The sequence below is a fragment of the Nelumbo lutea genome, chromosome 2, assembly GCF_056320005.1.
Source record: "Nelumbo lutea isolate HS-2025 chromosome 2, American lotus-T2T, whole genome shotgun sequence".
NCBI classification, from domain to species: Eukaryota; Viridiplantae; Streptophyta; class Magnoliopsida; order Proteales; family Nelumbonaceae; genus Nelumbo; species Nelumbo lutea.
The window spans coordinates 31,047,662-31,191,840 of NC_142685.1; the positions used below are offsets into that span (position 1 = coordinate 31,047,662).

At 37.4% G+C, this 144,179-nt stretch overlaps 6 protein-coding genes and 1 pseudogene across 7 annotated transcripts; 3 read left to right on the forward strand and 4 right to left on the reverse strand.

The window, feature by feature from the left end:
• Window positions 1-10,023: 10,023 nt before the first annotated feature.
• On the reverse strand, window positions 10,024-11,956 carry LOC148869626 (deSI-like protein At4g17486). Its single transcript, XM_088969608.1, has 3 exons — window positions 11,255-11,956; window positions 10,665-10,952; window positions 10,024-10,517 (listed from the first exon to the last, which is right to left on the reverse strand). Exons 1-3 carry the CDS (start codon window positions 11,385-11,387, stop codon window positions 10,366-10,368), a joined length of 573 nt encoding a protein of 190 aa, XP_088825734.1. The 5' UTR covers window positions 11,388-11,956; the 3' UTR covers window positions 10,024-10,365.
• A 15,722-nt stretch (window positions 11,957-27,678) lies between these two features.
• LOC148869627 (small ribosomal subunit protein eS25x pseudogene) lies at window positions 27,679-28,057 on the reverse strand (annotated as a pseudogene). Its single transcript, XR_016108173.1, has one exon. The product of XR_016108173.1 is annotated as a small ribosomal subunit protein eS25x pseudogene (transcript).
• A 33-nt stretch (window positions 28,058-28,090) lies between these two features.
• On the forward strand, window positions 28,091-66,587 carry LOC148869628 (uncharacterized). Its single transcript, XM_088969924.1, has 4 exons — window positions 28,091-28,658; window positions 36,630-36,679; window positions 36,765-36,817; window positions 66,222-66,587. Exons 1-4 carry the CDS (start codon window positions 28,414-28,416, stop codon window positions 66,585-66,587), a joined length of 714 nt encoding a protein of 237 aa, XP_088826050.1. The 5' UTR covers window positions 28,091-28,413.
• Window positions 66,588-73,506: 6,919 nt separating this feature from the next.
• On the forward strand, window positions 73,507-75,275 carry LOC148869629 (uncharacterized protein At2g39795, mitochondrial-like). The gene is made up of 3 exons (XM_088974075.1): window positions 73,507-74,299; window positions 74,400-74,728; window positions 74,827-75,275. The coding sequence occupies exons 1-3, from the start codon at window positions 74,027-74,029 to the stop codon at window positions 74,984-74,986; spliced, it is 762 nt and encodes a 253-aa protein (XP_088830201.1). The 5' UTR covers window positions 73,507-74,026; the 3' UTR covers window positions 74,987-75,275.
• A 10,637-nt stretch (window positions 75,276-85,912) lies between these two features.
• LOC148869630 (zinc finger protein 1-like) lies at window positions 85,913-87,805 on the reverse strand. Its single transcript, XM_088972665.1, has one exon. The coding sequence runs from the start codon at window positions 87,077-87,079 to the stop codon at window positions 86,171-86,173; it is 909 nt and encodes a 302-aa protein (XP_088828791.1). The 5' UTR covers window positions 87,080-87,805; the 3' UTR covers window positions 85,913-86,170.
• Window positions 87,806-103,423: 15,618 nt separating this feature from the next.
• LOC148869631 (Golgi SNAP receptor complex member 1-1-like) lies at window positions 103,424-120,976 on the reverse strand. The gene is made up of 5 exons (XM_088972121.1): window positions 120,703-120,976; window positions 119,804-120,034; window positions 119,499-119,666; window positions 103,769-103,882; window positions 103,424-103,661 (listed from the first exon to the last, which is right to left on the reverse strand). Exons 1-5 carry the CDS (start codon window positions 120,739-120,741, stop codon window positions 103,548-103,550), a joined length of 666 nt encoding a protein of 221 aa, XP_088828247.1. The 5' UTR covers window positions 120,742-120,976; the 3' UTR covers window positions 103,424-103,547.
• Window positions 120,977-134,391: 13,415 nt separating this feature from the next.
• Window positions 134,392-136,092, forward strand: LOC148869632 (class V chitinase CHIT5a-like). The gene is made up of 2 exons (XM_088972122.1): window positions 134,392-135,705; window positions 135,809-136,092. Exons 1-2 carry the CDS (start codon window positions 134,583-134,585, stop codon window positions 135,835-135,837), a joined length of 1,152 nt encoding a protein of 383 aa, XP_088828248.1. The 5' UTR covers window positions 134,392-134,582; the 3' UTR covers window positions 135,838-136,092.
• Window positions 136,093-144,179: the final 8,087 nt, after the last annotated feature.

Below are 144,179 nucleotides of genomic sequence, written 5' to 3' on the forward strand. Positions count from 1 at the left end.
GATTAAATCTCTGTATTTTGAGTCGGCAAGAAAAGATTATATAGTAAGAGAGAAGCTTCTCACGTCTCATACCAACTTGGGCTGGGCCCCCTGAAAAAGAGAGAAAAAAAAAAAAACTGTAGAGCCCGAGCCTTTATCCTTCAACGAAACATTTCTACATCATAAGCAGACGTAGAAGTCACTCCAGGAGAAATTCAAGGACCGACCTTTTGGGAGGGTTAATTGAAGTCCATGAATGGAGACAAATGGAGTATGCTTTAGTTGGGTCAAAAGCGCAGGATCTGGAAAGCTGAAAATGCATGCAAAAAAGCTCTTCTGGAGCGCTGGTGACGAGTGACTTAATGAGTTGTGAGTCAGAGTGTCCTCCCTCCTTCAGCCGCTTGTGCAATTGGGCAGCTTTTGCTGAAGACTTTCGTACATCTTAGACTGGTTTTTCTTCTCTCTTTAGCCCTTCTACGAAAATTATTCTTTTGTTGCTTGAGGAACAGAGGGAGGGTGCAGCCACCCATGACTTTTGCTTGCGGCTGTGTTTGGCTTGATAGAAAATAAGAGAAACAGAAAGTTGAGCGAAAGTTCTCAACAGTGTATATAACATTGATATGTTCATTTGTAATTGGTTACATAACACACAATACATAGCGGTGTGAGCAGCAGATCCGGGTTCGTGTCACTTTGGTGTTCAGCCAGCCTGGTCTAGTTAGTAATTTGGTATGATTTGGTTTAGATTCTATACTGTAGTCCGGTTTATCTGGCCTGATAGGCATTCCTTATTCTCCAATTAGGCACTTGTGGTCCAATAGAAGGTGGAGGGGTTATTCCAATGAGACATTTTTGGAAAGAGGAAAGGAGATTTGTGTGATGTAATGGCCAAGGATTTAAAAATCGATTTGAAATCGGAACTGTTCTGGTCATCAGTTTTTTAGTTGATAGTTTCATCGTCCAATTCAAATGAATGATCTGTTTCAATTTAAAAAATAAATAATTAAAATAAAAAAAACAGTCAAAATCATTGAATGGATCAACAGTTCAACCACCCAGATCAATGGATCGCTGATCAAATCAATGGTTTTTTGCCAAAGACCGGATTAAGGATAAAACGGTGCCTCAAAAACACTGGTAATGACTCTCTTCCCATGAGGCAAGCCTCGACCTATTAGGAACTATTTGGAATTGGAAATTTCCTTCTTTTTTTATTGGTACCAAAAAGGAGGAATGATAATAAATTCTTTTCATTGGAATTACATAGAACACATTACAAGGACTCGTGGGTGGGGACTTAGATGGATGCACACAAGGCCCACTGGCCATGCCACGGAGAGCCTTCAGTTCTACAGGTTTGAATCCATGCCTTAATAAATTTTTTCAATACATGACCAAGATTAGCCAAACAATCCACAACGGTCTAGGGGTGTCAATTGGACTGGATTTGGTCAAATTCAATCCAGTCCAATGTAGTCCATTACAAATGGATGAGGCCTAATCCAATTCAATGAATATTTTGGACCATTTTGAATCGGTCCAATTCAATGTTTGGACTGTTCAACGTGCTCAAATTGATTTTAATTTTGATTGGTATCACCCCAAACCTGATCCATTGACATCTGTATTCTTATCTTTTATGAACAGACTAGATATTGGTTCAATCCAATCCAATCCAATATAAATTCATTATGGATAAATCAGGCCCAATCCAATCCAATGAATACTTTGAACCATTAAGTCTAGACTGGTCTAATTCAATATGTCTTATTGGTCTGTCCAATCCATCCAAATTGATTTTAATTTGGACGGGTCTAACCCAAAATTCGTCCATTGACACCCTTACCACAATCAGATCCTTGGTTAACTACGGTCTAGGAATGTCAATGGGCCGGGTTAAGCGGTAAACCTGTATTGACTCAACCCTAGCTATCAGGTTAAGGTTAGGTCAGCCTTAATGGGGTGGATTGAGTTGAGGTTGGCCTATGCCCAGTCCATTGACATTTGGGTACCATGTTAAAACATTTGTAAAAAATAATATAAAATAGTCTTAATTGACCATTAGTGTGCCATGTAAAATGTTAATGATGGGGCTGGTCGGATCCATTTTCCTATATGGTGTTTGGAAGCGTGGGTGCTTTTTGGGACTGATTTTCAAGAAAAAATGCCCATACTTCTAAGACCCGTTTTTAACAAAAAATGCTTCTGCCATGTAGGTAAGGTGATTTTCATCACCGTTTTTCATGTATGTGCTAACAGGTAAGCACCACATAGGATACACATCAGTCAACTGGGGAAATGGTTCACAGTCATTTCATGCATCGGTGGGGTCCCAATTTTTAAGGTATGCCAATTTTTTAATAATCGGCTGAACAAACAATAAGATACATGGACATTTGTTGAAACACCTATGTGGATCCAACGTGGCACCATTTTATTTTTTTGAAAAGCGGCCACAATTCCAAACATCCCCCTATTTTAATTGGTTGACAGGCCGGGTTACAGTTAGAATGAGCCCTGGTTAGTTGAATCCAATCTGTTTTATTTAAGAGGTGTTCTCTCAAAAAATTGTAACACGTCAGCACCATATCAACATTTCAATTGTTTGGTTGGTGTTTTTTTTTTCAGAAAATGCTAAGGCTGCATTTGGCTTAAAGGAATAAGTAGGGAAAGGTAGGGAAACCTTTACCTTTACAAACCTTGTATAGGTTTTCTATCTTTCCCTTCATTTTACTACTTTTTCCTTCGTACCAAACATAGCCTATATAAACGATCATATCTAGGAAATTGAAAAGGCATGGTCTAGGAAAACATGAAAATGGGTGTTACCATTGCTAGTAATGGTTAGTGATGTGGCAATGAATAAGATTAGATGGTAGCAATGGAACCAAATAAAGAACATTTCTTTTTTTTTTTTTCCTTTTTAGAGAACAGCACACCATTACATCACCACTTTTTAGCAAAAGGGCAATGGATCCAAACACCACATTAATTGGTTCGATTTAAGTTTGGCAAAACTTGCACCAACCACCAAATCCACCCATTCGACACAATTGGTGGAGTTCTCCTTTTCTTTCGGTAAAGTAATAGAACTCTCCTAGCTATCAAGTCTCCATGAACACATTGTTTTCTAAGTATCTTCAAATCACAGGAGATCTTCTATGTTATTTCATAATACTTTTCGTTTGATGTCTTTGCCTTACTAGACCCGTAATTCATGAGTGTTGATCTCCTCCCAGCAAAAAACCATTCTAACATGTTCTAACATCATCTGTGTCTATGTTGATATGTGCAAACACAGATCATATTGGAACAGTTTTTTGTTGGAAGGAGATCTCAACTCATAATTCATTGTTTTTCTCTATCACCATCTCCATCACAAAATCACTAAATTATCCAAACAGCCGGCATCTCGTGCAAAGAATTAAAGTAGAATGAGCAAAATGGAGGGGTTCATCTAGACTTTTATGTAATAGGTGAATAACACTTAAATTTAATAATATATATATATAAAATAGTTGCAAGGCAAACAATGTTGTATGGAGAAGAGTATTGGGCAGTCAAAAAAATGAATATGGCAGAAATACGAATGTTGAAATGGATGAGTGGAAAACAAAAAAATATAAGATTAGGAATGAAATTATCCGTAAACCACTCATGACATTTGGGGATAAAGGGACTTATAGACCCCTTCCAGTACTTTATTGTTAGAAATAATGGTTTTCAAGACCGAACCGGACAAGATGGTCGGACCGGAAAAACTGGGAACTGGTTAGGTGATCGGTTCCGATTTCCCCAAAACCAGATTTTTCATAAAAAATATTGATTTTGGTTAGCAAACCGCTGACCCGGGCAGTTAACCATTCGAACAGTTTTCATTTTTGTAATTTTATTATTTTTTGTCAGAATGGACCGACCGTTCAACCCAGTAACCGGACCCCTGACTAGTTCAATCTCCGGATCAATTTTAGAAACCTTGTTAGAAATCTAGCAACAATCGCTGTTGTCATGAATTTAAACATATTGTAGCATCAATTTTGGCTTTACGTAAAATCTTCAAATGTTTGATAACGAGCCCTTAAATCTTTAACAAAAAATAATAAAATATTCTTAATCTCTCCCCAAAAATAAGATAGTTTATATGGTAAAAAATAAATACTAAAATATATTTATTCATATTAATAATTCAAGCGTAAAGTTGGAATTAGGAAAAATCTATTAACTTGATTGAAGGGATTACTATGGGCATAACAGACATCCAATGTCTTTGTCCACTTCAAAATAACGAAAGGGCCAGGGGCAAGAGTGGCAATTCGTGTTCGTGTATCATGCCAAGGTAGGGATATTTGGATATATGGGTCAATACGAATATGGCACAATTAATTAATTGCATCAAAATTTCAAACATAAACACAACTTATTTATTATACAGGTAACACGACACAAGCCGTGTAACCCAAATTAACATGAAATTGACATGATTAATCTATTTAAAATAAAAAATAAATAAGTATTTTTACATAATAAAATAAACATTTAATCATTCATTACTTAAATAAATTCATAAAAAATAAAAATATGTTTTATTTATCATAGTATTTCTACCAAATATATATATATATATGCATAATCTACTACTTGAAAATTAAGAATATATATAAATCGTTTTTAAGTTTAGTGAATCAATCTAAAATTGACACATTTATTAATCATGTTAAACAGGTTGACATGAGTTGAACACAGACACAATTAATGTAAATCCAAACCCATTAATTTCATATCATACCCCTTTATCCCCAAAAGTAATGAGAGGTATAAAGCCTTTTCAGAAAACCCAAGGGAAGTTTACGGACTTACCCTTATTATCAGTTCATTGATTGATGATGCAGCCCAATATGCAACCATCCAGATGACTTATTGCTTTAGTTATTTCTGCTCCAAATCCAATCAAATGCATTATGCATCTCTTAGGGTTTTATCATTTATGTGTAACATAAATCAATGTATTTGGTAGTATCTGAAGTAGCTGAATGGAATGACCTATTGCCCATCTCTCTCTCTCAGGTTTGCAGTTTGCACTGATAAAAATGAAATCAAACAAAATAAAGTAAAAAGTGAAACTAAAGCTGTGTTTGGTTTGAAGAAAAAGTAGGAAAAGGTATGAAAATATTTATAAACCTTGTATAAGTTTTCTTACCTTTTCCTTCAAATCAAACATAGCCTAAATAAATTACAAACTTTTGCAACAGTAAAAATGAAATTGCATTGCAAGGTCTCTTGTTTCTTCTGGTTTGTGTTCCTTATATACCTCACGCCTCTTTCAAAAGTCACAAGCCCATATATTATGGGCGGATGGGCTTGAGTTAAGCATGTTAAGACAATGTAGTAAATTCAATCCCAATTGGACTACAAATTAATTGGTCAAGGCCCATAGGGCTGCACAACAAATGGGATGTCATCCATGATGTATTTTCTGTTCATTATGCTTCAGGTCACAGTTATTATATACAACAAATGATCGATTTGATAATTGATAATTTGTTTGGATTTGGATTATCATCAACATCTAAGACTTATCAAATAATGTGAGTTGATTTGTTATTTTGTTTTGTTTAATGTTATATTATTATTAAATTATGAATACTTAAATCATTTCTTTTTGATCTACCCCTATTCTTTATAATCCTTTCGCCTTATAACTAATCGCTGTATGTGGTTTTTTTCATTATTTTAGGCCATTTTGGTCAAGAAACAAAAATACGAAAAAGGAAAAGGTAATGAAAAGGTAGGGACAAGTCTTTCAAATAAAATACAGCCTTACTTGAACTTAGTCTTGATTTGGTGATTTGATGGATCTTAAACGAAGAATAAGTCTAAGAGTATTCTAAGCAAGGTTTAAAGTATCAACACGTATCAGCTTGTATTAGTCGATACGTATCATTCTGGGACCCCTCCAGTATGCCCCTACAGTGGGTATATTGGAAGTCTGACCGGTTCAGAGGGTAGAGGAAACCTAAACCGGCACCCCTGAACCGGTTGTGAAAAAAAAACACAATGAAAATGTGTAGCAACTCGCCCAACACGCCCCTACCAGCGTATCGGACGTATCGATATTTTAAACCTTAATTTCAAGTGGGCCCAAAAAGCGAGGGTAACTAATGCAATTTTTATTTGCTCTGATTCATGCAATTACCCATTGGAAGAGAGCCCGTGCCAACAGCTTAATGGCAGAGTGGGGATTCCTTCTGGCCGGCTCAACTTGTCTGTCCCACTCCAGCCTCTTGGTTCAAAATATGATTGGTTCTGCTGCCACTTGCAAAACAAAACTAAGGCAGAGTTTGGTTGCATTGCAATTTTATTTATATTAATATAAATGCATGGGAGTGCAAATGACAAAAAAAAATATTTGATTTTTTTTTTGGGGGGTTTTACTTTATTCTGTTTCAGATCTTATTTTACTTTAGTAAAGATCTGTTTGCTTTGCAGGAATAAGGATCTGGAGTTGGAACTGGAACGAATTATTCTGATTCTTAGTGAGCGGAATCTAAATCCCATTTCCATTTCTTGTGGAATGCCATTCCCCTATTCGAGAGAGCGATCATTCATTTCCCTTCCTTGGGAATGAAATCTAATTCCAGCTGACTCCAATTACCATTCCCATTCCTGTATGAATCAAACAGAATATGGAAATAGATTATTCCAATTTCAAAAAATTTTGATTCCAATTCCGATTCCAACTATACACCAAACAGACTCTTATAATACAATCGAACAAAATAAAATAAACTTTTAAATAAGAATAAATCAGAATTTACACCCAAATCATTTATACTACTATAGTTTCCCATCACTGCAACCAAACGCAGCCTCATGAAAACATTACTAGGGCCCATGTGCAAATAGATAGATAGAAAATAATACAAAATACAATGTTGTATATTTTAAGCTGTATTTGATTGCAATGCAAGTTTATTTGCACTTGCATAAATGCATGGGAGTGTAAATGAAAAAAATGCAAATTTTCATTTAAATTTGTTTTAGGTTTTATTTTATTCTGTTTCATGTTTTGATTTACTTCATCCATACTGTAAAAAAATAAAATAAGCTAAAATTTAAAACAAATATAAATCAGAATTTACACTCGAATCAATTGCACAGCCATAATTTTGCAGCAGTGCAAATTTATTTGTATTGCAATCAAATACAGCCTTATCTATTTGTATTTGTATTCTTTTCAAATTGTCTTTGTGAGATTCCTTGGGCTGTGTTTGGTTGCAGTGCAAATAAATTTGTACTGATGCAAAACTATGATAATGCAAATGATTTTGGATGTGAATTCCAAAACAAAATTAAACTAAAATTTGTATTGTTTTCATTTGTATTAGTGCAAATGAAATCGCACTCCAGCCAAACGCAGCCTTGTGTCTACATCAAGCTCCAACTCCGGCGGAGTCTCTGCCCTTGTCAGTCTGAAATTGTAGGACCTCCCAAGAATGAATTCATTTGGTGCGTTCTCAATGACTTGGAATTAACAACTTCAAGTCTTCAAATTTGAGCTCTCAGAAAATCCCGTTACTTAAAACCTAAAAAAGCTTGACGTGGCTATGAATGTGTCATCAATCAGCAATTAAGCATATAAAGATGCCAAGTGGCAAGTGATGGAAGTCCCAGTATCATACATATGTCTTGTATCCCCCATTCAATTTGAGCAAAAGTGCAAAACAGCCTTTTAACAAATACTATCTGCATTTATTATAGGTTCTACTCGAAATTGAATAGAATCAATCTTAAACCAGTCATGAACCCGATTTACCCAATCTGTTATCTCCACTTATGCAAATTTCAAGATTTAGGGTTTTACCTTACTAAAACCGACATTGGATGGCCTTAGTGGATCTGGCTTTAGAATCGAACTTGTCTGAAAATAAATCCAATACTTTGAGGGTGTAAAGATTTGAACCCAAACCCTCATGGTTAAAAAACAATAGTCTCACTTAACCATTCAATTACTTCAGTGATTTGATTTTTTTTCAATTTAAAATTTAAATGATTATAATAATTAATACAAAAAATAATATTTAGAAGATTTAAATTATAACCATAAGTTTGAACTATATATTAATATATTGTGAAAATTTTCAAATTAAATTATTCAACTTAATCAATAACAAAGTAATATGAGTTTTAAAAAATAGTATCTATTTCTTTATAAAAAATATCCAACTCCAAAAATAGAAAAAATCTAAATACTCTGTATAGCCCCTTCTGGATTTATCAAGAAAAAAAAAAAAAAAACAGAATCTACCCATGCTCAGCCCCTACCTCGGCCCTTGTGGGTTGTGGCAATTTTGAGTGTGGCGGGGCTCCACCATCCTTGACCTTCTCTTGAGCAGACAATTTGATCAGATCTCTCCCATATTCAACCAACCAAAGCTCTACGACGATCAACCCAACCTAGACATGTTAAGAAAGGCCCACAAATAGACAACTCCGTCTGATCGTCACCAGTCACCACTGACCATCTCACTCACTTGGATACATAGTCCGGATCAGATAGGCACTCACTAATGAGCACAAGTAATCAAAGTTATTTTTAACACCTATCCGTTAAAATACCTCCAGTCCAAGGTAAGGTGCTTTTGGATTGGACCCCCGTTCAGTCTAAAATCAATTTGGATGGATTAGACGGACCAACGAGATATACTGGATTGGATCCATCCAGTCCAAAATATTTGTTAGATTGGATTAGACCTAGTCCATCCTAACACATTTATATTGAATTAGATTGGATTAAGCCAATATCTGGTCCATTGATATAAGATAAAAATGTATCAATGGACCAGGTTTGGGTCAAAACCAATCTAAGTTAAAATGAATTTAAATAAATTGTGTGGTCCAGGCATTGAATTGAACTAGTCCAAATTGGTCCAAAACATTCATTGGATTGGATTGGACCTGGTCCATTTATAATGGAATCACATTGGACTGGATCGGATTGGACCAAATCCAGTCCAATTGACGTCCCTAGTCCAAGGTTTAAATTTTTGATACAGGCCAATGCACCAGCAATAGGTGCTAAAATGAACTATACTCAGAGGGGTCAGTCTAAGACTGGTCTACCCTTGAACCAGGTCACATCCTGATATGAACCTTGTAGGAGTGTATTGTTGGTATGATACCTTGCGCTTGATACGGGACATATAGGATTTGCTTGAAACGGAGCATATCATATCAAAATTTTGAACCTTGCCCCAATCTACCCTTGAAAAAAATTAAAATAAAAAAATGAATTGTTACAATACCATGTCTACTAGATCTACACTGTTCAATACAAAGCATTCGATTAGGATTTCCTTTTAAGCATAAACAGCTAAGAAGATAAGATGGTTTTTGGTTACGTGGCCGTTTATTTGAGAAATGGCATTAGCTCATCACCAAATAGGTGTTTATTGCAAATGTTATTTGCCATAGGGCTGTCAATTGGACTGAATCTGGTCCAATCCTATCCAGTTCGATGTGAATCCATTACAAAGGAATCAGGTCTAATCCAATCTAATGAATATATTGGACCATTTTGGAGCAGTCCCATTCAATGTCTAGATCATCTAATTTGTTTTAATTTAGATTGCTTCCAATCCAGGTTCTGGTCCATTGACACCTATATTCTATCTTCTATTAATGTTATGTTTGGTTTGAAGGAAAAGGTAAAGAAAGAAAGGGAAAGACGAAAAAACCTATACAATATTTATAAAGGTTTCCTTACTTTTCCCTTCTTTTTCCCTCATTTTCCTTCAAACCAAACATAACCTTAAGCAACCAAATCGACTCAATCCAACCCAATCCAATATAAATTCATTATAAATGCACCAGGTCCAATTCAATCCAATAAATATATTGGACCATTTAGGTCTTGAACTGGTCCAATTCAATAAATATTTTGGGTTGAACGGGTCCAACCCAAAATCGGTCCATTAACATCCCTATTAAATAAATATTTTCTCGGTCCATTAACATCCCATTCTCTGCCAGTTAAACAGCGTTCAATAAAAAAATATAAATATAGAAAACATTTTCATTTTCATTTACATTTACAGTGAGAGAAATGCTGCAACACTTTCTCAACGCAGCAACAGCTTGTTAGTAGCGTAAGAAAAAGAAGAGAGGGAAAAAACAGCAAAGCAAACTTCTTGATTTTGCCTTTTCCTTTTTAGGTTGAAATTCCGAATAATTAAAAGTGAAAAAAAAAATTAGTTTTCCATCTCGACAGCCATTAGAGCTTCATGGGTTGGTAAAGCAGAGTAGAGGAGGAGAAGGAGACCGTTTATGTGTACTACTACTACCACCACTATTTGCAGAACCCGAATTTGACCAAGACGAAGACATAATTTAATCCGAAGTTGTAGCAGGGTCGGACCTATTTGGATTACTTCTCACCTTCTTCACTCCCTTCTCTGCTCTCTGAGCTCCCTTCTCCGCTCTCTGAGGCCGGACTTTCACCGCATCCAAGTCCACCGGTAAAACACAACTGCACAGAAGCGCTACAATTCGGCTCCCCACCCCCCCCCCCCCCCAAAAAAAAAGAAAGAATTAGAACTGAGAAAAATAAAAGATAAAAGGAAAATTTTATTAAAAAGAGAAAGTTGATAATTGATATTAAGATGCAAATATTTTGTTTTTTCTCTTACCGAGTCTGGCGAGTCTATTGACCCAGTGAGGGATCGATTTTCCGGCGAGTCCGAGGCAAGCGTCGTTGCAGAAATGGTTGCAATTCTTCGTGATGAGATTGTAGGTGTTGCCTGCGTATTCCTCCGACAGCTTCTCCATGAAGGTTCGGACGTCTCGGGGACCTAAATCTGTTCTTCCTATCAAGATCGATTTCCTGAACATGAACCCCGGGCATCGCTTCGGTTCGACTTCGAAGATCCCTGTTGTTGTGTATTCGTGCGCACCGAAAGCATATTCTACGCCATGAACTGCAAGAGGCAAACACAGAAGAGATGCTTTAATGAATAGAAAAACAAAATTTAATCCAACTCTCAGAAGTTAATCTATGAATATATTTGTATTTAATCCGACTCTGATAAGGCTTTGATAGATATGGTTTTGTAATTGAACGGGCAAACCAAAGATTAGAATCCGGGAAAAAACAAATCTTCTGAGAAATCGAAATTTGACGGAATTGCTGAGATTCAAAACTGAAATGGATGAATCAAAGCGTATTTAGAAAGATAAGGAGGAGGAGAAAAGGGAATTGAATGTTGACGGAATTGCTGACCTTGAACGCCGGAATGATAGATGCCGAGGCCGAACCAATAGGCATAGCCATTCATAGGAGTGATATCGTAGACATTAAGATACACAGGGTGAGATCCCGTTTTTTTCTTCCGCTTGATGACTCCGCAGATCATCTTTCCTTATTCCCAGAGTTTCAAGAAGAAAATTAACTGTGCAGTAAATTAGATATCAAAGAGAGAAATCCATCTGATAGATAGTCTGCTTCTGCGAGCGATATCCCAAACCAAATCGAATAAGAAAGGAGGAAGGATGTTGGAATTTCCACAATGTCCCCGTAGATAAAACAGACCGATCCAAGAAGAAGAAGAATTTCTGGTGTGATTGATTTCGTGTCTCTTCTGTGGATTTTTCCTTTTCTTCTTCTAATTCTGAGGAGTCGGAACTGGTATAGAATCTGTTGCGCCAAGTTGCATCATCGGCGGCCGAAAGCGCCGCCCCTTTCTTCCATTCCCCGGCCCAACATCTTTATACCAAAAATTACCGGAATTTTTTGGGTGGATAAAAATTGCGGAATTTGAGGCATCAAATTTCTATGACCCGTATCTCTATGCCCATCGGTTTTGTTGAAATTACGATAATGGCGTCCTTCCCCGCGGTAATTTCGGCTCCTCGATCTCGCTGGGCGTGGGCGGCAACCCCTTGTACGTTTTGGAGAAAATTTTACCAGTCAGGGTCGTCGATCGTCTAGGTGACATGGAAGATTTATGGAATATAAGCCCAGTTTGCCGAGACCGGATTTGCTCCTCACACATGGCATCTCGTACTGATCTCACGAATATATCTCATCATGCATTCGGAACATCTTTTGTATTTATGTGTTATCTCCTTACAGCAACACCTTACACCGACTTCACAGATACATCACAGGAACATCTCCTATATTTATGAATTATTATTTATGGGAGATATTCCCAATGCACGTAGGATGTGTATGTGAGGTTCGTGTTAAGAGCAGATCTAATCTCTAACACAAAATTACTCTATAGGGAGAAGTCCAGTACACAATACATGGTCAGATGTGCCTGAAATTGGTATGGAGCGCTATGTAAGGAGCAGATCCAGATTCATATTTATCGGCGAATATGGTGTATCACAAAAATAGATACGAATGAGAGGATAGAGAGGATTTGAAGAGTGAAGTTGATATGAACCACAAAATATACATGTGAATTTTATTTCTTTGTTAAATTGCTGAAAGGTCATGACAAGTTACTGTTGCTGAATCCTTTTTTCAAGTTTGGTAATTGCAATCACTTTCCTGTAGATCCTCTCTCTGTTAGATTTCTTTAACAAGAGTTTGGAAATGTCTAAAATATCCATGTAATTATGATTGAGGTTTGTTTTTACGGAAAAAATTAATATAAATTTTATGAACAACAAAAAAATAAATAAGAGATTAAAGTTGCATTTTTATGAAAAAATGATATAAAGGACAAATTTAGAAAATAAATTAATTTTAGAAAAGAGATTATAAGGGTTTAGGATAGCACTTGATAGGAGAAAATTTTTGAAAAATAAACAATTTGGTCAAAAGTAACCGCATGAGTATTTTGAACATTTTCATGCCTCTTGGCGGAGGATTATGACAAAGGGGTTTACTTGCAATTGTATTAGAAAGTTTAAGGGAGCTGATTGTAATTACCAAACTTTAGGGAAGATTTTATCAATGTTCAAAAACTTCAGGGGAGATTTTAGCAATTTACCTTTTTTATTCCAACCGTACATTAGAAATGAGTAAATTACTTAAATGTATTTTCAAGCCATGTTTGTTTTGACAAAAGAATAAGAAAAATAGAAAGTTGAGGGAAAGTTATTTGAGATATAAATGGGTCGGGTTTGATTCAAGAAAGGGTCTATCATGAACTTATTATTTAATTGGTTCTATAAGGTGGACCTAAAACTGAACCAGTTAGGATAATCAGGTCTAACTTCAATTATATTAGGGGTGCAAAGGGATCAGGTCATTCTATCCTATTTTTCGGATTCGAACATTCCCTATCGGATTTTCAAATTAGACTAAATCAAATAATAGGATCTGATTAAAAATGGATCAAATTCGGGTCACCCCTATCCAATTCAAAATAATCATATAATATATATTTATATTGCATTTTTATAATTTTTATATTATTTGCTTTTTATAAAAAGACATATATATATATGATGAACATAGTTGAAAAGCACATGTATTTTTTATATAAACTATTATGTTTTTCCTTTTAATAATTTATTAAATTTTTCAGAAATTAAATTGAATCATATAGATTATCAAATTCGGGATAAGAGAAAATGGGGTAGTGGTTGAGGCAAGGTAGGGGAGGTGTTTGATTATCACCGATTAATACTTGAGGTGGTTTCTTGATGGGAAGAACCACCTAGAGTGTATGGTGGATAGGGTCTCTCCCTCTTAATGTTTTAATTGTTTTAAAGTATAGAAGCCTTATTCATTTTTCTACTACTATCATAGTTGTCTTTGCAAGAGAGAAAAACCATTGAGTGGAAGGTTAGACTCTAGCTATTTAGTAAAGTATTACAAAAAGAAAAATAATAATGAGAAATAGAGAAAGAGAAGGATCAAATAGGTCATGGGTGAGATTTCAAGATAGAAAGTTAAAAACTTAAAACAAGGGAAGAAGGATCAAGCAAGGTTGTTGGTCGATCCATTCAGAGCATATTTTGGAAAAGAATAAAGCTACAAATCGGTCCATGCATGGCAATAGCTGTTGCAGGTATTGATTATAAATAAGTCTTTTCTTGGTTGTTTTGTAAATGAATTAACATTTGATTAACCCAAGACAGTAGTATCAGAGTTAGAGCTGTTCATAAGAATGCTCAACCTGATTAAACCTACTAACTCGGACCGTTCTAATCCGAGTCGGTCGGGTTTCATCAGTATCGGTCGGTTTCGGGTTGGGCAAATATATAAACTGATATATCAGGTCGGTTTCGGTTTTCTTGTGTGAAAACCGAAACCAACTCGACCGAACCGAACTAGTCTTCTATTAGTTCAGTAGTTCCTAGCTTGAGTAGTTTCCTATTTAACTATAACTAGTCTTCTATTGAACTAGAAGGCCCATTAGGCAATTACAATTAGAATAGGCAATCTATTATAGTTTCTAACTTTCTATAATCTTTTACACCAAATAGGTAACCCATTAGGCAATTACAATTAGAATTCAATTAGGTGTCCTTTTGTACAGGAGCAAAACCGAAACCGACTCAACCCGACTCAACCCGACTCAAACCGACCAGGTCGGTTTGGCCTATCAATGGGTCGGTTTTGGTTTCCACCTTAGGTAACCCGACCAGGTCGGGTCGGTTGGAAAAACCCCAATAAATCGACCCAACCCAACCCGTGAACACCCCTAATTAGAGCTAAGTTATAATAGGCTGTTGCTTGGACCATGATTGAATTGATAAACAAGGTCAATGTTGGTTAATGGGCTTTGGTTATGTCTATTCCAAAGAATGGGCCTAGGGGTGTCAATTGGACTGGATTTGGTCCAATCCAATCTAGTACAATGTAAGTCCATTATAAATGGATAAGGTCTAATCCAATCCATTGAATGTTCTGGACTAATTTGGATAGGTCCAATTCAATGTCTGGACCATCTAACCTGTTCAAATTCTTTTTGATTTAGATTGGTTTCAACCCAAATCTAGTCCACTGACACATATATTCTTATATTATATAAATGAATTAGATATTGGCTTAACCCAACCTAATCCAATAGAAATTTGTCACGAACGGACTAAGTCTAATCCAATCTAATAAATATTTTGGATCGGATTGGTCCAATCCAATATGTCTTGTTGGTTTGTCTAATCCGTCCAAATTGATTTTAGACTGGACGGAATCCAATCCAAAACCAGTCCATTGACACCATTAGAATGGCCTGATTTGGAGTTGTATTTTCAAGTGATTATTTCCCTATATTATTCATCGTTTGATGTAATTAATTTGTTTTTCTATTTATTATTTGTAGATATTGAAAATTTAAAGTCATGTTTAATGTAACATGCCATGTTCAAGATGGACAAAGCTCACCATTAACCTACAAGTTTATTTTTGCAATTTTTATATTTATTTAGGATCTAAACTGATACATTTCAGGTTTAGGACATGTTCATTTGCACTAATTCTAATGGCTAAATGCCCTTGAAACCCTAATAATTACTTTTATGGCAAATTTTTTAAACTACTCTTATGGTTTAGGATTGACTAATTCTATCCATACTGATTACATATTATCTTAAAGTATCCCCTACTGTTTCTGACAATTGTCTTTAACCTCTCTTATCATTAACTTTTCATCACACTCCATGATTAATACTTTTTTTTAATTCTTAAAATACCCTTCATGTGATGAATTCATCTTCATTAACCTAGAGACTAAGAACTGAACGGAGTTACAACGTTATACCTCTCTTACTTCTCGATGTTCACAAATTGTGCCTACCAAATCCTGCAAAGCACAGCACCGGATGATACGATCCGCTTACCGTGGGCCACGGCTCTAGCTTTATTTTCAGTTTGTCGGACACCGTCCACACGGTGTCTTCAGAGCTCACATCATCTGTCCCTATTTTTGTCCCACCCAATAGAAATCTGCCACATCTTTATTTACATTTGAATTCAATTTTCCCAAGTTAACGGTACTGTAGACTCCCAAAAAATTTTAAATTCTCTTAACTTGCGTGAATTCTTTCCCCTTAACCTATCCTAAATTTCTCCCCGTTCGTTCGGTTATTGACTTGGAAAACTGTAATTCTTCCGGCCCAATATAATTAATGTGGTGATTACAGCTGAAATGCCCCGGCTTGGCCATACGTCCAATTCCGTCCTAAAAACCTGGTGAAGATGATCAATGGAGAAGGGAGAGAAACCTAAATATCTTTAAATCTTTGGAAGATGAAGCAAGAAGGTCCTTAAAACTGTCCCTTGTGACTTAACATTCGCAACCTTAAACCTTGCTTCTCTCCCTCCAGTAATGCCGACGGCGACTGTCAATCTTGACCAATATTCATCTCCCTTACTAGACAGTCCCAAAGAGAACGGAAAAGCCCAAACACGAAAAATGTAATCTGCAAGCGCTGACTCTATGAAAAATTATAATCGTATGTTAAGCTCTTGAGCCACATCAATGGTGAATGACATGATCCCATCTACCTATGATGCATGACACAGGCGGCTGAACGTTAGATCCCTATCGATAGGATACGAGCATCTCTCATAAAAGAGCCATGGATGTGATTTTTAAGGAGTCGAACAATTTCATGACGTGCGGACCTGAGCGGGGGTGATCCAAAGGAAGACCTGGGATGGTTGCAAAGTGGAAACCGGGCCAATGGGGAAGCGGGAGTTGAGATTGGTAAAGCGAAGGAGACGGTGATGGATGTGTTCGGTGCCAAGGAATGCTACATGAAATTGAGCAAGTGAGATGAGCTACGAAAACTTGAGCACTTTTAACTCCAATGAGTAAGCATCCAATGAGACGCAACTAAAAATGAGAGAGAGAGAGATTGGCAAAGCCCGTCATCGCAGACTAGGGTGGGCTGGAAACACTCGACCAGCGATCGACCAAGAACCCTTGCTGTTTCAGGAGTCTAAAAGACCTCCAATCCTTCTTGTTTTAGGACTTTAAAATTTCATCCTTTCTCAGTTTTCTAGTCCAACTCCAATTGTTTTTATGATAGAGAAAAACTTTTCAAACTTCCCGACTATAACTACTACAACTCGCTCCTTAGAGCTTTACCTTCTCCAGTTCTCCCCTCCCTTTTCTCCTGGAGATGTGCAGCAATAGGGATGATGCACCCTCTTTACCCTCCACCATCACAGCCACCACCTTTGCTTATGTTCCCTGGAAAAGCCAAAGGAATTAACATCTTCTTGAAACCTCCGTTTATTGTAACTGGAATAGACAATGAAAGATGTATTTCCCTTCTACTTGCCGGCATCGAAATAGACAATGAAAGTCGCATATTTTTTTGCCTTTCAGATGGAAAGCTTTACAAGCTGAAACTTCCAAAAGATTTACGGAGGTGAGAGAGTTAGCAGGGAGGGAGAGGACAGTTTTAATTAGTTGGTCGTGAGCTATGTGGATATTTTTTATCTCTTGGTCACAAGAAATTTCCCCCCTAGGCTTCCTAGTAGATCCTGCTTTAATACAAAGTCATGCACGGATTTACATGTCGTTCTGCTCCAACTAAAATTGTGGCATGGACGACTATATCTAACTTAAACGACATTGATTAATAGCTCAAAAAGAGCAAGGGTTTGGCTATAAACATTAGGAATTGTGGGATGTAGCATCGATGACTATGTTCAACTGAAACGGTATTGAAGAGCTCAAAAACTACAGGGGTTTGGGCGGGTTTGGCTCTAAGAAATGTTGAGAGGCCTGGAGCCTTGGCAAGCATCGTGTAGGTTCGCAGTGATTCTCGTCGACTTCAGCACCGATAAGTGTGGGGCCGATGAACTTGGTGGGTTGGTTTGTTTGCTGGTTCAAGGCCATGCCGTGCTGCCATGACACTGGAGGACTCGCGGGGATGATGATGTGAGGGATCTTCGCAATCCATAAAGGGAGCTGGTACCAGATGAGTTCTAGGCAATCTAGAATGATGGACAAACTCGACTCTTCTGCTTGCGTCATTCGTGATATCTCTGTTCTTTGCGTCCTCATCGTCGTTAACTGTACGGTAAATACATTCACCGAAAAAAAAAGTTGGGCATGTGTCAGCGTGGTTGAAGACGATGAAGAGAGACCCTTTCACGAAAAAAGGAAGATGGAGAGAAGAGGGGTGGACAAATTTTTATCGTCGACTTGATGAACTTGGTTTTGAAGTCGGAACGAAGACAATGTTATTCTAAAATCTAAATGTTGAATCCTAAAAAGTAGCAAATGACCATTTTAACCTTAGATACAAAGTGTTGGTTTAACTATTTAATAAATTAATTAAATGAATATAAAATTATTAATAAAAGTGGAATTGATAAAATTTATTAAAACAATTAATAATTATTTATTAGTTAAAATAAGAAATTAATTATTAAAAGATATTTAGTACATAATGTTTTATTAGTTATTTAATAAAAATTAAATAAATAATAATTATTCAACAATTAAGAATATAATAAAATAGCCATTCATATATAATAGAATATCTAAAGTATTTATTTTAATTTATAATATTGACTAAATTAGTTATTTTAACAGGTAATTATTAAATAAATAAAAATAAATTATTTTATTTTTAATATTTATGTGAATGTTTAATTAATTAAAAATAATATAATCATCTTAATTATTAAAAATAATTAAGAGTTTTTAATTATAATTGGTTAAATGATAAATAATGTTTGAAATGGTTATTGTAACTATTAAAAATAACTATTTAAAATTGTGCTTACGTATTAAAATAATTAAGTTATTTAATAATCCACTATTAAAAGTCATAATCCACATGGGTCATCCAAAATGGGTACCCTTATTACTCGTGTGGAAGATGGGTGTGTTATAGTCTGAAAGCCTATTAAAGTGTACGTTCTTTAGAATCACTAGATTTATTTAATTTTTCGCACCATTAACTGAATGACATGTTACGAATTAACGATCCAGTTAGCATGATAAATCAATTATATTATTTCAATGGTGTATGGCTAATTGAATTTATAATAAATTCCATCTTTTAGTAGCATGCATTAACCGAGGTCTCTTTTGATGAGACAACTACTGAAATGCTATGCATGCTCATCTATTATTAAGTTGTTTGTGTTTTGATTGGTGTTTTCACTATTCGCGTGATAAGGTATTGATGGTTTATGATGATTGTTTTCTTAAACGTTGTATTATTGTTTTAATTTGAATTGTTGCAGCTGGACTCACTCGTCAAGCTCATTTTAGTGAATAAATAACTCTAGCTGAATTGCTATGGCAATTTGGTGTGCCCATTGATGTTTTGGGGCTGAAATGGATGTAACAGCCAACTGCAACTTCTCTTATAAATGATTTTAGGCTGAAACGAGTGCCACTCTTCATGTAATAATGGAAAATTGTCTAAAGTTACTTCACCATGAGTTTACAATATTTTTCTTAAATTCACCACAACTTTTCAACTCATCATGTCACTAATTCTCTAAAACTCACATTCCACTAGTGCATCATTAATGCTTCTTAACAGAGGTGTCCATGTCAGCACAAATAACAACTTTCATGATGAAATTACCCTCCAATGGTGAGTTAGAGGAAAAATGGTCTTTTTCAGTTTTCAATTTTCTTTTTTTTTTTTTTTGCATTTTTAGTGTTTCGTTATAATTTCAAATGTTTTTTATAATTTCTGTTGCTTACATTTTTCTATTTTCTACAATCTATGAATTTCCTGTACTTTTTTGTAATTTATTTTCAATTTCTGTGTTTTTCTCTAACTTATGGTGTTTTTTCTACAATTTTTATTTTCTGATTTTGTTTTCCAATTTCTATAGTTTCTATAGTTTGAAAATATTTTTTATTTTATTTGCAATTCTATAATTTTTTATATTTTTTGTAATTTCTATGTTTTTATGTATTTTATATTTGAAAATATTTTTTTTTGAATTTTTTTTTTCTTTTTTTCATGTCTAAATATCAAAATGGTAATATATAAACACCCGTTAATTTATTTTGTATATATTTTATATTTTTCTGTGAAGGTTAAAATGGTAATATGTTAACACCCGTTAGTCTATCTAATGTTAAGTTAGTGACATGGTGAGTTTTAGACATTTTGAAAAGTTGTGGTGAGTTTAAGAGAAATGCTGAAAACTCATCATGAATTTTAGACAATTTCCCTATAATAATAGTAGAAATTTTAAGAAAATTTGTTCAGACAGATGTAGTTTCGCTAAAAAGTTAGGGATGCTTAAGCTACCAAATTGATTATATATATATATATATATATATATCAAGGTTCAAAATTTTACAATGTATCGACCCATATCAACTAATAAGTATCATACCTTTAAAGGGTCGGTATGGGAAACACTACAAAATCCTTTGTATCGTCTCTTTTCGTTGTGTCGACCCCGTATTAAGGGCATATCGGGGGCATATTGTATGAGGTGTATCAACAGATAAAGTGCAACTTTTCTAAAAAGGCTTCTAACTCTCTTTAAGTGCCTTGTTTCTCTCCCAAACTCACTAAATCATCCCTACACATTCTTTGGTTGTAAGATTTTTAAAAAACCCAAAAAGAACCTCCAAAACTCATGATTTTTTAAAGTTTTTTCAACTTTTTTTAAAATTTGCAAAACTAGGTATTTTTTTTCAAATTATTTGATAATATGTTGCAATATTTTGTATTTTTTTTTTGTTTTGATGCTTGGAAATGCTTGTATACAGATTGATATACTCACCTTGTGTTATAATCCTATATGCTTTTTGTGCCTTAAATAAATCTATTTGTCATAGATCTATGAGTGATCTACCATCTCCATAGATCTATTGAAATTTCTGTGAAATATTCATTTTTTTGTAATTTTACCATCTCCACAGATCTATTGAAATTTCTGTAAAATATTCATTTTTTTGTAATTTTTAGAATAAAAAATATTTATTATTTTTTTTACTTTTGTAATTTTAGAATAAAAATATTTACCTTTTCTAATTTTTAATTCATGGATCTATTGAAATTTCTTGTGAAATATTTATTTTTTACTTTTTAATTATCAGAATACAAAATGTTTTTTTTTTTCTAATTTTTGGTGTGATCTAAGCATAATATTTATCATGTTGTAAATCTACGGATGATTTATTTGAAAATATTTTTTATTTTATTTTCAATTTCTATAATTTTTTTATATTTTTTGTAATTTCTATGTTTTTATGTATTTTAAATTTGAAAATATTTTTTTTGAATTTTTTTCTTTTTTTCATGTCTAAATATAAAAATGGTAATATATTAACACCCGCTAATTTATTTTGTATATATTTTACATTTTTCTATGAAGGTTAAAATGGTAATGTGTTAACACCCGTTAATCTGTTTAATGTTAAGTTAGTGACATGGTGAGTTTTAGACATTTTGAAAAGTTGTGGTGAGTTTAAGAGAAATGTTGAAAACTCATCGTGAATTTTAGACAACTTCCCTATAATAATAGTAGAAATTTTAAGGAAATTTGTTCAGACAGATGTAGTTTCTCTAAAAAGTTAGGGATGTCGTGAATTGCTTTCCAAGGTGTAGACAAGGTAGCTCAACATGATACACCAACATCCCAGTCATTTTCTATAGACCCATGAATTCTATCACCTTATGCCAAAGCCTCTCTCTCTCTCTCTCTCTCTCCAATGGCCATCTCCATAGCCATTTCCCTAACAGAGCTACATTCTTAAGGACTAAATTGCCTATTCCCAATCCACCTTCTTCCTTGCTTCTTACACACTAATTCTCACCTTATTAAATGGTCCTTTTTCTCTTCCCCTAGTTCCCAAAGAAAGTTCCTCATCAATCTCTCCAATTTCTTGGCCTCCCTAGCAGGAATTCTAAACACTGAGAGGTGATTTCTCTACCCCCTAGACAGATATAATTCTTCTCTAAGTCGCCAATTTTTTTTCAAACTTTTCCAAGATTGGAGTCCAAAAACAACTCTCCTTTGGGTTAGCACCTAGAGGAAGGCCTAGGTAGAACATAGGCCAGGAAGATGTAAGACAATCTAAACACTTTGAAACAGAACCGATAGCTCTATCATCCATATTAATATCCACCACACAACTCTTGTCCAGGTTTATCTTCAAATCGTATACACTCTTAAAGAGTTTTATCAATCGTTTTAGGTTCCTCACCTTACTCAGATCTCCCTCTTCACAAAAAATTATATGTCATCAGCAAACTGTAGAGATGGGTTCCCAGAACTCTATTCTTGCCTATCCTCCAACCCTTTAATGCATCTTCCCTATCAGCCTTTGTGATTAATCTACTAAACACATCAGCTACAAGGGTAAACAGAAAGGGTAATAGAGGGTCACCTTGCCTTAGGCCTCTACAAACTAAAAAGAAGTCATTGACCACACCATTGGCCAATACTGAAAAATGACAAAAACTAACACAACCCTTCACCCAGTTACACCATCTTTCTCCAAAACCACAATTCCTCAATACCTCAATTAGAAAGTTCCAATCCACCAAGTCATAAGTCTTTTCTAAGTCCACCTTACAGACAAATTTACCATTAAAATATGTTATAAAACCATTCAATTTGCATCAATCCATATTAAAATGCATCTTATAAGAAAGTATTTTCATGTTTATATTTGCACCCTCCCCAAACGAAGCCTTATTAAAACCTAACTACTAAAGCTGGTAACATCTTACCTCTAGCAAGATATTTTATTCTCTAGTTTAAATTTCTAAGTATCAAATAACAATGCATTCCAATATGATATGTGATACAACAAATCATATAAGATTGCACTTTTTTTCTCAATTTCGAATCTGGATATGCTATCCACAAGACACTACAGCAGCACATTTCACATATAATAGAATCAAGAAGATACAAGTTAGAGGCTAGGGCAGTCTACCTACCATGTGGCTCCCATTTTTGCTGCCCCCATGTCTAGCCATAGAATTACGCAATCAAGGCTAGAGCAGATTGTCAGAAACAACTTCTATATTCTCATGAGAACAACAGTTGTAGTTGAATGGGTCCAACATAAGAGATTAACCATTTATTCAGTTACCGGAGAAAAGAATATAAGAGCTAATAATATCCACCTCATGGAGAGACAATAATATTCTCATGTAGATGAACAGATAACTAAGGCATTTCAACAAACATTATTGTTACAGAACGGCAACCACGGAAGAGCTTCCTAACAAGTTTAACACATAATGCTCGATAATTGTCTTGACTACTCCAACATAAAGACCCAGTAAAGAAAACAATAACACAAATAAAATTGATCATACTATGCTGCACTTATTGATTGCAAGGACGGGATTATATATGTCTACACTCGAAAGTGGTGGTCTGGAAAACGGGGGAGGAAGGAAAAAAAAGGAATGAGAAAGAAGAGGAAGAAGAAGAGGAAGAGGAAGAAGGAAAGAGAGAGAAACCACCGCTGCCGTGTTGTTTCAGTGGCAACAGTGGCAGAGGGAAAGAAGACGAGGGGGAAGGGAGGGAGAATGGAGAGGAGAGAGAAATTGCCGATGACTAATGGTGACTTACCTCGCCGGAGTGTGGTTCTTCGGCCGTTGGAGGACAGGGTACCAGGAGAAGAAGAAGGAAAGAGAGAGAAACCACCGCTGCCGTGTTGTTTCAGTGGCAACAGTGGCAGAGGGAAAGAAGACGAGGGAGGAAGGGAGGGAGAATGGAGAGGAGAGAGAAGAAACTCTCTATCATATCATGGTTGTTTGTCCATTTGCTCAGGCAGTTTGGCTGCAAGGAAACATAGGATTTAATCCTCAGATATATCCAGAAGGAACTTTTGAAGAAACAATAAACAGATGGCAAGATAATTTGGCAGTGGACAAAAAAAAAACTAAATTCGGTATGCTGAAGAAATGGATTATATTTGCGAAATTTACATGGGAGGAATGCAGCAATTACATTTTCAGAGGGGTACAACCTGACCCAACTCGCGTGCAGCATTGGAGCCTTCAATTCTTACAAGTAATGAGGAGGTGGTGCAGATAGGTAAAATCAGTGCAGGTGAAAGTATGCAATTCATCTAAATATCTGTGAAAATGATATTTTCTCTATGCTTACTGATGGATCATTTATTACTAAAGATGAGGCAGCCGTTCGTTATGTTAAATTTTCTCCTACTGATGTCTTTGTTGTAGCAGTAGGAACAAACTACAAGGCTCAGACTGCTGTCCGCACCGAACGGTGGGCTATTATCTATATGTTAAGGCATCTCTTGATCTTGGAATCAGCAAAGTTGGAGTTTATATGGATGCTCAAGCAGCTCAACATATTGTAAATAGTTGAACAAAGATGAATAGCCGGTTAAACTGGGATGACCAAGGTCCATTTGATGGAGTTAGTTCAGTCTTTTGCTTCTGTAAAGTAATATATGTATCAAGAGTAAAGAATCAAGTAGTTCATGCAATAGCTAACAGAGCTAGAACAGTCAAGGGAGATTTGAACCTCCAGAATGGATGAGAAGTCTTTTTTGCACTCTTCCAATTTAGGAGATACAATGTAGCTATTTTATAACTGAATGAAGTTCTTTGGTTGTTTGTGTGCCAAAAAAGAAAAAAGAAACATCCATATTCTTCATTTCAATATATCCAAAATAAGTTGAGTAAAGCATAAATGGAAAAATTGATCAAGGGCAAAATTCAAATATTAACCATTGGCAAACAATTGACTAGAAAATGTATAAGCATGTAAAATATGGATGCAGAAGGTTTTTTTTTTCATCATATCACACTCATGGGATGAATTTCAGCAAGGGTGGCTGAAGCAATAAATTCATCTCTTCAAGAGATCCTGGTGACACATAGAAATGTATTTCATGATGATATATGGCAATTCCATTTCCACATTAGATTTGAGATGTCTGACTGAAAATGATTTGTGAACTAGGCTTAGGCCAAAAATGTTTTAGAAGGCATGGGAGGCATATGCCCCAAAAATGCCCTGAAATGCATGCCAGAGGTGTTGAGGCCTCTGAGGCATATGCCTCATACAAAAAGTAGGAAAAGAATAAAAAGGAAAGGGAAGGGAAGGGAAGGGAAAGAAAAAGAAAGAAAGAAAGAAAGAAAGGGAGAAGAAAGAAAAGGAAAAGGGAGGGAAGACATCATAGTTTTTAAAGGCTTAAGCCTTGAGGCGAAGCACAAGGCTTAAGCCTTTGTAGGATGAGGAGTAAGCCTCAAGCCTCAAGGCGTGAGGTGTAAAAAGGCGTAAGCCTCAAGTATCAATGATTATTTAGTGATTTAATGTAAAAAATATATATTTGATGCATTTTTTTAGTTCAAAATATATGGAAGAAGCACTTTAATAATTATGAGTCAAAAAAAAATAAAAATTTAAAAGAAAAATCAATTGGGGAAATCAACTTCTATTAGTTTCTCTTAGTGTTATAAGAGAGTTCAATGCAAAATGGGCCAATCAAGTTCTTAGTTTCTCTTGGATATATCAAGTTGTTTTTCTTATTATTCTAATTCTAACATCATTTAAGGTTTGTTTTTTTTTTCATTTCCTTTCCTAATGGAATTATTTTCTTTTTATTGATTTTTTTTTGTATAAACCAAATTAACTAAGTTATTTTTTTTCTTCTGAACTATTGAATGGCCATGAATTTAATATCCAATCATATGGATGATTCTTCGTATGTTTCCTTTCTTCCAATTTGGTCATTTAAATTATTTTAGAACTTTGCATTTTAAACATGAAATGTAAAATGTTTATAATTGTTAGTTGATTCATTATTATTTTATTTAATGCATAATGAGTGAAACTTCTTGCTTATAAACTTTTAGTTTATGGATATTTATATCTTCTATCATTCTAACTTAGTATATTATATGAAATTTTTATTAATTTATAAACTTTAATTAATTTTATTCTTAAGATTTGATGCTTACGCCTCGCAATGCCTCACCTTTTTGGGCCATTACGCCTCAATTATGCATTTAGTATTTTAAAACCTTGGAACTTGGAAGACATATTTAATAAAGAAAAGGGACCCCCCCCCCCTCTCCCTCTTCCCCCCAAACTTGAGTGTTATGCATCTTCATTCTTCTTAATACAAGTTAGTAGAAAGGAAATGAGAGCCTTCTCCTCCTCTCAAGGAGGCTTACACCTCTTGTGTTATGAACTAGACCTTCATGCCTCCAAGGTGGTGGAACACCTTGCGTCACACCTTTATGTTTTAAAACATTGGGCCAAAAATGACTATCTGGAGTTAGTTTCTATATCAAACATTGGTTGGTTTTGGAGATTAGTAAGGAAAAGATCATGGCTCAAGATATTCAAGTCTTGTAATTATTCTTGGGCCTTTGAACTAGCTTGAAATTTTATTTGTATATGTAGAGAACACTGATGTGGGCCCCACAGCTGTGGTCCCCACTGTGTTCGTAGAACAGTATGTGTAATTATTTGTTTCAGTCATGGTAGTGTCGTTTGGTGGTTAGTTTGTTATTTATTTCAGATTTTTATTTGCTTTATTTGTCATGCAAGTACTAAGGGCATATTTGTCATTTTCCCTATGTACTGAACATAACCTATAAATACTAAGAGAGTGGTGGCGGCAGATCATTTTGAATCTATCCCTTCTTTCAACCTTTGTTTCTCCAGTTCTCCTCTCTTTTCTTCATTTCTATTTCTTTTCTTCAACTTTTCCTAATCTGAAATCTATTAGGGTTCAAGGCTGATTGTAGTCTTGATCGTCTACTTGGTATCAAAGCCTATCTATCTAAGGTTTCTCATGTGAGTCTAGTCCAGCGACCACATGAGAACTATCTAGGGCTGGAAGTTTATGAAGAAGTATACGTTGGTTGATTCTTGGAGGTTACCAGAAGAGGTTCACAGCTGTTGAAGACTTGCCACGGCTTGCAGAATGTTGGTAATCAGGAAGAATCAAAGAAGGCTAGGGTTCAGGCAACCTTGGAAGGTAGTGAACAACATTCTCTGGGTAAGTCTTATTTATTTTCTAGAGACTGCTATCAGTCAAGATAGGTTGGACCTATCTAGAAGGAGCGACCGAACTGTTTTAGGGTTTTCTCTCTGTTCTGGGTTTAACATTAACCTTGTGGCAAACCTTTCTATTGGGCCGAACTCTTGTTATCCTCTTGGAAGTGATTGTTATAGGGTTTTCTCCCAGAGGTGATCAATTTTAGGGTTCCATCTCGTTCTTCTTGAGTTCCTAATGAGTGAAGCAAGGTCCAAAGAATGGACAGTTGGCACCATAGAGGGTGCAACACACTATCTTTATTGGCCGTTGTTGGCTCTTTTTCAAATTGGCCCATTGTGGCTCATTTCATACTGGCTTAAGAAGCCAACCCATCGAGACATTTGGGTTGACCCATAAAGGTCTCCATTAAAGTCTTTATTGGCCATTGTTGGCCTGTTGTGGCCCAAGCCAATCCATCAAGGCATTTCGATTGACCCATTTAGGTCTTCTCTCTCTCTTTTTTTATTCACCAACACTGAACAAAATTACTGTCAAAATTTCCATCAATGCAACATAATCTAACAAAGGTCTAAGCATCCAAAAAAAACATTGTCTAATAAGGCGGACATTGTATTTGTCTCAACAAAAACGGTAACATAAAAATTTTGATATTAAGTTAATCATCAATATCCAGAACATATAAAGATGGAACCCTAGTGTAAATCTGCTGACTTGCGTGGGCAGATACCATCCTAATAAGACCTCTTGCCATCAATTCCCTGATAGCCTTCCGTGCAAGTGATCCATTGATCCTCAATCTGTCCGACAGAATGGAAGGGGTGATGAGCTTGTATTTGGGTGCTTTGGAGAGAAGTTTGTCATAGGTGGCCTGATCAAACAACACCATATTGTTCACCTTCTCCTTCTGCTTTCCCTTGCTCCACTTCTTCTTCTTCTCTTTACCGCCTCCAGATTTAGCGGGCTTAGGAGGGGGAGCCTTTTCCTTCGAGCTTGTATTTGGGTGCTTCGGAGAGAAGTTTGTCATAGGTGGCCTGATCAAACAACACCATATTGTTCACCTTCTCCTTCTGCTTTCCCTTGCTCCACTTCTTCTTCTTCTGTTTACCGCCTCCAGATTTAGCGGGCTTAGAAGATGGAGGGGGAGCCTTTTCCTTCTTTGGCGCCATCCGATTTGAAGTTGTGAAGAGTTTCTGAAGAGGAACAGAGCCCACTGCTTGTTAATTGGTTATACTTGCGTGGTTAATTGGTGACAAACATTCTTGGAAAAATGTTTGCATTTATGACAGTGGAAAATGGTTTTCCTGAACTCCAGAAAGATTAGGAAATAATTGACAATTCAGATTATTAAACCATCTAATTGTGCTGAACTGCTGGTTTGTGGTTCAGGAAATGTCTAAATGTGGCACATCCAGTTGTATGCTGTTTTCTGAGACTATAAACTTGTAAAGTTAGCAATCAAGTTTAAGGGCACATTATCCAGAGTATGCACATCTCCTCTGCAATGTGGACATGTTGAAACAAGATGGGTAGAATACTTCATCTGGGAAGAGACACCTGTCTCTGGTTTTTAAAGGGATCCCGTCTCATCCGGCCTAGACTATTCTGCGCTTCCGTGACCAAGAACAATGGCACAAGCAGCAACAGCAGCATCAATAGCAACAACAGTTCAATAAGAGATTATGATGCATATCGTGAATTGGAAAAACTCGATTTCATGACTGCTGCTAAGATTCTTTTCACCACTCCTCCTAAGAAGAAGAAATTTGGGTAATTAACCCTTTGACATGACCTCTCTTATTTTATTTCTTTTCTACCTTTCTCTTTTAGCTTGCTATTTTGCTTAATTTAGTTCTTCATTTTATTAGGGTTTATAGTTTGTTCAGATCAAATAAATGAGTAAAAGTTACAAAGATCCAAAGAGCGGGTTCTGGGGGACAAGGCTGAGAGAAAGGAATATGGGAATTATTCAGTCATAGAAAATATTACTGTAGAAATTTAGGTTTAAGTGATCAAGAAAGCCGATTCAATCTTTACCAACTAGAAAGTATAGGACTTTCCTTGATCATGGTAATTCAACCAGGTAAAAGGTACATCAATTCTGGCATGAACAGTAGCTTCATTTTAATGTCGACTATAGAAAAGGAAGTTCCAGTTTGGGATGTTATAATATCCTGGTTTCTATGAAAGGCCTGGATTTGATTGATAAAATTATTAAATGTTTTGGTAGAGTTATAAACATGATCAAATAATTCACAATTGGTGTTCTTGACTTGGGCAGCCATGTTCTATGCTTTTTTTTTGATAAATTGTTCTATGCTTAAGTTTCTTTGATAAATTTACTCACCATATAGCTTTAAAGGAGTGGAAAGATGTATTTCAGTATTTGATATGGAAGAGACACAATATAATGTGTTGATAAAATTTGCCATTGGGTAATGGTCTTTATAAATGTCAGAATAAAATATGTTAATCTAGTAAATTAATCGCTTTGTTACCTGATACAGTCTTTACCGATCCTACACAATTTACATTTTAAAAATTCTTTGTTTATGTTTTTATGTATTTGAGTGTTTCTTTTAGCTCTTGGTTTACATTGTGTATATACCTTTTCCATAGATTACAAGGATTAGGAAGTTGTGGGGCGTGGAACAGGCAGAATAAAACATGTTAATAACAAATACATACTAACATGCTAACATCTGTGAGATGCACCAATTTACAAAGGGTAATAGAGCTTGGGTTGCATTGTTTTCAAAGCGCCCAGGTGATGGTAGGCGATAGGGGGGCACCTAGTTGACTAGGCAATGACTTTTTTATAGTAAAAGACAAATTGTAGGGTAACTCCCTAGGTCTCATAGTAATCAGCAGAAATATTTAACTAATAATTACCATAATGCTCATCAAATAAGTATAGATCTCATATCAAAACATAGAAAGTCGACATAATTTTGAGAAGAAAAAGAAGAAAGAAAAGAAAACATAGAAAAAATAAGAATGCAACTAGGAAAATGGTTGTGGAGATTGCCAAATGATAGGGACAAACTGTGGGCAAAGGTAATCATTAGCATTCATGGACTTGTGACGAAAGGCTGGGATTTTGGAGTGCAGAATAGGGCAACAAGAGCTTTTCCTTGGAAATCCATTCATGACATTCTTTTATTTTTTCTGCCTCTTATCAGGTATAATCTTGGCATTGGGAACTATGTTAAATTTTGGGAACATGTTTGGTTGGGTAATTCACCCTTGAAGGAACAATTTCCATCCTTATTTGCCTTGTCAAACCGTATGGTGAACACATTTCCTCTTTCTTGACTCATTCCAGCTCTAGGTCTAGACTTGATTAAGACTTGGGTTTTAGAAGAGGCCTTCGTGAATTGCTGAAACTTCTTTCTTCTTATTTCTCTTTCTCTCTTTTCTTCTTTTCTTGCATTATCTGAATTACTGTAGGTGTAATTTTCAACTTGGTATCAGAGCGGGTTCTCACTTTCGACTTTTTTTCTCCTTTCTTTGCCCATACATAGTGTGTGTGGAGAACTGATCAGTTGATTAATCATCTACTTATGCAGCTCAGTTAGAAAGGTTTTTGGAGAGTTTTGTGGAGGATTTTCATCCTTAGTTGAAGCCTAGGCTAGGTTCTTGGAGAATTTTCTCAAAAACCCTAGATAACTAGAGAAACCTTGTTACAGGTCGTAGAGATAGTTTGAACCAGGCGCTTGGGGATTAGAGGTAAGCCTTTTGATTTCTATTAGCGGCGGTCTTGGTTGGGTTGAATCCTGGAACCTCTGGAAGGGGCAGTTGAAGTTTCTCTCTTTCTCTCCATCTTGCAGTACCCCATGAAACCCTAATTTTGAGGGGTTGAAAGGTTATTTGCTTAGAACAGTAATTCTAGCCTAGTAAATCCCTAATTTGATTTTCATTTGCATCCATTTACTCAATGGAACAAACTGGAGGAGAAGACCAAATATTCCACATATTCTGGGTTTGGACATGGGGGGTCAATGGCGAATCCTTTTGGGGCTATGACTACTAGGGGTGTTCAAATTTGGTTGATAAACCGGAAATCGAACTGAACCAAACCGAATAAGCTAATTCAATTTGGTTAATTCGGCTATGATTCGGTTTAGTTTTTATTTTCTAAAAAAATCTGTTTTTGGTTTTGGTTTGGTTTGACTAAAATTTTCAACTGAACCAAACCGAAAACCAAATTAATGCTGTTATTTAGTTAAGTATATTAAACATTAATGTTTTATTTAATACTTTATGCTAATTAATTATTGTAATTCCCAATTAACAATTAATAATAGTTAATTAAAGCCTAGACTGATTATTAATTGCTTGTTCGTCATTAATTGTTCATTAATCATTAATTATTTTTGAAAATGGCCAATTTGCCAATTCCCCATTGGCATAGGGCTTTTGGCCTATTATAGCTTTTAATTAATAATAGATAATTAATTAAAACCATTGGGCTTTGGGGTCATTTTAGCTTTTAATTAATAATAGTTAATAGTTAATTAACTAAAACCATTGGGTTTTGGGGCAATTTTAACTTTTCATTAATAATACTTATTAAATGCTTGCCATTTATGTGGAACCAGGGTCCAACCGAACCGAAAACCGAACCAAACTCGGTTAGGGCCGGTTCGGTTCGGTTAGAGGAAAAGGTAAAATCGAATAGTTAGGCCCTCAGTTTGAACCGAATCGAACCGACTGATTGTACACTCCTAGAAACTACTGTGAAGCTAGATGGGACCAATTATTTAGCTTGGTCTCAATCTATTAAGATACATGTGTGTAGTAGAGGAAAATGGGGTTATATTACTAGGAGCAAGAAGAAACTAGAGGAGGATGGTCCTACTTATGAAAGGTGGATACAGGAAAAATACATAGTAGTGGGTTGGCTAGTGAATTGTATGCAACCACACATTAGTCAACATTTCCTGTAGATGGAAATTGCAAAAGAAGTGTGGGATAGTGTCACAGAGACCTATTTCCAAAAGCTTAATGTTGTTCGAGCCTACAAATTGAAGCATGATGTGAATAATCTTAGACAGGGGGAGAAGCCCTTAGCAGTTTACTTCTCTGTGCTGAAATCTCTTTGGCAAGAGATTGATCTGATGGAGATTGTTGTTTGGGGTTGCACAAAGGATGCATAAACATATAGGAGGTTGGTGGAGAGAAATCAGGTCTTTGAGTTCCTCACTGGACTCAACTCGGAGTATGATATTGTGAGGTAGAATGTTTTAGCAAAGGATGAGGTGACTTTGTCTCAAGCATATGCTATGGTGAGCAGTGAGGAGACTGCATCCAGAGCTCATTTATGCCAGATTCAAAAAAGAAAATGGTGGAAAATGGTTGAAATTGGAAAAGGTGGAAATGCAAATGTAGCCACCTCTTTACAAGGTGAACAAGGACAGGGTGGAGAGAAGTCAGTGGGAGAACAGCTTGCAACCGTTAGGGCTGAATATGAGAAGTATGGCTGAATCATCAGTCACTTGGAGTCCACTGCTACAACTCTTTCAAAAGCTGTTCCTTCCTCTGCATCTGCTCACTTAGGTATTCGTGCGACTACACATCATGCTTCTGTCTTAGTTACTCATTAAACCCTTTGGATAATTGATTTTGGTTCTTCTGATCATATGACCAATGTTTCATAGTTATTCACCTCTAACCAACTTCTTTCTGGCCAAGATAAGATATCCCTTGCTGATGGCTCCCTACCCCTATCTTGGGAAAGGGAGACATTAAGACCTCTAATGCCTTGACCTTATCATCTATTCTTCATGTACCTAAACTTAATACCAATTCGCTTTCAGTTAGTAATTTGACTAAATCCCTAAATTGCAGTATGACCTTTTTTTCCTTCATATTGTGTTTTTCAGGACATGGAATCTAAAATGGTGATTGGGAGTGGCTATGAGGCGAATGGGATCTATCTATTAGACATGCCTGAGCAGAGCTAAGTACAACCTAAGAAAACTGCATTTGTTTTAGAGTCCACTAGTTGTATTATGTTTTGTCGTAGTCGTTTGGGTCATTTGTTCTTTTCTTAATCGAGTCAGTTGTTTCTAGAGTTATTTAAAGGAATTAGTCTATCGAGTCTTCATTGTGAGTCTTGTAAGTTCTCAAAGCATTGTAAGAGCACTTATACTTCAAGTAATAAAAGATCAACTATTCTTTTTAATATTGTTTACTCTAATGTGTAGGGGCCTTACCATTTACCATGTATGGATGGGTATAAATATTTCATCATGTTTATTGATGGTTTTTCACGATATATTTGGATTTATCTTATGCTCTCTCGGGTTGAAGTGCCTAAACTTGTGCAACAGCTCCATGAACACATACTCAGTTTAATACCCGCATCAAAATATTCTGGTTAGACAATGCTAAGGAATATTTTGAGAACGACCTTACCTTCTATCTTGAGAAGTTTGGGGTTATTCATTAGAGTTCTTGTGCCCGCACTCCACAACAAATTGGAGTAGCAGAGAGGAAGAATAGACACATTGTGGAAGTTGCAAGGAACATTCTTTTTGCTACCCATGTTCCTCTGAAGTTTTGGGGTGATACAGTTTTAACAACTACCTACCTTATTAAACGCATGCCTTCTCGAGTCTTGGGGTTAAGATCTCATTTTGGAGTCCTCTTTCCTGATGTTGAGATTATCTCTATTCCTTTAAGGGTCTTTGGTTGCATGTCCATATTTCCAATTCCAAAAGACACAAGTTTGACCCCAAGGCTCAGAAGTGTATCTTCCTTGGTTATGCCTCCACATAGAAAGGGTATTGTTGTTTCGATCCCATTAGTGGCACCCGGTTTGTTTCCATGGATGTCACCTTTGTAGAGTCAGTTCCTTTTTATAGTCATCCTTCTGAGGGGGAGAGATCTCTTGAGTTGTTTTCTTCATCCCTTCCTTTGCCAATTCCAGTTGAGTCTTGTGTTGAGCCATCCACAATTATCCCCATTCTCGTGGATGGGTCATCTCCTTTGAGGTCTTCCCCTCCTACTGCTCTCCCTCCTCATGCTAGTCCTCCAGTTGTTTCCACTCATCCTATTCTTCAGAGGTGGTACCAGCGGCAAAGGCTAAGGCAAACACAGGTTGATCCCACACCTCCAGTTGAGTCTCAGGCACTCCCAATTACTGAAGAGAGGACATGTCCATCACCTCATCCACCAACACCCTCGTTTCCAGACTTTGACTTACCCATTGCTTTGAGAAAAGGTAAGAGGAAATATACAACTCATTGTATTTCCAAACACATTTCCTACAACTTGTTCCCATCCTACTATGGCTTTTTAGCCTCCATTTCCTCTCAATCCATCCCAAAGTTTGTTTCAGAAGCCTTAGCCACACCAGATTGGAGGGATGCACTGAGTACTGAAATAGAAGCCTTTCATAAAAACAATACATGAGATATTGTTGACTTGTCAGCTGGGAAGGTGCTTGTTGGGTGCAAGTGGGTTTTCACTATCAAGTATCATGTAGATGGGTCAATTTAAGAGGTATAAGGCTTGGCTTGTTACCAAGGGATATACCTAGGTATATGGGAGAGATTACACTGAGAGTTTGAGACCTTTTCTCTAGTTGCTAAGATGACTTCAGTGAGAGTTCTTTTATCCTTAGCAATGAGCTATGATTGGCCTTTGTATCAATTTGATGTTAAGAATGCATTCTTGAATGGTGATCTCACTAAAGAGGTATATATGTCCCTTCCTCCTGGTATATATGGCAAGGAAATGCAGGGTAAGGTGTGTAGATTGAAGAAATAACTTTATGGCCTGAAACAATCTCCACGTGCTTGGTTTAACAGGTTTAGGGCTGCTCTTGTTCAATTCGGCTACACTCAGACTCAATCAGATCATACCCTCTTTGTTAAAGAAAAGACACTCTGGTGACATTTCTTATAGCTTATGTAGATGATATTGTGGTTACTGGTAGTGATACAAAAGAAGTTACTTCTCTCAAGAAGTTTCTCAGTTCTGAATTTGAAATTAAAGATTTAGGGGAGTTGTGGTATTTTCTAGGCATTGAGGTTGCTATTCCAAGGAAGGTATCTTTATTTCTCAACAGAAGTATGTGCTAGACCTTCTTACTGAGACTGGAAAACTTGGTGCTAAATCTGCCTCTACTCCTATTGATGTGAATCATAAACTCTTAGCTAATGATGGAGAACTTTTAGCTGACATAGAAGTGTTTTAGAGATTACTGGGGAAACTTCTTTATCTATGTATGACTCGTTTAGACATTTCATATGCTGTGAGTGTTATTAGCTAGTTCATGCATGCTCCTAGAGACACACATATGGCTGTTGCAGAAAGGGTGTTATGTTACCTTAAGGGAACCCCTGGGAAGGATATATTATTTGCTAAACATGGACACATGAAGGTAGAAGCATATACAAATGATGATTGGGCAGGAAATGGGATGACGGGAGATTCACATCAGGATATTGTGCTATGGTAGCCGGAAATATTGTTTCCTGAAGAAGCAAAAGCAATCAGTGGTTGCTAGATCTTCAGCTGAGGCAGAGTATAGAGCTTTGGCCCTTGGTGTTTCTGATTTGTTATGGCTTAGATCTCTCCTTAATGGGATGGTTGTTTCATGTGACGAGCCACTTGTTTTGTATTGTGATAACCAATTTGCTATTAACATTGCTCACAACCCAATTCAGCATGATAGAACTAAACACATTGAGGAAAACAAACACTTTATACAGGAGAGAGTGGCTTCAGGAGAGGTGTGCCAACCTTTCATTGCATCAAAAGAGCAGCTAACAGATTTTCTAAGGGAGTCCCAAAGGCAAAGCTTCAACATTATGTAAGCAAGCTGGGCATGATTGGCATCTATGCTCAGGTTGAGGGGGAGTGTAGTGAGAATGGGCCGAATGGGCCTTCGTGTTATTTATTTCTTTTAAGTAGTATTTAAAAGTTATGTTTCTTAGTTATGGGCCTTCTTTTATTTTCTTAATTATTTCTTTAGTGCTAGCTGCCCCATTAAGGGCATCCAAGTAATTGTACTCAGACTTAAGAATTATTAATAAAAGTGATGAAGGGGGCTAGAGAGAGGTTTGAATTCTACTTTCCTCTCTTCCCTTCTTTTCTTCTTCCACAACCTATTGCTGAAACTTCTTTCTTCTTCTTTCTCTATCTCCCTTTTCTTCTTTTCTTGCATTATCTGAATTACTGTAGGTGTAATTTTCTACTAGTTCATTGCAGTTTTCAGTTCAACTGGGGAAGGGAACCCTATAAAATATTCAAATCAAGATGTTGGCTACTTAGCTCTCTTAAGAGTCTCAGAATGATTGTCTTTGTGATTAGATAGGGAAACTTTCCAAGTGGTTATAAGGTGGATGCTTACTTTTTTTAATACTCCATGGCAGTATTACACTTGAAACACTAATACTTTGACAATTGATATTGATTTTAACAGAACGAAATAGTAAAACGGGATTCATGTAGCTGGCTCCATATAGTTGGGATAAAGCTTGGGTGATGATGATGATGATTATGATGGCATATTTGACATCTCAAATGGGAGGCTAGATCTTTTTCTACTTTTCATCATAGGAACCTCTTTGATCTTTTTTCTGATAAAAAAATACAAGAAAATAGTAAAATGTGTTATCTGCTGGAAATTTCTTTACAAACTTGATATATTCTTTGCCAACCTGTTATTCTCTACATTCTTAATTGAAATTCTTGGTAAATGTTCTCATATGTCTTCCTATTTGCTAGGCTTGATTTCCACCTGGTACAGCTCTTCTTTGCCTGCATGCCTTCATTGGGTATCTCAATTCTCTAATTACTCATTTATATATCTGAAGTTTCACCTTTGATATTGCTATCTAAAAGGAGTATTTCTTGTAACAGCTGTCTATTTGGTGGCTCAGTATGCTCGCTATGAAATTAGAAGAATGGAGGCGGTAATGAAGTGTTATTTTTTTATTTTTTTTTTCTGTGAACTTCACCCGTAAGATTTAGTTTGTATATACTGTGTCACTTTCTTTTCATATTGGTCCCATTTTATCTGCAAATTTTCTTCATGTGTGCATCAAGTGACTTATTAATCATGTAACAAGGGAGGATTTCCTTGGTCCTTTCTTAGACGCACAAAGGGTGTGTTTCGGATATGCTTGAACAATCTTTTATTGGTAAATTTCCTTTTGATACAATATCACAATGTAACCTCAATTGTTTGATATTCTTGGCACCAGTAGTAGTCTGTTATTTATTAAAGTTATTAGCTAGTAATTGTAAAAGGCATTAAACTGATACAGGACATGACGGGGTAACAACAAAGGAAGGGAAACTGTTAGGGTTTTCTGAAAGTCTCTTGGGGTTTATGCTTTGATGAAATTGGGAGTGCCAGGTCAATAGCAAAAGTTCAGACTAGAAGAAGTGAAGGTTATGGAGAAGTGAAGGTCTGCTAGAGTATTTAAGGACTGCTCTTGAGATCAATCATCAGGTTATTAGAACCACTAGTGAGACTAGCTCAGTCCTTTGGTGGCCCTATGAATACCTCATTAAAGTGGGTGCCTAGGAGGCTAGGTGTACTAACACAGTGGTTGATTTATTGGCTAGAGCTGGGGTTTGGAAAGATGTTTTAGTTTGGGTTGCCCAGGACCAGCTTGTAATCTGTAAATTTACTTTTCTGTCTCTTTTTGTTCTTTTTATCTGGTTGTTAAGCTTCTTTGGTGGAGGGCTGTGTTGAACTCGTATCTTTTATTGTGTTTTGCTTAATGAAATTGCTGTTATTTATCAAAAAAAATATTGTAATTAGAAACCAATAAGCAGGCCGAATCTGTGGGACAGCAGTCAGGAACTCAAGGTTCTTGCATCAAGAAAAACAAAAAGTGAGAAATTAAGATCCCTAAATATCTATAATTTTAGGAAACTAGAACATCAAAATTCAATGCAAGACCTGTAAGAAACCAGAGTTCAGATCAAATAATGTTGAAAATCAAGTGCTGGTTGCAGATTAATGCGGACAACAAGGTGATTTGCTCAATAATGTTCACTTGTAAATCAAATTGTCTCCTCCTCAAAACAGATCCAGAAGGTTGAAATGCTGTGTTCCTTTTTTTTTTTAAACTTTTTTTGACCAATAAAGGCAATAACTTATTATTAATAAGAACAAGTAAGAAATATTGCGTTTCTTGCAAGCCATGGCATATACACAATCAGATAAAGAAGAAATAAATACCACAAAAATAAAAAAAGAAGTTCCTTTTTTGTTTGTTTTTTCTGTATTCTTTTACTTGTTTATTTATTTTGATAGTAAAAAGAAAATTCATTAAAAAAAAATCGATTACAACCTAGAGAGGTGTTGAGGAACCTCCAAACAAAACTAAGGACCGACAATCCCTCAAACGCTTTCTTTGAAAACCTTACACCCAAATCCATCACATCAACCGCACAAAACTCTTACTAAACCCAACACCCCAAAAGAAACATAAAACAAGTAGTCGATCAAGACTACAATCAGTCTTGAATCCGAAAGTAAAAGAAGGATTTCAGATGGAGAAAAGAAGAAAAGAGGGAGAAGCAGAAGCACATGAAGGGTTTTAGAAAAGGGAGAGAGAGGGTCGAATCAAATCAATCTGCTGACCCACTCTTAATATTTATATGTTTACTAATTGTAAAAAAAGGCTAAATTTCCCTTATTGCTTACATGGCAAATAAACTTGTTAGAATACACAAATCAGGGGTATTTTGGTCATTTTGGTTTATCTGTTTGAGAGTGAAAGGTCTATTTTATTTAAGTTTAAGTTGTGTCCCATCTTTCATGAGGGACAATATGGTCTTTCTTGTAACTCTATTATTTGAAATAAATACAAGTGGGGCGGCTAGGAAGGACTGATTTTCTTCTTCCTAATCTGGCCGAACCCTTCTTCTTCTTCTCTTCTCTTCTTCTTCTTCTTCTTCTTCTTCTTCTTCTTCTTCTTTCTTTTCTTCTTCTCTGCTTTAACCTAGAATCGAATAGGGTTTTCTTACATGGTATCAGAGCGGTAAAACCTTGTTCTCCTTTCATTCTTCCTTGCTGCTGTCTTCTTTCTGGGTTCGCCGCCAACCATTTCAGCTTTCCTCAATTTTCTGCTAGCCTGAGTGGAAGCTCGACAAGGGGCCAAAAAGGATTCGTCGTTTTGTGGTTTTGGAGGTGAGAATGCCTCCAGTTACTGTGGTGGTGGTCGTTGAAGTTGTGTACTAGACGCCCTCTATTCAGTGATACGAAGAGGGTTGTTTGTGGACAGGTATGAACAGTGCTGTTTTTTGCCCAAATAGTGGACTGTGAATGCTATGTTTTGGTTTTTTTTTTGTTGTGGAGGTTTGGAGTGACTATTATGCATATCAGTCCTGTTCTTCTCTGTTTTACCTCATATGTGTGCTGAAGTAGGGTTTTTCGACTGTTGAAGTTCACGACAGCAGTGGTGTGGTGGTAGTTGTATTGTGTTGAATGGTGTACGATGATTCTGAATATTTAAAAGTGAACCCTTGGATCTGGTGTGTGAACAGTTCTGTAGTGTGCAGTACAAGTGTTTGATTTAATGACTGAGTGACTTCAGCCCTTGTATTTTGGTGGGTGAATGGTTCTGCAGTGTGCAGTACAGATGTTTGATGTAATGACTGAGTGATTCAGCTTTAGTATTTGATGTGCAATGTGTATTTGAAGAAGTTGGTGGTGCTGTAAGTTAGATAAGTTTTGTGGAAATGTGTGAGGTTGTGTTGCATATTTGAAGGTGAATTAGTTAAGGTGGCATCGATTGGAGATGGGAATGACAATAAAACAAGCGTCATGCTTTCTCCAAACTACCTATGTGTTCAAATGACATCTATTAAGCTGAATGGTGAGAATTATGTGCCGTGGGCAAAATCTGTGGAAGTGTTCTTAAAGGCCAAGAGAAAGGTAAAACATGTGAGAGAGGAGAAACCTTCCTCTGATTCTCTGTGGTTCAGTGACTGGGAATAGGAAGATGCACAAATAATAACATGGCTATGGAACAACATGGAACCAAAAATTAGTGTGAACTTTATGTTCCTAGATACAACTAAAGAAATCTGGGATCACGCTAAGAAGCTATACTCTGGACAAGACAATACAACTAGGGTGTATCAATTGTACCAAGAGTACTTTAATCTGAAGCAAGGCAGTCAAAGCTTGGAGGAATACTATGCAAGTCTAAGGAATATCCGAAATGAGCTTAATGTGTATCATCCTCTGACATCGGATGTTCAGATTCAACAACAACAACGTGAACAACTTGATGTGACAAGGTTTCTAGTGGGTTTGAAGGCTGAGTATGAGCTTGTCCAAGCACAAATATTTGGGGGGGGGGTCTGCTCTTCCCTCACTTGAAGAAGTTTTTGCTTGTCTTAAGAGGACATCTATTGAGTCTGTAGAGCATTCCTCTCTCTCGGACAGATATGGTTTCGTGGTGACTAGAGGGGGTGGCCGTGGAAATAGAGGTGGTGGTGGTAGTAGTGGACTTCCAGGCAACCGTGGTGGTCCCATGTTTAACTGTGCTGGTGGCCGGAGTGGAGGTTGAGACTCAGGGGGAGGTTGTGGTAAAGGAAGAAGTAATGCCCCTAGGAAGTGTACACACTGTGGTTTAGAGGGCACACAATTAATTTTTACTATGATTTACGTGGCCCACCTAACACTTGGGCTAACCATGCTATGACTAAGGGTAGTAGTACAATTACTGAAAGCCAGCAAATTGACTCGATCCCCTCCACATCTATTGGTGCTTCTGGGAAGGAAATGGTGAGTGTACTCCATGCAGTATATGAGCAGTTCATTCAAACATCTTAGCAGAACACCGCTAGCCTTGCCCATTCAGGTATGGCTTGCTTAGCTTCCAAGCCCCCACACTAGATCATTGACTCTAGAGCCTCGGACCATATGTCTGGGACTCCTAATGTATTTTCTTCCCTTTCTCGGCCCTCCACATCTCAAACAGTTACACTTGCTAATGGTTCTACATCTCCCTTCTGTGGTGTTGGTGATGTTGATCTCTCCTCATCTTTATCATCTGTTTTGTATGTTCCCGAGTTCCCCTTTAACCTTATGTCTGTTAGTAGATTAACCAAGTCTTTTAATTGTTCTATAACCTTTTATCCCTCTTCTTGTGTGTTGCAGGATCTCAAGATGGGGATGAACATTGGTGGAGGGCATGAGGCAGGTGGATTGTATTACCTTGATGGTGGTGGCCCTCCAGTAGCTTTTCAATTGTCTCTTACTCCTCTTCAATGGCACTGCAGACTTAGTCATCCTTCTCTCAAGGGTCTGAAGTTGCTGGTCCCTTCCTTGAGTCATCTTTCATCTTTGGATTGTGAGTCCTGTTAACTAGGGAAACAACATAGAGTCTCTTTTAGTCCAAGAGTCGATAGTCGTGTCTCGAGTCCTTTTTCTTTAGTTCATTCTGATGTCTGGGGTCCAATCAAAGTGATGTCATACAATGGATATAAGTATTTTGTAATTTTTGTTGATGACTTTTCAAGGATGACATGGATTTATCTTATGAAAGATCGCAGTGAATTGTTTTCTATTTTTCAAAAATTTTATGCTGAAATACGCACCCAATTTGATGTTCATATTAAATTTCTTCGTTCCGATAATGCCAAAGAGTACAACTCATCACCACTTCAGCAATACTTAGAGCACCATGAGATAATTTATCAAACTTCTTGTGCCTACACCCCACAACAAAACGGTGTAGCTGAACGGAAAAATCGACATCTCCTTGAAACTGCTCGGTCCTTGATGCTTAATATGAATGTCCCAAAGCATTTTTGGAGTGATGCCGTCCTCACATCTTGTTTTCTGATCAATCGGATGCCCATGTCCATCCTTGGAAGTCAATCCCCCTTCTCGGTGTTGTTTCCCACCTTGTCTCCATTTCCTCTCACCCCAAGAGTCTTTGGATGTGTTTGTTTTGTTCAACACTTGGGGCCTGGTTTAGACAAGTTAGATGTACGATCTACTAAGTGTATCTTCCTTGGCTACTCGAGGACTCAGAAAGGGTATAAATGTTATAACCCTAAATTCCATAAGTCATTTGTGTGCTCTGATGTCACCTTCTTTGAATCAGTTCCTTTTTTCTCAGATGCTGTGGTTTCTTCTCCTTCCTTTGTAGTTCCTCTTCCCATCCCTAGTGCGGATCCCCTTTCCATGGCTCCCATTCCTGCTGTAGATTCACATCCCATGCTAGTTACTACTGAGAGGCCGTCAATCACACAAGTGTATACCCACAGAAGAGCATCGGCCCCTCCTCCAATTCAGTCCTCGTTGACAGATCTTGCTATTGCTTCTTCTCCCTCAGATCTTGATCTACCTATTGCTCTGCAGAAAGGTAAACGTACTTGTACTTCTCATCCTATTTCACACTATGTTTCAACTGCTCACTTTTCTACTTCTCATTGCAACTTTATATCATTGCTCTCATCTGTTTCCATTCTCAAGACTGTCCAGGAAGCCCTTACCTCCCCAGGGTGGCGGCAAGCCACGGAAGAGGAACTCTCTACTCTACAACACAATCACACATGGGAACTCACTGCTCTTCCTCTTGGTAAGCATGCTGTTGGGTGTAAGTGGGTCTACACAGTGAAGTATCTTCTAGGTGGTAGTGTAAAGCGATTGAAGGCTAGGTTTCTCAGCTGTATGGTGTGGACTATATGGAGACATTTTCTCCTGTGGCTAAGATTGGTTCAGTTCGGGTGTTGATTTCATTAGCTGCTATGTATGATTGGCCTCTTGTACAACTTGACATAAAAAATGCTTTCCTACATGGTGATCTCATTGAGGAAGTATATATGGAGCAACCACCAGGGTTTGTTGCTCAGTGGGAGGATGGTAAGGTTTGTAGACTCAAAAAGACAATTTATGGACTGAAACAATCTCCACGTGCTTGGTTTGGCAGGTTCAGTGAAGTGGTGAAAGATTTTGGGATGAAACAGTGTTAGGTAGACCATTCTGTGTTCAGCCATGACTCAAAAGATGGGAAAATCTTGCTAGTGGTGTATGTGGATGATATTGTCATAACTGGGAGTGACAGTAACGGAATCGACAGGTTGAAGAAATTTCTACAGGACCACTTCAATACGAAAGATTTGGGTAAGCTGAAGTACTTCCTGGGAATAGAGGTTGCAAGGTCAAAACATGGAATTAACTTATGTCAGAGAAAATATGTTCTTGACCTACTTGAAGAAACAAGACTGTTAGGTGCTAAACCAGCAGAGACTCCTATGGAACTCAATGCCAAGTTGAGTGTTGATGCAGGTGAAGAGTTTGATGATCCTGGAAGATACAGGAGGTTGGTGGGAAAGTTGAACTACCTGACCATTACTCGACCAGATATATCATTTGTTGTGAGTATGGTGAGTCAGTTTATGCAACATCCTCGGATTCCTCATTGGGAAGCAGTTCTAAGGATTGTTAGGTACCTGGAGGGTGCTCTAGGTCGTGGTTTGCTATACCGAAGTGGAGGGATCCTTGAGATAGTAGGGTACACAGATGCTGATTGGGTTGGTTCTATATCAGACAAGAGATCAACTACAGGGTCTCATTGGGAAGCAGTTCTAAGGATTGTTAGGTACCTGGAGGGTGCTCTAGGTCGTGGTTTGCTATATCGAAGTGGAGGGATCCTTGAGATAGTAGGGTACACAGATGCTGATTGGGTTGGTTCTATATCAGACAAGAGATCAACTATAGGGTATTGTGCCTTCCTTGGTGGCAATCTTGTAACTTGGAAGAGCAAGAAACAAACAGTGGTGGCAAGGAGTAGTGCAGAAGCCGAGTACATGGCTATGGCTCATATCACATGTGAATTAGTATGGTTGAAGAACTTGTTACAAGAGATGGGGTTCTCAGTTGATAAACCCATGAAAGTATACTGTGATAACCAATCTGTTGTTCATATCTCTTCCAACCCAGTCTTCCATGAGAGAACTAAGCATATTGAGGTTGATTTTCACTTTGTAGGAGAGAAAGTGATAAGTGGAGTGATAACCATATCTCATGTGAACTTAAGAAATCAGTGGGCAGATCTCTTTATAAAGGGATTGTCTTGGGGCTGAGTAGATTGTATTTGTGACAAGCTGGGACTATATGACATATACTCTCTAGCTTGAGGGGGAGTGTTAGAATACACGAATCAGGGGTATTTTGGTCATTTTGGTTTATCTGTTTGAGAGTGAAAGGTCTATTTTATTTAAGTTTAAGTTATGTGTCCCATCTTTCATGAGGGACAAAATGGTCTTTCTTTTAATCTATTATTTGAAATAAATACAAGTGGGTCGGCTAGGAAGGACTGGTTTTCTTCTTCCTAATATGGCCAAACCATTCTTCTTCTTCTTCTTCTTCTTCTTCTTCTTCTTCTTTCTTTTCTTCTTTTCTACTTTAACCTAGAATTGAATAGGGTTTTCTTACAAAACTAATAATAAAACTGAAATAACAACCTGAAAACTGAAACAACTACCAACTAACATTGACATAACTAACAAAGAATACATGCTATGCTGCCATACAAACACAGTGGGGACCACAGTCGTGGGGTCCACATCATTGTTCTCTACACTCCCCCTCAAGTTGGGAATAGATATTTGTCATTCCCAACTTGCATAGGTCTGCCTCTAACTTCTTCCTTGGAACAGCCTTGGTGAGAAGATCTGCGAGCTGCATGCTGGAGGTGATATACGGGATACACACTTCTTGAGAAGAAACCCTTTCTCTGACAAAATGTCGATCAACTTCGATATGCTTAGTTCTGTCATGCTTGACCGGATTGTGAGCTACATTAATAGCAGCCTGATTATCACAATACAACATTAAGGGCTTCTCATAATCAATATCCAACTCTTCAAGTAATGACTTCAGCCACACCATTAGCCATTGATCTATATTCATCTTCAGCACTAGAGCGAGAAACAATACTTTGTTTCTTACTCCTCCAAGAAACAAGGTTACCTCCTACAAAGGCACAATATCCAGAGGTAGACCTCCTGTCATCAGCACTCCCAGCCCAATCAGCATTTGTATAGACCTCTATCTTCATGTGATCATTATTCTTGAACAATATTCCTCTATCTGGACATCTCTTCAAGTATGCTAATATTCTCTCAACTGCAAGGAGGTGAGTAGTTCTAGAAGAATGCATGTATTGACTGATAATGCTGACTGCATAACTAGTGTCTGGTCATGCGAGTCTCTCCACCCTCTGCACTGATCTTGTGATTCTGTTCAATGGGTGTATTTGCAGGCTTAACACTCAACTTTCCAGTTTCTGTTAACAGATCTAGAACATACTTCCTTTAGAAATAAAGATCCCGTATTTAGATCTAGCAACCTCAATACCCAAGAAGCGTCGTAGCTCACCCAGATCTTTCACCTCAAACTCTTGATGAAGGAGTTGTTTGAGGGACTCAATCTCACTATTATCATTCCCTGTCACCACAATATCATCCACATATACAGCAAGCAAGGTCAAAGAAGAGTCCACTCTTTTAATGAACAATGTATGGTTTGACTGGGCCTGTACATAGCCGAATTTTTTGAGGGTTTGTCTGAATCTATCAAACCAAGCTTTGGGGGACTGCTTTAGTCCATACAAGGCTTTATTTAGCCAGCAAACCTTCTTACCTGTCTCTGCATCATAAAATCCAGAAGGTAATTGCATGTAGACTTCTTCTTGTAAGTCTCCATTTAGGAAGGCATTTGTAACATCCATCTGGAACAAGGGCCAAGAATAACTGGCTGCAGGGGCTAATAGAACCTGAATAGTGGTCATCTTTGCCACCGGAGCAAAAGTCTCCAAGTAGTCTATACCATAAGTCTGAGTAAATCCTTTTGCAACTAACCGGCCTTTATACCTTTCAATGGAACCATTAGCATTATGTTTCACAGTAAATACCCATCTACATCCAACCGATTTCTTTCCTTTGGGCTAGTCAACTAGCTCCCAAGTATTATTCCTTAGAAGGGCATCCATTTCAACCTTCGTTGCATCTTTCCACTCAAGAACTGACAAAGCTTCCTACACTGTTCTGGGAATAGGAATACCAGTAATGGATGTGAGAAAGGACCTGTAAGAAAGAGACAAGTGATCATTGGACAGAAACTAGGAAATGTAGTGAGCTGTGGATGTGGTGCAACGTTGTTTCCCTTTACGAACTGCAATAGGGAGGTCAAGGTCATCCAAAGAAAGTGGAGTAACAACAGTGGAAGGTATCTCAGTGGGACCTGGATCTGATAAGGGGACTGTAGTATTTGGATCTGGATCCACAGAAGGAACTGGGGCTGGCCTGGACTGCTAATGACCGAAATCAACCTGCCTTCACCGCCTGTAATAGACTTTCAACTCCTGGCACCTCTGACAACTCTCCCCATTACATTCCTCATCACTCAATGGAATGGGTAAAGGAACTTCAGATGAGTTAACCTCACTCTCACAAACCCCATTCTCACTACTCTCTCCCTGAGGAAAAACCCTAGGGTAATCGGGTACCTCCAATTAGAAAGCTGTACATTATGAATTTATTGTAAATGAATAAAGTACATATTTGATTCATGTTCCTATGTTGCGTTTCTGTGTAATACCCTTAAACTGGACACTTATGAGACTCGTGTTAGTTTAGAATGTTCACAGCCGTTGGATAAGTCTGGGGAGATTTATCCTGCCAAGGCTGACACTGGTGTGCTACCAAATGTTGGGGTGGCCTGTCTCAACCACTAGGGTGAGACCCAAGGCATATGCAATGTAGGATTAATTGAATCTTTGAATCGGACTAGATTTCCAGTATTGCCCTGGACCTTGGAGATTGATGGGCAAAACTGGAAAGTTACACCTGACCCCTAGACTCGATTATGATATTGCACCAGGTGTCGGATCGGGCTATCTTTGATATGCCAATCAGTGAGATCCTTAGCGAGGGTCAAAACTTGGATATGTTGGGACAGTCTGAGAATTCATCTGAGTGGGTGATTATAGTGACAGGATCAGCCCCTTTGTCGGACAAAGGTAATGATCGGGGATGCACTCTCTTTGATGGAAACCAAGACTGCCGGCAGCCGGTTTCAATTGTTGAGATTTGTTTTGCAAAATATATTTTATATGAGATATAAAAGTATATATATTATGGTTTCTAATTGTTTGCAAAAGGTTTTAATTCCCGGGATCCATGTGAGTAGAGAGTGCAACACTGTTCCTTGCAGCCGAGGGAGAGGTCCTCTCTTGTCGGGTAGTGTTTGATCATTATGGGCTGAGAGGTTAAGCGTAAGACCATTGAGGGTAATACTTGATGGGCTAATCTTGCATCTGCCCACAGTCTCTGGGTGTTACAAGGTGGCTTGGCCTAGGGACCACTTAGGGTAAGTGTTGGGCCCATAGAGCCCATGTGATGGGTTTCAGGGGGTGCACTGCCCATAACAGTGTATTCGGCCAGGCCTTGTAACAAAGGCTAGGCTGAACCCATGTGGCTGATGTGTAGATCAATGTTTGGGTCCCACGCCATACAAGGAAGCCCAACTGGGCAGTAGTTAGGAAGGCTAAGTGAGCACATAACCTTAATGGGCCTAAAGCCCATTTCGAACTGGGTTGATTTGATCAGTTAAATAAAGGGCGAATTTTGAGATTGGATTAGCAGATGGGATTGGGTCTTGACCCTATCCACTCATAGAATCCAGATCTAAATGAGATTTAGATCTGGAAACTTCCTAATGAGATTAGGAGAAGGCTGATCCAATTTGCAGATAAGATAAGGGTTTACCCTTATCACTTAAAGGGAATTCTGATCCAAATATGATTTGGATCAACAACTCCTAATGGGATTAGGAGCTGATCCCTTTAAGGTTATAAAAGGAGGAGGGGGTGACAGCCTTTTGATATACTACACTTCACATCCTCAGAGCTAAAATCACAGAAGAAAGAATCTAGCAACCTGCAAAATTCTTTCTTGTCGCCTCCTTCCTGCCGCCACCTAGCCTGCCAGTTCGATCTTCAGTTCAGTAGGAGAAATCAAGATCGGATCTTGATATCAGAGTCTTGTGAAGGGACTGATAGGAAGCCGTGCTCACGTGCCATCCTGCTGATTCTTGCGAAGGATCAGATTCTTGGGAAGAACATTGCTGACTCTGGTCCATCCTGTAGTGCGCCATCTTCAGTGGGAGTAGTTTTTGGTTCCTTCCTTGGGCGTGAACACCTCCATTGGGAAATATTATTTTTCCGTATCAGGTATATCCCTCTTCTATTGCTTCTGTTCAGATCTGGTTCGGTTCTTGGTTCAAGACAGATCGTTGAAAAATGTGATTTTTCTAAAATTGGGAATACGATTCCTAGTAGGATGGAGGGAAATTTTTTGAAATTCGCTCATTCTATTCCGCAAGATTCGGGCATCCATACGATGGATATCTCATCCCTTAACCCATTACATTCCTCATCACTCAATGGAATGGGTAAAGGAACTTCAGATGAGTTAACCTCACTCTCACAAACCCCATTCTCACTACTCTCCCCCTGAGGAGAAACCCTAGGGTAATAGGGTACCTCCTCAAAGAAAGTAACATCCATCGAGACAAATCTCCTCCTGGAAGTAGGTTCATAGGAGCAATAACCCTTTTGAGTGTGTGCATAACCGAGAAAAATGCATTTGGAGGCCTTAGGGTCAAATTTGGAACGATGAGGTCCAAGAATCTAAAGAAAGCAGGTGCAACCAAAGGTTTTAAGGGGAACAGTAAATAATTCTGCATCTGAGTATAGAAGGGTAAACAGAGGCTTCATGTCAAGAACTTGTGAAGGAACTCGATTAATGAGATACACTGTTGTGAGAATAGCATCGCCCTAGAAATAGATAGGCACATTGGAGGTAAACATAATGCTTCTAACCACCTCCAAAATGTGCTTATTCTTCCTCAGGCAACCCCATTCCGCTATGGTGTATGAGGACAAGTACTCTGGTGAATAATCCCATGATCAAGTAGATAAGAGGCCAGGTAAAGTATTCTTTCGCATTATCAGATTTGAGGATTTTGATTTTGACCTCGAACTGGGTTAAAATCATCTGATGAAAGGTTTGAGTCAGAGCAGGAACCTCATCCTGAGAACGCATAAGGTAAACCCAAGAAAAACGGGTATAGTCATCAACAAACAAGAAATATCTGTACCCCTCCATAGAAGGGATGTGATACGGGTCACAAACATCAGCGTGCACAACATCAAAAGAATTACTACTTTTATTACTCAAGGAATAAGATGTTCTACAATGCTGCAAGTTCACAACTCTTACATCTCAAATTTGACATCTGAACAAACTCAAACAAATTAGGAAACAAACTCTTCAAAGTCTGAAATGATAAATGACCTAACCGATTATGCCAAAGCATAACCAGACTAACAGACTGAGAAACAAAAGACTTCTTATCTTCATGATCTTTCTAATGAGAACTCTCTCCAAGTAGATAGATCCCATTTGTCTCACGGCCAGTCCCAATCACCTTCCTTGTCTCCAAGTCCTGAAAAACACATTGGTTAGGGAAGAAGGTTATTGAACAGTTATGATGTTTTGTAATACTACTGACTGAAAGCAAGTTAGTATCAAGCTTAGGAACATGCAAAACTGAGGATAAGGAAATGGTATTAGACAACTTGATGTCTCCCTTGCCAGAAATGGGAACAAGGGAACCATCAGCAATGGACACCTTATCTCTACTAGAAGATAGGTGATCGGTAGTGAACAGTGATGGCAAGCTAGTCATATGGTCAAATGCACTTGAGTCTATTACCCCTCAATGTTCAGTGTTACCTGTCTCACAATATCATAATCAGAATTCAGACCAGCTAGGAATTCAAAAACCCTATTAGTCTCAACTTGCTTTCTATGAGTTTGTGCATCCTTCTGACTTTCCCACTCAAGTGTTTCCAGATGGTCAATTTCATGCCACATGGATTTCAAAGTAGAGAAGCAAACAGAGACTGGTTTCTCTCCTTGCTTGAGGTTATTAACCTCACACTTCAATTCATAGGCCCTAGCAACATTAAGGGGTTGGAAGTAGGTCTCTTTCATGACATCCCAGATTTCCTTGGTTGTTTTTGCCCACAAATAGTTTCATCTGATATGTGGCTGCATAGAGTTGCACAGCCATGTCATAACCAAGTAGTTCTCCTGAACCCACTTGGTATACATTTTGGACCTCCTTGAATGGTTCTTTCACATCTCCCAATAGGTAGCTAAGTTTTCATCTACCCCCAATAGCCATCATGGACGATTGGGCCCATTCTAAGTAGTTGGGTCCATCAAACCTCACAGTTGTAATCTGAAATGCAGTTTCAGACATATTACCAGAATTGCTAGTCCCAGAAACACCTTCCCCCTGATTCTTGAACTCCATTCTTGGTTAAGAATTAGCAGTCAAAGCTTTTAAAGCTACTGTAATAGAAAACAACACTTAAACAACTGATAACAGCCAGCCTAGGTCTTCCACAAACAAGGGGAAAACAGATCTGAAACCAATCGATAGTTCTGAATTTTAGGGTGAACCCAGTTCAGATATGATCTGAAACCAATCGACAGTTCGGAATGTAAGTAGTCCAATTCTTGATAAAGGTTCTCACCCCTCAAAACAGGTTTGGAAGCTGAAACAAATTTAGGAATTACCCAAAAGGTGATAAAGATCAGGTTTGATCGTAGGGTTAAGGAAAACTTTGAAAAATCTTTGTGAGAACAGAAACAATTCTCAGTCGCACCTTCCAAATAGGTCCACAGTCAAGTCTGGTCGTAGGGTTAAGAACAAACCCTAGAAAAAAAACTCCAGAGAACTTTGTTCGCCTCTGAGAAAATAAGGGAAAGCTCAGCCGCTCCTTCTAGATAAGTCCAACCTATCTTTGACTGATGACGGTCTCAAGGAAAGATAAAACTTACCCAGAAAACTTTGATCACCACCTTCAATCATGGCCTGAACCCTAATATTGATCCTTTTAATATTCTCTGATTCTTCCTGATTACAAAACACTCTCCAAGCCTCTACAAGCCTTTGGACAGCTGCTAAACCCTTCTGGTAACCTCCAAGAATCAGCCAATGGACAGTTCTTTCTAAGCTTCCAGCCCTAGGCGGTTCTCATGTGGTCGGCTGGATTAGACACACATGAGGAACCCTAGATTGGCTCTGATACCAAGTAGTCGATCAAGGCTACAATCAGTCTTGAATCCGAAAGTAAAAGAAGGATTTCAGATGGAGAAAAGAAGAAGAAAAGAAGAAGCAGAAGCACACGAAGAGTTTTAGAAAACGGAGAGAAAGGGTCGAATCAAATCAATCTGCCGATCCACTCTTAATATTTATATGTTTACTAATTGTAAAAAAAGGCTAAGTTGCCTTAATGCTTACATGGCAAATAAACTAATAATAAAGTTGAAATAACAAGCTGAAACCGAAATAACTACCAACCAACACTGACATAACTAACAAAGAATACATATTGTGCTGCCATACGAACACAGTGGGGACCACAGCCATGGGGTCCACATCAGTGTTCTCTACAACCACCGCTACGCAATTCCCCTTGCCTTTCATCCACAACTTGAACCTTTGAGAAGATGCACTGCGGCTTGAAGGAAACAAAACAGAAGAGAACTCCCTCCTCCCCACGTTGGACCCAAGGCTTCTACATCCTCAAACAGAACCTCCTTCCCCAACTGCTACTTAGTGGACAACCCATTATTCTTCATCCACTAGTCCTTTCTCTCTCCCTTCATCTTCCTTGCAGGCCTCACCCCCTTCCCCCACACCCCTCATGTTGTTCAGCTCTTCCCTTTGGTTTCTTTCAAACTGTTCAATTGCTTTCTGGACCACCACTCCCCCCCCCCCCCCCCTACACACACACACACACACACAAGAAGAATAATCAAAGAGATTTCCCGATTTCCATCTGTTTGTCCACTAGTTTGCCGATGCCCACTTTTTCCTTCTCGGGGATACCTTCCTTAGAAGACTCTTTGAAACCACCTCCCCCTAATTTCCTTCTCCTTCCCCTCTCTTTCCTTTCATTTTGTTCCTCAGGCTATAAATCTGAGGCTACTCTGTTATCCTCCAATTCCATTCTTTCATCCTTCCCCTCTTCCTCCTCTTCCACCCTTCCATCATCCTCCTTTTCAATTATGTTCTCCTTCTCGATCTTCTCATCGATGCCCTCTAAATCATTTCTTTCCGACTTCTCCCTTGAGGAATCCTTGTCTTTTTGAGAGGATGGAAAAGAAACTTGCATTGTGTTAGTTGGATCCAACTCCATAGAAAAAACCATGTCTTTGTCTTCCAAAGAGGACTGTTTAACCTTCATTTTCACTCCTTTTCTTTTATAGATTTTCTTGAATTTGCCACAAGGGCTGTCCCCTACCAGCCCTTAAGCTTGTGAAAAACTTTGGTCACATGAACCAGCTGCCTGTTTCCGGACCTTTTGGATTTCCTGAGATCCCTTGTCTTAAGTGTGTCATTAACAGGAATCTCCAAGGTTCCTCCACTCATCATAACATATTTTCAGAAAAAGATACAAGAATGATTCATGTATGTATAATAACATGAAATTGCAAGTCTCCTTAAGTCCTCTGTGTTTAAGATGGACCAAGAACCCTTGAGATGTATGAATAGGGAATCCATATAAATAAGCATATTTCTCCTACCCAATTCCATAGTGAGTCTATTATTCTGCTGGCCTCTAATGATGTAAGGAACAGACTGGAAGAGAGGTAGGAAGAGGGTGAAGGGTGGGTCGATTGTAGCATGGAGGAAGACACTAATTACACTGATGATAGTTCAGATGACGCTGTCAGTGTAGGAAGCATGGGTGATGAAGGCTTATGCAATGAAGAACTTGTGGAAAATGTTAATCCAGGAAGGCTGTTTTAAATGCAAGCGGACAAGACGCAGCAGGTTGATCCGGTGGACTGGAATGTCAGAATAGGGGAAGAAAATAAAACAAAGCAAGGCCAGGAAGATTGGGGGGGGGGACCTATGCACATGAAGGAGAGGTACCTCTCTAAAGTTTCAAGATGTGCATTGTTCTATTAGGGATAAGCAGCAGGGTGGAGAGAGGGATCACAGTGTTGGCCAGGTGAAGGAAATGATTTCTCACCAGCCCAAGGAAATGGATAGGAACCAGTCCTCTAAACATGGAAGGTTAATTGAAAACATCAGCAAACCTCCTTCAGGAACGAAGGGGTGAGTAGGAGGGAGGGGAGGGATAGGATAGAGGAAGAGTCTAGCAGAGAGGATTTTGTTGCAGAATTTGTGGGCAAACTAGGATGTAAATTGAAGGACTGAAATGATTTAAAAGTTTTCCTACAAAAGGAGGAGGAGAGTAAGACCAAGAAGAGAAAACTAAGTGAAGTTGAGAGGATAAAAAGAGATGTAGGAGACAAACAATTTAGCGTAATGGGGGAAAGGAGGAAAGGAGGAAAGGAGGAAAGGAGGAAAGGGTTGAAGTAGGGGTGTAAAACAAGAGGTCACATGAGGATTCTTAGTTGGAATGTGGGAGGGGTTGGGAAATGCAAGGAAGAGAGCTACAATTAAAGAGGTGATTAAAAAGTTAAATTTGGATGTAGTGCTTATTTAAGAGTCCAAATGAATGGACTTTGGATGTAGTGCTCCGTCTTGGGGATCCTTAGGAGGGGTTGTGACATTGTGGAAGGGGATGTGTTTGTGGGGATGGAAGAGTTAATTGGCAAAGTGGAGGATGGATTTGAATGGGTGTTAACGAATGCATATGGACCAAATGGCTACAAGGAAAGGAATGAAATGTGGGAGTAACTAGGTGGTGTTAGAGGTTTATGGGATGGACCATGGTGTGTGGGAGGGGACTTCAATGTGGTTAGATTTATAGAGGAGACTAATAATCCTAATCAGAGAGTGACAACAAGTATGGGGAAATTCAACCTCTTTGTGGATGCCTTTGAACTTACAGAGATTCCTTTATCTCACAAGACATTCACTTGGTCTAGTCTCCAGGCGAACCCAATATGTTCTAAATTGGATAGGTTCCTTTTTTTCCACAGATTGGGAAGAGCATTTGGGGAATATATCCTCCAGGGCACTTCCAAAGCTTACCTCAGATCATTGGCCCATAGTGATTTGTAATGGTCATTTCACCCGGGGTTTACAAAGAAAGTTAGAGAATGGCGGGAGCAGTGTCACCCTTCAGCAGAGTGGGAAGGCATGGGGTTTTACAAAAGGCTCCAAATTCTTGAAAGTAAAGATCAAAGAGTGGAATCTCTTGGAGTTTGGTAGAATTGAAGAAAGAAAGCGAATTTTGATGGATTAGATTGAGGTTCTAGACTTGAAAGAAGAAAGGGGAGGCTTTGGAGAAGAAGACAAGGAGCAAAGGGGAAGGCTGAGAAGGTAGCTAGAGGATTATTTGCATAAGGAGGAGGTTAGCTGGAGAAAGAAATCTTGATGTAAATGGTTGAAGGAGGGAGACAAAAATACAAGATTCTTTCATACTATAGCAAATGGGAGGAGAAGAAAGAATTCTATATTAAGGCTGGAAGTTGAGGGATCATCTTTTCCCATGCAGATGAGATAGTAGGGGCATTTATAGATCACTTCAAATCCATTTTTAGGAGACCCTTAAATGAGAGGGTTTGGTTAGAAGGACTGGAATGGACAAGTCTAGGGGCTGGAAACAAAGAGAAGATGGAAAGGAGGTTTGAATTGGTGGAAATAAAGGGGTCTGTTTTCTCCATGGACAGAACAAAAGCCCAGGCTCGGATGGATTCACAATGGCCTTTTATCAGGACTGTTGATCTAATGCTAGTATTTGATGAGTTTCATAGGAGGGGAGTGATTAATCCTGGGTTGAACTCCACTTTTATTGCTTTGGTCCCAAAGAAAAAAGATACTTTACACCCAAAAGATTTTGGACCCATAAGCTTGATAAACAGTGTACAAGATAATTACAAAGGTGTTGTCTCTAAGAATAAAGCTAGTACTACCCTCCATTGATTAGGGTTACCCTAGCCAATTTACCCACATATTTCTTGTCTGTGTTCAAGATTCTAGTGGAGGTGTCTAATAGGTTGGAAAAACTGATGAGGGACTTTCTCTGGGAGCTGGGAGAGGAAAAGAGGGACCATAGAGTGGGTTGGGAGGTGGTGACTAGAAGCAAGAAATTAGGAGGGCTCGGGATAGGGAACATTAGGAACAGGAATATGGCTTTGCTGTGAAAGTGGTTATGTAGGTTCCCTCTAGAGAAGGAATAGCTATGTGCTAGGATAGTGGTTATCATTCATGGGCTCAAGGACAATGGATGGGATCTTGGAATTCTGGCAAGGACTACAAGTGCTTCACTTTGGAAAGCCATTCATGAGCTGCTACCAGTCTTCTCCCCTCTGATCAGGTATGATTTAAATTAAGGCAACCTTATAAAGTTTTGGGAACAAACTTGGGTGGGGAATACCCCTTTGAAGGACCAATTCCCCTCTTTGTATGCTCTTTTTGAACTAAAAAGTGAGCCTGTCTCCTCCTTCAATGTCCCTTCTACCTCTAGTTCTGAGATTGGGTGGAATTTAGGCTTAAGAAGGGCTATAAGGGATACAGATATGGACAAAACCTTTTCTTTACTGGGTATTCTTGAAAATTTGTTATTGGACCCTACAAAGGAAGATGCCAGAATCTGGACTCCATCCCCTTTGTGCTATTTCTCTTGTGCCTCCTTTTTCCAAAGCTTAACTCAACCATCCGGTCCCATTGGCTCTTCCTTCCTTTTGAAAGAAATTTGGTGTAAGACAATTCTGTCTAGGGTTGGGAATTTTTGTTGGGAAACTTTCCTGGAAATAATCAGCACTGGTAATTTGCTTCAAAGAATGAGACCCAAGACTTGCTTATCCCCGCATAGGTGCATTCTCTGCCAAGCTGATGGGGAGACTGGCTATCACCATTTAGTTACTTGCCATTTTGCAAAAACAATTTGGGAGTGGGTCTTCTCCCTTTTTGGGTGTAAGTGGAATCCCCCATTGATGTGCAAATTTTATTTTCTTCCTCTTATTTTTTATGGCATTTGGAAAGAGGAAGGATCATGTGGAGGTGCTTAAGGACTGCTGTATGTTGGACCTTGTGGGAAGAAAGAAACTCAAGAATCTTCTCAGAAAGGGAAAGGATCATTGAAAATGTAATGGAGCTAATCCACTTAAGGGCCAACACTATGGCTAAAGTCCTCAGCTTTATTTACTGATTTTAGTCTAGATGACTTGCTGAGAAAGTGGGAAGAGATTGCCAGTTCTGCCCAGGTTAGAACTGGGCTAAGTCCTTCTTGGACCCCTCCCCCTACTGGATATATAAAGCTGAACTTTGATGGCAGTAGTAGAGGGAACCCAAGGCAATCTGGTATTGGGGGAGTATTCAGGGATGAAAATGGGAATGTTTCAGTGATGTTTTCAGGCCCAATAGGTGTAGGTGATTCCCTCAATGCTGATATTCTTGCGGTATTGAAAGGAGTTTGAAAGGCAAAGGAATTGAATATAAAGAGGTTTGTGGTTGAAGGTGACTTGGAGGTGATAGCAGGGTGGCTGAAAGAAGACAAGGCTGTGTTTTGGAACTATAGCAATGAAAAGAAAAATTTCAAGTGGCTGGCTAAGGATATGACTAAGGAATTGAATATAAAGAGGTTTGTGGTTGGAGGTGACTTGGAGGTGATAGCAGGGTGGATGAAAGAAGACAAGGCTGTGTTGTGGAACTATAGCAATGAAAAGAAAAATTTCAAGTGGCTGGCTAAGGATATGGAAGTAAAGTACAATTGTGTAAAGAGATCTGCTAACACTTTTGCTGATGGGTTAGCCAAGCAAATGGTGGTAGAAACTCAAGACAGTAAATAACAAGAAAAAACAAGACACAAATTACAGGTTATAACCCAGCCTTGGACAGCCCCATTCAAGATGGTTTTTGCCACTCCTGCCCTAGCTAGAGCATGCTATATCGTTAGCACTTCTAGCACCCGTTTGAGTGAGCTATTTAATAAGGAGTCCAAATGTTGTGTTTGTCTCATCCTCGACCTAATCCTTCATGGAATCAAATCCTGTTTTCCCATCCAATAAACTATAGTTTGAGAGTCACCTTCAACATCTACATTTCTCAGTTCTTTCATTTTCAATAGTTCCAATCCCTGAATCAGAGCCTTCAATTCAGCTCTTAAAGAATTCCCAGCACCTATAGGCTTGGAATAGTTGAGTAGAATGCTTCCATTATGATCCCTGAATCCCTGACTACACCCCAACACCTGAATTTCCTGGGTTCCCAAGGTAACAGCCATCAAAATTAAGTTTAATTTTACCTTCTGTTGGAGCACACCAACTGACAACCCTTTCCGGATTTCTCCAGAAATTCAGCAACAAAATCCCAGCCCTTAATAAATCATTTATGGAGATACCCTTTAATTTATCACACAACAATGGCCAATGGGCTGCTCTTATCATGGTGAGCTCGAACAACTCCTCCAACCCTCTTGCCTTCTCAAAAATTCTAGCATTTCTTTCACTCCAAAACCCCCAAAGTACAACACCCCTTATACATTTCCATAAGGTTGTGTTTGGTTTGAAGGAAAAAGTAGGGAAAGGAAGGGAAAGATAGGGAAACCTTTATAAACCTCGTATAGGTTTCCCTACCTTTCCCTTCCTTTCCTTACCTTTTCCTTCAAACCAAACATAGCCTAATTGTTTTTGGCTCTGTGGAAAATCTCAATCAATTTGTGTTAAACAACTCTGTTGGAGCCACCCATATATACCCTGCCAAAGAGTAAAAATGTAAAAATGTTCCCACATCTTGGATGCAAAGGTACAATGCAAATGGAGATGGTTACTGGTTTCCCCACTCCTTAAACAAAGGACGTACACATGAGGCGAGAGACACCAATTTTGTCACTTCCTTTGAAGCCTCTCAAAGGTGTTAATAACTAGATTGGCAGTTTCCCAACAAAAGACCTTAACCTTAGGAGGAATAGGACTACCTCACACTTCTTTACTTGGGAATGGGTTCACTTCATTAGGTAGGTTGAAGGTTTGAAAAAGGAAGAACAAGAGAAAAGACCACTAATATTAGGTATCAAACTCTCCCATCGACCCCTGAAGGACAAATGTTTATTTTGTTGGAGGATATCAAGGAAGCAAGTCAGCTCATTGATTTCCTGCTCTCTTAGTGCCCTTCTTAAGCTCAAGTCCCAACCCAACCCTCTCCCATCATGAGAAACCAAATCAGCAACTGGTTTGTTTTTAAGGTTAGAGATATTATAAATCTTGGGGAAAGCTTGAGAGAAGGCAGAATTTCCCCACCATGCATCTTCCCAAAACTTCACCTTGGCACCAAAGGGGACATCGTACCTTATGTGTTGGAAAAATATTGGAAGGTTAGAATTGCTTGACTTCTTAAAATAGAATTTCTATTTGGACCCTAGTCCCACTATTAAGATGAAGTCTGTTGAGTGGCCCAGTTTTATTTTAGTTTGTTTTTATTTAGTTAGGAAGTTGTTGGGCCTAGGCCCATTAGTTTATATTTTTGAAAGTTGTAACTGTTCAGTTTTAGTAGCCGCCCTACTAAGGGCATCCTTGTAATATCTCATCTTTAAGTTAATTATAAATATAATGAGAGGTAGGCAACTAGGGTTAACTTTTCTCACAATCCTAGTTGACCTCCTACTCTTTTCTTCTTCTCCTTCCTTCTCTACCGCTGAAATCTTCGCCTTCCCCCTCTTTCTCTCACAAGAACCTTGACTGAATCAGCAAATAGTGATTTCTACTTGGTATCAGAGCAGGCTGAAGGTTCTCAAAGTTGTTCTCTCATGCGGCCCTAGATCGGCCGACTGCATGGTGATTTAAGAGGCTGATCGAAGTTCTCAGGTAAGCCCAGTTTTTGGATTTTCTTGATGGATCTGTGTGCCCTGTAGCTGGTCTAGGGTTTCTCATCAGAATCAAGAAAAACTAGAGAAAGGGGAAGAGTCCTGTTTTTGTTGGACTCTTCAATTTTGACCTAGGAAGTGGCGCCCTAATTTTTTAGGGTTCCTTGGAGTTTTTTGTAAGGGGCGGTTCAAGTCCTGAGTGACTTCTTCCTCTTAAGCTTGCATACCTTTCCCTTTTCAGTATCATTGTAAAAACCAGCAGGAAGATCCATATACACTTCTTGCAGGTCTCCATTTAGGAAAGCATTCTTCACATCTAGTTGAAACTAGAGGCTTATACAGATGTAGATTGGGCAGGATGCCTTGATGACAGGAGATCAACTTCAGGAGTGTGCACCCTAGTTGGGGGTAACCTAGTCTCATGGAAGAGTAAGAAACAAACAGTGGTGGCAAGATCAAGTGTTGAAGCCGAATACAGGGCCATGGCACATGGAGTTTCAGAACTTCTCTGGATCCGTTCTCTGTTAGAAGAAATTGGTGTACAGGCAAAAGAACCCATGATGCTATACTGTGATAACCAGGCAACAATTAATATTGCCCATAACCCAGTCCAGCATGACCGAACTAAGCACATTGAAGTGGATAGACATTTTATCAGAGAAAGGTCAACTTCTAGAGAAGTTTATCTTCCATACATTGCTTCTGATCTGCAACTTGCCGATGTTCTAACAAAAGGTGTTGCAAAGAACAAGCTGGAGCATGATCTACGCAAGTTGGGAATGTGTGACATTTACTCACAACTTGAGGGGAGTGTTGAGTGGCCCGGTTTTATTTTAGTTTGTTTTTATTTAGTTAGGAAGTTGTTGGGCCTAGGCCCATTAGTTTGTATTTTTGAAAGTTGTGACTGTTCAGTTTTAGTAGCCGCCCTACTAAGGGCATCCTTGTAATATCTCATCTTTAAGGTAATTATAAATATAATGAGAGGTAGGCGGCTAGGGTTAAATTTTCTCACAATCCTAGTTGACCTCCTACTCTTTTCTTCTTCTCCTTCCTTCTCTACTGCTGAAATCTTCACATTCCCCCTCTTTCTCTCACAAGAAGCTTGACTGAATCAACAAATAGTGATTTCTACTAAGTCCATGCTTTTGACAACCAAATACCACAATGTCTCCGATTCATTAGGAAACCTCCACAACCATTTGCTTAGAAGGGCTATTTTTCTCCTTCAACCTCCCAATTCCTAAACCTCCTTCCTTCTTGCCTTTGCACAGATGCTTCCGATTCAAAAGATGTCTTTCTTCTGGCTTCCAGTGTCCCAAAGAAAATCTCTAATAAAATTTTTTTATTTTTTGCACAATTTTCATGGGGGCTCTAAAGACTGACAAAAAGTAGATGGGTAGATTGGATAATGTTGATTTTAATAAGTCAACCTTCCACCTTTTTGAGTGGTAATTCCTCTTCCAATTATTTAATTTTTTCATAAGCCTTTCAATAATCACCTCCTAGAAGGAAGTGTCACATGGCTTCCCCCCTAGAGGAAGCCTCAGATATTTCAATGGCCATTGCCTAAATTCACATCCCAACACCATTGTACACTCCTTCACAGCATTTTAAAAGTGAAAGATGCAGAAAAAAAAAGCACAAGGACCATTTTGCGCCTAAGGTGCAAGGCACAAAAATGCAAGTTATTGAAATATTAAACACATTATTAATTAAAAAATAAAAAGTTAATTTTTAAAATAAATGCTTTAAAAAGCCTATTATCTCAAATTAAAATATATAAACATAGCATGTAAAACATATTTTAAATGAGAACTTAAAAATAAAATCAAATATAACATAAAAAAATATTTGAGCATGTAAAATCTTAATCTCTTTATTTTTTTCCTCAATTGCATTACTTCAAATAGTTAATGTGATGTTAAATATTATGCATTCTTGATTCTATGAGCTGCCGTTGTACCAAGCCCCTCAAGGCAAACCCAAATAGCTCTGGGAACAATCCTGAAGGTAATGTGTGAATGAAATTCTTCATTGGGGAAGCAATCTGGGAAAGAAAAGAAAAAAAAAAAAAGTAAAAGGTGGTCAAATCTCCTTAATACCCAAAAAAATTAGTAGGCCAAGAAAATACAACACCACTTGGCTCAAACTATGACAGTTCACAAATTAATTTCTGGTCCTAGTTCACCCCATTCCAGGCTTTCATTGACAGCATGAGAAAGCAAATTGTGTTTTTACTTCTTACATCATTAACTTCTATGAAAGATGATGAAATTGAGCTGAAAGAGTTTGACTTAGAAGTAGCCAACCCCAAAGAGTTGGGATTAAGGCTGAATTGAGTTGAATTAAGACTTTCACCTATTAGTCTAATATCAAGCACTTTTTAATGTTGTTGCCAAGGTGCTAAGTGGTAGATTTGGTAGGCAATTCTCAAAGTGCATTTGTGCCTGGGCCTGGGGGGAGGGGGATCCTTGATAGTGTACTGGTGACCAATGAACATGCAGACTTACCTGGGGCTGAGGAACTGGGTTTTGTGTCTAAAATTGATTTAAAGGAATATTCCATTATAATCTATAATAATGGGGAATTGTAGAGGAGGTCATGCACTTTATGGGCTTTCCTGAGACATGAGAGTAGTATTTTCTTGTGTGTCTTCTGTTTCCTTTTCCATTCTTATCAAAGGTTCTGTTTTTCTACTGAGTTCTGTTCTAGTTTTCAGGGGTTAACACCAAGGACACTGATCACAAGAGGAAAATGGTTTGGCTTAGTTGATATATTTGGATCTGATGGTTTTCTAGTATGGCATTTGCAATATGCTAGTGGGGCAGTTTTCATGAAGGCTTTAATTTAGGTTTTCAATCCAAAAGTTATTGTGAACCACTAGAAAATTGTACTTGTCTTGGTTTTCCAAATTGGTACCTTTCTTTTTACTTATTTGGAATTGCCTATTGATGCTAATGCATCTTCTTCACCTCGTATATGGTGACTGAAAGGGTCCTGAAGAGGCTTTCTGGTTGGAATTATAGGTACGTATCTCTTGGATGTCATTTCTCTTATTCAAAGTGCTTTATCTAGTATGCTAACCTATTGTTTGTCTTTCCTCAAAGTACCTTAAGCTGTAACAAAGTAATTGGAAGAAATACAAAAAGATAACTTATAGATGGATGCATTGGGGATAGAAGTTCTTTTTTGTGATTAATGAAATTTTGACCGTTACCAATAAAAAAAGAATTATATTTTATGAAACGGGTTTTGTTTTGTTGTTCAAATAAGCTTAAGGACCTTGGTTTCAGGCATATAAGAGCCATAAATCAGTGCCAATGAAGTGCTTATTGCAATTTGTGGTTGAATTACTTGCACTGTAGAGAAGGGTGATCATTTGTAATTGTAAATATTGTGCAGCTAGATTTGAATGGGATTCTAGAAAAAAAAAATGTCTACTTGTGGGGTTTGCTCATGGAAAGGGATTATGAGGTCTCAGCAAGAATTTGCGAGTTACATGAAAGTTGTTGGAACACAAATCAGATTTGGGAGGATAATTGGAACCAAGCAGGTTGGTTATGTGATATTTATCCAATATTTTTAGGTTAAGCTCTATTGAAGTCACCACTAGCCAATATTGATTTTTTTTATTATAAATACCAATATTATGGAAGCTACGGGGGTCAAATTATTTGGTATCATACATTTAGTGAACCTATTAGAGACAGAGAGTGATGAGAACGAGCTGGAGGCTGCTAACTAAGTTCATTCTTATAACCCAAAGTGGTACTGTTTTGATGTTTGTTTCTAGTTGGATCTTACTAGAAGGAAAGGTTCAAAGTATCGATGCCTGATGCACCTGTTTACAGGTGTTTTTGGGAACCCATTTTTTATTAACTAATATATATATATGTGTGTGTGTGTGTGTGTGTGTGTGTGTGTGTGTGTGTGTGTGTGTGTGTGTGTGTTTAAATCTGAAATTTGAAAAAAATAAGAAAAATAGAAGGCGTATGGTTTAAATTACCAATACACCTCTGGTGATACACAAAGGTGTATCGATACTTTGAACCATGCTAGAAGGTAATGACAAGAAATCAAGTGCAAGTATCTCAAATTGCTATAAGTGGAAGCATTTGTGTGATTATTATCATTGGATTCATTTCTCATAAACCATCCAAAGAGTAGAGGATTTTGAATTGTGGATGCATGTTTTCTGTGTGAGATCATGATAAAGGCATGCTGTATTTGTTTTGTTTTTTGATCAATGCATGCTGTATTTGTTTATTCATTTTGGAGAGCTTAATTCATTTCATATTCTCTCCTTTCTCTCTTTAGGGAAATCTTTGTCCATTCTACAGCTTTATGAGATTTTTTTTTTTAATTTTATCTGGGGCCTAGAGTTAATGCTGGAACCAATGTTAAGGTATTCTGGAGTTTAGTTCCATTTTCAGCCTATTGGGGTGTGCAATACTTGACTATAATGAAATGAAAGGTTTTTTATGGTAAAAAGATAATTCAGATTAGCTGGATGCGATGGCTGTGCTGTGGAACCAATGATAACCCCACACCAGCCATAAATGCTAAGCGAGAGATTTAAGGGTTGTGGGCCATGTATTTTGAGTGGTGTGGGGTGTTATCATTTGTTCCACAGCCTGTTAATTTATGTTCTTATTTGGACCCCATATTGTGAACTGGGTTCTTGTTCTTCCGAAGATTTGAAGATGTTTATGGTGCTTTATTTGTGGGAAACTTTTGGTCTATTTTGGATTTGAGAGGAGGGGATTGTTAAAACCATCTTTAATTTTTTAGCTTTTGTTTTTTTTTTTTTGTTTTGATTGACAAAACATTTCATTAAATAAGAAAGAGTTGAGAGTACAATTTAGAGTTGTGAAGGTAATTCCCAAGTACCCTTTAAGTTACAGACTTTGGCCAATTACTATTCAGCCCAAAACAATAGCTGCCTATGTATCCCTTGCTTAGCCAGATAATCTGCCATCCCATTTGCAGTCCTCTTAATCCATTTTTATTTTTTATTATTTGCCTTTTTAGCTACAAGGCCTCTCTTGTCTTTTGTAAATTATTTTCTCCTTATTAATGAAATATTCAGTTTACCTGATTGATAGATTCACTAAGAAATTGGCTTCATGGAAAAGCAATTATTTATCTTTGGGAGGAAGGAGTATGTTGATTAGATCCACCTTAGCCAATCTTCTAGTGTACTTCATGTCAGTCTTCGAGAATCCTCTAGGCGTAAGCAAAAAGTTGGAAAATTTGATGAGGGACTTTCTATGGGAGCTAGGTGAGGAGAAAAAGGACCATAGGGTGAAAGGGGATATGGTATGTAGAAATAAGGAGTGTGGTGTACTAATCATAAAAGGAAAAAAAAGTGTGGTGGCCTTGGTATTGGGAATATTCAAGAAAGAAATACTGCTCTATTAGGTAAATGGTTGTGGAGATTGCTGGTGAATAGAGATAAGTTGTGGGAAAAAGTGATCATCAGCATTCACTGTCTTGTGGCTGAAGGTTGGGGCTTCGGAGTTCAGACTAGGGCTATGAGCTTCTCCTTGGAAATCCATCCATGCCATTCTTCCTTCTTGCCATTTATCAGGTATAAACCTTGCTATGGGAATTTAATCAAAATTTGGGAACATGTTTGGTTGGGTAACTCTCCCCTAAAGGACCAATATCCCTCTCTATTTGGCTTTTCAAATCGTAGGGATGAATCTTTATCCTCTTTCTTGGTTCAATCTAATTCTGGGTTTGGCCATGAGTGGGAATTGAATCAAATTTTGGGAACATGTTTGGTTGGGTAACTCTCCCCTAAAGGACCAATATCCCTCTCTATTTTGGCTTGTCAAATTGTAGGGATGAACCTTTATCCCTCTTTCTTGGTTCAGTCTAATTCTGGGTCTAGTCATGAGTAGGGGTATCCATGGTTCGGTTAACCGAACCATGGGCATATTTTGCAAACCGAACTGGTGATACCAGTTTTTCCATTTGTCCAAATCGAAACTGAACCGGTATCACTGGTTAACTAGTCCGCCGATTTCGATTTTTGATTGGTTCGGTTTTTTGGTTTTTTATATTTATAATATATATTATATAAAAATATGTATAATATTATATTATAAATAATAAATGATATATAATATATTATAAATATTCTAAAAATATATAATATATATAACATATTTATAAATAGATTATTATAAATATAATATAAGTATATATTTATATATATAATGAATGTATATTTATATATAAAATATAGAAAATATGTGACATATATTAAAAATATATATAAAATATACATATAAATATATATACCGGTCAGTTTGGTTAACCAAAAACCAAACTTCCCGGGCCCATAACACGAACCATCGGTTCAGTTAATCGCATTTTGTGGTTTGGTTCAGTTTTTCGGTTTTTCATGGACACCCCTAGTCATGAGTGGGATTTGGAATTTAGAAGAGGTCTTCATGATTCTGAAATTGTTGATGTCTCGTCCTTGATCCAAAGCCTTGAGAGAGTGACTTTAAATCCTACAAAAGGTGATGCACCAATTTGGACTCTTTCCTCCTCAGGCTCTTTCTCTTGTGCCTCCTTCAAAGCCCTAACTCAACTGGGTGATAGCATGAGTTTCATTTTCCTGTTAAAGAGGTTTGGAGTAGACCTATTCCACCTAGGGTTGGAGCTTTTTACTGGGAATTATTTCTGGAAAAAATAACACTTGTGACTTTCTCCAGAGAAAGAGACCCAATTGGTCTTTATCCCCCCACTGGTGTTCTCTTTGCAAGCTGAAGGTGAGTCCTGCTATCACTTACTAGTTTCCTGCCCCTTTTTTTCAATTTGGGAATAGTGTCTCCTGGTGACTCGCTGAGGGCTGAAATTTTTGCTATTTTGGAAGGTATTCAAAAAGCTAAGGATTTGAATATTAGTAAGTTGATGATTGAAGGGGGACTTTTTTTCTAAATGGGTTATAGGTTGGTTGCAAAAGGAGGAGGATACTGGTTGGTGGAATTATATCTATGAGAGAGGAAAATAGACAATGCGTTACAAGACTTGGAGGTTTGTTTTCAATGGGTAAAAAGGGATGCTAATTCCTTTGCTGACATGTTGGCCAAACAAGGGGTGGGAAGAAGTCATATGTTTTGGGCTGTTCTGTAATTTTTTCCCTCTGTCGTTTTTGGAAGAGATAAGAGAGGTTCTCTCTCCGTGTTGTATTTATGCTTAACTTGCTTATCAATGAATTATTTCTGTTATTGTTCAAAAAAAAGTTCAGTTTACTGTAATAACAATAACAGGAAAGAGGTTTAAAAGGAACTGCTGAAGTTATTGGTGGTTTATTATGCATGTATGTTAAATAAAATATAACTGATTAACATAGCTTGCAAGCATTTAGCAATTTGTTAATAGAGATTCATTTTCTTTTTCCCAAGGATAACTATATTTCCTGCCTTGATGACTATCTTTTTTGGAACTGTTTCAGGAACTAGAGCTGAAAAAGAAGCAAGAGGAGGAAGAGAAAGCAAATGAACTGGAATTGGTGGCTGGAGAAGAAAGAGAAGTGCCATCTGATCCAGAGCTATTAAAGGTGAAGGTCAGACTGGATGCATTAGAGGAGGTTGTGAAGGAGATTGCGGTTGAATCAAAGAAACAGTCAGGTGCCAATTTAACAAAGGATAGCCAGGAAGTTGACAAGAAAGAGCAGCTTGCAGATATTGTCTCACGCTCCCAAAATAAATCAGAAGGCAACACTGCAACTGATGATAATTCCAGCGGGTTAAAATCCAGGGAATCAGCACCAATCTTGAGCCATTTCAAATCTCAAAATCGAGCACATGCAACAAATTGAAACAGTGTGACCCCAGTGGAAAAGGAAGATAGAGAGAGAATTGTGAGACAAAATCGTGGCTTATTAGAACTGAGTTCAGATACCACAACACATTGCTGGCCACGTTCATACAACCAAACATCGGGGACATCTCTTGCACTTTATATTGCCAATGTTCCTTAGGCTGTGTGAACGTGGCCGGCAGATCCAGACTTGTTATTATCTCAATTTCCCTGATACACTGTCAATCTCCTCCCAGACAGTCGGAACTTTGTTGCCAATCCTTGTTTCAACTTGAACCAAGGTCAAATTTGAAACTCAAGTTTATCTACAATTTAGATAAATTCTATAAAACAGGTGTAAGGCCAGTTATGTTGTACGGGGAAGAGTGTTGGGCAGTTAAGAAATATGTCTAAAAAATTAATGTGGCAGAAATGATAATGTTAAGATAGATGAGTGGAAAAATTAAAAAGGGTAGAATTAAGAATAAAATTATTTATAGGAGTCTAGAAGTAGCTCCAATAGGTAATAAAATGAGAGAGAGTGGAGTAAAATGGTATGGGCACATGCATGGAAGACCACCAACTGTGTTAGTTAGAAGTGATTTTTTATACATTTAAGGGGCTAGAAGAGATTGAAGTACACCAAAAAGGGCATGGGTAGTAGTAAGTAATGATTTAAGCACTAACAATGCAACAGTGGATATGGCCTTAAATAGAATGGATTGACAAAACCGGGTTCATGTAGCGGACCCAATATAGTTGGGACAAGGCTTGGACGAGGACTTCTAATTTTGTCATGGTGGGTATTTTTGTCTAAGATTTCTTAATGTATTATTTTGATAATGATAAATATTGTAAATGAAAATAGCTTAGAAAATCATGGTTTTAAAAACTCACCTGGAAATGAAACCGTTCTAGCTCCCGGGTCAGCAGTTCAACCGTCCAGGTCGAATGGTTTGCATATTAGGGCAAATGTTTATATGAGATTTGCCCTAATATGCAAACCTCATGTAAGAAAGAAGAGATTTGCCCTAATATGCAAACCTCATGTAAGAAAGAAGAGATTTGCCCTAATATGCAAACCTCATGTAAGAAAGAAGAGACGTCAGCTGAGAAAAGCCAGGTTCAGCTGATAAAGTAAAAAAGAAAGAAGGAAAGAAAGGAGGAAAGGAGAGGAGGAGGGAAGAAGGAAGAGGATTTGATGCTCACCGACAACGATAGCGGCGATAACGACGGCAAGCGTGGTGGATCTCATATCTGAGTTCTCTTAAGTCTAAACACCTATAGTTCTTCTTCTTCTTCTTCTTCTTCTTCTTCTTCTTCTCAGATCACAGATCTGAGTTCGTGCCTTAGACTGGACCTCAGATCTGAGTTCTACAACATTATATAACGAACCGCTGGCCGGGTCAAACGAGTCGACGGTTCGATCACATGGGTCAGCGGTTTTCTGACGAAGTCAACTGTTTTTTACCCAAGAACAGGTTAGGGATGAAACGGAACTGATTACTTGGACGGTTTCCAGGCCGAATGTTCCGATCGTCTGGGTTAACGACGGCTCAAAAACATTGTAGAAAATCGTAATATCTTAGTGTTATTAAACTATGACATCAACCTGTTGAGTGTTAAGGTCATTGAGTCGTGGGTCGAATAGTCCAGTCTTTTGAATCAACCTCGTAGCTGTTCAATTAAAAAAAATGAAAAATGAAAATTTTCTAACATGATTGCATATAAAGGTTTTGAGTTTTTTGGCCAAGTAAATGACTTAGAAAACCATTGAACTTGATATGTGAATGGTCCAACCATTCGGCATGATCTGAGTCATACATTATCATTTAATGGGCTAATTGCTGAAATCTCCCTCAAAAGTTTAGTAATTGCAATCACCTCAGTTGAATCTTTTGACAAAGTTACAAATGGGTTCCCCCGGTAGAATCCTCTAACAAGGGACATGAAAATGTGCAAAATACCTATACAGTTATTATTGTTTTTACAAAAATACAGTATAAACTTAATGAATAACGACAATAAAAAAAAAGTTTAAAGTTGCATCTTTACCTTTGAGTGATTGATATGAAGGGTAAATTTGAAAAATAAATCAATTTCAGAAAATAGACCGGAAGGGCTTGGGATAGTGATTGATATGAAAATAAAATTTGAAAAATAAACATTTTGGTCAAAGCAATTGCATTGGTATTTTAGACATGTTCAGAGATTCTAAATGAGAGAATTTACTTGCAACTGTGTCAAAAAAATTAGATGAGATGATTGCAATTACCACAGTTAAAAACTTCGATGAAAACAATTTTTTAGGCCAGCTCCAAGAATGGAATCTCATGGGCATAGAAAATCATTTTACAAAACTGGGGATTTACAACGGACCTTTATAGACCTTGGGCATGCAAAGGAGACAAGTGCTGTTTTGGGTGGACGGCTGGGCCTTACAACAGCCCCTGCCCTCCAAGATAATGCCAAAAGTCAAGCGGAACAGTAATTTAAATGAGAAGGCGCAGCAGGTGGATGGGATGTTCACTGTTAAATCAGATGTTTGTTTGATATCAAAAAACTCAGAATTGACGAAGATATAAGCCATGTATGAGATCTAAAAGCTAATTTAAATCCTAATGATGTGCTTGGTTTGATAGAAAATATGAGAGAAGTAGAGAGTTGAGGAAAAGTTATTAACAAATTTTCTTTTTCTCTTTTATTCTATCAGGCCAAATATAGCCTAAAGATAAAGATTTTTTTTTTTTTTTTTTTTTTTATGGCTCTTAGGGGGTAGATTACCTATATCCTACCTGGTTCATTGGCACGAATGTTGACCCTATCTGCTCATCATGTTGAGAAAAGGAAAACACAGCACAAATTCATGAAATTGCACTATTGCACAACATATTTGGATGGTATGGAAGATAACCATTTAGGCTCAAGAAAGGAGGAATCAATGATTAAGGACCGGTGGATGGGATTGACATTCACGAGAAAAGTGAGGAAAACAAAGGACAGAAGTTGCATTCCTCCCGTGGGCAATATGAAAGAGCAGAAAGAACTTAGAGCAATTGGGGTGTAAATTGAATTCATTAAGGCTCCATTTGGGAGGAGTATAAATACAAATATGTAGAGTGTAAAATTTTGTATTATTTTATATGTATTTATAGTGTACATATTTGTATTTATATTAACACAGAAAGTGTGCAAACCCTAGATTGGGAAAGAGAGAGAAAAAAGCAATAGAACAAAATAATGGATCAGTAATTTTAAACTGTCGTTGGCCCGGCTGTTTGGACCGTTTGGCCTAGGAACCGTCTAGGCAATCAGTTCCATTTTACCCCAAGCACGATCCCTAGCTAAAAATAGTTGAATTGGTCAATGACCCATTGACTTGGGTGACCAAACCATCAATCTGTTTGACCCATTCAACATTTTTTTTTTACCTTTTTTAATTTTAATTAGTTTTTTTAACTTCTTTTAATTTATTGTCAGAACATGCCATCTATTTGAATCAAACAGTTGAACCGTTGACCTGAAAACCGATGGCCAAAGTGGTTCCAATTCCAAGTCAATTTTTAAAACATTAGAATGGATTACTCCTACCCACTCAGAAACCAAGATTAATTTTGAAATCTCAGTAAGGGGATAATGGATTTGCAGCGATTAGCAACACAAACTTTGTGATTGTGTAGCAAAGGCAAAATTTGTAGGACAAACTAATCAACTTTACTTTTATCCTGGAAATATTTGTAGGACATTAACCTATTCATTTGTTAAATTGATACATTTGGACATGAAAATGTGATAATATTATAAGTACACAATAAGAAAAACAAATGTTAGATGTGCTTGAAGTATATTCTCTCTCTGGTGTGTGAGCTTTCTGACAATATTCCATGGCGCATTGAGAGTATATTCTCCGATTTATTTAACCTATTTTAATCAATTTTATGAGTATTCGATTGTTTATGTAGCTAAGGCTATGAAATATAGCAGTTCATGTATATATATATACAAACACAAATACAGCAGTTTAGAAAATTTCTCCCTTTTTTATTTTTATTTTTATTTCATGTCATTTTTGAAGCAACTTATGAGATGCTCTTCCTTCCCATAAAAAAATTACCTTAAATTTCTCTCTCTCATACACACACAGGTTCCCAATAACCTAAATAATATCCTCTCCTAAAATTTCTCCTAAGCTACCCCCCAGACTATTCTCCACTTACTCCTAAATTATCTCTACGTCCTATTTATCCTCTTCCCCACTTTTTATCTATATCTATGAGAAGAAAGTTTGAATTAAAAAAATTAAAAACTATTGAAATGTTCTAACTAAATTACATAATAACATTAAAATATTTATTAAAAACACAAAATAATAATTATAATAGATTTACTAATAGTTATATTATTAATACTCTTATATTTTACTTTTTATCTATATCTATCTAAATAAAGTTTGAACTAAAAAACTAAAAATTTATTTAAATTAAATATTCTAACAAAATTATATAATAACATTAAAATATTTATTAAAAACACAAAAAATAACTATAAATAATAGATTTAATAATAGTCAAATTATTAATAATTTTGTATTTTTACAAAATCCATCATGAAATTATGTACTAATAATATAAGTTATGATTTTCTGGTTTATTCAATTTAAATGTTATTCAAATTTAACATAAAAAAAATAAAATATCATTTAAATATTTCAATAACTAAATATCTTAAATAAAAAGCATTAAGATAGTTAAATAATTATATAAAATATTTAATATTATGTAATAAATTTAAAATAAATAAAATTGAAATAACAAAATAGTTTAAATATTTATATATTTTTTAAAATATTTCTATACCTAAATATTGCAAATAATGAAATATTTAACATAACCAGCTTTTAAATAGTTAAAATAATGAAATTATGTAAGAAATTTTAAAAATTTATAAAAATAGAAAAATAATTATAACTTATAACATAATATTCAATTTTATATTTTAAAATTTAAATAATATTATCTAAATAACTGAATAATATTTTAAATAACTAATTTCAATTATAGAAATTAATAATTCTAGAAAATAACTATAAAAAAATTAATATTTACTAATAATAAATTTAAAATCTTAATCTATATTTATTATATATTATATATACTAAAATTAATAATTGTTATAGTTTCAGTAATTATTTATTGTTTTTTGTGATAAATATATTTTCAATAATTATGTATAAACCTATTTTCGTTTTGTTATTTAATGAAAACATTTTCAATAATTATTGGAGATTAAACTAATGCTACTTAATTTTTTAAATTTAATTTATTGTACTTTTATTATTATTTTATTGATAATATTTTTTAGAGATTAAACTATTATTTGAGATTACACTATTTATTGACTAATTTAATATATTTTTAGTATTTTTTTATATTTTTATAATTATTGTATTTTTATTAGTTATTTGTTGTATTTTCTTTGTCAATATATTTTCAATAATTGTGCATTTTTCTACAAATTTTCAATAATTATTGGGGATTAAACTATTGTTATTTATTAGATAGTAAACTATTAATTTAGGTGAAATTAGGAGTGTTTGGTTGGTTCAGTTTAGTTGTAAGTTGTGTGGCCAGCCAAATTGACTTGGTCAGGTTGGGGAGTTGGTCACCCAAAACCAACTTACCATTAGTGAAAGCAAGCCTACTCAGGTTGTATCGGTTTAGGCCGATTTTTGGTCTGGCCAATCGGTTCAAAATATTTAAACTTGAAAAATTAAAGTTATGATATAAAATATTTTAGAGTAAGAAATATGAGAATTTTTCCACTTTCTCGTATTAAAAAATATAAAAGATTAATATATATCTATGGTCAAGTCATTTGATTTTGGTCGATTTACAAATGAGCAAAGCAAAACTGATCTAACCTAGTCAGGTTGGGAAATTGTTGAACCAAAAGCAACCAAAAATACTAGAAAACCAACCAACTAGGATTGTATAGGCTGGGTTGGTCGATATCATCAGTTTAATGAACAACCTTAATTGAAAATAATTATTGTTATTTTTATATTATAAAAATTATTAAAAATAATATAAAAAATATAAAATAATTATTAATTATTTAATTTTTTTTAAAATAAAAAAAATGTCTACTCTTATGTATTTTTAGGGTTCAACTATGATATGGAAAAGATAAGATATTAGAAAAACATCTTACCAGTCAACTAAATTCATACAATTAGGTATTATTTATCATAATTCATGAATGAGTTTTAATTGATCAAAACTCTTTCCATTCCGTACCTTTTCTGCATTATAGATTGCTTAACAAATCCCATGGGTCGTATGGTTCTCCGCTAATATGGTATTAATTTCCAACATTGTTGGACTTAATCTCAATTGCTAAGTACGCGTTTTCAAATAATTTGGATCAACTGATCGCAATGGCTGCAAAACCAATGATAATATTCAATGCAAGTAATGAATTGGACATGGCCCCACTGTGAGAGATGTGGATTCCATGTATTCTGTTAGTGGCATGGAAAATAATCATTGGTTATACAGGACAAAGCCCGCTTACAACTATTGCATTCATCTAATCCTTCATCGTTTGCAACACCGTCAATATTGATTGGCTGCACCGACTTATTATTTATCTACTTCTAAAAAGTATTTCACCAGAAAGTTGATTTCTCATTTCAGTGTAAGTATTTTTGAGCTTATTGGATTTTTCACCAAATATTGCTTTTCGACTTTTCATACATATGGGTTTGCATTGCAAATTGCAATGCTAGAAGGCGATGCATTAACGCCCTCCCGAACAGGCACTATTACATCTCCAAAACCCAATTGTATAATGCGGATCGGTTTGGATCAGTTCTATCGGATCCATCAAACCGATTGACAGCCCCCCACCTATGACCTGCCTTTGAAATCTAAAATATTAATAAAAATAATATATTTAAAAAATTCTAAAAATAGATTAATTTTTAAAAATTAATATTAATAAAAAGCAAAAACGCCGTTTATCTTCTTTTTCTCATTTGTTTATCAGAACCGCCGTCCGCTATTGTCCGCCACCTCTGTCTCCACCCATCTCCGGCAATATTGTCGGAAGCGGAGGCGTAGGTGGGCGGAGGTAGCGGCGTTGGACAAAAAAATCACCGGCGCCGCCACCGCCACCACCGCCTCCGCCACTTCTGTCTCCGGCTACCTCCGGCAATATTGCTGGAGGAGACGGAGGTGGGCGGTGGTGAGTGGTGAGTGGTGACGGGCGGCGGGCGGCGGCTCTGATGAATAAATGGAAAGAAGAAAATGAACAATATTTTTGCTTTTTATAGATATTATTTTTAAAATATTAATCTATTTTTTAATTTTTATTAAATATATTACTTTTATTGATATTAAACCTAAAAATTGCCCTTATATGCTATTATCCCAATCTTAAACCCTCCTTCGCACGCGCATGCAGAAGAATTACAGACTCATGGCCCGCCTTGTTCAGGTGGCGCGAAGAATTTTCCTCTTCAAATCTTCATCTTCGTGCTCTCAAGCCCTAATCTCAAGACTACAGCCAAATCCTCATCCAATCGAGAAACCCTTATGTAGTTCTGTTAATCCGGTCCTGCGCACACGAAATTACATCAATGAGATGCGTCACTCCGCCGTCGATGCGAACATACTGAGAATGCTTCGCTCTGAAATTCAGTACGAGTACGAATATTCTCGTCCCCAAAAGGTGTCAGTTTTCTCATCTCTCACTGAATTGGGTTCATCGGTTAATTAGTTGATGTTCTTCTATCATACTTCTGAGTTCTATATCATTTTTGTGAATAAAGCCTGCTACGGAAGTCTATTCGTTTATTGTGGAGGACCGGCCGGGGGAACAGTGGATTAGACTGAGAGGTAAATGTGAAGACGAGGGAGAGATTAAGATTGAGGCTACGATGTTTGATGAGTCTATTTCTGTTCGCAAATCCGGATATGATGCCAAAGGGGAGGATGTGCAGCCTCACATCAATGTGATTGTTGATATTTCCAAGGGGGAGGGTAGTGATGTGATGGAGTTTGTCTGCATGGCGTGGTCGGATTATTTGGAGATTCAGAGAGTTTTCATGCTTCAGCGTGATGGAATGCCTGCAAGATCTTACGTGGGACGCAATTTTAAGTATGACATTGTTTGATTTTAATTTTCTTTGTTATGATTTATGAATGTTTGGTGTAGTTTCTGCATTCTAATTGAATGGTGTTCGATTTTTTTTCCAGGAAATTGAGTGAGGATCTTCAGGATGCACTCCAGGAATTCTTGGAGGCGAGGGGGGTAAATGATGAACTTGCTGTTTTCTTGCACGAATATATGATTAACAAAGATAAAAATGAGCTTATCCGATGGATGGGAACTGCTAAATCTTTTATTGAGAAGTAAATGTATTTGTTAGTCAATGTGGTCTTGCATTCTTCTTTCCTATCATTTTTGTAGATTGGTTGTTAGATATCATTGCTGAAAACTGTATTTTGCAGTTATCAGTATGCTTGTGTCATTCTCCATATCAGGTGCCTATAATGTTAAAGGAAGCACACGATTGGTAATGTCAGAAGTTGATATTAAAATAGTGAATGAAATGAAGCCACTGTAAACATATTATATGCAATTGTGCATTTCTAAGGTGTCCTTAAATCCATTATTAATGTCTAAATGGGTTTCTTCCCCTGTTTATTTGTGATTGGACATGGAGCTTGAATGATTGTGCTGCCATCTTTATTGTCCTCAAGATATCCATTTTTTAGAACTATTAGCATTAAGCCATCAACCACTTAGCAATGAAAGTGATATTCTTTCAGAACCTGGGTCTTCAAAATGTGAGTAAAACTTATGTCTTTTTTTTTTCCATTTTCTGTCATGATGTAATAATTGCACATCTGAGTGGTATACTGGTATTGCATTCACTATTGCCATAGTTACTCCATTAGTCTCACATGTGAAATTGATCAGGAGACAAGTACTGCAGTTCTCATGCAGTCCTAAAAGTTTGACTATGTCTACCTTCTCCATGTGGGATAAGGCTTGGATGATGATGATGTTGGCTACCTTCTTCACAACCTCAGATGACATTCTCAACCCAATGCTATAAATCTTTGCTTTTCCTGTATTTTTTGATTCCTGAAGGCGTTGATTTTTCCCCTTCTTTCACCTTAACATGCCATAGTCAAATAAACATTCCCAACAGTTGTCCAGCCTAGGCCCATTTGATTGGTTATGCTGTGTAATAAACTAATAATGGTTGTCATGGGATATCAAGTTACTAACCATAAATGAGGTAAATATGCATCTTGAAGATGTTAAGACACTGAACATATATGGAAAATGCTGATTTGACAATCTTCGTTAATTTTTTTTTCTTTTGATTGGCAGAAAAATTAATTGTATTTTATTGGATTTTAAATAAGATTAGTACAACTTGATGACATGAAAGTCATCCCCAAGCTATCATAATCAAAGTTACATGGAAGCCCATGCCCCTTGTTTGGCAAGGAAGTCAGCTAACCCATTTGCACTCCTTACCCACTTGAATTCTGCATTTATATCCTTCACATGTCTTTCCACTTCACTTCCCTTAAAACATGTTTGAGAGTCCATGGGATGTGTCTGTTGTAATTTGCCCATGAGATGACATTCTTCATTACTTAATGCAACTATCTATGATCTTTTCTAGATTAATGGTTAGAAAGCAGAATACACCATTGGACCTCCTCTTGTAAATGCCTAATTGATTCATCCATAACTAATACAAAAAAGGGCTAAGCACCATCTGTTGGTGCAAACCTACTGCCATGCTGTTGAATGTTGAACCTTTGGGACATGATGCTATTTTCCAAATTTAATGTGGAAAGTTTTTAATGACATGACAACCATTAGGATGTTCTATCAATATTTGCTTATTGTGATTCATAATAATATCAAATTTTTTTGAAGTATCTTATTGGTAGATTTGCAGCGAGCCAAGTAGATTTTCTGCTTTTCTTATTTTGAAGATATAATAAGCCCCTTTTCATTAAGTGGACTCCTCCACTTATCAAATTTCTCCAACTCTACTGTGCTATCAGTTTTGGACCATGGATTACAGCCATAATTTCAGCTCTCAAAGAATTACCAAATCCCACAGAACCAGAGAAAACTGCTTACAACCACTTAACAGGTGCTAAGGTACCACCTCTCAAACAAGCAATCCAGCTTAACAAGATCCTTCCTTCTATCTTTTTTCCTTTTGATAGTAAGAAAAAATTATTAAAAGGAAGAAAAAAACTGATTACAACCACTTAACAGGTGCTAAGATAGCACCTCTCAAACAAGCAATCCAGCACCCCATGAGCTTTCCTCACGTTGGTCAGCTCAATTAAAAAATCCACATCTTGTTCTTTGTTTTTGAACATTCTTGCATTCCTCTCCTCCCAAATACTCCATAATATAGCAGCCCTTGTGTATTGATCAATAATATATATATATATATAGCAGTCCTTGTGCTATACCATAACAGATTCATTCTTTTAGTGTGATATGTCGTTGCATCTTGTGTGAAAAGATCTGTGATGTTTTGTGGAGCTGTCCATGACTTGCCAAAACAGAGATGGAAAATGATTTCACACTTGTGTTAATATTGACAAGGAAGTAAAAGGTGATGTGAACTCTCTCTCTCTCCACTCTTGAGACAAAGAACACACACTGTGGGGATAAGCACCAACGTTTCTGTTTCCTGTGGAGTGTGCTGATGATTTGAAAGAAGCCTCCCAACAGAAAACCTTTACTTGGGGGAGCAGGGCCAGTCCAGCTTGTTTTCCAAAGATAGGTAGAAACAAAAGGCTGGACATTAACTTGGTCAAGTTTATTGAAAAAAGGAACAAGAGAATGTGCCATGGAAATTAGGGGCCCACACCCTCTTACCATTTCTAAAAGAAGGAAGAAATACATGGCTCAAACTCAAAAGTATGAAGGAGGTCAACAATTTCAGGAGTTTCCCTCTCTCTCTTAATCCTAGATTTCATGATAGGATACCATTGTCCATCGTTGCCAAATCCACTATTGGTTTGTTCTTGTTCAAACTATTCTTTTGTTGAGGATCATAACTAATGTTTTGAGAAAAGATAGGCAATATGGTCATTACTGATTTCCAAGGACATCTTAGAGTAGAGCTTCTAGAAATTCAAGAATCCCTTCCAATAGGATTCTCTCCATAGATACTTTCAATCACCATACTTTTAATCACTAATTGCTACAATGTATTGTTCTCTTTTGGGAATCTCCATAACCCACTTCTTCAATAAAGCCATACTTTTGTCCTTCAAATGCCTTGCTCCAATTCCACCATCCTCACTTTTGTTTACATTCTTGGAAGTGGCTCAAAAATCATCTTTCGGGGTGCGGTTGGTGCCTACCTACAAAATCATACCCTTGATGGCCCACCTTTCCTTACGTTTCATCAACCTATTCCTTATTTTCTCCCTTGTACACATTTTAAAGGAAGTGGTAAGTAAGGATACAACACTTATTCTGATTCATTGGCCCAGCCCAATGAATCAAAGCCTCAAATTTAACTATAACCTAAACCAATCTTCATCCTAAATTTCTCAACCCTAACCAAATCCAATCATGAGATTGGGTTGGTTAAGTGGGAACCTGGGAAACCTACCTACTATATTTACATATGCATGCATTTATACAAAAGCGCATATTACATATGAAAGTGATGCATATGCAGCATGCTTTAATCATTTTATAATGATATTTTACAATAAACTATCTTTAACCATCATCCTCTCTCATCCCTCTCACTAAATAGACCTATATAAATCACTACATATATCATACATAATATACAAGAATGTACTATTAGAAGTGTAGTACATTGGGTTCAGTTGGCAGGCTGTCAAAGGTGTCAACCCTAACCCAACCCAACTTTATATCAGTTTTGCATTTCCAACCCTAACCCTAACCAAATATTCAACCCAACCCTCAATGGCGGGTTGTATTCAGGTTGGCCCAACCCAAGTTGCACCTCTACTCAAACGGACAACAAATGTTTTGAGTTATTAATGCAGATCGGATCCAAGATTTGGCATGGGTTTCTAGCTGGTATTATTCAGAAGAGATCCAAAATTCCAAATGACCTATGATCTTCCTTGCAGAGGCATGGATTGTTGGCCTGAGGGGACTATTGTGTTACTGTCTCCATTCTCTATTTACATAAAAGTTTCAGTTCTGAAGTCCTTGCCACATGTCTGAAATAAGTCTCCAGTAAGTTATTTTTTTCAATTTAAGTATTGGTGTTTGGAGTGATAATATCACTTCAGAATATTGAAATGCGAGATGATTACAAAGTTGACTGGTTCAGGAAAGTGAGCATATGACCAATGTTTATGGTAACCAATGTGATGGATGAACTGGATTCGCCACATCATGTAATCATGTGGCAGAATTAGGATATCAAGGTTACCGTTACCTCCTAGATGTCATTCTACTATATGTTCATCTGTACCGAAGTTATAGTTTTAGCATTTCTACTTTGATGCCCAAGTTTGCCTGATTTGTAAAGGGTGTTGGTCCATTCCCTCTTTGGATCATTGGAGCTGGTTTGGTATACATGATACATCTAAGTTTCCATAAGTTATTGGTTCTCAGATGATTTATTTTTTATTTTTTATCAATAACGGGTTCACATATGCGATTGCCTTGATCCTGTCTACCTTGTTGAGGCTTAACCTACCAAGTTCAAAGTTATAACTCAATCATGCATCATGGAATCATCAATAGATTGTTCATTTTGATTCATCTAACTCGTTAGAGGCCAAGGAAACCTGGGAAAGATTTGTACAGAGAGATCTTGAGGAACAAATAGAACAAAGTCTCATGCCTACTACAATCCACAGAAAGCTATGCCGTGCAAAGTAGGATCTTGATGTGCTCTCATGTTGAGCAGATGATTTGTCAAGTTTCTTAATGGTGTGTTGCCAGTGCCTCCCGCTTCATTCATCCAAGTAAATTTGTTCCTTGTGAAACCAAGATCTATGGGGCTACACTTGGAAGAATTAACATGAAAATCGCCCATTCAATTAAAGGGTTCAACCACTTGTGGATCTCACTCCACATCAAGTTTTAGAGAAAGAGTTGGGCTTTTTTATTTACACAGATTAGTAGCCATTTCACATTTGCGAAAGCACGGATGTGGTTTTTTAAATTAGCGAGCAACATTGATCATGGAATGCTTATAACAACACTATGCAATTACTAATCAAGTCTGATTAAGTTGAGAGTGGACGATAGTTGGGTTGCCCTATTGTGACCTGGGTGAGCAGGGTTTAAATCTTGGAAACTGTCTCTGGCGGGGGGGGGGGGGGGGGGGAAGGCTGCATACATCTGACCCTCCCCTCCCCATACCCTGCATCGGTAGGAGCCTGCTGCACTTGGCTATCCCCTTTTTAATTATTGATTATTTGGTTGATTATTTTTAAAAGGGGTTGTATGGGTTTAAAACCGTAGATTTATTATTTCAATTTTCAACTATATAAATGCGAAAGAGGCTGTTTCGTTGAAGGTTCAGTTTTTGAATATGTGAACATTGATTGTATGATTCATGTGTATATGTACTTAAATTAATTTTTTTTTAATCCTGTGGTCATCATCGTGGTTTTCAAAACCGGACCAGACAGTTGGACCGGAAAAACCGGGAACTGGTCACTTGACCGGTTCTGATTTCCCCCAAAACCACTTTTTTCCTCAAAACTGTTGAGTTGGGTCAGCAAATCACTGAACCGGCTGGTTTAAATGAGTTGTTTCCATGAAGACAGCAAAAATCTGGAAATCACTGGCTGTGGCAGGCTAAGCAGAGGTCGATATTTCCCATAGTTTGCCAACTGATCGGTTACACCCAACTTGCTATTTGCTCATACGGCGGCATCCTAAGAGCACCCCTGTTAGTTCTTTGTAGTTAGGTAATTGAAATTATTGTCGGACTATGGGTGGCATTGTCAGTGTTTCTGCATACGGATTGCATGGGCTAGCACCTTATTAGCTCCTTCAGACTTCAGTTGGGAAGAATTGTCCAGTCAATTGATGTCCCACGGAGAGGTCTCAGATGTAAAACGAGAGAAATGATAAAAAGTCACCTGTTTGTAAGTCGACTTCTCTAGAGAAATCTAAACAACCTAGCATCCTTCACGTAAGCAGATAGCCCTTTTAGATGCTAAAACATCCCCACCTGTTCCCCTTTCATGGGTCCGGTTTCGGCATCGAAGCTTTTTTCATCTCTCAAATTAGTCCTTTCTGGGTGTGGTAGTTGCCACTTGCCACAGTTCAGTGGTTCTGGGCTTGGAGGCCTATATGTGAGTTATTTCCTTTGGAATTAGTTCATCAGTGGAATGGCTGTTCATGAGCCCCACTGTAAAAGGTTTGGGCCCCATGTATTTAAATATTGGCGTGGAATTTTATCATTGTTTCCGCGGCCTGTTGAACAGTCATCGTGTTCAGTCAAATCTTGATTTATGTTTTGTGCTTTAAAATGAACAACGTTTCACGCCAGTAATAAAATATATGGGGCTTGCACCTTTTCCAGTGGAGCCCATGAGTTTATTGATCTTCACCATTGGTTCTACCGCCAGTTGAACAGTCAAAGCGTTCAGCTAATTTAAATTCATTTTATAAAATTTTATCATCTCAAGTGATTAAATTTAGTAGTCGTTTGACAAGTCTTTTTTAAAAGGTCTTCTAGAAACTTTGACAGACAAAAGATGTCGTTTTCCATTTGGTGCATCTTTTCTTGTGGTTTGTTGGCTGTTTAGAAGCCTGGCATGCCATGTTTTAGTCTTTTTAAGTTTGGTTTGCAGGAGATCTAGTTGCCAAAAGATGTGTGAATCTCATTTTGAGCTATTTTAGGGAAGCTCCAAATGAAGCTTTTCAGTTTTCTTTTATTTTTTTATTTTTTCAAACCGTCTTCATGTTGAAAAACACACCTTAACCAAATGGTCTTTAGGCTATCAAGATCTTGATGCAAAAGCTCACTATGTCTTTTAAATGTCAGAGCTTTTAGAAGTTCTTTCAAAAAAGACTTGGTTTAAGGCTGAAGACCGTTTAGTTAAGGCTTGTTTTTCTACTTGAAGATGAATTGAAAAATCCTCAAAAATCGTCCAAAATAGGCTTTACACATTTTTTTGATGCAACGTCCATTGACGATTGGATATTTTCCCAACCAAATGGAGAAAAAAAATCCTACAATCCACACAAAATGACACATCAAATGGGGCCTTGATTTCTTATGTGCATTTATGACATGGATGCAATGTCGTTCAAGTAATGCCCATGCAAATATGCAAGTCTAACATAGTATGATACTATGATGGTAAAACAGCCATTATTTTAACATGCAAAAACAAATAAAAATAGAGATTAAATTAGTATTTAAAACATTTTGAGTAGTTGTTCCAAATTTTCTTGAAGAGCTTTGGCCACAGTGGTGTGGTCCAATCTGAATTATTTTGTGCTATTTTATTTTATTTTTCTGGGTGCACCTAACGCTCTATGCTACCAATTTGCACTCAACCCTGTTTTCAAAATTCATATTTATTTATCATCTTATTGTCAAATTGTATCCAAACACATTCACTATTTGATGCTTTTGGATTACAGCAGATTTGCAGATGATAAAATAAAGGGATAAATAGACTGCATTTCACCTCAGAAATTTAAACTTGCAGCCACATTCTGCCCATGGATTAGGCATCAATCACAGGTTCATCTCACCTATACAGTAAGACTGAAATTTCTGAAGTGGACTGAACAATAAAAATCCCTAAAATTGGTCTGAGGCAAGATTTTAAAACCGTCTTTGACATTTTTGCTTCTTATCAAAAAATAAAAATAAAAATAAAAATAATAAAACTGTCGTTGACCTAAATCCGGAGAGTTAGACTGTTCGGCTGGAGAAACTGATCAGGGTATGGGTTCTGTTTCAGGCTTTTAGCCCTAAATCATTACTTTTTTTCTTAAAAACCGTTGAATTAATGAACGGATTATTGACTTAGTCTGTCGAACCATGGACCTGTATAACAATTTTAAGGGTTTTTTTTTTTTTAATTTTAAAGTGTTATGAACTAATCCATTTCGACCAGAAGTCAAACCACATACCCAGAAACTAGTGGTCAAAACAGTTCTGATTTTTTATCGGTTTTTAAAATCGTTGGTTTGAGGTACCATAACTTAGATGATCAAAGTCCACCATTAAATGGGTCCCCATCAAGGAGATTAATCTGTAAAAAAATACGATGGATAATGATACAATTTGTTTGTACGGTTTATCATGATAGAGCATAGTTATTAATGGTTTTCAAAACCGACCAGATCGGACAGTCGGACCAGAAAAACTGGGAACTGGTTCCATTTTTCCCCAAAATCGGATTTTCTTCAAAAAACCGTTGATTTTGGTCAGCAAACCACTAACCCGAGTGGTTAATCGTTCGAACAGTTTTGATCATTATTTATTTTTTTAATTTTTTTATTAGAACGAGCTGACTGTTCGCCTGGTAACCGGACTCCTGACTGGTTCAGTCTCCGGGTTGGTTTTAAAAAGGGGTAAATGAATTTTAACTCGGATCAAAAAGTTATTTCATATTTTTAGTAGGGAAAATTCCCGATTAGTATCCTGTACTTTGACTCGAGTGACAATTTGGTACTCGAACTTTAAAATGCAACAATCAGTACCCAAACTTTTAAAATGTGACAATCCAATACCTACCGTTAACTAGTCCATTAATCAACCGTTAAGTGACATTTGAAAAGTCAAAAATACCCTTTGAATGCCATCTAATTCTCTTTATCAACCATCCAAACATTGAAAAAAAACTGAACAGTCCCAAATCCTAACCTCTTCTATTAAAAAAGGTTGGTGAATGTTTAGAAGAATCTAGAATTTGGGACTATTCATTTTATTGTCAATGTTTGGATGGTTGATAAAGAGAATTAGATGACATTCTTAGGGCATTTTTGACTTTTCAAATGTCACTTAACGGATTGGCTAACGACAGGTACTGGATTGTCATATTTTGAAAGTTTGGGTACTAGATTGTCACATTTTGAATGCTCGAGTACTGGATTGTTGCATTTTAAAGTTTGAGTACCAAATTGTCACTCGAGCCAAAGTACAGAGTATTGATCGGGAATTTTCCCTTTTTAGTATGATCTCGAAATTGGAGTAGTTTCCTGAATCAATATATAGCCTTCAATAGCAAGGTTTTAAAAATCGGATCAGACACAACCATTTTGGCCACCTGTTCCTGGGCCAAATGGCCCAACTGTCCAGTTTGAATGGACAACCCGTTTTGATTTTAAAAAATAATCAAAATAAAAAACAGCCAAAGACCGTTGTCTAGGTTGGGCCGGTTTTCGAAACCATGCTTAAGAGGCTTCAATGCACTAAATAAATAAATAAATAAATAAAATATGATAAAATGGATCTCTTAATACAATGTGTAATGCATGTGCCTTCCTACTAGGGGTGGATTCGAGCCAAACCAGATTTCTGGCTATTCGAGCTCAACTCGCTAATAAACTATTAGGCTCGAGCTCGAGTTCGATTTGAGATAGAAATTTGAGCTCAAACTGTTTGAGTCAAAAGATTAAAAATTCGAGCTCGGCTCGGCTCGATTGTGAATTAAACAATTTATAAAATAAAAATATACATATAAAAATTATTTTGTATTTGACATATAAAAAATTAAGAATTCCAAAAAATTAATTATTATTATATATAAAAATTAAAATTTGATATGCATATATATGTATGTATGTATGTATGTATGTATGTATGTAAAAGCTTGATTAGGCTCGCAAGCCTCACGTCGAGCTTTATTAGGCTCAAACTTTGCTCGATTAGCAAATGAGCCTATATACAAGGCTCAAGTTTGGCTCGAAGCTCGAACAACTCGTAAAAAGTTCGGCTCGTAGCTATCCCTACTTTCTATTGGTAATAAATAGAGTTACCAATGGATTCGGAAAAGTCTGAAACTTGATCTGACACACGATTCAATTATTTCATATTTGGATATTAGAACTTGCAAAAATAGGAACATAAATTAAAAACATCTGAAAATATTAAAGTGTAGATGGAAAAATTAAAAAAAAAAAAATCTAAAAGCTTTGAGTAGGCATAATTTAGAGGGAGAAACTTTTGGTTTTAAAGATGCCGAAAAAAACCCTCATACCAAAGGACTGGGATTGTCATTATTGATGACTTGATATTTATCAAACTCCCTCATTTTCTTTTTCCTTTTTTTTTTGACAAAACTTTTCTTTACAACTAATAAAAGTTATTGTATTTTTTTTGTTTTAATTTCTAAAAATGAAAAGGGTCTTATTTCTACCACATAATTAGTGATTTAGTTCATTTATTAATTTTTCATACAATATATGTTCAAATGCCCAATAGTCAAGTATGCTTTGTGTTGTTAGTTGGAGTTGTGTCAATTATTGGGCCCTGCCCTTCTAGGTCTTTTTCACCCACTGATTCAACTTTGTGGAAAACAATCAAGTTTGCCACGTGGCTCTCATCCATAGGTTTAACGTCCCTGAAAACGACCAGTCCAAAAATTGACCCAACATAATCTCTCTCTCTCACTCACTCAGGCTTTAAAAGCATTAACTACATTTCCATTACATCACATAAAGTGATGTTGCATGATTTTTATAGTATTGTAATCTGCATGATTGATGGTGTACAGTGTACATAGATTGGATTGGGACCCATCTAAGAAATCTCTTTGATCTAACTTCAGCATGATCAAGATTTATATATGAGAAAAAAGATTTGATCACTGAGAGGTCATCATGTACCCTTCTTTCCATGTATGTGGTGCACCCACTCAAGGTCCACATCCATCCAGACTGTCTAACAGATGACCATTAGTTACTTGTTTAGCAAGTGGCCTCAAAATTATTGCAGTGATGGGACAATCTTAGCCAACAAACTGTTGAACCTTTTAAATGATTGTACTCCATGGCCCCATTGGATCAATGGCCAGGTACGCCCCACTAAAATATCAATACTGAAGCATAGACTTGTGGTTGTGGACTGCTGAGATGCTGGGGACTGGCCCTAAGAGATGGTCCTAACATGAACACATACTCCTTTCCTTCTCTGGAATTGGATTAATTAAAAAGAAAAATTTGCATTAATGTTGGAAATAATATCAGAATGTCTGAAAAGAAACATTCCATAAGTGGTAAGAACTAAGAATGAAACTTCATTTTGAATCCTTTTGGTCGGTTAAGGGATCGAAAACAAACTTGGAAGAATCGACTCTACATTCAGGGAAACTCTGCAGATAAATTAAACCTCTAAATAAGGCGAAATACACACGGGCAGAATTCAATCTAATCACCACGGCAAAGTTCCAGCCTTCAAGTTCTAAGTTTCTAACAATATCTACACATAATTTGAACATTTCCAAAACAAAAATGGTAATCAAAATACCTAAAGCCTTTGATCATTAAATGTACACGAAATTCTCACTGAAATAGCAAAATCAACGAGGGAAGGAAAAGAAGAAGAAGAGAAAAAAAAAAAAAAACTCAGAGCTTCAGAGACAGGTCGAGCTTCTGCAACTCCTCTTGATTAGTCTTCATGCCGCCACTATCTGCCCACCAATAACCACTGATTCCTTCCTCCATAGGAGGACTAAACATCCGGCTGGTATCGAACCGAGCAGCGCCACCTCTCGACGATGATCCTGCCGACACACCCACATGGTAATCGGTCATTGCCAGTCTTCCAATTGCAGGTTGTTGATTGATGGGCGACCTCGACCACTCATGGTGACCATATAAATGCCCTGATGGCTTGTGGATCATAGAGTGCACCTGAATTCCGAGAGACCGACTGAAAGAACCATGGAGTGGTAAAGAAGCCAAGCTTGAGAAGCGATGGTAGTGCGACTGAGAATGCCCAAAAGCAGCAGCAGCAGCTCCCATTCGATGCCCTCTCTTTGCTAGTGTCCGCTCTCGCTTGTGGGCGTTCTGGTGTCCCCCAAGAGCCTGTGAGCTGTAGAATTTTCTCTGACAGTAGTTGCAGGAGAATACTCGGGGCTCAGCCTCTGTGCCTTGTGGGATCTCTGGTGAAGTTTCTGATGCACCCACGCTCAAGCAATCGATAAGATTGAGTTCTGGCTTCGACCCATGACTGGAATCCTTGTGAGAGAGGCTAAGATCTAGTAAGAGATCAGGATTAGTCTCTTCCTGCAACGTTTCTTCTCCTTCTGGCTGTTGCCTCTCCCCTTTCTGCTGCTTCTCTGAGCCATCTAGACTTAGCTGAGCCTCTGGTACTGAAATGATGCTTGAGGTCTCAGAGAGACATGGCTCTATATGCTGTGGCTCCATGGAAGGAGGAGATGATGTGAGACTCTTCTTCCCTTTGGTGGTAAAAAATTGGGTTGTTTGATAGCAAGAAGATGAATACTTTATTGAGGAGGAATTGAATGACATCTGCTAGTATGGAAATGGAATGATATTGTATTGTCTACAGTTACAAAGGACTTATAATGGTAAAACCAAGAGAGAGAGAGAGAGAGAGAGAGAGGAGGTGAAGCTTAGAATTGGGAATGCACAAAGGGACAATAAGAAGTGATTGAAGTTGAAATAGAAACATGAGATGAAGCTCTGACGTTCTTTTCATTGAAACAAGCTCTATGATCAACACCATCTATCTCTATCTAATTCTAACCCAATGTATATCTCCATCACAAAGAAAAAAAAAGGACCAAGTCCTGAAGTCCCCCTTTTTGGTCAGTAGTACTAGACCCTCCAAAGTCTTACTTGCTCTCACAGACCCATTGAAGATTCATCTATATTTTGCCACTTTTGTACACAAGGTTACATAGCTTTGGGATCACCAAAATAAATGTTTTCTTTTTAGGGTGTCTGGTTTCTGCCATGGTTTTTCTTGAACAGACCAACATCAGGACGATTCTAGCTATCTCAGTTGTTTTCCCCCTTTTGGTTGTTGGAATCATTGGGGGTGCTGAATGTATATTCTGGTCCGGAAAAGTTCTTCCTGGCCAAGCTTGAGCTTGGTTGTCTCTCTAGCCGAAGCGAGTCTCAAATTCAGCTCTTTATTCTAACAAAACAATCAAACATGGCTGAGTTGACTCGTTCAGTGGCTCAATTGAAGATGTTCATTACCTATGCCTATACCGCATGTAATATACATACATGTAGGATTGTAGGGCTACCACTTCCAAAGGCCAATCAACTACTGGATTCAAGGGAGCTCAAGTTGAAGCAGACGCCATCAAGATTCAAATTCAGAACTGAGCCTGAGCTCCATCTGAGTGATGGGCTTAAGGTGAACTGGGCAAGGCTCAAGAGGTTTCAGTTCAGCTCGGCTTGACTAGTTTCCATCCCTACTAAAACATGGTGAACTAATACCTGTTAATGGGCCATCAGCCCACTACTGTGAAGTTTCCTAGTCCTAAAGTGAACAATAATCTGATAGAGACATTTTTTACAGAAGACTCCCTTCGCATATTTCAAGGGTTTACTGTCTCAAAATATTTCCTACCAAAAAATAATAAAAATTGTTGTTTGAAGGTGTGGGATCATCTGATTGGTACTAAACGCATTTTAAAATTACATGAAATAATCTTAACAGAATTACTCTTCATTTTGTAAATCCATTCTACATACTTTGGATTGAAAATTTGCAAATCTTTTTAGGTATAGAAGCATTAAATTTCTGTGGTATCTCCAAATCCACTTTGTTTTTAAAAAGCCCGGATCTGCTGCCATCAAAAAGCGTGTTATCCCATCGCATTTTTAAACCTATCCCTTTTATTTATGAGTTTATATATCTTTATAATGCTCCTAGTATTACATATAGAAATGAATTATTAATACCCAAAACTACCAAACTTAGCCATATTCTAGACACTGTGGCATCTACTTGATAATGAGATGGTTGAATTTTGAAACCAAAAATATAAAAAGAATTAAATAAATAAGGTTGAATATGCTAAGGTGAAAGTTAGGTGATCTCTAGCACTGAGAAGTCATGGAAAATGAACTATCTTTCTATAATTTTCTTGAAATAAAAATCAAACTCTATATTTGTGAATCACAAGTCTTCTTGAGAGATATTCATCTTATAAAATAGACTAAAATTCCTTAATATAGAAAACTCGCAAGAGATTAGATCAGATAGATGCAAATTAATACAGGTTGTTTAAGAAGGTATGCTTTTTAATAATAATAATAATAATCTCTTGTTCATGCAGTAGAAATTTGTGCATCAAAATATGGGTCCTACCTATAACATACCTACATTTTTTTTTTTTTTTGTATTTGGTGCTACGCATTGTTGCGGGAATTGATTCTATATCATTGCCGGAGCAAACCAGTTAACATAGCAAAGAGCCACCCCTTATATTTAGAACTTTGTATAAAACTTGTTTTAAAGCATAATTAATGGACAACTTAAAAAAACGAGAGTATCAAATCTTGCTGATTGCTTATGCAAGTGATCTGTTGGATAGGTTTAATCCACTTCAGCAGTGTACAGAACATTGGGTGCTAAATATAGATTTTTCTTTTGGGTAATGACTAATGAGTTTTGCAAGCATGGGGTGCTAATTGTCAAAAAGAAAAGGAAAGCTTTCAAACCTCCTAGATTTCGCTTTTGCATTGGAGATTCATATAGAGGTTGAGGAACTAGGTTTTAATTTAAATAACTACTCAAAGTAGTACAATTGTCATTTTCATCTCATGGATGGTTCAAAAAATCTGTTGACTTATTCTGTTTTGATAGTGGTGTTAATTAAGGATGATATGATATTGAGTGAAACATATTTAAGGAGCAAATGAGTTTGAAAGAAAAGAGAGAACTGTTGGGAAGATAACCATATTCATCATACTGCAGCTATTATTAACCTAATCTACATGCTAACTCTCTTCTGCTTGATATTTTCATTATTTTGAACTTTGTTCTCAGATTCTAAAGAGAGTTGATACATAAGCAAAATTTTATTTTTATTATTGTATGGTTCAAGCATGCTTTTGAATTTGATTTCCTCTGTTACTTGCCCCTTCCTTATTTTAGTCCATTCATGAACTGAACCGAAGTTCCTAATTCTATCTTCACATTTTATTTTCAATTAGTTATTTAGAAATCTATAAAAAAAGACTAACAAAGTAACAATCTTCAAGAAAATATCTTGTTAGTTAGGTTCCAATATTAGGAAAATCTTCCAAAATGAGTTAACAATTTTCTAGTACTCAAAGAAGTATATAGACCCATGTTTCTCTTTCAAAGCATGCAGGAGAACAGCACTCGACCCATTGACTAAATAGTTTCCACCAACATCAAAGGTTCATGGTGGGTCATTATATAGATTTCAATATAATGTTGTGGATTTGGACACATCCCATCTATGAAAATGAAAATACAATAGTACCCCTAATTATATGGTAATAAAAATTAGCACATATAGGCACTTCTGTCTTTTAAAAATGAGTATTTTGTTTTTCAAAAAAAAAAAACAAAATTGAACTACCAACAACACCATTCTAAGTAACAAATGAAAGAGAGAAAGGAGGAGGTCTCCTACATAAAATGGGCAATATTTTCCCATGAAGGTATTTTTGGAGGCATAGAAGGAACCTTATTACGTGCAGCAAGTGGGTACTCTCAAAGTTGGACATTCATGTAGACATTGATGCAGAAACGTGCCAAAATAAACTTCCAGCCAAGACCCAATAATGTTTGTCCACGTGTCATCAGGAGATGTATGGTGGAACGGGTGGTGGCGACGACAAATGGCCGACAGATGGATGGGGAAGCTGATGTGGAAGGACCCCATGCTCCCTTAGTGCTGTCCTATGCTATATATATGAATTATTAGGCTCCACTCAGCCTAAGTTTCAATAAACTTTTTTAATGAGAAAATTCATCACAATCTTAGGCTCCACTCAGCCACACTCTTTTAATCCTCCATCTATTTGTAAACCCTAACCCCCACTCAAAGAAACTTGAAAAGAAGGTTTCATGTACACAAAAAGGAATAATTGGTTATGAGTGCACTTTTACTCTTTTATTCTCATTTACTTGTCCAATTACAAACATCCCATATGAACATATATCATCCATGACCCTTGTTGCTTGCTTGTCTATTCAAGTTCGACCAAATCTCTTAGAAGATCTCAATGTCTCTCTAATGAAACATGTTTGAAAAGCCAAAAGAGAAGCAACAGGCTTCCATCACTCCCACACAAAGATGAAAAGGATCAACTTCTCAAAGAGGACAACTTAGTCCCTCCACTTCTCAAGTCGCACTCATACCTATTATGTCTATCTTTTACTTATCACCTACCCTACCCCACCTCTCTCTCTCTCTCTCTCTCTCTCTCTCTCTCTCTCTCTCTCTCTCTCTCTCTCTCTTCAATCAATCAAAGAAAGGTTGAAGGACGCATTTGTGTGTTTGTGCATTTGGCATCCAGCAAGGTGACACTCATATTGATCTATTCTGTTTTCTTCAACTAATGGGTCATAATAAAATATCTTAGCTAATTGGTGTAACGAACAGCTTTAGATAGGTACCAAGTAATGTCACCGTCTTTCCCATCAACTTCATTTGCCTTCCCTATGAGATTCTTCCAAAGGATCCTTCACTTTAGGTCAATGAACTGCTTAGAAATTCCTCGCCAAGAGAAGTAAAGGGCTGAAAATTATAATTTAAGCCCTATAAAAGTATAATAGGGACTTCTATCGCTTGGACTGTGGGTCGTAGAAAAGACTTCTAGGGCCCAAAAGGGCTCTGAAATTAGGATTAGATGTTAAACACTGTTCAACTTGTCCTCTTTTGTTGTTAGAATATATTCATTTGATAATATTGACGTTGTGGAGATAAGCTTTGAATTGATGAAGCTCATGCAATGCTGGGTTCCCCATTCTCTAAATATAGGACTTGTGTGATGGTGAGTTTTGGAGGCCCAGGCCCATCAATAGGCCCTGTAACTCTCATCTTGTTCTTGGTTTTTGGCAAAGAAAAACTGATAAGCCACACTTTATCATCATTGGCCATTGCCATTTGAAGTAACATACAACCATACAAACCGTTGGGCAAATGAAGAAGACTCAAATTCGAAAAAACCTTGATAACTATTTCGAGTTGGTTACATAAATAAAATCACCAATGACCTAGTACTTAAGATGGTTACTCGGTATCCCTTTAAAAAATGGAAGCATAAGATCAAACCATCAGAATTACAGACTCATTGTGAATAGACCTGTTCATGGGCTGGGTAGCCCGACAGCCCGGCCTGACCTGGCCCGTTATAAGTCGGGCTTGGTCATAATTTTAAGTCTGCAGGCTCGGGCTTGGGCCTAGAGCACCGGGCCTGATTTTTTTCAGGCCAGGCTCAGGTTTTCTCAAAAAAGCCTGGCCCGAGTCTGAGCTCGAGCCCGACATGATACTATATATTAAATAATAAAAAATATATATACAATCTTTTTTCTTCGTTCTTTTTTTTTCAAGCAATAGTGAGATGTTTATTATTTTTTGAGCTTTAAAGGTTTTTAATATAAATAAAACACTTTTTTATTGAATAAAAAAGAAAAAAATTCTGCTTTCAAATTTCTGGCCGGGCTCGGGCTCAGGCCTAGGCTTTGGGTTTCATATGAGGGTTGGGATTGGGCTCAAGACCTAGGCCCGATGGTCGGGCCAGGCTCAGGCTCAGGCTCGGGTCTGAATGTATTTTGTTGATACATAGACAAAGCCCAGCCCAGCCCAACCCATGAACAGGTCTAATTGTAAAACGAAAAAAAAAAAATACATACTCATTGTAGTACGCCGGTGGGCCTTACATGCACCCTACTCCGTCTCCAAGTCCCCTATAGGCTATGTTTGATTTGTGGGATGTGAAGAGAAAATTTTAAAATAATTTTGAATATTCTTCCATGTTTGGTTTGTGAGATGTCATGAAATAGGATGGAAAAAGGGAGCATTACATGCTCCCTATTTTGTCTCCACCGGTGTCCCTCTAATGTGTACTATGTACTAATACCTGTTATTTATGGATCGGATGATGACCCAATTGAGTCTCCAGAAATCGCAACCCAAACACGCCCTACAACACATCCCAATCCTACATTAAAAACATCTCTTCGTAACAAATATAAGATCCATTTATAATTTGATTAAATTTGACCATAAAGTGGCTAATCTCAAACCCTAATACATATTTCCGCTTCTCCTCAGCCTGAATTTTTACTTTGGACCAAGTAATAGCCCAAATCAAATGCATATATATATATATGTATGTATATATAATGATGCATTTGATTTGGGTGTGGGTCTGAATTAAGAAGCTTAAGATTCATACCTAGTCAATGATAATTTCACTTATCTATGTAAAGGGTATTAAAGATCAGTGATATCTCAACATTATTCAAATTGAACCGTCATTACATTTGGATAAAAGAATATTTTCTTTTTTATTTCTTTTTTGGTTGAGAAAGAGAAGAACAAAATTCTATTTTCAAATCAAATTCATTAATTATTTTTATGTCCTTTCTATTTTTCGTCAAGCCTTAGCGTGCCTTCATTTAAAAGACTTGTTTTTCTTTGCTAGGCGAATGGGCTACACAACAGGGGTTGCCCTTCCCCACCTTCATTTAAAAGTTTTTTTTTCTTTTATCTATTTATTTATTTATTTATTTGAAACAATGTTGGGTCCAGTTACACAGAGCAGTATAGGGATTTGAAGCCCCCTTAGTTTGTAATTATTCCATGATTCCATCAGACCAAACATTGAATGGGTCCAATAAGAAGAATTAATGGATGTACCTTGAACAAATTTAATCAGATAATTGTTTAACCATATGATGCAATTTTTTTTAACCTTTATTATCCGTTTAAAATATTACAATATCAGACCTTGTGCTAGTAGTATTTTTAGCACAATGATCTTTTAAGTGAGACCCATCTAATAATCGATTCCATTCTTTGAATAGGGGACAGTTGGCAAGTTATTAGGCCCCACATACCTATATATGGGTATAGTGTGTTCCTATACCTTACTAATTTATCAAAAGATAGGAGAAAATGGTTGAGATGAATTGGTCCGGCGACACGCCTGTTAGAAAATGTAATTTGTTATAAGAAACGAAAAGGAATTTAGGCCCCATTTGGTTCGTAGGAATAGAGGTCTAAAATCAGAATTAGAATGAGTTATTCCGATTTTAATTGTTTGGTTGGGTGGAATCGGAATCGTATTCCTATTCCTGCTAGAATGACATATTTCTATTTGAGGGAATGGCCATTCCCTGCCCCTCTCTTGGGAATGAAATCTCATTCCTATCTATTTTAATTTTCATTCCTATTTCTATCTGAATCAAACAGATTACGAGAATGAATCATTTCGATTCCGATTTTAAAAAATTTTGATTTTGATTTCGATTCCAATTATGAATCAAACAGACCCTAAATGAAAGAATAACAATAAATGGTATAAGCACCGATAATGTAAGATGGTATGGCAATGAACAGAACAGAATGATTAAAAAAGATGTAACCAACCCATGTAACTGGAAAAGGCCTAAATGATGATGATTAATAGTTGAGGCAAGCAATGCCAAGGATACAAGTTATATTACCCGTAAGCCCTAACAAGTATATCAAACACCATACATCTGGAATATGAATACCAGGACTGGCCCGGTACAAGAACATAAAAGCAAAATAACTTGTTCATTTTATTAGGTCCATTGCTTCTTGGGCTGACCAGGCTTTAGTATTCAGCCATGCTGATTTTTGTTTACCAAATAACCCCTTTTCTCATAAATGTCTTCCTAACAAATTTCTTGCTATGTATCTATTTGATTGACGTACACTTTGCCTCTCGATCGAGCTGTGTGACTGAAGCATAGACATTGATTTGATTAATTTGGAGATATGGGTATCTAATTTGATAGAAAATAGACCAGCGAGATCCGGTTCAAATCTGATCCAGTCAGCCCTAGCTAAAAGGCACCTCCTATTATACACTGCAATTGGTCGGTAAATGTAGGGAAGAGATCAGGCCAAGTTTGGTGTCCAGTACCCCAATTATGTGCGCCAATTCTTCATTTGCTCCATTGTGAAAGCAGTCTGGTTTGGCTCTGAATTGGGTGTCCGTACTAAACTTTTCAAGCATTTTCCTGAACTGATCTCTTTTGGATTTCCCCGGAATCTTCTTCTCACTTCTCCCCTCATCCCTCTTACTCATTGGCTTTCTCAATCATTTGGCATATATGGTTGGTTCACAATGTGGTTATCTTCCGTTGGGTTGTTTGGCCTCCTGAACTGATTATCTGTGAAGCCCGGGAATTTACTGTTGGGCCTTTGGATGTTGTCTGTCCAACTCCTCATAACCCTTTGAGTGTTCTTGCCCCACTCCCTCCTTGCAGATGGAGTAAGCCTCCGGCTGGTCTAGTGAAAGTTAATTTTGATGGTGCAACCTTTCTTGATCGTGCAAGTGCTGGATGTATCATCAGGGACCATTGTGGAAGCTTAATCTATGCCCATGTGGTTCCTTCTTGCCCATGTTCTGCCCTGGAATCTGAAGCCCGTTCTCTGCTAGAAAGTCTCCTTTTTGCTATATCCTGTGGAATTTCCAAAGCTGTATTTGAGGGTGATTGTGCTATTTGATCAACTTCTTGTTGGAGAATAATGGTATCCCTCTGTGGAGTGTGACTACACTCTTTCTCAGTTGCAAGAATATCCTAAATCATCACCCGGAGTTCTCGGTAGTCTTCTCTCCAAGATCGACAAACAAGGTGGCTCATGCATTGGCTCGGTTTGGTCTGTCATGTAATTCATCGTTTACCTGGTCCTCTATTCCAATGTTTTTAAAGAAGATTGTACTTGATGATTCTGCTGAGTTCTCTAATGAATCTTAGGCTTTTATGCCTTTTCATCGAAAAAAAAATCATTTTGGTAGCTTCCTACTTTCAGTTTTCCATGACATTTAGGGGTGTTCTTTTTCTAATTTTTAAGAGGGAGAAAGTTGGTCAATGGGATTTTGATTCAAATTGACCAAAAATCTCATGTTCTATTTTTAGATTTATGTCATTATGTGGGGACCAGGGAATGTTTATTTTCCTGGGTATACCCATCTCTTAGGTGAGTAAATAAATTTCCCACCTTGGGAGAAAGTTGCCAACACTTGAATGGGACAAAAATGCCCCTTGTAATGGATTTTTATGGTTAAAATAGTTATTATCTTACTTGCATGGGAAATAAAAGAACATGGGCAAATGCACTTACCCAGGTAATCCTTTCCTAGGAAACACTTACCTGGATAAGTGCATTTACCCGGGTAAGTAATTTACCAAAGAGCGAACGGAGCCTTAAAACTATCCCAATTCCGGCCTACCCCAAACTAAAATGAAAAATAGTTAAAAGGTAAGCTAAGGGGATTGAATTATTATTATTATTATTATTATTATTATTATTATTATTATTATTATTATTATTACAAGAAATCTTCTTTCTTTCTTCCTTCTTATGAAAATAAAAAGTAGAAATGCCTTATTCATTTGATAAGGGTGGAATGTAGCCGGCCAGACCTAAGTTCAGCTGTTTTTGCTGATGGCCCAGTGGGCAGTAGTTCAGACTTTAGATGGTCACTTAGCATGACTTTAGGAGGCACAGGTTCAAACCCATAGAAGACAGGCTGTCCACATCTTGAATGCCAGAAGGGGCCCACTTGGAAATTGGAAATATACCTTAGGCTCAGTTTGGAAGGAGTACAAATATAAATATGTAGAATGCAAAACCTTGTATTTTGTATTATTTTGTATGTATTTGCACTGTACATATTTGTATTTGTACTCTTTCCAAACTGAGCCTTATGTGCATGAGGTGAGAGATTTTTATTAGGTTTGTGTTACATTATATATATATATATATATATATATATATATATATATATATATATTAGTAAGGGCTCAAGGGGTTGAGAGTCAAGACAGAGAAGAGTACACGTGAGGTCCATTACTTTATGACAAAGAGCCTGCAGTTCTACGGGCACACCTCCATTTTCGGAGGGACACTGAGTGATCATCTCAGCCATTGTTTTAAAAGGCTTACACCTGGAGGCGAGGCACACATATTTTGCCTCAAGGCTTAAGCCTCAAAAGACGTGAGGGAATGTAATTCATCGTTTACCTGGTCCTCTATATATATATATGTTTGATGCATTTTTTTAGTTTGAAATATATGAAAGAAGTACTTCAATCATTATGAGCCAAATAAATAAAAAGTAAAAGAGAAAAACCCATTGGGGAAATCAACTTCTAGTAGTTTCTCTTAGTGTGATAGGAGAGTTCAATACAAAATGGGCTGATCAAGTTCTTAGCTTCTCTTGGTTATAACAAGTAGTTTTTTCTATTATTCTAATTCTAATATCATTTTAGGTTTGTTATTTTTCTCATTTCTTTTCCTAATGGATTTATTTTTGTTTTATTGATTTTTTGCATAGACCAAATTAAGTAAGTTATTTTCTTTCTTCTGAACTATTGAATGACCATAAAATTAATATCCAATCATAAAAACTTTGCATTTTTACACATGAAATGTAAAATGTTTATAACTGTTAGTTGATTCATTATTATTTTATTTAATGCATAGAGACTGAAACTTATATGGCATTTTTTTAATTTATAAACCTTAATTAATTTTATTCTTAAGATTTGATGCTTATGCCTCGCGCCTTAAGACTTACCTCACCTTTTTGGCCCATTATGCCTCAATTGCGCATTTAGCCTTTTAAAACCTTGATCTCAGCAGCCACTTGAACATGGATTGTTGGTGCAGATTTCTTTGGAGAAAGAGAGAGAGACCCAAAGGTCAATTGGATGGGTTATTTGATGTAAATGTAGAATAATCACATGGGAATCTTCCATGTGACAAATTGGTTTGGAGTCCAAAATGACCACAAATTTTCCTATATTGGAGTACATGTGTCCTACCACCTCCTAATTTTTAGATTTAAACTCTAAATCGAATTTTTAAAAGGCTAAAAGCGTAATTGAGGCATAATGGCCCAAAAGGTGAGGCATAAACCTTAAGGCATTGTGAGGCATAAACACCAAATCTTAAGAATAAAATTAATTAAAGTTTATAAATTAAGAAAAATACCATATAATATACTAAGTTAGAATTAGAATGATAGAAGATATAAATATCCATAAAGTAAAAGTTTATAAGCAATAAGTTTCAGTCGCTATGCATTAAATAAAATAATAATGAATCAACTAACAATTATAAACATTTTACATTTCATGTTAAAAAATGCAAAGTTCTCAAATAATTTAAATGACCAAATTGGGAGAAAGGAAACATATGAAGAATCATCCATACGATTGGATATTAATTTTATGGCCATTCAATAGTTCAGAAGAAGGAAAATAACTTAGTTAATTTGGTTTATGCAAAAAATCAATAAAAAGAAAATAAATCCATTAGGAAAAGAAATGAGAATAATTACAAACCTAGAATAATATTAGAATTAGAATAATAAGAAAAACCACTTGATATAACCAAAAGAAACTAAGAACTTGATTGGCCCATTTTGCATTGAACTCTCCTATAACACTAAGAGAAACTACTAGAAGTTGATTTCCCCAATTGGTTTTTCTTTTTTTTCTTTTTATTTATTTTGCTCATAATGATTGAAGTACTTCTTTCATATATTTCAAACTAAAAAATGCATCAAATATATATATATATATATATATATATATATATATATATATATATATATTGTATTAAATCACTAAATAATCATTGATATTTGAAGTTTACACCATTTTATACCTCACACCTTGAGGTTTGAGGCTTACGTCTCATCCTCGCAAAGGCTTAAGCCTCACATGGAAAAACCTTGTGAGGCTTAAGCCTTTTAAAATGATGCCCTAAATCCTAAAACCTTAGTCCTTAAACCTTAAACCCTAAAATTTAAAATCTAAACCCCTAAAACTTAAACCCTAAGCCCCAAAATTTTAACTCTAAACCAAAAATCTAACCTCTAAACCCTTACCCTTAAATCCTAAACTATAGACTCCTAAACCCTAAAATAAATGTGTAAAATGACTATGGTATGATAATGATACATGTCTTCCAACGTGCTAGGAGATCTGGTCTTATCATCCAAGCATCCCCTGCCATATGATCAGAATAAATCTCTTTTTAGACAAATTTGATAATAAAATATGGACTAGATCACTCGGGAAAAGCACTAACGAAAAGGAGGGATATAGGTTGATGGAGATTGAAATATCATAAGTGGCCAAAAAGAAATCCCCTGTTTCTGAAGTTTTATTTTGCTTCAACATAAAATAAAAACCGTTTTTCACTCTGAAGTATGCCTAGCTATATTTCCGTCCTTTAACTACAATTTCTTTGTTTTTTTTTTCCTGCCTTCCATCTACCCCACCAATCAAGCAAAATCACAACTGCAGCCAAAACCAAGAAAGTGGCTTGAAAAGAAGGCATGTATTTCCCACCTGTACGACTGTTTACGGGTCGGGTTAGGTTGGTTTATTGGCGTTTTTCCAACCGACCTGACCTGGTCGGTTTACTTAGAAATGAAATCGAAACCAACTCAATACTAAGTAAAATCGACCTCGTCGGTTTGAATCGGTTTGGGTCAATTTGAGTTGGTTTTGTAAATAATTCTCTCGGTGTGAACGGTAAAGGATTCAAGTCTAACAAAGCAAAGGTTGGATGCCTGAAAATTAAAAATGATTTGATGGATTAAAACTAATAGTTTATATATCAGAAATTTTATATATAACATGTATATTTCTGAAATAAAGCTGAAATATATATATTTCCATAAATATATATCTGAAATATATATTAAAACTGAAATATATCAGATATATATATATAATATCTGAAATATATTATATATATAATATATATGTAAGTCAGTTCGGTTTTGATTAAAGCAAAATCGAACCAAACTATCGGTTTATATTTTTTTGTAACCCAAAATCGATCGATACCGAAGAAAATCCAACCAACTCGGGTTGAATCAGACCGGATTGGTCGGTTTGGGTCTCATTATGAACAGCCCTACCGACCTGCCAAAAGGTCCAGCACTCCCAGGTCACATTCATTAGCCATACACCCTAAAGCTTCAATTTTGTCTTAATGCTCTTTATGCGAAACCCAAATGACCCATTTTCTAGTGGGTGATCTGGCCTTATCTGCTTACTAGATTCCACATGGTGTCCCACCATTTTGGCCACAAGATGGTTGGGCATAGTGATGGGAATGATGGCCCATCCAGGTTTGAACAAAATTTGATCAAACCATTATGTAGAATATTTACTTCATCATCATCGTCACAATTTAAGTGGCTGAACTGAAAAGCTTATTGCATTGTCCTTTGTCTTTAGTTAATAAGATTTGAGGTCATGATCTCTTTAATGGCTGAAGCTGAAATTTGATAGATTATTATATTTTTGAGTATTTTATTATTTAATTATTTTTCTAATTAGAAGACAAAAAAAAAGTCTTTAACTTCAGCTGTTCCCAAATGATCCTTAACCCTTGTCTTAACTATATAGGATTGGCTACATGAGTGTTGTTTCACCATTCCATTTTGTTCAGTGCCATTATCTATTGTGAAATTATGGCTGCTTAAATCATTTCTTACTATTTCTTCTAGTGGGTGTTATAAATAGTCTTTTATACACATGATGAAATCAACTTAGTCTACTTTCTCATTTTATCACCTATTGAAGCTACTCTTAGGTTCCTTCATATAACACAATCTGAATATTTACTTGGTTGAAAGTTGTCAAAGCCAACTCAAGGACACGCTGTAAATAGGGGTGACAATTTCCAACACAACATATTGAACCTACCCAACCCACTCATTTATTAATGGGTTTGAAACTATTTGCTTAGTTCAAGGTCATTTGCGAGTTTGTTAACCCCATAAGTGGACATTTAATGGGTTGGACGGGTTGGGTCATGGTTAAGGGGTGCAATCGAGCCTAGCCAAGTCAAACTCCTGCATGCCCTACGTCAGTTTGACTAAAATACCGTTAATCTCAAGTTGAGTTCCAGTTCGATTTGAACTCTATTTTTTTGTTTGATTAAATATTTGATAAACTTGAATTTGGCTCAAAAGCTTGAAAGTGAATATATTTTTATATTTTATAAATATATATGATATATATATTATAGAATATAAAAATATATTTTACAAAAATATATTTTTATGTTCTGTAATATACCTATGGAAGTATGCATGTATGTATATGTTAATCAAATCAAGCTTCTGAGCTTTTGGGATGAATTTTTAGTAACTGAACTTGAATTCAAATAACTAATTGAACTTACCTCAAGATTCAAACTCGACTAGAATAGAATTCAAATTGAGACTAATTGAACTTGAGCCCAAACTTTTGATTAGAGCTCGATTCAATTGCAGCCCTAATCTTGGTTACCCATTGGATATCCATTAGCAAGGTAGGGTTCTCTCCTATTCTTGTTTAATTTTTCTTCTTTCTACTCTTCCTCTTCCCCTCTCTCTAGCAGGCTACAAGCAACCGCAACTGAAGAAAGATCATTCTCTTGTTTTCAACTTCTTGTAGTCACAATCTTTCCCTTTCTCTTGTTCATTTGCATCTATGCATTTCCTCATGTGTTCTTCCCTAATAAAACCCTAACTTCCTTTCTATCACAAATTAGAGAATGTTGAAGAACCCTAACGGCCTACACGAACTAATCAGAGAGTAATCAGAAAGGACCTAGAAGGTAGAAATAAATGGAGGAAAATAAGAGGCATTGAAGCATGAGGATTGGAGACAGGATCGGGTGTCCACGTAGTGCACCCCACGAGGACCCCACCGCCCATGGGGAGATGTTCCCAGTGCACGGAGGGGATGGGCTGTCGAACGCAGCACTATGTGGGTAGCCAATCCGATCGCTGAGGATTGATGGTTATTTCTTGATTTCTTTGGTGAATGAATTTATTTTGCAGAAAATAAAAAATAGAAAAAATCAGGAATTTGTAGAGACACGAGCAAATCAGGTGATTAATATTTGGGGGCCTTTTTTTATTCTGCAACATATATTAATATTTTCTGCAATTTCCCTGTTATTTTTATGTAATTTTTGCAATTCATGTTATATTTTTATGCAACTTGTGTATATCTCATATTCTCAGTTAACCAATTAAAAGATTAATGGGTTGGGTCAAGGTCGGCTTGCATTGAACCCAGCCCATTTAATTTTATCTAAATAGGTTTATTAACGGATTAGCACATTGGCAGGTCAGATGGTGGGTTGAACTTCAAATAGACACCCCTACCTGCAAGTTCACTGATTTCTTTCATTATCAATCTCAGGTTAGTTGGGCCTCTGGTCGGTGGATTGGATTTGAGATAAGTAGCACCAAGCACCAATTAGGTTGGTCTTGTCAAGGCCATGTATGGAACAAGAAATAGGCCAGAACTGCATGTGACAAAGTAACGCCAAAAGCCAATGAAATGGATAGTAGCGCTCTTACAAGTTCTAGAGAATTGGACAAACCTATAAAAAAGAGAACATAACAGTTGACAAGAGAATCCTTACTAATACCAGAAGAGGTATAACAGTAGTCGTTTCACGCTTAGGCTTCCAGGATTAGAATGTAAAAGGTGAGATTCATCATCCAGTTCTAAATGAATATTCAACCAAGGCTCAACAAATTAAATTCATTGTGTTCTTGTTGTCTCTGAGAAGTTGAACCAAATCAACAATTTAAATTCAATGGCCACAAACTTTTCGAGAATAAGACATTTAATCTTTAAATGTGATAGTGTGTGGTACAGTTGGATTTTCCTAGCCCCTGGCTGGAAGAAAAAGCTAAGATATGTCCAACAAATTCCCAAGAGATGCTGAAACCCGCTATCAATTCAGGTTTTACTCTTAAAGAACCCTGTCAACCCAAACTATGATTATTGAATACACCCAGAACATGGTAACCGGAAAGAGGTACTAGTTCTAAAAGGAGAAACAGAATAGGAAATACCACAAAGTCAGATAACCGAGCCTAGGAAGAACACCCATTAAATAGAAACATGAAACAAACCCAATCTTCTTGCTTGGGAATGAGAAGCCGATTATATTGGTCTAACAATAAATGCTGATTAGTAAAGTAATAGGACCCAGCAGTAATATTACGTGCAGATTATTTTCCCACTACTAAATTGTTTATACTGATTACCTAACTCTTAATGAACCCTGATTATCTGGTTCAAAAGTCTGATTTCGCATCAACAAAAATGTATACTTCATCACAATTTAGATATTTCTTTAACCTTCAACAGATCCATTATATTGTACTAATCTTAAAAATGATGAATAAGTACGGTGAAACCAGTATACTCCTATAATGGAGTACCAGAGGAGCTTATCTATATGGAGTATGAAATCCACCATAAACTCCGTTTTGTAAGGCATCTCAAGGTGTATGGCATGGGCTTTAAAGTTGATCCTCAAGCAATTTTTCCTTAAGCTTTTCCTTGAGCCAAACCTCAAGGCACGGACCTTGCACATCTTAAAACAATATTATCGCTGTTTTATCACTTTTTTGGTACTACACTATTATTACAATTTCATGAGCAAATCCTTGCATGAAATTTGGGATAGACAGACTGTACATCAAAATATGCTAAATTTGGCTTTTGACCACTATAGTTACCAATGCAAACTCCATAAGTGATTTGTCCTGGTCCAATGTCCTTGCAGTACCCAAACACACTTAGAAGGCAAACACCACTTAGTCCAGATAGATAACAAGTATACAAAATTTCATTGAATAAGAAGAACGCATTCAAGAACCAACAATGTTCTTACTTACAATATAACAATAAAGAATAATGACAAAAGCTCCACCCAAGACCCACATTACCTTCCTACTTGGTTAACCAGTAAATCAATATAAGAAATGTGCAAACAGAAGCAACAAGGGAAAGGATAATGGTATCCATGGATTTTTTCCTTTTTATTGCTGACAGAATATTATTTACCTGCACAAATATTTCAGAAGAGTATAAGCAAATTACTCAGTATTCAAATATGTCAATTGGCAAAAAGAAAGCCCAACCTAACCAAGCATTTTAAATAATAATCATACCGTAGGAAGACGACTGCTAACATTTGTCAACTTCGAACTGATACCCCCAAATGTTGCATGCTGAAGAGAAAGTGCTCCAAGCGTTGCTTGTGCTTGGGAAATCACAGTGTCCATCTGTAGACACGAGAACATGTTATATTGGTATCTTTTTATGGATAGCATTCACTTGAGACAGGGTAGAGCAACCTTAATCAATGGAGTATAACTCTTAAAGAGAGGTGTACACTAAAAAACTCCAATAAATTCATGCACACTTGGAATGTTACCAGCATATATATAGTTTAAACTATTTATTAGCTTCAAACATGTAAAAATAGAGAAGCCCATCATTAAGAATGTCAGTTTGATAGAATAAGCAATTGAAAGGAACTTTGACTTTAACATAGATGAGTAAAGGCTCTGGAGGCTATAACCTGGCAAAATCTGACAGGCACTGATAGCATCAGTTAACCTATACTAAAAGAAGGCAATAAACAAAAATAGGATGTAAGACTGAAATAGATAAACAAAATTACTAGTTCCACGAGTGCATGAATTGTTTTAATCTGCTAACCCATTACCACATGCAAGATTCATGCAATTGCCTGCCACTCAGCATCTGCATCTTTTACAAAACTCTTTTTGAACTATCCATTGGTAGAGAATTAAACATGATGCTAATATTCATTCAAAATTTCGAACTCCTCAGCTAATTAAACATTAGTGGATTAGCTGCTGAGACAATATCTCCTTGCAGATCCTGAACTTGTAGAATCTATGATTCAAAAGATTCTTCCTCATTTTCCTCTGTTCTTGATGCTAATATTCATTCATGTAGAATCCGTTACTACTCTAAATCAAAAACCTCAGCCATGCCTCTGTGGCCATCACATCTCCACTCATGTGGAAGAGGATCCTCATCATTTGGGTCAGCTAGTGGAACAGCAAAAGATAAAAGTACAAAGAGTCCTTGTGTGATACAAAAATAGGTATGGTACCTAACAAATTAATAACAAATCAACTAGTATTTCACTCAAAATCACCTAGGATTCTAATTGATTTAACTCTTTTAGGTTCAGTATCTTTTCAGTACCATAGAAACTGCAAGATTACTCAGCCATTGTTCTGATTTCTGGCCAGTTAAATACATTAACATTATGTCAAGGAAAAACGAAAAAGTAGAAAATCAATCTTCAGAAGTGGAATTTCACCAATATATATATATATATATATATATATAGCTTCTCTTATAAATTGGCGATCTTTGGAATCTGGATCAACGACGCATTTGTTCTAGAAGCGAGAGATCTAGCTTCTCTTTTAAATTGCTGGAGTGTCCATGGACCCTTGGTCAAAGAAATCATCTACGTTACTAGATACTAGGTGTAGGTTTTCAGTCCAGGCTTAGCCTGGCCCAGACTGGAAATATATACTTTAGGCCCAGAAAAGACAGGTTAAAGACCATGTCAGGCAAAAGTTTGTATTAAGGCCCTTATTACTAGGTACCAGACCCCATGATCACACCTAGTTCCAGCCAACCCTGTTGAATCAGCTGGTGCAGTCCGGTTATTAGATAAATGATTTCTGATTTTTATTTATTCTTCTATTTCACCAAGAATTGTTGGTTGGCATTGGAATTATTGGTAATCTTTATTTTGCAGATCATGGCATCATGCTAAAAAGATGCCTTGCTCAATCTCACCCTGTTTCATCGCATAGTTTAGGTGGCTCTTCTTAAACCCTAGGTAATCAGCAATCCAAAAGGACCAATCTTTTGAACTTCAAACACATTGAAGGCCTTTAATAGTCTCCAAGTGAATGTGAAGAAATGGAATCAGCTCGCCTGTATTTTTTGTTACTACTTGGTTGCAAATAAATAGCACCAATGGCTTTGAATGTAAAACTTTTTATAGGTAAAGTACAGGAGGGATACTTGATTGCATCCTTAAGGTATCCTGCTTCTGCTTCATCATCAAATCACCATGTAGCTGTGGTGAATTGATAAGCTATGATACCTAGACAGCCTTACATGCTTACCACACCTAGGCTAGATACCATTTACATCTCAAATGATACTTGATACTGCATGGACACTTTTTATGGTATACTTCATAGCAAGAATGCTACCAAGTTATCTGAACAGCGTATCATAAACAACTTTTGTAAGAACAATGTTATATGGAGCATCAAGGTTCAAAAAGTCGGCATAATATGCCCTGTATTGAGCATATCGTATCATATTGGGAGTTTGTCGATGCAGAAAATAAAGGGCTTTCAGAATTTTTGGTCTTTCCAGGGGGTAGACAGGTCTAAGACCGACCCCCCTGATCACTTAAAAAAAAAAAAAAAACTAAAAAAGAAAAAGTTATAAGCTGTTGAAACACCCGATACATAGGTTTGCATATATCTGGTGTATCGATACTTAGAACCATGTGGAGCAGAGTATTGGGCAGTCATGAAACATGTCCAAAAATGAGTGTGGCACAAATGCATATGCTGAGATGAATGAGTGGAAAAACTAGAAAGGAAAAAGACATGGGCTAAACTGTTGAAGTAGTAAGAATGATTTAAATGCTAATAATTTAACAATGGATATGGCACTGAACAGAATAGAATGGCAAAACAGGATTCATGTAGCTGACCCCAAATAGTTGGGATAAGGCTTAGATGATGATGATATATTGATATCATAAAAATTTCTAGATAATAAATCACACTGGTATTTCTAAAAGTTTTTTATCAATAACTGCAGCTTTTCGTTAATGTTAAATAGAGAAAAAAGAGTACAATAAGAACCATTCCTAAATGCCAACAACAAGGGAACAAGAACTAAATAAGTGATTGCAAGTCTCACCATTGGCTTTACAAAGAATAAAGCAATGAGGGGATAAATGCCACTTTTGCCTCTTTCCTTGGAGCCATCTAAAGTATTTATTTATTTTTATCAATAACAAGTAACTTTCATTAATCATTAAGAAATTTTAAGTACAAAAAGGGGAGATAAACCGTCTTAACTCCCCCATAATAGGGATAGAGCCTCCAAAAGAAAATCAAAAGACAGATTAAAAATGAGCCCAAAACATAGATTCCCTAAACACCCCTTGCTTGGCTAACCCATCCGCAAACGAGTTAGCAGATCTCTTCACCCAACTGTATTTTATCTCAATGTCCTTAGCCAGCCACTTGAATTTTTACTTTTCATTGTTGTAACTCCACAATCCAGTCTTGTCTTCTTTTAACCAACCTACTAACACCTCCGAGTCACTTTCAATTACAAGCCTCCTTATATTCATTTCTTTTGCTCTTTGGATTCCTTCAAAGGCCGCAGAGATCTCAGCCCTAAGAGAGTCACCTCACCAATTGGGCCTGAGAAAATGGCTGAAACATTCCCATCCTCATTCCTGAAAACTCCCCCAATACCATATTTCCCTGGGTACACTATACTACTGCCATCAAAGTTCAGTTTTTTAAAGCCAATGGGGGGAGGGATCCAAGGACTTGGAACCCTTTTAACCTGGGCAGAACTTGCTATCTCTTTTCAGTTTCATAGCAAGTCATCAAAGGTAAAATCTGTGAAAAAATCCAAAGATTTCAATCATTGTGCCACCCTTATGTGGATTAGATCTATTATGTTTCCAAAGCTTCTCTCTTTGTCAGAGAACATTCTTGAATTTCTTTCTTCCCATAAAGACCAGCAAACAGCAGCCCTTATGCACCTCCACAAAATCCTTCCTCTTTCCAAAGGCCATTTGAAGTAAGAGGGAGAAAACAAGCTTTGCACAAGGATTTAAAGAGAGGTTGGGTGAAAGCCTTGAAAAAAGAAGCACAATAATAGGAAGCAAGAGAGGGAGTTAAATTCGTCCATCTAGCTTAGAGGGATCAAGAATGACTTTTTCTAGGGGCTTGAGCAATATAAGGACACTAGGTAGTTTAGAATCCCTCAAACCTCTTCTAAAATCAAGGTTTCTATCAAAACCATTAATTGAATTTAAATTGTAAACATCCTAATTGATTTGGGGTTCACTTCATGGCTGAAATTGACTGGAGCCGCCACCCTTCAAAGAAAGAAACGTGGGAGTGATGGGCCTCCCACGTTCAAAAAACAAAAAATGACTCTCACATAGCCAAATCAAGACTCTTCTAGGTACCTTTTAGGGGAGAGAGGGAAGGTGTTAGGCTCCCCTCTCCCATAATAAGCAAAGTGTAGTACCATTCCCCTAGAAAAAAAAAAAAAAAAGAAAAAAAAAGGCAATAAAAAGAAGTTTGACAAATTTTTAGTCTCATGTGTTGGAATGAACCTACATTGTGGGTAGTTAGATTCTTGAACACTTCAGCTAACTAAGGCCCTTCAAAGAACTCCATTGAAGCAAAATGAAGGTGAGATCAGCTCCCCCTCTCTTTTTTATTCAAGGAGCCTCCTACAAGTAGTGCTCCATTCGAAAATGCTTAAAGGGAAGCAAAGTGATTGAAAAAGCAATAAAAAGAAGTTTGACAAATTTCTAGTCTCATGTGTTGGAATGAACCTACATTGTGGGTAGATAGGTTCTTGAACATTTTAGCTAATTAAGGCCCTTCAAAGAGCTCCATTGAAGCAAAGTTAAGGTGAGATCAGCTCCCCCTCTCATTTTTTTTGATCAGTAATCAAAGTAGATTTCATTACTTAGAGAAAAAATATAATACAGAAACATGGGCAGCCTAGGCTACCAACAATACAAAACATGGACAAATTGATGATGAGTCTCACAATTGAGCCCAAAAGCACTCTTCCCTGTTTACCCCTTGCTTTGCTAGATGGTCAGCTAAGCCATTTGCCAACCTAGGAGCCCATTGAAATATCAGCTGCATATCCCTTGAGAACCTCTTGAACTGTTTGAAATTGTTTCTGAAAATCCAAGGAATCTTCTCATTCTGCTTAAACCAACTTATTACTATTTTGGAGTCGCCTTCAACTACTAGCTTCTGGAACCCCATTTCCAAAGATTTATGCATCCCATAAAGTACTGCCTTCGTTACAGAGTCACACACCCCAATGGGACCTGAGTACATTCCCAAAATCACTCCGCTTTCATTCCTTAGAACCCCTCCAATTCCAGAGGGCCCTGGGTTCCCAAAACTACTTCCATCGAAATTTAATTTCAGGAAACCTACCTCTTGGGGTTCCCATTCCTTTAGTGTCCTCCGCTTAGCTGAAGTTGAGGCTGCAATTGTTCTCCAGTTCCTTAATATATCATCAATAGAGAAATCTGAGAACAACTCCAAAGTCTTTATCCAGAAGGTCACTTTTGCCAATGATCCCTTCAATTAATGCTTCCTTACTTCTTTTCTTTTCCTCAAATATACACTTATTTCTTTCTTCCCATAGGGCCCATATTATTGCTGCACTTGTGCACCTCCACATTAGTCTTCCCCTCCTTTTTGGCCAGCTGAAAGTGGATCTACCGAACAACCTGTCCAATCTGTCCAGATTATTCCACCTGCACCCAAAAAGAGAAAAGAACCGATCCCAAATACCACAAGCAAAAGGACAGGAAATGAACAAGTGAAGAGCAGATTCACCATTGGATTCACACAAGCAGCACCAATTAGGAGAGAGGCACCATCTAGGTCTCTTCCTCTGTAAAATATCACAAGTGTTGATTGCACCATGGAAGACCTCCCAACAAAAAGCACTCACTTTGGGGGGAATCAGATGACACCAAATCTCTTTGACTGGAAAGGGAGCATTTGGTTGAGAAGGCACAAACAACGATTTGAAAAAAGAAGCACAACTGAAAACCCCAGAAGGATGTAGAGTCCAAATTCTATCATCTTGTTTACTTAGGTCTAGGAAAACCCCTTCAAGAATGTGTAGAAGATTTGAAAGAAGGCCTAACTCAGTGTCCCTCACATTTCTACGAAAACCTAGATTCCACCCAAGCCTATTAGTCGAGGGAGAGGGGAGCAGAAAATCAGAAATTGGCTTACCCTGGAGAGCAGAAAGGGTGAACAAAGAAGGGAAAGAAACCTTTAAAAGGACTTCACCCACCCAAAGATCCTCCCAAAACTTGATCTTGTTGCCTGAATTAAAATTGAACCTGATGTGATTGAGAAAGGATGGAAAGCATTTCTGAATTGCTCTCCAGGGTGAAAAGCAAGAGACCTTGCTAGAAGTCTCAGCGTCCCACCCATTCATAGAGAGCCCATGAATACTAGCGATAACTTTATGCCATAACCTGTCTGATTCTGTCGGAAATCTCCACAACCACTTCCCCAGAAGAGCCTGGTTCTTTTCTTTCAGCCTTCCTAACCCCAGACCTCCATCCTCCTTCCATCTACAAACTATTTCCCATCTGATTAGGTGATCCTTCTTTGTTTCTCCCCATTACCACAAGAAAACCCGCATAATTTTCTCCAACTTCTTAACAATCACCTGAGGTACACTAAACAACAATAGGTAATAGACCGGAATGTTAGCTAAGGTGGATTTGATTAAGGTTATCCTACCTCCCAAAGAAATATAGTTCCTCTTCCAAGCCGCTAACTTCTTCTCAAATCTCTCCACTACCGGGCTCCAAAAGGTCATAGACCTAGGGTTTACACCTAAAGGGAGTCCTAAGTACTTCATAGGCCAATCACTGGACACACATCTGAGTTCCCTTGCCCACAGCTCCAACTCCTCCTGCCCCATATTTACCCCAGCTACTACACTTTTATTGAGATTAACCTTCAGATTTGTCAACATCTCAAACAAGCACAATAACCTCCTCATATTCCTAGCCTCCTCCTCACCTTCCCCCTCAAAAAATAATGATGTCATCTGCAAATTGAAGATGGGTTACCATCACCCTGTCTCTCCCCACTCTCCACCCTCTTAAGACACCCATTTCATCCGCTTTTATGATCAATCTGCTGAACACCTCTGCAACAATAGTAAATACAAACGGTGAAAGATGATCCCCCTGTCTCAGACCTCTCATAGCACCAAAGAAATCTATAACTGACCCATTCACCAAGACTGAAAAATGACAAGATTTTAGGCAACCTCTAATCCACTTGCACCATCTTGCACCAAAAGCACAATTGCTCAAAGCTTCAATTAAGAAACCTCAGTCCACAAAATCATAGGCTTTCTCCAGATCCAACTTGCACACAATACCTTTCCTTCCATTCTTCCTAAAATCCTCTACACACTCATTTGCAATGAGCAGCTGATCTGAAATCTGTCTTTCTTTGATAAAAGCTCCTTGATACTGTGATATAATTGATGGAAGTACCTTCTTTGGGTGGTTAGAGAGAACCTTGGCTATGATTTTGTATTGATTTGTCACTAAGCTTATTGTCTAAAGTCCTTGGGGTGACATGCTCCTGATTTCTTAGGAATCAATGCAATAAAAGTAGCATTAACCCCTCTACTTATCATCCCTCTGTGATAGAATTCCACAAAAACCTTCATTAAATCTTCCTTAAGCCACTCCCAACAACCTTGGTAAAAAGCCATGGTAAATCCATCTGGACCCGGAGCCTTGGACCTATCCATAGAGAAAATAGCTGATTTTACTTCTTCACCTTAAAACCACTTTCTAATTCTCTACTCAAATTGCTATCTAAAACCGGCCATGTCAAACCCTCTAAGATTCGTCTATTCTCTACTAGCCTTCTATAAATTTGTTTGAAGTGATCCACAAAAGCCTTTGCGATGTCATTCTGTTGTGTGATGATAATTCCATTTTCCAATTCCAACACAGAGATACAATTTTTCCTTCTCCTACCATTTGTGATTGCATGAAAGTATCTAGTGTTCCCATCACCTTCCTTTATCCACCTTTCTCTTGACTTTTGTTTCCATGATATCTCCTCTCTCAATAGTGTACTTCCAACTCTTTTTTTTAATTTATCCTCTCCTTCTCGACCAGGCCCATTTGTCCTTCTTCCTCTTTTCTATCAATCTCTTCAATCCGACTAATCAAGGTAGACTTTCTTTCTTCGATCCTCCCAAACTGATTGGAATTCCACTCCTTTAGCTTTCCTTTCAAATTCTTAAGCTTTCTATGGAATCTAATCCCTTCCCATCGAGCCACCGAGATGTCCTCCTCCCACCAGCTTCTCACCTCCTTTTGCACAAAGCCCGGGACTGTGAGCCACATATTTTCAAACCAAAAAGGCTTTGGTCCGCCCCCATTCCCTTCTTGAGTAAAACAAATTGGCCAATGATCCGACATTAGCCTAGGTAATACTCTACCTGTCAAATTCCCCCAATGATCCTCCCACTCTTATGTCACTAGAAATCTATCTGATTTGGATAGAGTAGGGCTTTCCTGACAATTGGTCCAAGTAAATCTGTTTTGTCCTGTCATGACATCTTTCAGTTCTAAATCTTCTATAAATTTGTTAAATCTCCTCATGCTGGTGCTCATCTTTTGTCTTGGGTTATTTGACCAATGATCCTCCCACTCTTATGTCACTAGAAATCTTTCTAATTTGGATAGAGTAGGGCTTTCCTGACAATTGGTCCAAGTAAATATGTTTTGTCCTGTCATGACATCTTTCAGTTCTAAATCTTCTATAAATTTGTTAAATCTCCTCATGTTGGTGGTCATCTTTTGTCTTGGGTTATTTGATTCATTTGTGTGTCTAATCACATTGAAGTCACCTCCCACACACCAAGGCCCTTGCCACAATCCTCTAACAACCACCAATTCCTCCCACAATTTATTTCTGTCCCTATAAGAATTCGGCCCGTAAACATTTGACATCACCCAAGTGAAATTATCACTTACATTCCTCAATTTTACCGACACTGAAAAATTTTCCTATCAACTCCTCTAAGCACTCCACTGACTCCTCAATTCACAGTGTGATTATTCCTCCAGAAGCACCCCAAGATGGAGCCTGAGTCCACCCTATACCCCTGCCCCCCCATATATACTTCTCACCCATCTCTTATCAAGACCTTGCACTTTTGACTCTTGTAACAAAACCACCTTCGGCTTTTCTCTTTTAATCACTTCCTTAATTATTCTTCTTTTATTTGCACTACCCAAACTCCTAACATTCCAACTCATAACCTTCATCTTCAAATCAGCTTCTTTTCCCCCCTCTAGCTTATCCTTCCTATTTCCTACCTTTCCTACTAAAGCTTTTCTCTCCCATCTCCTTGTCCTTCCTCCTGTCATTTTTTATCTTTTTCACTTGCCTCCTCTTTCTTTTTCCTTTGAGATCACTAACCTCCTCTTCCTTCTATTGCTTTTTTTCTACAGGTAAGCTAGAGACTCTCAGACCTAATCTCTCTGCCCATTCCCTAAGAGAAAGATCCTCATCTGACTCAGAGACCTCTAAATTCACCTACTTTTCTCGCTGCCCTTCTTCTTTCACTACTTCTTTTCTCCTTCCTATCACTTTCTTTGTTATCATCTCTTCTTTCTCTCCTTCCTTTTCCTTCTATCCCTCTAAATCTCCCTCCCCCTTGCTGCTAGATCCTCTCTCATTAGAAATCACGGTATTCAAAGGCTTATTCAGAAGTTGATGGGAATCGAAAACTCCTGCACAAGCACTAGAGAAACCATTAGTCGCCAAAATAGAATTCACAACAGTACCTTGAAGATTTAGGTTAATGAAAGAGAGGTTCGAAGGCAGATCCTTATCAATCACCCTCAAACCCTCCGCAATAGGTGTTCCAAGTTGGGCTTCTACAGGTGCAATGCTGACAGTTTGAGTTGTTATTGGTGCCTCAGCCCTTGTTGGTGTCTCTGCGTTCAACCTCTGGCTATTCTCCCCGTTCGTATGTCCAACCCCTATGATTGCCGCTGGTTTTGGTTGGCTCCCCCCCCCTTTCTTGAGTTCGTGCCATCCTCCTAGCCAGAATAGACCTATGCTGCTAAGATTTTGCTATCCAACTTGCTCTGAGATCGTCTCTCATCTAACTGGAGATTGAAGAAACGGTCCAGAACACAGTCCTCCATTTCCAGCACTACATCAGCCTGATGTTCAACCACACTTCCTATGTTGTTTGGCTCATCGGAGCTTGAAAAGCACTCTTCTTCTAAACTGCACCAATCAATGTCACTGTCTTCTTTTCGCCCCTACCTGGAAAATCTTGGGTTTGGATGCCCCACCGAGCCATTAGATCTGGGCATCCAATTCAGTTCGACCCCTTTCATGCCTATGATGGCCCTTCTAGAGGTTGGGGACGAAGATAGACCACCACTTTGGTTTCTCAACGACTCACCCCTCAACCTCATGTGATTACTAACACACCCTCGTGCCGGCTAGTGTCCAACTACATGACCTGGTTGATCGGACCAAGCCCCGATTCGGTCCATCGACTCCTTCCTCTCATCCGTGTGTTCTTGGGAACAAACATGTCTCTTCTCCTTCTCAAGTGGGCCCTGCACACCCCATAACTTTCCTCCCGACTTTAGGACTTCCTTATAGGAGTAAAACCCCGCCCTGTTGCAAGGGTTATTTGAACAAAACTCCCTTCCTGAGAAAAAGTATGCCCTCTTCTTTAAGTATGACTCACTCTTCTCTTTCCCTAATGCCCCCACATGTCACCCACCCAGCCACGTCAAGTTCTTTTCAACCTTTGGACTTCTACTCCAGAGCAATGCTTCCATTTCCAACGCGACCCAACCTTTGGACTTCAATCGAACACAGAACTCTTTCCGGCTTGACACCTGCTACTCTTAATCGAGCAGCTCTGAGATCCAATTTTTTTAAGGAGACAAGCACCCCTCCCATGGCGATCGCCACCTTTTCGAGGAAGGATTTCTACCACAGATTGAATGGCAGTCCAAGCAATTTCACTTGAAAGCAACCGTCTACAAGATCCACTGAGTTGCAGGAGGGCCACCAGCTTTTGACCAATATTAGCCCTTCTTTCGTTTCTACAGTCATAGACTCCAATTGTGCATTTCCCGCATCTAATACTACCTTCTTATCAAAAAAAGGGACTAGAATAGTTGTCCGATCCAGGACTAGTTTTTTCATCACCTCCTCCAAGATCAGCTTCCAATCCTTCACTACATTCTTCGCTGATAAAATTAGCTTTCGCTCCCAGTCACCTTTTTCCCCTTCGACCAAAATCTTTGGTATAGGCGTAGAGCGAACAACCGACGTAGCTCCATTATTTTCGTCCTTTTCTTCAGTCCCTGTTTTCTCCAATATTTCCCTCCAGACTTTCAAGTCCTCTTTCCCTCTCAAAGTATTTTCCTTAGCTACAAGCTTCTTAGATTGTTCCTTCGCAGCCTTGGTCCAAATTCTTACAACAAACTGGTGAGTCTCGTTTGCTACCTTTATCCAACCCTCCAACCTTTTTCCTTCTAGTATGATGATTATTTGTTTTTCCTTTTCTTCAAATCTTTCTTCTAACATCACGAACCACCCTTTGAAATTTCTCCTTCGTTATGCAGCATACTCTTTCCTTGAAGTTCTGAAAGTATCTTTCCACCCCATTAACCAACTAACATTGACTGCACCATCGAAAAAGCTTTGAAACCACACCATAGCTTCGCCAACCAGAAACACCATCCCTCTTGATCTTTCTCTAATCTTCACCGTCAACTCCTTCTGATGAAACATTTCTTCCAGTATCAGCTCTTTACTCTCCACCTTGATAGATCTTCTCCAGCTCCTTGCTAGTAAAAAAGCCTCCACCATTTTTCTCCTTCCATGTGCTCTGCCAGTCTGGCAAATGTACAATTATGTTCTTTGTTAGTTCATCTGCTGGTTGAAGCTTCTATAGTTGTTGAGATGAAGAAACCTCAAAAAGTGTGGCAACTCTTCTATTCTCACCATCCAAAAGCATATCAGCTCCCCCTCTCTTTTCTATTCAAGGAGCCTCCTACAAGTAGTGCTTCATTGAAAATGCTGAAGGGGAAGCAAAGTGATTGAAAATCTCTTCCCAAGCCTTTTTTTATTCTCCTCTAACCTTCCTACTAGTAAGCACATGGGCTGAAATGTCCAAGAAACTAAACACACTCCATTGGATTCCAAACACTTAGACATTGGCTAAGAAATGAAAAAGAAGAAATCTACAACATTGGCACTCAACTAATCATAGCAACCTATGGTAAGAAACATGCATATTAGCTCCAAATAAAGCAAAATCCAATCTAAAAACAAAGAAACTAACAAAGATTTGAGCTAAATTGGCAAATTTGCTAGTGTTGACTTAATTAGAGTGATTCTACCCCTTAAAGAGATGTAGTTCATTTTCCATCCTGCTAATCTCTTTGAGAATCTTTCAAAAACTGGGTAACAAAAGCTATCTGACCTTGGGTTTCCTCCCAAAGGAAAGCCTAAATACTTAAGAGGCCAATCACTTACCTCGCAACCTAGAGATCTAGCCAAAGATGCCACCTCTACTTCTTGCCTATTAAATCCAGCTACACAACTTTTATTCCAACTTACTCCCAAATTGGAGACCTTTACAAAATTCTCTACCAAGACCTTTAAATTATCCAACTCCTCTGGATCTCTTTCATAAAAAAGAATCAAGTCATCAGCAAATTGAAGGTGGGTTACAACTATTTCCTCCCTCCCTACTCTCCACCCTCTAAGCAAATTTCTAGCATTGATTCTAGTAATCTGGACACTCAACACATCAACTATCAAGGTGAAAAGGAAAGGGAAAAGAGGGTCCCCTTATCTTAAACCTCTCTTTGTCGGGAAGAAATCCTTGGCTACCCCATTAACCAGAATGGAATAATGGCATGAAGATACAACCCTTAACCCAAATACACCACCTCTCTCCAAATCCTCTAATTCTCAATACTTCCAATAAAAAACCCCAATCCACCAAAGGCCTCCTCCTCAAATTTTCCCATTGTGTCTTGCCCTCTAGTTTTCACAAGATTAGGCCGATCTTCTTCAATCTCTAATTTGTTTGGCAGCACTACCCTTCCTTTTTTCTCATTAAATCCGTGTGTTCTTTTTTCACCCTTCCATTCCAGGCTGCCACTAGTGTTTTCTCCTTCCAAAAAAGTCTTATGGCTGTCAGCCTGATCATCTCCCTTTTCTGTGGTCTTCTTTCCTCCCTCTAATTCCCTAACTGGTACTAACTAGTCTATTAGTATTCATGTCGTGATTGTCTAGGACAACCAAACATCAATTAGGTCAATCGATCAATTCACGACAAGCCAACCTAGTCAACCACAAAGGTATCTTCATGCTATTGCTTTAAATATTTGTAAAGGAACATGATTATTCGATGGTATATTGTCAACACCCAATTTTGGCCACCCTTCTAAGTCCAATCTCATCCCAAAGGCTCAATTTTCACCTCTTTTGAAAGTTATTAAAACACCCCTAAAAGTTGCTTAAAGACCCCCTACAACCCCCTCCTGGGAAACCGAGCCTCCAAGCATTGCCGTTAAAGCCCAAATGCCCTAAAAAACCCACCTAAAGAGTTTCATCTCAAAATACCCTCATTTACCCCCTTGATTAAACCATGATTCCATTTCGGTCCTTTTCATTGGACAAGACCTTCAAATTTCAAATCTGACACTTTGTGACCTCTTCTAACCAATCAGCCCCTACCGTTAGATATAGGATTCCTTAACCTCTCTACCCACCAAGTTTCAACTAAAGATTTTGTTATTTGACCCTTGATCAAACCCAAATTCCAATTTGAGTTCTCATTACCCGACACCTACGACCCCAAACCTGCCCCCTTCCTTAATCTCATCCCCCCAAGGTTTAACCCTAAACTTGTCCCCAAGACCAGAACCTCCTATGTCTGACAACTCCCAAAGTTGCTTAAATACCCCCCGAGAAACCCCAAAACTCCAAACACTTTGAACCCTTGGCACATCAAAATTCATCACGAAACAACATTTTTCCCCCTTTCTTAAACAAAAACTCCATTTCAATCCTTTCCATTGGCCAAAACCCTCCAATTTCAAACCTTCCATCATGACACCACTCTTGATCAACCATTGTCGTTAGATTCTAGACCCCCAAAAAACTCTTAAATACCAAATTTCACCGTAGAAATCCCTCATTTAACCTTCAATCAAGCGAAGGTTCCATTTTAGCTACTCATTGGTTGAGACTATCCAACACCAAAAACCATCATCTAGGTACACCCAAGCTGAATCAAGGCCACCATTGAACTCAAAATCCTCAAAGATGTGGGCCCACCAAATTTCGCCCAAAAATACCCCCATTTGACCCCTTAACTAGAAAGATTTAATTTCCTGTAATCTGATTAGTTGACCAGCTTACATCCTCATTCACCCCCTCATTGCATCCCAACCATCAAAAAAGGATTCTACAGATTCCCTTTGAGAGAGAATCTTCCCTTATAAGTCTCTTGCTTGAAATTACCAAGTTACACCCACGCTCCTCCTCTACTTACAAAGTACCCCTATTCTACAATGCCTTTATCCCTTTTACCCCACTCTTTTCCAGAAATCCCAAAACTACCCCTACCCCCACATTATAAATAACAAGGAGGGGACCATTCGTGATGCCATAAAAACAAAATCCGACACCTTGGGCCCCCACTCCTCCAATTAATCACATCATTCTCCTGCCCAATTATCCTCTATCTCTCCTCTTTAGTTCTAGACACCACCAAGTCAATAATCGAGAGATGCTCAACTCAGCATCTTCCCACCACTGATTAAGTTGTAGGCCCCCACTAATCCAAGCCCTCAAATCAAAAGCATCTCTTGAACACGGGTAACACTTTGAAAGAAACCTCCTCTTTATAGGCATTTTTTCTTTTCTTCTTGTTTTTTCTTCCTTTTCTTTATTGTTTCTTGATTCCCAAGTGTGAGGATTTCTTGAGGTAGGTTGTACGACTTGACTTTCAGCCCTAAACTCCTTGCTCACTCTATAAGATTTAAGTTCAGAGGAGGTGGAAGAGGGAGGGGGGGACCCAAGAACTGCCACCTTGCTGAACTCTAAACTAATGATGAGGCAAGGTAGACGCAACTCATGCTCCTCCAATGGCATGAACGAGTTCTCTTTTTTTTCTTTTACTCTTCTTATTAGTCATCTTCTTTTCCTTCTTTTTGGTTTTATGTAAGGGAGAATAGGTATATACAGGGGGTTCATTGTGGTTGGGGGAGAGGTGCCTAACTCACCTTACCAAAGAACCCCAGGATTTTTGTTAAGAGGCAAACCAGTAAGGGGCTCACCTCCCTTGAGTGGTGGTGGCCACTCCAGCAAAGAGCACCAAAAATTTGGGATGCTCACATATATAAAATAGAAAAAAGTCACAAACTAAAAGAAGGCAGTGAAGTTTAATGGTAAGTTCTCTTTCTTTGGAAAACAATGGTTGCAATTCCCTATCCTAGCCTATCCAATCTAACATTTTTATGTTTGCAAAGCAGACTGTAAAATCAACATTTGATATCATTCTTTTATAGCATGGTCAGTACATAGGCAATGAAAGTTATCGCCTTAAAGCATTCATAACATTGTTCCGCCAAAAGTAATAGACAGCATAAATTTTCTTTATTTGGCATAAAGAAAAGCTAATGTACAAGATGAATGGCATTTTTCATATCAAACGCTACTTGGTAACAAGGGCAACATCTTTAACAGGTATGCAATGTCAGAATTCAAAATATATGAACTATTTTAATAGTAGATGCTTGAAATATGTTGGGTTTCAACTCCCAGATCTATGACCATTGCCACTGATCAGATAATGGTCCTAGTTGGAATATTTGTTTCCAATATGGTCATCATAAGCAATTCAGATAAGAACAAATGGACGGAGGATGTGCTTGATCAAAAAGAAGAAGCAATTGTATTCCGGTACCTGTCCTGTACTTCTGCTGATGGACGCATGCTCCTTAAGAAGAGCCTGCTCTGCAGAAAGACCACCATCTTCCAAATCTACTCTTGCCCGATCAAACTCCCTGAAGTCCTCAAGGAGTGAAGCATGTTCTCTCTTGGCTCTAAGGCTAGAGCGGAGCCGATAAAACTCCTGTGCTTCAATCATATCACTTACTGACTTAGAACTAGGATGGTAATAACTTATTGCATAAAGCTTCATTAACGATGAATGAAATAACAGGGAGGGCTTGAATTTCTTTTTGCCCTGTAGGTCAGAAGCAATAAAACCTGGGTAAGATCTTGTAGAATTTCTTGGTGCCGGGTCAACGTATGAGACACTATTTCTGAACCACCGGACGATACCCAAGCCTGCATCTGCGAATTTACTTGCTGAAGCTGTTTAAGTAGGCGATCTATTCCAGATTCAAGATCGTTATTGTCGGCACCGTCAGATTTTGTGGAAACCAACTTGCGGTATGAGTTCATTTGCTCATCCAACTGAGCTTCAAGCTTTCTTGCCTGCATGTATATAATTAAAACGGCAAGAAAAAGGTCATTTTTTCTCTCTGTAAACAGGAAATAAGAGAAAACTAACAAGCCTAATAAACCACTTTTAGATGGGCAGAAAACTCAGATTTTACATAGAATTTAGTTCCCCGACTTTAATTCGCATTTGAATTCACAGTGCATTTACATTCTCCAAACTAACAAATTCCGGATCTAGATTTGAATTTCATATACTCGGCGATCCGAAGTATTCAAAAAGAAAATAGAAAGAACAGATCAGATCAGATGCATTTCGAATCTTCAAAACTCCAGGAATCCCATTTTTGGTTCATCTAGATTAGGACTTCCTACTTAATGAAAAGAACCAAATCCTCCATGCCAAAATTTTCACTGACTCATATGAAGCTTTTAGGACGGACGCTAATAAACTCCAAATGTAACTCCCTCAGAAAACCAAAATGCACTTGATAAACCCTAGTTTAGGACCAAAAAAGGGCCTATGTAAATCTCACTACACGAGATTTAATGAAATATCTGATCCTCGTTCCATACCTACAACCCTAAAAAACGAACGAATCTTGAAAAGCGATGCAGAACAGAAACCCTCTACCGATCTGTACTTCCCCTCGAAAATACTGAAAAGAGAATCTATGCAGGGAAATGAAGAAAAGGTGCAGTACCTGTTTACGCAGGGCGTCCCACGAGCTCGGCACATCCATGGATCCAATCTGTTTATTCTGCTTCTCGAAATTTCTTCTCCTTCTCCTTCTTAAACGAGACGAGTTTAGTGACACAGAGATGAAGGTGGAAGGAGAACGTCGACAACCGAAACGCAAGTGCTTCTGGGTTGGTGAAGGAGATGTCAGATGTGTTGTCTGCTGGAGTCTTAACGCAAATCTGCTTGCGTAATTATGAATTCTTCCTATAAAATATGTGCGTATTACGCTTAGTAACGAAGTCGATTTACCAGTTTCAAAAGAACCAAGTAAAAATCAATAAACGTGCACGTGATTGTTTTAGATGATAATAATAATAATAATAATAATAATCTACAATGTTTATATTTTTATATAAAATAAATTTTATGTATGACACTCATTTTTTGTTTGAAATTATGAATATTCGACATTATAGATGTATCGAAATATTTTATATAAAATTTTTATATTTTTTCTAATTTGTGTTGAACTATTAACCCGCTACAAGGTAGGAAAATAATTTCATTTTTTGTCAGTTTCTATTTTTGCATCTCATTTTCATTAACAATAAAATCAATTCTTCTTTATTACATTTATTTTTCTCTAATGCAATTAATTTAAAATATTGTATATGTGCCCAATTTTTTTATAATTTTTATTTTTTGTAATTTTGATATAGTAAATATATAATATTAGAAATTTACCCATTTTTGTTAATTAATTTATTTATATTTATTTTAAAAAAAAACTATTTTACTACAATATCATATGTTGACCCATTTGACTGTCATATTGTTGAATTGTTTACAAACTAAGACAAAAGAACGCTTTTGTTTTTGAGAATAAAGACCATGAAATTAAAGGAATTATGTAGGTTCACTAACCTTACAAATATGTTTTGTTTTTATTCTTAATAGGATCAAAAGAACTCTAAACGAATAGAAAGGTGAGCACAATCCTATTTTTGCAATGTTTTAAGAAAAGAAACATGCTACTTATTAATGCCTGGTATGTCTAAGGTGGGTAACACAAAATAGATTGATTTTTTTTATTATTATTATTTTTTTTTTTTTTTTTTTTGCTTTCAATTCACCCTCTTTCCATAGAGAAAAGTTCTAAGCACTATAAAAAATTGAGCAATTTGATATAAAATCCAGTAAGATTTGTAATTGGCCAAATTCATGACAGTATGCCAATATTTAGAAACCTAAAATAGTAAATAAATAATATAAAGAGAAAACACAAATTTGGGTCTAAAACATTGAATAAATATATCAAATCAAATCTCTAAAGAGAGAATTGAACCACAAATCTTATGACAGGGTCAGTTTGGAAAGAGTACAAATACAAATTTATAGAGTGCAAAATCTTTGTATTTCGTATGTATTTGCACTGTATATATTTGCATTTGTACTCTTTCCAAATTGAGCCTTAATGAGAGAATGAGATGGTGTTTTTATATGACCTCTTAATGATAATCAATTTCGGTTAAAGTTTCTCTATCAAAATACTAATTTGCCCTTTAGAGAACTCAAGATATAGTGACAAATTTTGTTCAATGAAAATTCCAAAAATTTGGACCCCATATGCACTTTTGTAAGTAATATATAGATATAGATAAAATTAGAAATTGAAGTCAATTTAAGGGCCTGTTTGGCCCCACCGGACAGCTTATGAGCAGCCATTGTTTAAAACATTATTTTAAAACTGCCATTGACTCGGATGGTCAAACCGTCCAAACATCACCCGGTCACCTTTCTAGGTTCAGTTTCATCAAAACCCATTGTTCTGCAAAAAAAGAAAAAAAGAAAAATATTGACTAAGTCAACAAACCAACAATTCGTACGGTTTGAACCAGCAAACTGGATGACCTGGTTAGCGGGTGACAATTTGGATTTTGAATGCTCTTGAAAATGACCATCATTTCCCAAATTCCCAGCTTAAGCCCAACCCTTTTTAATTTTACTTTTTTCAAGTTTCCAAACTCTCAAAGGAAAAACGAAAGAGGAATAGGGATTCAATGCTTATTGCGCTTCAGACTTGAGAAGAAGAAATCAAGTTTAAAATAGAGATTTAACACTGACAACTCTAGTCCAGTGATTAACGCCAAGGACTGTAATTTTTCACATCCATTTTTCCACATTAACATCGATGGCTGTAAGCAACTAAGCATCGGGTGATTCAAATACTCCTTGGTAAGTTTGTCATTTTAGTTTTTGAGTTTTCTTTTTAGTTTCTAACTTTCTAGAAATCAAAATATCAAACAATTCAAAACATTTGAAACTCTGTAATTAGAAACTTTAATTTTTGTTTTGGGTTTTTGGATAAGCTTTTCCAGAATGACCATTCAAGCATTCTTTCTAAATTTCTAAAATATTTTTCTAATTTCTTAAATGGCTGCAAGTTGTCAACCCTTTTGAAGAGGTAATCTTTTATTTCTATTTTCATCTAATTCTCTTATTTATGAAATTCGGTTATGAATCTTAATATTTTTTCTTTGCCACCAATTGGCAAAATGGCAATTGCTTTCATATTAATAAATGATAATTTATGTTATGAATATTATGATTATTGATAATTTTTATTTTCATTAAATATGAACCTCTTAAATCTCGAGGTATGAAAATATATTTCTATTTTGATTAGTGAATGTTAGATGGTTTGCAATTTTATGATTTTTGTTTGCATTTTATGTATTTTTTGGCTACCTATATATATATATATATTACATTTTATTTTTAATTATTTCAATTATGACATCTCGAGTTGACTCGTTCAACCCAGACGGTCAAACCAGGTGACCCATGACCCATAGGCAAAAAATGGTTCAACATCCCACTTGGTTTTGAAAACATTGGATCAAAGAGTATAGATACTAGGTTTACATGCAAAACTAAGTGCTCGTTTGGAAAGGGCTTTCAAGACATGCTTTTGGCATTCCCATGCCCTCTAAAGCTATGTTTGGTGAAAATCTAGAAGGCCAACATGGGTGTTCTAAACGTCAGAATCATGACCATAAAATGGTAGTAATTACAGTATTTTTTTACTCTCTAAAAAGGGTAAAAAGAACTAATCAAATCCTCAATCAAGGGGGTTAAGAGATTATAGCAAAAAATCTATAAATGGGGATTCCCATCAAGAGTGGGGGGAGTTTTGGTCAAAAAGAAAAACTAAGTGAAATAAGAAGGCTCTAGAGAAGAAGGAAGATCATACACCATCTTCTAAAGAGCAAAGCTACAACACCTTTAAAGTTTAGCATAATCCTTCTTTTGGTTAAGCTTTCAAAGCCCAATTAAAAGAGTAATTAATTTAAAATATTATCTATGTACCCACATTTTTCTATAATTTTTATTTTTTTTGTATTTTTTATATGGTGAATATATAATATTAGAAGTTTGTTTGTTAATTAAATTATTTATTTTTGTTTTAAATATATATATATGTTCAACATCTAATTCTATTTAACATAGAATAGATTGATAGATAGATAAATAGATATATCCTATCATTTTGACAGAAATATTTAGAATCTTGTTTTCTTCTAGAAGTTCTAATAATACAACTTTTGATTTTAGAAATGCGAGGTGAAATAATATTTAAAGTTTCTTGTACATATAAATTTAAACTGTGACATACAGATCTAATATGATTTTTTTTTTCATTTAAAAATGGTTTTAATTAAGATTTTAAAATACTTATAGTTAAATCATTATTACAAGCATTATTAGAACTAATAAAAATAACTTTATTTTCAATATACCATAAGTATACAGAGTATTTAAAATATTTGTAGCAATTGTTAAGCCAATATTGATCATTCAAGTCTTGTAAAACTTAAAAATCTTTTTTTTTTTTTTTGTAAAGGCCATGGTTCATCAAGAAAATGTCTCTAACACAAATATAACTAATATTATATTTAGAAATTTAAATACCATATGTAAGTAAAATTCTAAGTTTTAAAAATACTTATAGTTAAATCATTATTATAAGCATTATCAAAACTAAAAAAAACAGAATTTTATTTTCAATATACCATAAGTATGCAAAGTATTTAAAATATATGTAGCAATTGTTAAGCCAATATTTGATCATTCAAGTCTTGTAAAACTTAAAAATCATTTTTTTTGTAAAGGCCATGGTTCATCAATAAAATGCCTCTAACACAAATATAACAAATATTATATTTAGAAGTTTAAATACCAGATGTAAGTAAAATTCTAGAATTATGACTTAACAAAGTAGAAATGAAATTTTGTTTATATGAATAAAAAAATTTTAAGCTTTTGCTCTAACAACATTTCTAGAAAAAATTTTTAAGGGGATTTACAGATTGTTATAGAAATATTCCATACCTATGGTCCTCAGCCAACAAAAATAATTGTTTAACATGTATAATAAATTTTGCTAGTCCTTGCCTTATTTTTCCTTGTGAATATTCAAAATTACCAAAAAAATCATGTGCAATTTGTGTTTGATTTTCATTATTATTTGCTTTCAAATTCTTGGCCATTTGGCCATGTGTCTAGTCAAATGGCCAACACCACATTTTCTACTATAACTAAAGTTTCTTCTATATTTTATGCAAACAACTCTTTTTACTTTAAACATATTATAGATATCTTTGGTCTTTCTCTTGCCACCCTAGCACTAGTGGTAGAAGGGGTGGCTTCATCAACAATAGTACCACTAACACTGATGTTGGTGTTATCGTATTGTGACAAGACATCATCGAAATAAAGGTTGCAAGGAAGGGGATTTTGAGAAGACTCGGCCATTATAAAAAAATTGAAATATTAAATCCTAAAAAATGAAATATTAAATCCATCATTCCAGAATTTTGAGAGATCATAAGAGTGTACAAGAGATAATACATATATATATATATGGGGAAGGAGAGCATCTCATTGGTTGTTTCAAAAATAACATGGAATAAAAAAGTAAAAATTCAAAAAAAGGAGAAAATTCCAAGACTTCCTTCTTATAATATATATTTAAATACTTAAATATATTAACACTTATATATATATATATATATATATATATATAAAGAAAGTCTGAATTAAATATTTAATATTTTAACAAATTATCTATAACTTTAAAATATTTATTAAAAACACAAAAAAATATAATAGATGTAATAATATTCATATTATTAATAATTTTATATTTTTAAAAAATTCATCACGAAATTATGTACTAATAATATAATTATGATTTTCTAGATCATTTAATTTAAGGGAAAATTTTTGATTAGTACCCTGTACTTTGGCTCGAGTGACAATTTGGTCCCTGAACTTTAAAATGCGACAATCCATTATCTAAACTTTCAAAATGTGACAATCCAATATTCGAATTTTCAAAATGTGACAATCCAATACATGTCGTTAACCAATTCGTTAATCAGCCATTATGTGACATTTGAAAAGTCAAAAATGCCCTTTGAATAACATCTAATTCTCTTTATCAACCATTCAAACATTGACAAAAAACTGAATAGTCCCAAATCATAGCCTCTTCTATTCAAAAAAGTTGGTAACTATTTAAAAGAATCTATAATTTTGGATTGTTCATTTCATTGTCAATGTTTGGATGGTTGATAAAGAGAATTAGATGGCATTTAAAGAGCATTTTTTTACTTTTCAAATGTCACTTAATGGCTGATTAACAGACTGGTTAACGGTAGGTATTAGATTGTCACATTTTGAAAGTTCGGGTACTAGATTGTCACATTTTGAAAATTTGGGTACTGAATTGTCACATTTTAAAGTTTTGGGACCAAATTGTCACTCAAGCCAAAGTACAGGGTACTGATCGGGACTTTTCCCTTATTTTAAATGTTATTCAAATAATAAAAATTCAACATAAAAAAGAAATATTAAATATTTCAACAACTAAATATCTTAAATAACAAAGTATTAAATATTTTAAACTCTTTACATATTATTTAAATATTTAAGTAAATGAAAGTATTTTAAATAAAAAATATTTAGCATAGTTTTTTGACACCAAAAATATTTTAAATAAAAAAAATATTTAACATAACTAGATTTTAAATAGTTAAATTAACAAAATTATGTAGTAAATTTAAAAAATCTCTTAAAAGTAGAAAAATATCTATAACATAATAATAAAAATAATAATAATTTAATATTTTACAAAATTAATAATGAAATTATGTAATAATAGTATACTTATAATTTTATGGATTATTAAATTCAAGAAATAATTAATATTTAAAATTTTAAATAACTAAATAATATTGTAAATAGCTAATTTGACTTATATCAATTAATAATCCTATAAAAAAACTTTCAAAAAATTTAATTTTTATTAGTAATATTTTTAACATCTTAATATGTATTTGTTATAAATTCATTATAGAAAATAACTTTTCAATATATTATGTATAAATATAATTTTGTTTTGTTATTAAATAGAAATTTTCAATAATTATTGGAGATTAAACTACTATTATTTAACTTCTTAAATATAATTTATTGTACTTATTGTATTTTTGTCATAATTTATTGATTAGTATTTATTAGAGATTAAAATATTCTTTGAGATTATATTATTTATTGTATTTTCATTATCAACATATTTTTAATAATTGTGTGTTTTTGCTATAAAATTCCAATAATTATTGGAGATTAAATTATTGTTATTTATTTGAGTTTAAATTATTAATTTAGCTGAAATTAGGAGTGCTCATGGGCAGGTTTGGTTAGGTTGTAGGTTATTTGGCCAACCAAATCGACCTAGTAAGATTGGGGAGTTGGTCACCTGAAATCGAATAACCATTAGTGAAAACCAACCAACTCAGGTTGTATCGATTTGGATCGAATTTTGGTTTGGTTTGTCAATTCAAAAGATTTAAACTCAAAAAGTTACAATGACATTATTAAAAAATAAATTTAAAAATTAAATTTATGATATAAAATATTTTAGAGTGAGAAATATAAGAATTTTTCCACTTTCTCATATTAAAAATTATATTTAAAATATAAAATATTAATAATATATATCTATTGTTTGGTCATTCGATTTTGGTATATTTACAAATGGCCAAAGCAAAACTAATCCAACCTAGTCGAGTTAGGAAATTGTTGAACCAAAGCCTATCGAAAATACTAGAATACTTACCAACTTGGGTGTTATGCAGACAACTGTATACTCTTATGTTTTTCTATTGTTTAGATTTCGCTTAACAAATCTCCTGTATCACATGGGTCCCTGCTAGATATAGAGTATGAAAGATTATGTGAATTGGTGTGATGATAATAGTTGGACATAATTTAATTAACCAAAATACCCTTAAAAGCTAGCCATTTTATAGTTGTTGGGAGGAGTATTTTGATCTTTATAAAGCTAATTATTTCTTTACTAAGATGCCCCCAAACTAGTTGTTATATAGTTATTGTGGGGCAATCAAGTCATTTTTTTGCCACAAAGCCAAAATACACAAATACCCCCCAAACTTGTTGTTTATAGTTTGTGGTGTATTTCTATAAAATCCCTCAAAGTGGAAAATAGTTGTTGGGTATCCCTCATTCTTCATGTTGTGCCAAATCAAGCCACTATGTGGGCCATGTTGTGCTAGCATAACCCACATTGTCGTTTCATGTTGTGTTGGCCTACGGGCCTCAAAACCCAAGCCTAGCATTGGCCCATGTCATGTCAGGTTGTGTTAGGACGTGGATAGTATGACCCACTTTACATCTTTATGTAGCCTTAGTCTACTAGCAGTTATGGCTTGCTCAAAATTAGAGGATTCACTGGGGTACCTCTTCTACACCCTAGAATCCTTCCTATTGTATAATTAGAATGGACTACTTGGACTAAGGTCTTCTTCTAGGAAGAAGATGAGGCTTTGATTCCCTCTTAACCTACTCTGTCAAGCATTCAAATCCCTATGGATTGTTATTGGTTGCTAGTGGATGCAAGTTTTTGCTTGATATCTAGAAAATATAGTTTTGGAGCTCTCCTATGTGACAATGGAGGTGAGATAGTTTGGGCAAGATATACTAGTTCGAAATCCACTTCGGACTCAATGAAGGAAGCCTTGGCTATTTGTTTGGGCTACAGAGTTAAGTTCTATGGCATGGAAAAAGTAGTAGTTCTCTTAGAGAAAACATGGTTTATGTATTTCTCATTTGAAGAATTGATTTGAGGAAACAGGGTGATGCCAAATGTGATTTTGATCCTAAAGAATAAGAATTAGATGAATTTTGTAAACACATCTACAAATTCTTTGAATGAGAATTCTCAAAATCCATTCTTTTATGGGTGGATTCTAAGAATCACAAGTTTTAGAATTAATGCCAAATGGGGCCTAAGGTGATTTTGGATGAGCTAAACAAGTTTGAGTTAAATTACTTTCATCTTACCCTATGCTCAATGACATTAAAAAGCCTTTTTCTCTCCTTTCCTACCATTAAGTTTGCTTTTGTAAAGAGTACTTTCTTAAACCTAGCCCACATGCCTGTGAACTTGCGCTTACAAAATGCTTCTTTGGGCCATATATATCACTACCATGGCGCCAATGGCTTTGTAACCCTTACATGATTTCCCTCATTAATTGTAGAAAATGGAATGACTAACCCCTCCAATTTTAGAGTGTGGGCACTACAATACAATGAGATTAGAAAACTATGTAGGAAGAGCCCAATGGATAGCATAAGCTGATGAATGTAGACAACCAAAAATTTCTGTGAGGAGAAAACCTTGGATGTCCATGCCTAATAGCTTGTGCTGTTACATATGACACATTAGTTCACATAGGGCTTGTGGACTTCATGTGGATTAACATGTCACACATGGAGAGCCTTGTGGTCATCACATATAGGCTATCAGCTATTGAACGTAAATTACCAAAATTTTTCCCAATAAGATAGTCCATTGAAGCTTCTAGATCTATTGCCAACTAGCAAGTTGGTTTGTGAAAACCTTTTTTTTCTTTTCTATATTATTTATCAATTATCATCTCAATTTTGAGATGGGATTTGTTCCCAACAAAAAATCTTCCAACATGTTCCAATATGATCTAACACCGCACATCTCAGACATAGTGGGTCTCAGTCTCACGGTGAGATGTAGGGGATGCAAATGGATCAGACTGGATCCGAATCAAGGCAATCTGAGGGCTTATTCATTTACTCTTAACTCTTATCTCTTAAAAGGAATCTTTTAATTTTAAGAGAAAAATTGTTACTCATTTCCTCTTATCTCTTAAAGTGCAATCATGCATCTTTTTGTTCTCCAATGATACCCCCAAAAACACAAACAAAACTCTCATATATAGGGTCAAAATGGATATTTGATAATTTTCAGAATTCAGAATTCAGGACAACATTCTCTTCATTTAGAGTTTAAAGGAAAGAAAAGTTTATCAATACCAATATATCTCTTAATGTAATTATTGCACTTTTAGATGTCAGACTTCAGAGCAAATGAACAGGCCCTAAATATGATCTGATAACATAAATCTTATATTTGATCTGATATGATGATTTAATCAAATCTTACAAAGGTCAATTCAAATTCGAATATGTCAAGGATGTTAGATATCGAATCTGATCCTATCCGATTTAATTTCTGTAAAATTTAACAAATTATGAAAAGAAAAAAAATAGTATATATAAGGAAAAACAAAAATTACAAGCATTTTTTAACTATGTATGTATGTATGTATGTATGTATGTATGTATATATGTATGTATGTATGTATATATGCATGTATGTATGTATGTATGCATGCATGTATGTATGTATGTATGTATGTATGTATGTATGTATGTGGATAGATAGATAGATGGGGTGGACTATGGTACCGAAAAGACATGACATCTGAAAAATTTATGACCAATCAACCAGTATCATAAACATGTTAATCAATCATGTGAAATTTATAAAATTCATGGGTGGGTTTTGATTGTTCAAAACTCTTTTGGTACCATGTTTTTTTTTGCATCATTGGTTTTCCCTGTATATTGGATCGAATTCTTTCGAATTGAATAAGGGTGATCCGAATTCAATTCAATTTTTAATCAGATCCTATCATTTAGGTGGTGTTCGATAAATCTAAAAATTCAGATATGAAAAGTTAAAAAGATATTAAAAGTGTTTGAAGTCTAAAAAGAGGCATAGATGCTTTTCTACTTTTTAGAGGATCTGAATCTAAAAGTTTGTTTATGTTGGATCAACCCTTTACCATCTGAACATACTTTTTGGAAATGTTGAGTTCAATTTGCATTATCTCATAAAAATAATTTTCAACCTCAAAATAATATTGAAACAATACATTTAAAAAAATAATAAATTAATAATTACTAATTAATGAATGAAACAATTAAAATTAAAAAAATAATTAATGACTATAAAAGTACTAAAATAATTAATAATTTACACAAATAAAAATAAAAATAAATTTTAAAAAATTAATAAAATAATTAAAATTACTAGTTAATACAATTAATTAATAATTAATAAATAACACAAGTAAATTTAATAAAAATAACTAATGTTTAATAAAAGATATTAAAATAATTTATAATTAATAATTAAGAGAAATATTATTATTACTTATCGAACCACTATTGCTGCATGTTGCAGTGGCGGGAAGACAGGGGAAGGAGGGAGGAAGGGAGAGAGAGAGAGAGAGAGAACTGGGAAGACAAGGGAAGAGAGAAAGAGAGCCGCCACTGCAAGTTGCAACGGTAGTGGTGGGAAGACAAGGTGGAGAGAGAGAGAGAGAGAGAGGTCGAATGGAGAGTGGTAATTTTAACTTTTGGCCACGTCTGAAACATGTCTAAATGCATTAAGTCACCGACTTGAGTTTAAAATTTTCAGATTTGATAAAAGTTTTCAAACATTATTTCAGATGCAACACCAAACAAAGGTGGCGTCTGAAAAACAACACTTTTAGATTTAGACGTCTGAAAAATACAATCAAACACCACCTTAATCCAATCCCCACCCAAAAATATATCTGAATATTAAAAATTATGATTGGATTTGAATTCAGACATGTGAGATCATATTGGAAGCGCTTTTAATTGAGAGCAGATAAGATCAAATCAGAATTATTATCACTAAAGTGAAAATGGTATGATACCGGAACAACTTTGACCAATCAAAATCTCCAGGCGGCTGTCCATCATGTTAGTTTATTTTGTGATTCTCAATTTCTCACTCGTGAACAAAACCCATTTCTTCGTTGACCAAATTCTATTAGATTGGTTACTTGGATAATCTCAACTATCTAATGACAGACAGCTAGATATAGAGGAATAGACAGGGACATCAACTTATTGACTTGAACTCATGTGCTTAATAAGCTAATTGGTGTGTTTTGAGAATTCTTATCTGATAGCTTATGCTTCTAGATGAGATTGCAGGTCAAGCCTACCTATTTGTTGAAGGTGTTTAAATGTCACTAATGGATGATGAGCTCATCTGTGTATCATTCAACAAATACCTAACTTTAAAAGCATTGAAAATAAATACCCGTCTAATGCAAAGAATTTAAGGGGATGTTTGGAATCATGGTCATTTTTCAAAAAAATAATATTATCACATTGGATTCATATAGGCGTTTCAACAAATGCTTATGTATCTCATTGTTTGGTTCAGCCGATTATTAAAAAATTGGGCATGCCTCAAAAATTGAAACCCCACCGATGCATAAAATGCTAAATTTGGTATTTCATGATTGGTGAACCGTTTCCGCCGATCTTGGGAAGCAAAAACAAATTAGGCTGCGTTTTGATGCGGTGTAAAAGCCAGTTCGATGTACTTTTGCACTCCGGTCCAGTTTTGCGGTTATTTGGAGTACAACGAAGATCAATGTAAAACCTCACCTTCAAACACCTTTTACCTCGATAGTCGATGTATCGATAATTTTTGATGTAAAACTTGACCGAAAGGCTTTTCGATGTAAAGCGGTAAAAACAATGGCTCTTCTCTTGGCACCGTCGAGTTTGCTTGTGTTCATCGTCGTTTCGTTCACCAACACCATCCACAACTGTTGTTTCCACTCCCCCTCTCTCTTCCCCTCATCGTCGTCATACACTAACAGTTTACACAAGACAAATCTCAAGTCGTAGTCCAGTCTTCCGAACCGAAAAACAGACCCACAACAGTTTACACAAGACAAATGTTGTTCATCGTCGTTTCGTTCACCAACAACACCATCCACAACTGTTGTTTCCACTCCCCCTCTCTCTTCCCCTCATCGTCGTCATACACTTTAACAGTTTACACAAGACAAATCTCAAGTCGTAGTCCAGTCCTCCGAACCGAAAAACAGACTTCCACAACTATGCCACTAGGAAAAGGCAAATGGCAAATTCACAGGATCCATCATAGGAAAATCCAATCGTCTATCCTCCTCCGATGACCACTGTGCCAATTGACATCGAGAACCAGGAGACGCCAATGTTCGGGGTGTTGTCCATCAACGGCGGAGGAGAGAGGATTTACTGAAGAAGGGCTCCGCCATCATCAGGACATTGGGTTTGCTCTTTTGGTCGTTTGTCATTCTTGCTTTTCTGATCGTTTCTCCGGTGGTTGCTCTGCCTCTCTACACCAATTCGTGGTGGATCGTTGATGAAGATGGGCAACGAGTGAAGCTAGCGTGTGTGAATTGGGCAACGTACCTCGAAGCCATGGTGGCAGAGGGCCTAAGTAGACAGCCTTTGGATGTGATATCCAAGAGGGTTGTACCAGTGTTCTTGGCCACCAACGAATTGTTAGCCTCAGTAATTGGAGAATTATTTGATTGGCTCATAATTTAAACTGATCTTCCAAACAAACATCAGTGTAAAACTTTTACATGATCCGTCCATCTTTTGCAATTACCTGGTGGGTTGTTTTCCAAATACATTGGTGTACTTTTTGTATTTACACCGCATCCAAACGAAGCCTTAGTTTTGTTTCGAATTAAACAACCCATATTTTTTATTTTGAAACAAAAATAAATTTTGCACTACAGATAAATTGCCTGAGAAAATCCACTCTCGTGCTAATAGCAGACTTTCTTTATTATGAAACATAATATTACTCACTAGATGAAAACATGTTCTTTAAACCATAAATTGAAGAAAGTAATCTCCATTTTTAAGGGAAAAAAAATGCATACAACCAAGAACATGCTTTTTGTATTTTAGTTTTAAAAACCAAATTATTTTCGAAGTAGATGATTTTGATTTATTTTTCTGAAACTCACAAAAAGTAAAAATAATTCATACCGAATAATATCCCCCTAAATGGCTTAATATATGTTAAAAATAAAAACCTATTAAGGGAACTCACAACCATTTCTTATGATGGCAATATAGCTTGTTTGATCAAGTAATCTAGTGTTAACATTCCATTGTTGTCGGCCTATCTTGTGATTCATCTATGAATATAAATGCGATTCAACTATCTCTTAAGCTTTTAAGTTTAACAGTTATGAAGTCGGCCTATCTTGATTGGTCCACGGCAGAAATAGTCTACATGGGGAATTGATTTTCGTATAAACGGAGTAATTGCAAGCTATCATAAAACTGGCTGGACGAGAAAAGTCAAGAAACGGATCCATTTTTTGATCTTCTGACTTTTCAGCATTTAGCTCCTAAGCCTATATATTCAATTCTTTCTTATGAGAATTTCTCAATGGTCAAAATAAAATAAGAAAACTGAGTTTTATAATTCTCCAATGTGGCACAAGTTCAAAACTGAGTTTTATAAAAAAAAAACTAATTTTTTCAAACAAGTGTACATGTGCAATTTCTCTTAAAATCCAACATATAACACAGTCAATCCTTAATTCCTTCACCACCACCCACCCTCTCCTCTTCACTATCCTCAACGGCGAAACCATGTCTCGCCTGCCCGAACTTCCAGGCATGAATCTTGTGTTACTCTTTCTTGTTGCCGTCTTCTTTTCCCTCATTTCAAGTGTGCCGGCTCAAGCAATTAAAGGTGGGTACTGGCCTTCATGGCGGGCCGATACAGACCCTCCATCCTCCATCCAGACCTCATACTTCACTCACCTCTTCTACGCCTTCGTCGGATTGGACTCCACAACCTACCAGCTAACCATCACGTCGACAGACGCTCAATGGATGGGCAACTTCACTTCCACTGTTCACGCCAAGAACCCACCTGCGAAGGCTCTTCTCTCCCTCGGAGGAGGCGGTGCCAGCCCAACCACTTTCGCCAACATGGCTAGCAACTCCTCTACCCGTGCCGCCTTCATCGCCTCCACCATCATGGTCGCTCGTCAGTATGGCTTCGACGGCCTTGATCTTGATTGGGAATTTCCAGCTAACGCACAGGACATGTCGAACCTCGCCGCTCTCTTCTGCGAGTGGCGTACTGCCTTCGAAAACGAGGTCCGCACCTCCCGCCGGCCACGGCTCCTCCTTTCCGCTGCCGTCTACTTCGCTTCGAACTTTTTCTTGTCCGATGTCAAGCGGGCGTACCCAGCCGACGCTATCCGTAGATACGTTGACTTCGTGAGCCCCATGTGCTATGACTACCACGGCTCTTGGGATACTTCCGCCACTGGCTCGCACGCGCTGCTTTACGACTCGACGAGCAACATCAGCACCAGCTACGGCGTCCAGTCGTGGATCGACGCGGGTGTGCCGCTGAGTAAGTTGGTCATGGGCCTACCCATGTACGGTCGTACCTGGAAGCTGAAAGATCCGAGTGTAAACGGCATCGGAGCTCCGGCAGTCGGAGTCGGCCCTAGTCGGCCTGGCGATAGTGGGGTCTTGCTCTACTATGAGGTGGTGGATTTCAACGCGGCCAATGGTGCGACGGAGGTGTTCGACGAAAAGACGGTCTCCACTTACTCTTATGCGGGAACCGATTGGATTGGGTATGATAATGCCACATCCATCAGATACAAGGTCGAGTTCGCCCGGGCCAAAAATCTAGGTGGATATTTTTTCTGGGCCCTTGGATATGATAAGGACTGGACCCTATCGAAAGAAGGTAAGCCCGTTATATTATAACGGTGTCTTTAACTAACTAAACGAACTCGTTTATTGTTGCTACGGAAGAAATCTAACAGGAGATATATTTTCATGGTTGGCAGCTTCGAGGACGTGGGACAATGGAAACTAAAACGCTACACCAAATTATGGTTACAGAATCCTCTTGCCCTCCAAACCCTTCGTTTGGTCAACCTTTCGAGAGACACTTATCATCAATTTACGTGAGAGGGGGAAACTTATGTAGGAATAAAAAAAAAGTTTATTTTCACTACTTATTGGGTAAATGATACTTATTTCTTAGATGAATAAATTAATTTCCCTTTTGGAAAGTTGTTAATATTTGGATGAAATAATTGATAATAAAATTTTTACAATTATTATTTTATTTATCAGAACATAGATAAATACATTTATTCGAGTAAGTTCCAACCATTTACCCAAATAGGTAACTCATGTAAAAGCGAACAATGTTGTCATTGATGAGGGTAAGGGCAACTTCATCACTTTCAAGGTGATGAGCCAAGGGTTCCACCTATAAAGAATTAAAAGACATTAGAGCCGCTAGAATGTGATCCGAAGGGCGACGATTCAGATGATCAAATTAGCTGAAGGCGCTCAAGGAGATCGATGTCCCAGAAAAGCGAGGGTAACTGAGAGTAATAGATTATGTAATGAGAGGCACCTGTGACCACGCGTCCCTTTTATAATCGGCATGGCCCTTGGTGTAAGTGTGGTGAGTGCTGCATAATTGCTCCACATGTTGGGGGCCATAAGGCGAGAAACAATTAAGATGTATGAACTACGTGATTGAGCGTTATCCTACCATAAATGCATTGTGGAAGGCTCGCTGAGATGATAACATTTGTAATTAAGGCCCCACATTGATGAAAGCAAAAAAACGACATTGATGCTCCCCAAGGTCCTGTGAGATGGCGAGAATGCCCTTCGAGGTGCACCACATGTCATTTGTCGATGGCATAGTCAATATTACCCGTATCATTATATATACTACAAATATTCAAGACCTCATGGATGTAGGGAGAATAATTGTTTATCATCTTTGATGGAGGATGATTTGACTCGACCCGTTGACATGACGATACGTGGACTTGACTCAGCACGAGTAATAGCTTAGCATCATGGTTTAACCGTGACCAAGTAACGAGCCAGTAGGACAGCTCGCTACATCATAACTCTCTATAGGGGGAGCTCGCTACAACGCGAGCTCCAGGTCCCCCGAGCTACTGAGAAGGGAATACTCCAAGATTATTTCAGCTCGCAAGCTAGGGAAACCAGTTCGCTCCAGCACCTAGGCAGAAGAATTGCCCCAGAGACCAACCTTGATGAGGATCACCTCGAAGTACCCCTAAGAGCTTAATACAAAGTAGCTCGCGACAAGGATAGCTCGCTACGGAGTAACTTGCGTCTGAGTGACGCGACGTTCTCAAGAAGCTTCCATCTGACCAGACCGTACTGATCAGACTACGCCACGTCTCTCGACTGACGGTGCAGTCCATGTCTTTTTGGAAGTCTGCACCCACGTCTCTCGACAGACGGAGGCGTGCTTGCTCCCTATAGGACGTGTCATCCATCCAAGCGAATAGTACACTGTAGCGATCAGATTTGACAAGAACGCCCCTATAAAAGCCCTTTTAAGCAGAGAGATAGGATCTCTCTCGAATTAGATCTGAACTCGTACTCTTACTTGCTAACGAGCTAATCTTGAGACCTAGTGATCTAGCGTGACCTACACTCTTAGCTTCTTATACTATTTTCTTCCTCCCTAGTGTTCTAACTTAAGCTTCGAAGTATTCCCGCCGGGCAAATCCCCAGGAATCTTTCTGCTTCATCTTCTCAGGTGTCGTTCATTGCCAACAAGGAGCTAGTCAGCAGCCAACTAGGAGTGCCCGGATCGTGCTGCATCATTTGGCGCCGTTTGTGGGAAACGCTTATAAAAGCCTTACTCCAAGCTTTTACACCTTCTTCTTCCAAAACTTAGCATTCTTCATGGCTTCTTCCAGCAATGCCGGACGTGGCAACAACCAAAACACTTCTAGGGAGCAACCCCAGCTTCCTACTGTTTGCATTGGACAGTTTACTGTCCCCCTCTCCGTGGATGGAGTCCCCAGTTTGAATGTGCCTTTTACAATGGCACCCACTGTTATTCCACTCCCTTCTACAGTAGGAGCAACCTTTGCTGAACCCACTGGTGCAATGCATGCGGGCCATGCAAGCTCAGATGCAACAGTTTCAACAATTCCAACTCTACCAATAACAAGTGCTGCACTAGGTTTCCCAATACCAGTACTAGCAGTAGTTTCCCTCTTTGCCTCAGGCCCAGCCTTCGGTTCCTCCTCGGCACCCAGCCACGAAGCAGACCAAGCCCTCCCGCCGGAGTGAGCAGCCTCATCGGGGAGAAGCCTCCCATGTCCAGGATCCAGCCAAGAGCCAAGCCTCTTCCCGTAGCAAGAAGGAGAGGCCGACTACCCCTGCCCCGCAGCCTATGGGCGGGTCAGGGGCTTCTCAGCCAACAAAGCCCGTGTCACCACAACCTTCTCAGTTCGAGCTCCTGCTTGCGAAGAATCCTTTCGAAGTCCTGGCCACGAACTATAGACAGGGCCCTTCGGTCCAAAGTCATCACTAGCGGTCCGAGCCTATCGAGCTCGATGACACCAAAGCGCCAAGCACCAACGCCGAGCCAGCAAAGCAACAACGAAGATGCCAGCGAGCTCGCCGAACTGCTTCCAGAGCCTCTCCCGAGCTCAAAGAAAAAGAGGAGGTATGCTTAGGTGAAGCGAAAACTTCCCCTCCTCTCGGTTTCTTCCCCGCTATCTCTAGAACTCCTTGCTGTCCCCATGCCAAGGGATTTCAAGCTCCCTCCCTTAGACAAGTATGATGGGTCTTTCGATCCAAATGACCATGTGGATGCCTTCCAGTCCCAGAGGCACCTAGCACGAGCTAGCGAGTCCTGCATGTGCATGGCCTTTTCCACTACCTTTAAAGGAGTGGCCCGCACTTGGTACCAAAACCTCATGCCCGGCTCGATAAGAAGTTGGGCGCAATCCGTGCAGGTTTTCACCTCTCACTTCGTCACCAGCAAGAGGTGCCCGCGAACTTAGGAGAGCCTCCTCGGCATAGTGCAAAAGGAAGGGGAGTCCATCCGGAGCTACATCAAGTGCTTCAATGACGCTTGTTTGCAGATACCCGACCTAGATCCCGTAGTTTGCCTCACAACAGCCAAGCGAGGTATCACCCATAAGGAGTTCAAGTGGCACGTAGTTGTCATCCAACCCAAAACCATGACCGAGTTCCTTAAGCTCGCGGATCGGTTCATTGGAACCAAGGAGGAAATCAACTAGAAGGGCGAGCATGCCCCAGAAAAAAGAAAGAGAGAGTCGGAGCCCTCGTCTCAAGGCGACAACGGGAAAAGGAAGGACATAGCTCAGAGGTAAGGCCAATCCAGCCTTCCCGAGCTCCAACAGCAGAAAGGGACTACATGCCCCTCAACACAAAACGGGCTGAGATCATCATGGCGATCAAGGACGCTCTGTACGTGAAGTGGCCACCTCGGCTGAAGGCCGACCCTAGCACCCGGAATAAAAATTTGTATTGTAGCTTTCATAAAGATCACAGTCATAGTATCGAAAGTTGTAAAAACCTCCGCGATGAGATAGAAGAACTCATATGTCGTGGATATTTACGTAATATTGTACATAATATTAATAATATAAATAATAATAAAATAATAATAATAATAATAATAATAATAATAATAATAATAATAATAAAGCAAGTCAACATGGGGAGTAAGGTAGAGACGCTCCCGACTCTAGGAGGCAACCAGAGCAACCGCAGAAGCAGCTCCCCGAGGAGAGACCAGTTTAGGGGATCATCCATGTTATAGTTAGAGGCTCGATCGTGGCGGGCTGCACCTCAGCAGCAGCTCACGCATCAGCTCGTGAGACCGATAGGGAGGGGCAGAACCCTCTGAAGTGACCAAGGACAGAAGACCCCATCTTCTTCACAGAGAACGACGCACGCGGTCTCCATTATCCCCATGACGGCGTGCTCATCATAAAAGTGAAGATCAATGACTTCGAAGTCAAGTGAGTCCTCATCGATTCAGGCAGCTCGGCTGACATCCTCTTCAAAGCAGCCTTCGACAAACTCCAGCTTCAGGAGAGCGACTTAAAGCTCACAAACACTCCTCTGGTGGGCTTCAGCGAAGAGGAAGTTTGGCCCCTAGGAAGGGTGACAGTACATATGGAGGTCGGCACTTGGCCTAGCATTGTGAGGCTTAACCACGACTTCTTGGTGGTCGCAACCCCCTCCCCATACAACGCCATAGTAGGTCGGCCGATTACCCATGCTTTACGGGCTGTGGTGTCCACCTACTACTTGGCCATGAAGTTCCCCACAAACTTTGGTATCGGGGTAGCACGAGGTGACCAACTTGAGTCTCGCAAATGCTACGTCACTGCCCTCAAGGGAAAAGCCAAGGTGGCCGACGGAGCAGAGTGAGGAGCGAGTGATAGGTTTGTCGAAGCCCTCAAAATTAGTACTAGTCCCACAACAAGATATTTGCAGTAAAAGTGGTACTAGGTCGAATCCCACAGGGAGCAATTCAGTAATCTCTTATCCGAATGGATAAAGTAATTGAGTGAGAAAATTTAATAACTAAAATTAAAAGAATAAGAAAGCAATAACAAACTAAACGAACAAGAGAAAATCAGTCTTACCGAATTCTGGTTCAAGGATTCGGGTTGAATCGATTGGTCATCGATCCTAGGTAAAATTCAACAGTCTTGCAATTCAAGCATTTAACCTTAGATTTATTAGGATAACCATAATAAACCTTGTGTTTTCCTAATTCAGTTGACCAAACCCAACATTTGATCAACACTTATCACCACTCAACTGGGTACAATAGCGTTCCATATTAACCGGTGATAGCATTAAGATTTGTGAAAACAATTAAACCAAAATAACAATAATTGAGATAGTTGCAATTATTGAATCTTGTTTCATCGATTCCTTTTAGGTTAAACCATGTCAATACATTGGTCAAAGGCTATCACGAACAATTGACCGAAAAAGATATTAACCTAATTGCTACTTGTACCACTATTTGTGACAATTACGGATCACCGAAATCATGGATAGCAGTAGGAAAATCAACATTAATTCAGTTTGTCAGACTAATTAACATTAACATCCAATAAAAATGTGCACGAGAACCAATGAATACTTGAATTAAAAAGCAAGAAAATAAATTAACTACTAAACCTCACAATGGCACAATCGAGCCTCCCCCCTTGAACCAGAAAAAAAAAGAAGCTTAGCTGCTCATGATCTGCGAAACCTCCATGCTCTGCTTCTCCATGGCCGAACTGCTCTCTTGAGTTTCTTGAGTTGCTTGGTGATCTCTTGGATCTAGGAGTGAGTGATCCTAGAGCTGGTTCGCCCCCCCTCTTTATATAGCCAAAGGAGAGGGCTGTTTTCCAACTCCTTCTAGGAGATCATCTTTTCTTTAGGGAGTCTTGATCTTCTTTGAACTAATCCTATCATATCTCTTATCTAATGATCTAATCTCAATCTTCTTATCTCTCTAGGATTACATTCAAGAATTTAGATCTGATAAGGCTCTCTCTTTGGAGATTATATTCGATATTTGGACTCTTGACTCTTGAATTCGAGTTGGGCTGCTTTAAAACTTGGGCTGCTTCAAGGTACTTATGCGAATTGGGCTTAAGTTGTGAAATGGGCCTGCCTACGAACTTGTTCTGACTTCGGGCTCATTTTCGTACTTGATGCGGGCCGTATATGTCAAAACCAGAACATATCAGTTGTGGGTCTTCCTTTTATCTTTCTAATGCTTCTTGAATTGTCCAATTCGGAGTCCGGAATTGAGAGTTACGCCCAAATTACTGACTATCACCGAAACTGTGCAAAATCACCCGATTTGCCCTGTTTTCTTCCAATTGCCTTTTTTATTGCCCTGAATCGAAATACAAGAGTAATGAGTTCATTTAAGTGCTAAATAAATGTAAAAGAGTGAATATTAGGGGATAAAAATAGAGTTCTTTTTTGTCTCATCAACGAGCTGCACCTACAGAGAAGACTATCTCTATCCCAGCCTCGACAGAGGACCCTGCCCGAATGCTTCAAATCGGTGCTTCCATCGAGGAGCCCCTGTGATCCGAGCTAGTATGCTTTCTACTTAAGAACTTAGATATTTTTGCTTGGTCCACGGTAGAAATGCCTGACATAAACCACAACATCATAACTCATAAGTTTAATACTGATCCTGTAGTTAGGCCCGTTAAACAGAAGAAACGCAATCTAGCCCCAGAGCGATGGAGGGCAGTCGACGAGAAGGTCGGGAAGATCTTTGCAACCAATTTTATCAGGGAAGTCCATTACCCGAGCTGGGTGGCCAACCCCATTCTAGTGAAAAAGGCTAACGGTAAATGGTGCATGTGCGTCGACTACACCGACCTGAACCGAGCTTGCCCAAAGGACTGCATTCCACTCCCCAGGATTGACCGCCAAGTGGACGCGACCTCGGGGCATGAGCTGCTGAGCTTTCTATATGCCTACTCGGGCTACAATCGAATCAGGATGGACCTAGCCGATGAAGAGAAAACTGCCTTCATAACCGAGCTCGGCCTGTACTATTACAAGGTCATGCCCTTCGGATTAAAAAATGTCGGGGCAACCTTCTAAAGACTTGTAAATAAACTGTTTGAGCCATTAATTGGCCAAAAGGTGGAATGTTATGTAGATGACATGGTCATCAAAACCCAACTTTCTTGTGACTTAATACAAGACTTGAACTTAGTTTTTGAAATTCTGCGTAAATTCAATATGAAGTTGAACCCGAATAAGTGTGTCTTTGGAGTCGCCTCGGGTAAATTCCTGGGGTACATTGTGAATCGGCGCGGTATTGAGGCCAACCCGGACAGAATATAGGCCATCTTAGAAATGAGACTGCCTCGAAAAGTGAAGGAGGTTCAGAGGTTGAACGGTAGAATAGCCGCTCTGAGCCGCTTCATATCCAAATCAACAGATCACTGCTTGTCGTTCTTTAAGGCAATGAAAAGCAAAGGGTTCGAATGGACCCAAGATTGTCAGCTCGCATTTGACGAGCTCAAAAAGTACCTCACTAGTGTACTGGTCTTAACCCGGCCCGAAGAGGGCGATGTTTTAGAGTTGTATCTCTCGGCCAGCAACAAAGTGGTCAGCTTGATACTAATAAAAGAAGTAGATCGGGTCCAGCGACCTATCTACTATGTTAGTAAAGTGCTATAGGGAGTAGAGACAAGATACTTGGAGATAGAAAAATTGGCCTACGCACTGGTTATCGCAGCCCAAAAGCTCCGCCCGTACTTCTAGGCTCACACTGTTATCATCCTCACCAACAAACCTCTGAGGCAAGTCTTACTCAAGCCCGAAGTCTCTGGTCGACTGACGAAGTGGTCCGTTGAGCTCAGTGAGTGCGATCTCCAATATAAGCCCAATGGCGGTTGGTTATTAAGGCTGAAGCCTTAGCAAATTTCGTTGCAGAATGCACTTACAACTCCGAAGTCCCCAGGCCGGTTGAGCACGAGGCCCCCAGTTCGGGCAAGCCCGGAGCTCCCAGGCCTGTTGAGTCCGAGCACCATGAGGTAGCAGCCAGTGTGGCATCTCTCCTAGTTAAGCCAAGCGCGAACTGGGATGAGGAGCCCTCGATCCTTCACGTAGATGGCTCCTCGAACCAGTAGGGCAGCGGAGCTGGAATAGTCCTGCACGACCCAAGTGGCACAAAGTTAGAGTACGCACCACGCTTCGAGTTCGCGGCATCCAACAATGAGACGGAGTACGAAGCATTGATAGTCGGGCTAGCTCTAGCCAAAGAAATGAAAGCCAAGCACATTATCATCTGCAACGACTCCCAGCTTGTAGTCAATCAGGTCACAGGAGAATACGAAACTCGCGGACCGACTATGACTGCCTACTTAGCCAAAGTACAGGAGGCCATGTTCAACTTTCAGTCATACTTCATCAGACAAATCCCAAGGTCAGAGAATGCTGATGCCGATGCCCTGTCCCTGTTAGCCAGCACCAGTGATAACACCATGAGGACTGTGTACATAGAGGACCTGCCTCGGCCTAACATTCTCGGGGGGGGGGGGGGGGCAGAGGAGGTCGCTCTCGTCGTTCAAGTAGAGCCAAGTTGGATCGACCCGCTCGTGAGCTTCCTTCTACATGGGACCCTCCCTGCGGACCGCAATGCCGCCAGGAGGGTAGAGCGTCAGGCAACCAAATACGTCTTAATAGATGAACGGCTATACTGAAGATCCTACACGCTCCCCTACCTGCGTTGCTTGTGACCTACCGAAGCCGAGCTCGTACTCCGCGACACTCATGAAGGTCTGTGCGGCGAACACTTGGGGGCAGGGCCCTCGCACAAAAAGCACTATGATAGGGATA

Coding starts and splice junctions, on each gene's coding strand:
- LOC148869626 (XM_088969608.1), bottom strand. CDS start 11,387: ATGATCTGCGGAGTCATCAAGCGGAAGAAAAAAACGGGATCTCACCCT. Junction 10,953..11,254: donor CTATCATTCCGGCGTTCAAG/GTCAGCAATTCC, acceptor TGCCTCTTGCAG/TTCATGGCGTAGAATATGCT. Junction 10,518..10,664: donor CAATAGACTCGCCAGACTCG/GTAAGAGAAAAA, acceptor GCCGAATTGTAG/CGCTTCTGTGCAGTTGTGTT.
- LOC148869628 (XM_088969924.1), top strand. CDS start 28,414: ATGGGTAGAATACTTCATCTGGGAAGAGACACCTGTCTCTGGTTTTTA. Junction 28,659..36,629: donor CCTAAGAAGAAGAAATTTGG/GTAATTAACCCT, acceptor CCTATTTGCTAG/GCTTGATTTCCACCTGGTAC. Junction 36,680..36,764: donor TGCCTGCATGCCTTCATTGG/GTATCTCAATTC, acceptor TTCTTGTAACAG/CTGTCTATTTGGTGGCTCAG.
- LOC148869629 (XM_088974075.1), top strand. CDS start 74,027: ATGCAGAAGAATTACAGACTCATGGCCCGCCTTGTTCAGGTGGCGCGA. Junction 74,300..74,399: donor AATATTCTCGTCCCCAAAAG/GTGTCAGTTTTC, acceptor TTGTGAATAAAG/CCTGCTACGGAAGTCTATTC. Junction 74,729..74,826: donor TACGTGGGACGCAATTTTAA/GTATGACATTGT, acceptor TTTTTTTTCCAG/GAAATTGAGTGAGGATCTTC.
- LOC148869630 (XM_088972665.1), bottom strand. CDS start 87,079: ATGTCATTCAATTCCTCCTCAATAAAGTATTCATCTTCTTGCTATCAA.
- LOC148869631 (XM_088972121.1), bottom strand. CDS start 120,741: ATGGATGTGCCGAGCTCGTGGGACGCCCTGCGTAAACAG. Junction 120,035..120,702: donor GGGACGCCCTGCGTAAACAG/GTACTGCACCTT, acceptor ATATACATGCAG/GCAAGAAAGCTTGAAGCTCA. Junction 103,662..103,768: donor TTAGCAGTCGTCTTCCTACG/GTATGATTATTA, acceptor ATATTTGTGCAG/GTAAATAATATTCTGTCAGC.
- LOC148869632 (XM_088972122.1), top strand. CDS start 134,583: ATGTCTCGCCTGCCCGAACTTCCAGGCATGAATCTTGTGTTACTCTTT. Junction 135,706..135,808: donor CTGGACCCTATCGAAAGAAG/GTAAGCCCGTTA, acceptor CATGGTTGGCAG/CTTCGAGGACGTGGGACAAT.